Genomic DNA, 128,403 nt, shown 5'->3' on the forward strand with positions numbered 1-128,403 from the left:
ATTATTCAAAGACGACCTTTCATTCTTCTCACCAATGCACACCATAGTCTCTTCTCTATATGCATTCATTTCTCTTTTTTCTCCCTCTGCTTTCATCCATTGTCACATATTATTTCTGCTTTTCTTTTGTCTCTTTTTATTCTCCTGATCCCTATTTACCATGTCAAACAATCTTATATAATCAAATATTCAAAGAGACTTAACATCAGCCTTCACTGTACATAGATATTTAACGTCTGCATTCAACGTACAATTAACCAACCGGCCTTAAATATAATTATAACATTCATCTCTCTTACTTTCGGTCAATGAAAATCACAACAAAGATGTATACTCTTTTTTTAAACAAAATTCAAATCTTAATTCAGTCTTGTTTCGCTTATGTTCTAATCGAAAACAAAAGTTTCGAAGAGCAAAAATGTAGAATGTTTGAAAGCATAACATAGGAATTTTTATGTTAAATAAATACTTTAGTGAATTCACAGTAAAATTTTGGTAAATTTTCATGTACGTGATGACCGCATGATTGAATAAATTTTGTTTTCCTTTGAATTTCATTTTTTGTTGATATTTTGTTTTACGTATAAACTAGCCTATTCACGTTTATATGTATCGGGTGGGTAAAAATATGCAGTTTTTGGTCATCATTATGAAATAAACATCATATAACGACATACAATTGCTTACATCCACGTCATTTGAACTCTGTTGGTAATCATACCACACCATGTTATTTTGATGACAAAACAAAGCATAAATTAAGATATTCAACCGAAGGCCTCGCGTAAATTACCTTGTAACAAATCTTCTGTAAATCAAAATAGTTTTAAGAAGGTTGATGTTGCCATTCATAAAAAATCGTTCCATTGAAGTGTATCTCAACTATTAGATTGTACTGTCACCATTTGATCTATCAGACAGCACACATCTTCATACCTAGAGCACAAACAATGGACTAACATTGATTTTTAAAGATTATTATAAGTTAATTCAGTTAAACGTCTAATGTCTTCCTAGGCATTTGAAAATATGAGTAAGAGAGAGAGAGAAAGAGAACATTTAACTTACAGCCAACGCATTTGAGAATTAATGTTTTTAATTCTAATGTAGGAATTAAAAATCAAGCAAAGCATGTGAACTATCCTTTGCAAAATTGTTTTTTTAATTTTATCATTTGCAAAACGATAATAATTTCCATCTACCGTGGAAGGATTTTTAAAAACAGTTGTTTTGTTAAACGCAAAATTATATCATGACAACCTTATTGTGAAGCCAATTTGAAAACAATGAAGTCACAGGTTTCACAATAATCATTTGACACATTTATTTGCACAAAAATACTACACTTTTGGAAAACAATGAAAACACTATATATTGATTGAAAACCTAGTATTATTTGGAGAATGGAGGAAACTTCCATTTTCATTTTGTCAACGGTAAAAAACTGCTTGGTTTTCAATTAATTGACTTTATATTCAACTCACAATAATAAAATCAATAAAAAACTACTTTTTAAACATTTCAGAAAGACAAAAGAAGAAAATTAATTCACTTGTGACTATCAAAGTAATCCGAAGATCTACCTAAATCAGTCAAATTGTTGTTTCCAACTAGTCAGTAATTGAACGACCTTTACCAAGGTCTCACAATCTTTGATTGTCAAACTTTCAGTACATTCAGAGATTGAAGAAATCTCCTTGACTACAATCTTTTTTAAGTCTTAGATAAATAGAAGATCATCTTGAGTAGATTATATTTAGTATTTATTTTTCAGATTCATTTCTGCATTTCCTAACTTGAAAACATGATATGACCACAGAAAGTTTTTTTCAAAATATGGGTAAGTCAATTATTTTTGTGCATAACATGACAGTCTTGTAATAAGTCTAGGATTTTTATTTTCTAACTTTCTGAAAAGTTTAAGAAGAAAATTTATAATCATAGTCCATTTCCATATCGAAGGTCGGTGTTCATTCAACATCAGAAAAATGTCTGGTTACTGCTTTCATTTAAATAGACAGTAGGATCCCAGAACAAACCAATATCACTGTAGCTATCCAACTTGATGACAGTCTTTCCGAATAGTTACCTTTACCTTGCATAAACAAAAACTTATATGAAGTAATGCATATATAATATTCACATATGCTAATATATACCGTACATTCATAACTATTTACAATATCTTATCATGGTTTGTAGTACTGTACAACATAAAGATTTATACTGAGTAATAACGCACATTTCAACTAATAATTTGGCAACTGGAAAATTGAATTTAATTTCACTTAAAACTAGTAAAAAGGTTTACAGATGCTGAACGCAATATTGCTCTGATGAGACAGATTACTTCAAAGATTCAGTCATAAACTTACTTGAATTTTTGTATTAAACCATGATTTGTTTAAAGCAGCTCCTTGTAAAGTTAAAATAAAACTCACCAGTTGCCACAAGTTAGTACCTGTACGCAACAATCGCCATAGTACTTATGATATATTTGATAGTAATACATGGCAGTTATTTGTAACCCTTGAGCGTTTGTTAAATGAGGGGACTCTTTTACGGAGCAAATATAACATATAACCCAGGTTCCTTCGCCTATGAGACTTCTTTCAGCTAAACAAATACAATAGCTACAAATAGGTTTAGTCATGTTGAGTATTGATCGATTTCTTTGGAAGGAATATGATAATTGAAGAAAAGAAAAAAAATCGACATATACTCAAAGACGTACACAATCCTCTGCAGTAATGGTATTTATTTAGCTTGAAGATAGTCTCAAACTTGGACTTTTTACTCGATATGAGCTCGTGGTAAATAAAACGGTTGAACAATTAAAAAACCTTTTCTGAGCACATGATGTATCTCCTTATTTTCCTATGAGTTGTCGTATGTCAACTTTTAGTTTCTCTTTTATTTTGTTCTATTGATTAATTAAATTTGCTTTTTTAGTAGTCCATGTTGTCTATTATTGAAAAAATACTAAGTTTCAAGATTATTACACGATAAATCTTAAAAAGATTGTGGTGATCTTTTCAATTTCAAACAATTATGTATCATAATTAACTAGTATTACTAGTAACATGGAAAAATTATTAACATAAATACTAAATTATTTGTTGATTAGCGACAGGTAAGACAAAATACACATTAACGTCGGAACTTACCGAAACTGCCGGCATAATTGCTTCCACCTTGATTCTGAGATGTTTTAATGTCAGCATCAACTGTTGATGCAATACGTTGTAGAACAGAATATTGGTCAGGGTTTAAAGCTTCTAACTGAGAGGTCGTTGTAGACTGGGCTTGGTTTGAAGAGAAAAATCCTAGTTGTTCTTTAGAAAATTTCTGTAAGATGTGAAGATAAAAAAATATTATGATAAGTATCTATAGTAATACAAGTAATACAATTTATTGGTAATTTTATTTTATTCCTCATGAATTGAAGAGTTTTTCATGACATTTGCAACCTCTCTGGTTAAGTTTGCTGTCAAACTTTGTTTGCCATCTATCAATTTGATTTAGTCACAACAATATGAAACATTTGACACAGCGTAGAAAAACAATGCGAACTCTGATATATTTAAATCGTTGCTGTGAATTTAGGCTTATTATTTACTGGGTCCATGGTATCTTTTTTTAAAGAACCAACGCTTATCCATTGTATCTCCTTTATTAGTTATCGAAGCGTTCACTATCTGTAGTTGTTGTTTGGGGAATAATGTTTAAAAACAAACCTCAAATGTAGAGGATGGAATGTATGTAATGTGATCTGGATTGATGCTATCAATGTGGTCCTCAGTAAGCTTTAGAATATCCTCTTCTTTAAGGCCCCCTGTAAAAAGACAATATCTTTTTTTTTATATAAAGGCAACTCCAAGATGATGTGTAGTTCTCTAGATTACCTCACATCTTGAAACCGAAGGTTTTGGAAGTCAAATATGGAAAAACATTTAAAGGCCAAACCAGAACAGTCAAAATTGTCTAAGGTCAATTTGGCGAGAAAGAGTTTAATTTAATTAAAGATATGAATTGTGAATGTTGATACAAATATTTCAATTATGCAATAAAACTCTGTTTTTTTGTCCTAAGTCAACTTTGCGGGAGGGAGTTGTAACCTTAGCATGCTTAGTGTTAATACAATTAAAAAATTAATTAAAAATGTTGATACTAATGTTTCAATTATGCAAGGAAAGTCTTTTGAAGTACGCTTACATTACAAAACTGCCCAATTTGTTGTCGAATCTCCTTATTTCTAATCAAGTTCCCTGAGGAAATGGAGGCAGAATGTACTTAAAAAATTAAAGAACCTATATATTTTACTTCCAAATTTAAAACTTGTTGTTTGTTTTTTAATACTGTTTGAAACTCTTCAGATGAACAGAGAAAAAAACAGTAACGCGAATTTGACATTTGACGTTTACATAATATAGAACACACAAATAAACAATGCGATAAACAATAAAGAAACATGACGCCTTGAAGTATGAATAACATCAAAAGTATGAATCTGTTATCACTAATTGCATAGTAATTTTCGTTGGTGAAAGAAGGACACAAAAAGGGATACATTAATACCCAAGAGAAAAATCTTATAGATTTATTCATTTAAATTTCATAAAATGAAAATATACCAATTACTGTGCCAACTCTCTGAATGGTAGACGTATCCCAGGTAGATACATCATCACCAAATGCTAATTTGGCAAGTTTAGCCCACTCAATAAATTGTAGTTCATTGCAGCTTGTTACTTGTCCTATAGCTTCTGACGCATTTCTGAAAATATAATCAACTGAATTAACCTGAGATTAAATTGTGTGCTACTTATTTTAAACGAAAAAGTAGTAATGGTATAAATCAGCATCCAGACACACTCAATGTGTTTTAAGTATCTTTTGAAGCACTTTTCTTGATAACCTTCGTCAGTGAAAAGGTATTGTAAAAATATATAATGGACAGCATACAAAACACTGTCAAGGTGATCTTTGTCTGAAAGAGGCAGTTTTAGTCATGTTACATATGAATAATTTCTCAGGTCAGAATAAGTCATCATTTCACATCAGGCAATTTATAGTAATATGAAGGATAGATGTTATTCAAAATATGGATTGATTTGTATATTTATCATTTGATATTTATTTTAAACTTTTTTTATTGGATACTTGTTAGATGTATTATTATCTATGAATATACAGGTATATCCAATGAATCATGTCAGAACCAAACAAAAACATTCGGAACCAGTCGGAATCTTATCGTATCATATTCATTTAAATACAAGAGATTAAAATGAAATTCAAAACGAAAAAAAAAATTAGTAATGTCAAGGCCTTTTAACACTAACTATACCTTATGTTCTTTTTCTGATTATTGAAGATAGCCGTACGGTGACCTATAGTTGTTTACAACATCGTCCTTTGGTCACTGGTTGGTAGTTGTCTCATTTTGCCACCATACGGCATATTCTTATTTTTATATTCAAAGTTAAACACCCACACGATTATATTTATGAACTAGTGAATGACAGAAATTAAAAAAATACACGACGAAACATGAATAAAATCTATAAATATTTACAAATAGGTGGTATGATGGATTGTAGCTATCTGATCAGTTGTCATTCCACACGTGAAGTGGCCCAAAATGCTGATTTCTGCTCCACTCAAAGCGTTTGCATGCTGACCATTTTTGTAATAATCCAAGAAACGCTGGAATGCTTCTTTTTTCTGCAGAATAAACAGAGATTAAGTGACAGAAATATGATTTTTTAACTTTTAACTAGAAGTATAGCAATAAGTTAATTTGTAGATTTTGCGACTTCTGTCCCAGAAAGCTCGACATAGGGATAGTGATCCGGCGGCGGCGGCATTAACTAACTAATTAAAAACTTTATATTTTAGAAGTTGGAAGACCTGGATGCTTCATTCTTTGTATATAGATTTCTTATATTATGAAGTTTATGTCTGTCATATGTCCATTGTCCTTGACCTCATTTTCATGGTTCAGTGATTACTTAAAAAAAAGTTCAGATTTTTTGTAATGTTAATTTCTCTCTTACTATGAGTAATAGGATAACTATATTTAGTATGTGCGTACCTTGCAAGGTCCTCATGCCTGTCAGACAGTTTTCATCTGACCTCGACAATGATCAGTGAACAAGTCTAAGTTTTCGTGGTCAAGTCCATATCTCACATACTATATGGAATGATCGTAAGGTGAACATGTCCGGCTGGCAGGTGTCATCTGACCTTGACCTTGACATTTACATGGTTCAGTGGTTAAAGTTAAGTTTTTGTGTTTTGGTCTTTTTTTCTAATTCTATTTGCAATAGGTCAACTATATTTGGTGTATGGAAATATTTTACGATGTACATGTCAGTCTGGCAGGTTTTATTTGACCTTGGCCTCATTTTTACGGTTAATTGGTCTGTGTTAAGTTGTTGTGTTTTGGTCTGTTTTTTCTTAAACTATAAGCAATAGGTCAACTATATTTGGTGTATGGAATGATTGTAAGGTGTATATGTCTGTCTGGCAGGTATCATCTGACCTTGACCTCATTTTCATTGTTCATTGGTCAATGTTTAATTTTCATGGTTAAGTTTGTTTCTTGGATACTTTAAGCAATAGGTCAACTATATTCAATGCATAGATTGATTGTAAAGTGTACATGTCTGTCTGGCATGGTTCATCTGACCTTGACCTTTTTTTCATGGTTCATTGGTCAATGTTAAATTTTCCTGGTTATGTTTGTTTCTTAGAAACTATAAGCAATAAGTGAACTATATTTTGTGTATGGAATGATTGTAAGGTGTACATGTATTTCCGGTTTGGTTTATCTGACCTTTCCCTCGGTTTTAGTTTGTAACCCGGATTTGTTTTCTCTCCGATTTCAAATTCTCTCTTCAATCGATTTATGACTTTTGAACACCGGTATACTTCTGTTGCCTTTATTTACTTGGTCTCATTTTCTTGGATCATGTTAAGTTTATGTGATACTTACCGTAAAGCTTTATATTTAGGACTATCAACATAAAATCAATGATCAGCAAAGCAGGCGAGACATTTAAGCGTGTGCTCTCTTGTTGTAAGATAAATGATGATATTTTGACAAGCACATTTGCGCCGAACACCTTTTCTTACGGTTGTGATATTTTTTTGCAATTTTATCCATTACAATGACATTTGTATGATTATATTCTAAGTGCATATGTAGTAAGTGCGATTTATGCATTTATGAAACGACAGAAGATAAAAGTATTAAATGTTAACTGTATTACTGAACGTTTCCGAAATATAATATAAATGTATACCTGAGCTTCCATCCAACCATCCTGCTCTCCTAATACTTCCATTGCATCAACATCAAGTTGTAATGATTTGATTTCATCGATGGTCATTCCTTGAATGATATCACCCGCAGAAGCTAATGTCTCTGAGGTCCATGTTCCAGGATTTCCGAATACCTGATGAAAAAACGGTGAAAAAGGAAATTCATTATCATGTTTTTTCATCAAATTCGATCACTTATATACTCGTTTAAATTTTTAAAATCTACTTCATGAGAAAATACACAGATAAGACTGAAGAAACATTAATTACCTGTATTCTTACAAAAGGACGAAAACTGTCTCCACAGTATTAATAAAGAGGTTCTGGTTCTTAATAATGAGCTTTCTTTGTTTTGTTGTTTGTATAAATATGCCATGATCTTATCTGTAACCTATAGCTAATTATCAACTTGTAATTTCTCTCATTTCTCCAGTCAGTTGTTTTCCATTCGTTTGATGTGTTTGAGCTTTTGAATTTTTCCATTTGATAAGTGACTAAAAATTCCGTTTTGAATTTTCCTTGCAGTTCGGTATGTTTGTTATTTTACATGTTTCTCCTTTTTTTATCTTCAGATTCTTTCATTCATCATTGTGAAAAAAAGTAGTTTGTTGGTGTGAAATCCAGTTTGTTTTGAATTCTTTAGAGATATGAATTAAAGCTTTGGATGTGTATCATATATTGCATTTACCTTTTTCAAATGCTCTTTTCTATTTCATCGTTTGCTTTTCAACTAAATAACTAATTACCGTTTGCTTTTGAAGTAAAGCTAAAATAGCTCTCTTCTGTTCAATACTCCATGTTGAAACGCCTCCAAGAATTTCAAGGCAATTTCTGATTTCTTCGTCTGGAATTGAACCTATGTCATCAATAGTTAAAGCTATCATTCCATCTCCAAGTTCCACAAGTGCATCACACGTCAAGGTAAAGCCTATGCAGATCGTAAAAGATACTTACAATAAATAACACAAAACTTTACTTTAGACATTTTCAGTGGATCAGGGATTTGTATATGTATTGAAATATATGTAACAACAATCTTAAATTCTAGAAGTATTGTGACCAAAATTCACAAAATGATACCCTGCCACTTGCAAAGATCATATTTTGTTAAGATAAACTCCAAACCTATTTGATTTGAAAAACAGAATAGGGGAGCACAATAGCAGTGTATGGTTGTGATATTATGAGATTAAAGAAATGTAATTAAGCGGTTTAGAAAGAGTTGCTGATACGAAATGGTCCATGCTCTGGTTAGATTAACATAAAAAATGATTCAAATCGAAAACAAAATAGGAGGTTCAAAATATAAGAATATGGTTAAGATTGTAAGCTTCAATAAATTATAATAAGGGGTTCAGGAGTTACGGATACAAGCTGGATACCTCCCAAATAATGTTAAGGCAAGGTCCATGCTTTGGAAAGGGAACCCCAAACATTATTTGGAGAAGTTGCGGATTCAAACTGGGTACCCCTGTACAAATAAAGCAATGGCAATTAAAAGTCCATCCTTTAGTTAAAAAAACCCCAAAAAAAAGTTTCAGATCCACCAATCACAGTAAAATTTGAGGTGCACAATAAACCAAGCTCGAATATGTTTTTTGAATGAAAAACATCGGTTGACTCGAGGTCAATATGCGTAAACGAAATCATCGATCGATCGGTCCTTACAGTGACGTAATAACAGAACCATTGTGACATAGGATATTTACGGGAAAATGCACGAATTAGAAAGTCGTCTAGGGCATTACGTCATGAAGAACTCGTAAAAGTTGGCATGAAATCCATTTACTGGTTAAAGAGTTGCGGATGGGAGATTTTGATGCCTTATAATAAGTTTTTGAATGGAAAATCTTAGAAATCCATCCAATGATTTAGGAGGAGTAATGAACAGAGGATATTCATTCTTTATAATATGAAAGGGCAAAGTCTTTGTTTTTGAATGGGAAACCCCAGAAATGATTCTGATCAAAAAGTATCATAGGTGATGAACAATGGCATTATCTGAAAGTAACTCTAATAAAGATAAGTTCTCAACACTTGCTCCGCTTTTCTGTCGGTTATTTATATGTCACGGACGCGCGATATATACACCTGGAAAAAAGTATTGCAACACCTGATTTTTTCCATTAGACAAATTTCAAACCTTACGTGTACCATTTTTTTCTAAAATATGGTTAAATGTTCATAGGTTTGGGGTGAATTGGGTCTTTTTAAAGCTGATAGACATGTTAAACACTGAAAAATTCAAATTTAATTATACGAAATTTTATTTTAAAAAAGACATCATTTTTGAGCACAAATGCACTGTTTACAACTATTGGTCTACGCGATTCCAATTCCATCGGACAACTTCGAGTTGATGTCAAACACACCCATTTTGGTCCATTTTGTCAATTTAAACCGGAAATTTCAATATTTTGTATAACTTCCGTTCACACGGATCACTGCTTCCAGCCGCCTTCTCATACCACCACATAACCGTCGTATTTGTTGTTGTGTTAACTGTTGCCATTCATGGTGCAGTGCATTGTCCAATTCTGCAAGATTTTGCACAGGAGGTGTCATTTTTCGCACTTTTAGACCGATGATGTCCCAAATGTGCTCTATCGGGTTTAAATCGGGGCTACATGCTGGCCAGGGCAATGTCTCCACTGACTCGTCGTGAAGATACGCTGTTACAGCCCGCGATCGATGCGGTCGTGCATTATCGTCCATGAAAATGGGCCTTGTCCTCAACGGGTGATTGTCAAAATGCGGCACTACACTTGCCTCAAGGATTTCCTGCTGGTATCTTTGCCCATTAAGGTTACCACGAACAGTTTTCAGGTCCAACTTGCAGTCATAAGACACGCATCCCCACACCATAACGGAGCCACCACCGAAAGCGACTGTCTCAACAATGTTCCTTTCGGCATATGCGGTATTTGGCTGCCGCCAAACACGAACTCGGCCATCCGTGACATGCAACAAAAATCTGCTTTCGTCGGACCAATGCACCCTTCTCCAAGATACCAAATTCCAGCGACGACGAGCTCGACACCACCGTAATCGTTCAGCTTTGTGTCTAGGCGTTAACAATGGCCTTTTCACGGGCCTTCGGGAACGGTATCCTGCCCTTTTGAGTCGATTTCTCAAAGTTCTTGAGGAGAGTGCACGATATGGAAACCACTGTCTTTTCAATACTGTACTGTTAATGAAGGGGTTTCTTCGAATAACTCGGATAAGAGCTCTGTTTTCACGATCGGAAGTTACTGAAGGTCTTCCAGATCTGGGAAGGTCCTTCACAGAATTGGTATTTTGATGTTTACTTACAATTCTGCTGATGGTTGAATAGTGGTGGCCCACGCGTCGGGCAATCTGCCTTAACGACATTCCAGCTTCTCTCATGCCAATAATTTGCCATCTAACATCAGTAGAAAGTTGAGGAGGACCCATTTCATCAATTGTTGATAAGTTTTTTACAAACAAGCTAACATACAGCATACATTTTGACCCGTACCTTAAACTTGACTTTTGAAAGTTTTAAGTGACGGCCACGCACGGACAGCTCATGGGGAAATGCATGGGCGAAAAACAGTTAATTTAAGGTCAATAAGTAGGAAAGGTGTACTCTATCAGATAAATAAAAATGAAAATAAAAAAATTGAAATTTCAGTTTTTTATTTCATTTTATATTTGGTGTTGCAATACTTTTTTCCAGGTGTATATAAAATAACCAAACAAAAATGAGTAGCAAGTGCGGAGAATTAATTTTATTTGTACTGCGCGAAAGTTTGATTGATTGAAATCCATTCACTGGTTTTGGATGAGTTGCGGATACGTGATGTTAACCCCACCCCCCCATACTATGAATGGGCAATGTCCATGTTTTTGTAAGAGAAACTTCAGAAATAATTCTGAAACCCGATCCTTATATATCCCCTCTTAACGAAGGTTGATGCCACAAGCACCAGTTTATCAACTCGAGTTTCTATCATCAAACTTGTTTTTTAAGTCTAAATTATTGTTCGTTAAATAAACGATAACTTTTTGCCGTTACAGAAAACTTTACCTTACGAGTAAGTAATCTGGAGTTCTAATTTATCCTCATTATATTATTGCAACACATTACTCTATTTTTTCTAAAGATCACTATGAACGATGACTTTCTACAACTAGATAATAAAACCCTAAGTCATTGTCAAGTACCCTACCTACAGATCTTTTCTGCCTACTGGTACCCGATATTGAATCTTGAAGCATCTCCTCTACTGATTTTAACAGTACACCGCTATAGTCGATTTCCATCTCTTTCTCCTTGGTCTCCTCCTCGTCCGTGAGATCTTTCTTAATTCCACGCTTCTTACGGTCTTGCATATTGGATTTTTTCTCTTCACTACTCTCTGTGATACATTCATTTGAGGTATACAGAGTTTCCTGAGGAAAATGGGGTTCTTTTTACAGAATTTTATTTGGTCAAAGCAATGATTTTATAAACAAATTAAATAAATCAAATCAAATCAAATCAAATATTTTATTGTCGTATAAACTTTCTGTTTGTGACCAACATGTATTAACACAAGAAACATATATACATACATATCAAACATACACAATAAAAAAACAGCATCAAAATAGTTCCTCATTTATTCAGGTATTTATACATCCATGGTTTTCAAATTTTTGAAATAAAGCGTTCAAGATGAAGGGAAATCCAGAAAAACGCTTAGGAAACACCAAATTTATAAAGTTGTTTTGTCTCACATGTTATACATTGCATAGCTGAATTTAACTATTTTTGTAACTTTGACCTTAATCTGTGACATTTTGACCTCAACATTCACCTACTATGTCCCTTTCATACTTTCTACCACATATAACATGTATACGCTTTATAAAGTCACAAAAGTGTAAGTCAAGAATTCCCCATGAAACAATGAATTGCATATTTCAGTTCGTTCAGTCTTGTATTAGCCGCTGCGCCTTGACCTTTGTTCTGCAAAATTAACTCCTACCCGAAACGACCAGTTGCATTTTATTTATTTTTTGTTTAAAATAAGGAACATCGATGTAAAATCCTAATTTAAAGCTATTTTAAGTTCTATCTAGCAGTCCTTTGAAGTTTGATTAACATTGGTTGCGTATATTCCGATATGAAGATAAACAAGTTTCAAAGACACAGGTCTGTCATACTTGCCACATGTTCAGCATTAAATGACTAACTTTTGTGGTGTCTTTCAATCATTAATCCTATAAATACTAAATACGTTTTGACCTGTAACTACAGAGTAGATTTTGGAAAATTGATAAATAATTACTATCACATATTATCTCAGGCATCCTTTTTCCGAACGAACCAAAATGAAACTAATTTGTAGATAAAAAATAAAAATAACACTTTATAATATCATGTGTCCTAAGCGCTTTTCTGGATTGACCTTCATCAGGAACGCCCAAAGAGGATTATTTGAAAGCCAAGGATGTACAATGACCGAAACAGTTCGTTGGAGAGCTGAATGACCAAAAAAGACCTACAAGTACTAGTCAAATCCATCCAAGGTCAACTTTGCCTGAGGGAGTTATAACTTTATATTTTTCTAAATCTTTGAACGGACAATTTAAAACTAGAGGCTCTAAAGAGCCTGTGTCGCTCACCTTGGTATATGTGCATATTCAACGAAGGACACTTTACAACATTGTAGACGAGAATAAAATTCATGACAAAAATCTTTATTGTTGATCTTGTATAGCTGATCATTTAGTCTGTTAAGTTTCTCTCCATCTTCTTTAGTTTTTGCTCAAAACACAAAAGGTAAAAAAAAAATATCCTCATTTAAGGGCAAACACTCCTATAAAGAGTGACAGTCCACTTATTATGTCGGCAAAACTTGACTTGTAAGTAGATCTTGACTTGCTGATCATCTTTTTGATTTAAAGTGTCTATTCATCTATTACAATTTTTTATCATATATGGCAAAACGCAAAACAAAATGGTGAAAATCGTCTTGAAAGGGCAATAACTCCAATAAGGAGTTGTCGGGCGATTTCCTCCATATTGTCTTAATAGTAGATCTTGTCTTGCTGATAATTTTTACTTAAGTTCTATCTATCTATTATAATTTTCAAGATATAAGGCAAAAACGCAAAAATTGGTAAAAATCCTCATCAAAGGGCAATAACTCTAATAAGGAGTCGACTGACGATTTCGAAAATTAGTCTTTATTGTAGAACTTGTCTTGCTAATCATTTTTGCAAATTAAACTTTCTCTTAATCTATTATAGGTTTCAAGATTGTAGGCAAAAATGAAAAAAAAAGGAAAAATTTGTCATTTAAGGGCAATAACTCCTATAAGAAGTCGTCTGACAGTTTTGACGTATGTGAACTATTGATAGAGCTCAACATGTTGAACATTTTTGCTCCTGTCAGATTTTCTCTATTTATAACAGTTTTCAAAAATAATAGACAAAACTTGCATTTTACCCCTATGTTCTATTTTTAGCCATGTCGGCCATCTTGGATGGCAGGCTGGGTTATCGTACACTTTTTTAAAACTAGATACCTAAATGATGATTGTGGCCAAGTTTGGTTAAATTTGGCCCAGTAGTTTCAGAGGAGAAGATTTTTCACGACGGACGCCAAGTGATGAGAAAAGCTCACTTGGCACATTGGGCCAGGTGAGCTAAAAAGATGTGTTATAAATAGTCTTCCATACTAAATTTCTGCTTAGTTTGGTTCAACTAAGTTTTGAGATCAAGGAAAAATATGAAAACAAGATTTTCAATGGTTTCATTGGGAACTATGTGCCACATATGACCTCTTGTTTGCGACCCAATCAACATTAGATAAGAATCGTTAGTAGATGGTCTTTTAATCATAGCACTTGCCATGAACATCACGCCAAGTGCAATCAGTGGCGCAGGAAATGTTGACTCTGTCGGAGCACCCGATGTCATTCTCGTTTTCGGTTTTCTTAGTGCTCTCTCTTACGTTTTTCTGTGTAGTACTATGTGGGCCGTTGTTTGTCTGTTCATCTTTATTTTTTTTTATTGTAGTATTGTATGTTAATTTCTGCTATATATTGTGTTTGCTGCTCCATGCTATGTTATCTTCTCTGTCCTTTTTATTAGGCAAATTAAAATTAATATATTTGTAATCAGAATAAAAAATCTGCCAAATGTAAAATTCTGCTGTTTAAGACCCTTAAAACTGTCGATGTTATATCTTTCACTTTCGTTTCCATATAACATATACCATTTTCAATATATATTAACAAATGATTCTGCAAAAACACGTCCCCGAAGTGTTTATTAGTGCAATTTACATTCCTATGAAATGTGCATTAGATTTACTATAAAGTATTTCCATAAAATACACTTACAAGTGGAATAGACTCCAGCAGCTCTTTTGACAAAGACTTGGTACAGGTACCTAAAGTACAGACATCTACCTCTGTGAAACTCGGCATGTCTGAACTGAAAAGTTGAACATATTTTCAGGTGATCGTACCATATAAAATTGTGGTTGTACATAAAATATACAGATGACAATATATATATATCAATATCATCACAACTATAACTATAGAGAGATCAAAATTTTGGACAAGGTAAATGGCATGAAGCCAAATTTATCAACTCCTATTATATGAATGGGATACACTGACCTTTCAATTTTCAACGATAAATACATATTTCCTAGACTAATATACCAATTTAAATGGCAATATAGAATAGTTATTTGACTGGTACAGGTATTTTTCAAATATATAAGTGTTTCTGTAGTTTGCCATTAAAATCTGAAGTAAAGTGTGAAATCAAATATGCTATAACATCTTCTTATTTATATTGACCCAGACCTATCACTTACGTCATTGTGCATGACCCGACATTAATAAGTCTGACTTGAACTCATTAAGTTCTTATCCAGTGTGCAGGAGAAACAAAGAAAAACTACTGATTCTGTTAGGAAAAACAGACACATAAAATGCAATGAATCGAGTGTCAGATTTCCATTATTTATATAATGTAAAATATCAGCCTTCATAGTGTGACCCGAAGATGGTATTTCACAGTCTCAATGTACAGATACTCTGATAATCGGTATTGCATGGTTTTATTTGCTAATATACACAGATATTTTAGACAAACGACTATTTCTATGATCTAAAACTATTTATACTTTAATATAGAAATATTGCTTGTTTTCTGCATTCGAGTTGAAAATCTTAATTGGCAAATCTCAAAAGAACAAATGTTTTAGAATAAGAATCTATAATTACAATGTTTATTCAGATATATATTATGTGCAATTGCGGTACTAAACTTACTTAATTGCCTCTGATTGCATGCCTGCTCTGACTAGGACATTTGTATATTCATTGTTCCATGGACATTTTTCACACAGATCTTTTGCATGCTTCTGAAAAGCATCTGCATCAATATTCATTATTTGGCTCTTTGATAACCCACACATTAAAGTACCACATTTTTCGAATATTTCATTGGTTAGAACGCTTGGCTGAAAGTTTAAAATTATCATCGTATAAACCATAAAACACAAAACAAAATGATGTATGATTTTTTTTCCTATTATGTCTGCTTTTGTTTTCCCTTTTTTAAAAAGTATTTTCAAAAACTCGTCGGGAGTACGTAAATTAGATACCATCTCAACAACAACCAGGTTTAATCCACCAAATTGTTTTACTGGGAAAATGCCTGTATGCAAGACAAGAATATGACAGTTAATATCAAGTCGTTCCGTTGGTTGATAGTCGAACGTTTGATTTTGTCAGTTTTTATTGACTCCCCCTTTTTAACTTTACCTTGGAGTTCGGTAATTTTGTCATTACTTTTTTATGCCACCTTCTCCACTGACATTTCAATATATCTGGATTCAGAAAGAACACTTTCTTTTATCAGAATTAGGAGACTTGTAGTTTATATTTCCCGATTTCTGGATAAAAATATTTTTCCTACCATCACAATTACTAAATAAACATACCGTACACCATGGACAAATCTGTATTTTCTCACGTATATCTTGTATTGAAACTCGAGCAATGTCAACTGCACCTAATACTTTACAGATCGCTTCCCGAGTTTCCACATTATACTTTCTCAAGTCGTCCATTCTATATGAAAAAGAGTATGAGGTATGCTGGTATCAATCGAGGCCTTTTTTAAATGTACAGTATTTACAAAATATGTCATTTAGAGCAGATTTTTTTTAAATATGCTGTTCTTTAGTTCCAAGTGAACGAATAGGAGAAACCCCAATTCACATTACTGACGGTATAAAAAAAGATTTTGAATGGTTTCGGGTCATCTTATTTCTATATGTGCAACACATACATTCAGCTTTTTATATTAGTTATAGCAGACATATACTGTAGAATTATAAAGCAATGTGTTAACTCAATTGAACAAAACGGAATATTTTTTACATAAATGCCATGGATATGTTGTCCCACTTGTCACAATTCTATCTTTCTTTCCTCTTTCGTGACAAATCTTCGAGTACGACCTATATTGGACTTTTCAAATGTCATATGCAATAGTATTGGTGCCATGAGCGAAGACCGATCTACTAATCTTCCGATTCACCGATTCCCATTCAGCCACAGTATTAATATGATTCGTGTTTGTTAGTCTTTAGAGTAATGTTTAGGTTTTGGTTTAGGTAATTTACAATGAAATTGTGTTTACAACAACTTTAAACTTGTTAAACATGTTTATCAAGGTGAAAACTTTTAAAAACATATGCCTTATTACGATTTTGAACCCGATTTCACTGTTCATTGAACGTTGAAATGTGATAGTGTATTTTATCGGGTAAAAGTTTTGGATTAAGGTAGATTAACATATTCCGTAAATTGGGAAATTTTGGCGTCGGGATATTTTGGCGGTTTTCTCTCGAAAGGCATGTGTTTTATTTTGTTGTGTGAAATTTTGGTGCTTCGTCCAATTTATGTTTAATTTTAGAACGACAGTAGTGAGCAAGCTCATTCATATTTGCCTTTATTTATCCGTTTATTGACAAAATATCATTGAATTTCAGAAACTAAAAACACGACAAAGTCAACTAAATGAAGGAATCGGTCACGAAGGCAATTGCAAATAATTCCGTACATCGTGGTTTAAAGTTGAAAGAAAATATGAAATACAATCTTAAAATTTAAAATAACTTTTTAGACAGTTTACTTATTTTTTTACAAATATCATATAAATGAATTTTTTAATCATGTCTATTGCAGTACATGTTAATCTATTGACGATCAAAGATTTAAATTTTATTCCTTATGCCTCTGGCAGTACATGTTAATTAATTGAAGATAAAAGATCATAAGGAGTTTTGATATTCTAATTACCAATAACCGCGTCTAATCAGCAATAGTCTGGCATATTTATGACATGTGTGAATAAAAATTCTTGTTGTGTTTTCTTAACAATTTAAAAAAATGTCAATTAGGTAAAAATTATATCGTGTTGTTAAGTTATACTAGGTATTCATTTGCAGATTTGGCTATGTATAGAATTAGTGAAAATATACGGAAGATATAATAATATTAAAAAATTTCCCAAACAATTAACATTACGATATTATCGTACCATTACGCGAGTTTGGCTTTTCAATTAAAAGTTTTTGCTTTATTTTCGTGTGTTTAATTTTGGCACTTTCATTTAAGGCACCAAATAAACCAAATAAAAACTACAACCAAAATAACACAATTTACGGTACATGAAGGTGTGGCTATATTAACCTAATATTGTATGTACATTCTAAAATAACTAGCGCCAACTTGACGTTTTTTTTGTGTGCAAATTTTCATGAAGGGTGTGGCTCTCCCATTATGAAGGGATTATATAAAAAAAACGTCTTGCTAGAATGGTCACTTTATATATATCAATGGGAAATTATTTCACCAAGATAATACATCTGCATAATGGGATATACATTTTCAGCTTTCTATTAGATGTCTTAAAATCTGTATATACTCTGCTAAAATCAAATTATTATAAATAATCGAACGTAACTTTAATTATTACAAGTGAAATTACCTTATAAGTATATTTTAGTTGTCACAAATTGTATATTAGATAATTGAGAAATATAAAAAAAATTAGTTAAGATTGTGCATTGAAATATACAAATGGGTCGGGATTTCTGCAAAACTTCAATATATGGATAGGGGTGTAATTTTACATTACATGCCAAATAACGACATTTTAGAGCAATTTTGTGTTTGCATGAACAAACCCTAAGGGTATTTGAACTATGATGAAAAAACAAGAACGAATCGTCTGAGGTTGAATTAGGATAAAAAGTAAACCTTAATTTAACATCATAAAAATTAGGTTATATTTCGAATCCCTAAACTTTCGACTTAACCCGGGGGAATATAAAATGAAGCTATAGAATTATTCTAACGATGCATTATAAAACCACTGTAATCCCTTTGCTGAATTTTCTTCGGTTTCATAGTCTGTCAATGTATTACTGGCGAAAGCGTCTTCGTCCCTAACTTCTCTTGATCGTCTAAACAGGAGTTCTATCTGTAAATAATTATAACTTGATATAGCAACATGGCGATGATCAGTTCCTTAGTTTCAAAGGGTTTTATTTGAATACATATTTAAAAAGATATTGCATTGAAAAGGGCATGTCTATTGGCCAAGTATTCCCTGATTAATCAATTTCTAAAGATACTTCAATCAAACAACAGAAAGATGATTTTTCATTCACTTTTATAAGATATAAGTGTTATTTGTAAAATAGGTCGATCGGCTCTAAAATGTTCAAAACGCTGCTTTTCGCAATGAATTTCAAAGAATTTATATATTATTTTAATATTTTAACAATTTTCGTAGCTGATTGTATTTTTCCAAAGTCAAATGAAATACTAATGCAAATACAACACTTAAGGAATGACAGTAATATTTTTTCTGTCTATGAAGAAATAAAATCAAAAATGTGGTGCACACTGAATAACCCGCGTAGCGGGTTATTCTAAAGTGTGCACCACATTTTTTATGTTATTTCGAATAGACAGAAAAAATATTACAGTCATTTCTTATAATTTAATTCTAAATTCCATTTTAAATCGTAGTAAACCATGAAAAAACGTTGATGACGTCACGGTCACATGACAAAATTATGTCTATGAGCTGATAAACAAAACAACGTCAGCCAATCAGAAGACGCGTTACATCCAAAATTAAATTATTTCATAATAGATTTGCCAACGAATAATAAATCACCCTCGTCTTAATATTTCCCTTTTCTTTACTTTAAAATAACCTAAATCACCTGTTTAAAAGAGCTGCAGTTTGCAGACATCAAGTCTTTAGGAGGAAATGTATATAATATGCTGTCAGGAATACTTCCAATAGTGACTAAATCCATTCCATACCATATCGTAGAACCGACAAGTTTTGTAATATATGAATGGTCCCATTCTGGTAAAGGTCCTAATGTCTCTATTACTTCTTTCCAACATACCTTTGCCTGTTACGTAGTCAACATTGATTTTAATTTAAAAGTTATTAAAATGGCATACGTTTGCATTTAACATTTCTCTTGAATCTAGTGGTACATGCTCTAATGTACTACCTATGACTCTTTATTAATAAAATCTATGCTATTTCACTTTTATTTAAATTAATGTTGGTTTTTTTTTCATACAATGGTTCTGTTTATTCTTTAATTATCACGATTATTTTTCTGTTTCGTTTTGTTTTTGACTTTATCAAATAGACACTTTCATACGTGATATCTCAAAAAGAATAAACGATTAACATACAACCTTATGATTATTATGATGTTGATATGATATACTATAATATACTATAAAGTTGTCTCTGATGTTATATTGTTTATCTTTAATTGCAAATTCATTAACGTTTGTCCGATTTAGACTTTCTTACGTGAATAATGCTTCGAACAAGGCAGACACGCTTAGTTGTTTTTTTCAGATTCAAATTTTAGAAGTAAGTAGAACCATTTGTATTTGTTCTACACTATGAATTATTTTTAGGTCAATGTTGGTCTTCAACTGTTTCGGTTTTTATATATCCTTTGCTATCAAATATTTTATTCAGATTTAGAAAAACTTCACAATTTTTAACATCGAATTCAAAAGTTAGAACAAAAATCAATGTCGTTGTATCTATTCATCATCTGATAATTTAAATTTATAAATGTTACTATCGTGTAATACTTTTTGTGTTTTTTTTTTAATATTTAGCTAATTGTTGTTAATGCTAATTTAATGAATGCTTTCTAGTTATGACAATAGTCTATACATTGTCAAGTATTTTGCCGCTATTCTTTCACGGACTGTAACTAACGTTACCTTTGTAACGTCAACACGTTTATTACGTTATTGTAGTCATACAAGCAAGTAGAGTCATTAAAAGCAATTAGAACTGTTCACACGTATTCTATTTATACAAGCGAAGTACTAACCAAATAAACCCAAACATTGGTGCCGTGACTCATGGAGAAGCTGAAAGCAATTCGTGGTGGACACAGAAGCGCCGTCACAAGACTAATCAATAGAACTAACCAGAAAATTTCAGAAAATGAAATCGAGAACCAAGAACTTTCGGCAGCCACAGACACTCTGATGAAGAAGAGGAACTTACTTGACACTTTGGACACACAGATTTTAGATGGAACAGAAGTCGGAGATATGGAACAGGAAATTTTGGATAGTGATGAATTCAATTTACATTTGGAAGTGTCAATTCACAAATTCAAGGACATTACATCAAACTCAGGAGCTAGCGTTCTAAAACCTACGGTGAGTGATTTTTTAAATCAAGGTCCAGCAGCACATATTTCAACACTTCCAACAACAAGCAATATTAATCACAACACAAATCAGACACAGGATGCTTTTCAAAGCACTTTTGTAAATCACGGAGCAAACGCAACTTATAACCCTTCTCCGAATTTCTATCATAGACTACCAAAGTTAGACTTGCCTTCATTTTCGGGAGATATTTTACACTGGCAGACATTTTGGGATTCGTTTGAATCAACCGTACACCAGAACCCTGCTCTTACAAACATACAAAAGTTTAGTTATTTAAATTCACAACTCCATTACGAAGCAGCACAGTGTATTACAGGGTTAGCCCTAACCAACGCAAACTATGATCAAGCAATTAATTTACTGAAGGAGCGTTATGGTCAACAACAGAAAATTATCAACGCACACATGCAAAATCTTCTTGATTTACCAAGTCCTTCATTTACCCTCAGTAGTATTAAGTCATTTTATGACAGATTGGAAGCGAATATCAGGGGACTTGAATCCCTAGGTCAGACGCAAGATACATATGGATCCCTTCTTGTACCCATAATTTTCGGGAAACTACCCGCAGAAATGAGGAAAAACTTAACACGGGAACACGGAAAAAATAGCTGGGATATTATATCGCTGCGTGAAGCTTTAGCAAAGGAGATGTATGTACAAGAGGCTGGTAATGTTAATACATGTATGTCCGATAATATGACATCAACTGTGTCTTTTCACACGGAAGCCGTTCCTAAGACAAGCACAAATAAACAACAATTTAGGGGAAATCAGATCAAGACCATGAATACACGCTTGACAGCTAAACCATGTGTATATTGCAAACAGTCGCATTCGTCAGTAGATTGTACAAACATTGTAGACCACGAAAAACGCTTTACCATAGTTAAACAGAAAAACCTTTGTTTCAATTGTCTCGGAAATCATAAAGTTTCAGAATGCCGTTCTAAATTTAAATGCCGTAAATGTAGTAACAAACATCACACAAGCCTTTGTAATAAAGACAAGACAAAATTACACGATGAGCAGACAACCGCATCTGTTAATACAGTTGATATTGAACAGGGAAATAGTAACACATCTATATTTTACACTTCGTCAACATTGCCCATGCAATCTAGAACTGATGTACTACTGAAAACAGCAATTTCACCAGTTTGGACAGGAAACCAGACCGTATCCGCAAATATACTGCTAGACGAAGGCTCACAGAAATCTTTCATTTCAGAAAATTTAGCTACAAAATTACAAATTACAACAAAGGGAACCACCACAGTCAGTCTAGCTGCATTTGGAGACGCAAACAGGAACGTGCGTAACCTTGATAAAGCCGTTATTGAGTTGGAAACCCAACTAGGAGAAAGAATACCAATGGAGGTGCTTATTGTACCCACAATAGCTGCCCCTCTTCAGAACCGAATGAATTACGAAGCATCTAAACTTCCGTATTTAAAAGGTTTAAGATTAGCACACCCCGTATGTGAAGACGATAAATTTGAGATTTCTTTGTTAATAGGCGCAGACTATTATTGGGACATTGTTGAAAACAATATAATCCGCGGAAATGGTCCAACAGCTGTGAAATCAAAAATTGGGTATTTATTATCGGGACCGATGATCAACACAACAGGTAATACAGTTGCAACTTCAATGATGAATATTTTGGTACAACATAAGAAGGAGGAGATTGATTTAGAGCGTTTTTGGAAACTGGAATCCATGGGAGTTACAGCAGACGATGAGTCAACACAGACAGACATAGATTTTTATGAAACATATCAGAAATCTAGTATTATGTACAAAGATAATCGATATATTGCCAAATTACCGTGGAAAGACGATTTTCAGGACTTACCAACTAACTACAATATAACAAAACGTCGTACTGAAAATTTAATAAACAAGCTCAGTAAGGACCAAGACACGCTAAAAATATACGGAAGTATAATTAAAGATCAAGAAAAGCGTGGATTTGTTGAGAAGGTTAATGAGGAAACCGACAGAAGTACAAGAATTCATTACATTCCACATCATGCTGTTAAAAAAGACTCAACAACAACACCAATACGCATAGTTTACGATTGTAGCTGTAGAGAATCACCAGACAAAGCCAGCTTGAATGATTGTCTCATGTCAGTTCCACCACTTATAAATGATTTGACAGGAATTATCACAAGATTCAGACTACACAAGTTCGCAGTAACAACGGATATCGAGAAGGCGTTTTTACAGATTCAATTACTAGTAGACGAAGAAGACCGAGATGTAACAAGATTTCTTTGGTTGAGCGATTCGAGCGACCCTACTAGTCCACTAATCACCTATCGTTTCCGAGTAGTTCTTTTTGGAACAACTTGTTCTCCATTCATGTTGAATGCCACAATCATGAAACATCTGAAAAATAATTTGTCAGATACTGCTAGAGCATTGAAGAGAGACCTGTATGTGGACAACGTTTTGTCGAGCTTTCATAGCGAGGAGAATTTACTATCATTTTATAAAGAATCACGTCAACTTTTATCCAAAGGAGGATTAAATCTTAGGTCTTGGACATCAAACAATAGGAAACTGCGCAATATGACAGAGTCGGAGGACTGCATGGACAAGGACAAAACTATTAAAATTTTGGGACTTCGATGGAACACTGAAACTGATACGATATCGTTTCAAAACAGCATTAGAATTGATAAGGAGAAATATGTTACCAAGAGAGAAATTCTTCAACAGTCGTCAAGGATATTTGACCCGTTAGGAGTATTAAGCCCAATCACCGTCCGAGCTAAGATTTTGATGCAGACTATATGGGAGAGGAAATTTGACTGGGATGAGCTCTTACCAGATGATATAAAGAGAAAATGGTACGCTTTATTAGAGGACTTACAACAAGCAGTCACACTTGAAATACCGAGATTTTATTTCACCAATGAATCATCTGCAAATATCAACACCAAGGTAAGGAAACTACATGTATTTACCGATGCTAGTCAAAGTGCATACGGAGCATGCGCCTACATTGTGGCCGGAGATGAATCAACGCTGGTTATGGCGAAAAACAGAGTGGCCCCTTTAAAGCAAATAACATTGCCAAGACTTGAATTAATGGGAGCATTAACAGGAGCGAGGCTAGCTAATCATTTACTGGAAAATTTAGGAGACATGGAAGTAACATTTTGGTCCGATAGCCAAATTGTTTTATCATGGATTGCGTCGATGAAACCACTGAAGAAATTTATTGCTAACCGAGTGACTGAAATCAAAGAACTTGTTAAGAATCAGCGATGGAAATATTGCCCAACGTACATGAACCCTGCAGATTTACAAACTAGAGGCACATCTGCAGATAAATTTCTGAACAACGAATTATGGACACAAGGACCGAAGTGGATTATCAACGAAACTGAATGGCCTACTTGGAACGGAAACAAAATGGCATTGCTAACAAATGCTGAATATGACATTGAGCCAAATTTGTCACTACTCACATCAATACAGAATCAGAATGAAGAATCGGGACTTCACCGGATTATTAATTTAGACCAGTTCAGTAGTTTAAGAAGACTTTTGAGAATTACCGCATATATACTTAGATTTATCAAGAATTGTAAACTACAAAAGAATCAAAGGAACACATCAGCACTAACGGTAGAGGAAATTAACCATTCAACATTATTATGGATCAAGAGCACTCAGGATAATTCATTTCATCACATCAATTCGACTAAAAGTCCGTCAATATTAAAACAGTTGAAACTTTATAAAGACGATCAGAACATTTGGAGATGCGGAGGCAGAATTAACAATGCACCTTTGAGCGAAACCGCTAAATTTCCATATTTGTTGCCAACAAAACATAGTTTCACAAAGTTTTTGTGAAACAACTTCACGGAGGAGTAACTAGTACAGTGACTTTATTACGTCAGACATTTTGGATTTCGAGAATTCGTCAATGCGTCAATGCAGTATTACGAAAATGTGTCACCTGCCGTAAAGTTATAGGGAAGGCTTATCAGAAACCGGACCCGCCACCACTACCAGTAGATAGAGTTCAAGATACATTTCCATTTACCGTGACAGGCGTAGACTTTGCAGGACCACTTTATGTAAAAGATTCCGACAACTCTAGAGCTAAAGTTTACATCTGTTTATTTACTTGCGCCTCTACTAGAGCCGTACATTTAGAGATCGTTTCAAACTTGACAGAGGAGTCTTTTATTTTAGCCTTCAGAAGATTTGTAAGTCGTAGATCGTTACCAAAAACAATGATTTCAGACAATGCATCAACTTACATAGCCGCCAGTAATGAAATTCAACGGCTAACGAATTCGCAGTCTTTATTAGAAAAAATACAAGATCAAGGAACAGAATGGAAATTTATTCCAAAAGGAGCACCTTGGTACGGAGGATTCTGGGAGCGTATGATCGGACTAACCAAAACAACTTTAAAGAAAGTAATAGGGAGTAAATGTATACGCATGGAAACATTACAGACAGTCATCACTGAGATTGAATCTACATTGAACGACCGACCAATCACGTACGTGTCATCAGATGTCAACGAACCTGAACCATTGACACCTTCTCATCTTCTTTGTGGCCGGAGAATAAGATGTTTACCGTATCCGTCTACAAACATGAACAATTTGATTAATTTTGAACCAAGTACACATAACAACTTGAATCAACGTCTACAGGATCAGCACAACATTATTCAACATTTTCGACGAAGATGGAAAAATGAATATCTTACATCATTAAGGGAATACCACACGACTTTAGGACACAATAATCAGACTATCAAAGTTGGTGATGTAGTTCAAATACATGAAGATTCGCCTAGAATTAATTGGAAGCTAGCCATTGTAGATGAACTATTGGTTGGCAAGGATGGACTCGTTAGAGCAGTGAATTTGCGTACAAACAATGGACATACAAATCGTCCAATTTCAAAGTTATACCCGATAGAGGTTTCTTGCGATTTGTTTCAATCAACACTTGACACCAAAGAACGTAAATCGAAGAAGGACACCAGAGAAAAGATTCGCCAGTTGATGTCTTAATTTTATACTTATACAGACTTTAATTTTTCAAATGATTTTTATTTTCTACATACATTGACTTTAAGTTAAACTGTGAATATTTGCGATATCTATGTATTTATTAAGAATTTTTATCATTTTCACTTCTCGGCGCCCCCAGTGTCAAGTATTTTGCCGCTATTCTTTCACGGACTGTAACTAACGTTACCTTTGTAACGTCAACACGTTTATTACGTTATTGTAGTCATACAAGCAAGTAGAGTCATTAAAAGCAATTAGAACTGTTCACACGTATTCTATTTATACAAGCGAAGTACTAACCAACTAAACCCAAACATACATATCATTCTATCAATATGTATTGCAATATCAAAACATTACCTTTATCATTTCTTCGAACTGAGAATTCAAATTAAATGGTATGCATTCATATCAACTAAAGTTATTTTCGAAGATAAGAAATACAAAGTTATATATACTACCTCTTCGCAAGTACATTCCATAATTGTTTCCATTCCATTTTGAAGTTGTCTAGCAATAATATATCCTTTCCCTATTCCTTCTGGTAAGAATGAACCCAGATATGTCGCAGCTATTTTATCAATTGCACCTTCTCTTTGTGTTGCCTGATAAAAAATCATGGACCCTAAGTTTTTGTTGGCCAAACAATTTTTAAAACTATAAACATTTGACATATAATATAAAACAACATTTATCATTTCATAGAACCCTTATGTTTTTTTGGAAATTAACAAACTATTGAGTTTCCCGAAGTTTCATGCCATAAGAAATTAATCCGGTGGAAAAATCAACGCTTAACTACTTTTGCTATCCTAAATTGTATTTGAAACAATCTAATTTTAGTCTAATTGTAGGATGCCTATTTCTTCTATTCTTGAATATTAGGTTGTTGAATAAATGCGGAGACAATTTTCAAAACAAAATATATTTGTAAGTAGAAGACAGCAAAAATGGAAAACTGATGAAATTGTTGAAATTATGGTAGAGGAGTTATTCGAGGATGATGATAGAATTGTATATCCAAAGTTTCTGTATTTTACTCCCGATTCATTGGTGATTTTTTTTACATTACTGATAATTTAAGAATTGTTGTAAAAAGTTTAAAAAAAAATGAATGTAAAGATAGAGCAAAAGATGAGAAAATTTGAAATAGACCTGGAAATGCAAAATAACAAGTACACTATAACCAGCTCATAAAATGTAAAAATAATAGAAAAACAAAGGATATGGGGTACCCATCTATGACACAAAATCAGTACATGAATAGCAAAAAAAACACAAAAAAGCAAAGAAACTGCGCTTTTATTGCTGTTCTTCATCTCAAAGTCACAGTGAGGCCTTCAACACGGAGCAAGACAAACTCTCAGCTCACTGCAAGTTTAAGACGGCCACTAATACCTGTTTGAGCGGAATTCTTCGCAAAATGATTCGGAAAGACTTTGTTAGATGTATCACCACCAAAAAAGTTTAGAAATCACATCAAATCACCAATCAAAAATTAACATTGCATTTGAATTAACCAATCAACGCTTAATTAACAGGGCTTTTGTTTTAGGCACTCGCGCCTAATTATTAAAAGATGTAGAAAAAACTGCATACATACAAGATCTAAGATGGTCCTCATCACATTTCTCCGTGGTTTTATGTTCCTCATTTCATAACCAGCTGCTAGCTGTTCAATGACTTCATCAGTAAAGTCCTCTGGTTTGATATCTTCCCAGTGTTTGGCGTTAAAACATCTCAGCATTATTCCAAAGTTCATCATCTCCCCCGCTTTTAATCTCCCCTATCAAAATATTTCTTTGAAAATATATCAAAAAACTAATTTAAGTATATTGTTATATATTCATAAAGGGATTTGATACATTGTTTCTATCAAGTGAGGTGTATGTCAACCACTTTATTTAAGGAAAATACGAACATTTGGTTTTCCTAGCTTTGCCTAGCTTTTCTATTGTTTCGTTGCGGGTGAAAAAAAAAATTATATAAATACAGACAAGGCATGTTTATTGTTTTAATTGAATACTTTATCGTTAACACTTTTAGACTTGATGCTTTTAATTCAAGTTTTTTTTTATAATACTTGGACGCGTACCTCGAACAGCACACTAGAAGGGATTGTACCGTTAACCGTAATTTAAACATAACCGATTGCCTATACAATCAAGGCACATAACCAGCAAGCTTGGAATAGTCATATATCTTGATTCAAAAGCAATGTAATACTTACGTCGGGACTTTCTTGTTTCTTGAATTTGTGTAAAATTTGTCGTGCCTAAATTGAGAAAAAAAATATTTCGCCAATAAAAAATGTTATCTATAAATTTATTTGGAATATGAATAAATTCATCGTTTGTCCTTATCAAAATCTTTTCTTTTAAAGTCTAAAAACTGAATGAATAACGTTTTCTCTTTGCGATAAATTAAAAAAAGACTTATAACGAATTATCCAAGATGCACGTTTCATCAACAACAAAAAATGTTCATTCAGATGAATATAAATTTAAAAATTGGTAAACCATATCAACTGCGAAGATAAACATGATTGGAATATATAAACATATGTAGATTCGTATAAACACATTACTAGTTTTGTATTCACCATGTTTTTAAATTTGTTTTTTTTTATATTTTAGATGACTGAATATTATGTCTTGCGACATATAAAATTTTTTTTTCAAAGAAACCAGGTTTATAACTAATTATCCAAGATGCACGTCTCACAAATAAAATAATGTTTGGTCATTAGAGGAGTGCAAATCAAAACAATTGGTAAACCATATCAATTGCGAAGATACACATGAATGCAATATATGATATGTAGATTCGTATAAACACATTACCAGTTTTGTATTCGATGTGATTATTAATTTTTGTTTTTAAAATTCATTAACTGAATGAGCGTAAGTTTTGTCTGTACGACAGACAAAAAAACGTATCAAAGAAATTAGTCTTTAATATAACTTATTATCCAAGATGCATGTCTCATCTACAGCAAAAAACAAAATCATCGGTGGAGTGCAAATCAAAACAATTGGTAAACCATATCAATTACGAAGATAAACATGAATGCAATATATGATCACACGAATAAAATTGAGAATGGAAATGGGGAATATGTCAAAGAGACAACAACCCGACCAAAAAGCAGACAACAGCCGAAGGCCATCAATGGGTCTTCAATGCAGCGAGAAAATCCCGCACCCGGAGGTGGTCCTCGGCTGGCCCCTAACTAAAATTGTGTGCTAGTTCAGTGAAAATGGACGCCACACTAAACTCCAAAACATATAAATGAACTAAAATTAAAAAACATACTAGACTAACAAAGGCCAGAGGCTCCTGACTTGGGACAGGCGCAAAAATGCGGCGGGGTTAAACATGTTTTGTGAGATCTCAACCCTCCCCCTATACCTCTAGCCAATGTAGAATAAAGAACACATAGTAATACGCACAGTAAAACTCAGTTTAAAAGAAGTCCGAGTCCGATGTCAGAATAGGTAACAAAAGAAACTAAGCAAAATGACAATGATACATAAATGAACAAAGGACTATTAGCAGTTACTGACATGCCAGCTCCAGACCTCAATTAAACTGATTGAAAGATTATGTCTTCATCATATGAGTATCATACCATCATAAAATATATTATTAGAACATAACCCGTATCATGCCAACAACTGGTTTTAGAATAAATGTGTTTATTTCCGATGCAAAGACCCTATGAGTGAATCAATATTAATACCAAAATATGCAATCCTTAATGAGACCCGTATAAACACATAACCAGGATAGTATTCGCCATGAGTATAGATTTTATAGATTATCAAAGATCAACGTTTCATCAACAAAAAATTGATCAGCAGTAGATTGCAGATCAAAATAATTGGTAAACAACATCAATTGCGAATATCAGAATGAATGCAATTAATGTAGGAAGTATTTATCAATTGTTTTATTAGCTATGACTATAGATTTCGTTTTGTTCTTGATCACTTATACAAAAGAAACAATAAGCTAGATTTGACATTATACCAAATATTGTTCAAACTATTTTAGACACAGGTCAATTATCTATAAAAACAGATACAGTAGTTTTCGCAATAGCTGAGATCTAAAACCGACGTGTTAGCTATCGTACATAGTGTTAGACAAAATTTTAATATAACTATTATAGTATTCATAATTGAATATGTAAACACCGCATTGTTGTTATGAAACAAGATGTGTCAATTTACCTGCGATGAATGTTTTATTTTTGTTAAGGTTCCTTTTGGTTGAATAGCTCTTAACCTTTCTGTGTAATCATACGTCATTTGCTTTTAAAATTTGAGGTTTAAGCGTTCCTGATAAAGGTCAATCCAGAAAAGTGCTTCGGCCGTACAAACTTTACTAAGTAGTATTTCATTAACGTGGTTCCCTACAGGAATTTAAAAAAAGTAATTCAAAAACATAGGTATACAGAAACTAATGGAAAACAGATTGTTCATAGTTCAGATTCTGTAACTCAGTCCTCATGAATATTCACTTAATAAAAATGACGGAAAACGACAATAAAATAAAAGTGAATGGCGATAAAAGACGGATAAAACCACTATCCCCGGTCAGTTTGTATCAGTCCTTTTTAAATTGATTTACACATGTATCACAACCTCCAAGGTTTCTGCCTATAGCTCTCATGAATATTCACTTCATAAAAATGACGGATTGTCATAATAGTTGCTATTTTCTGTCATTAAAAAACTTACAGGCAGACATATAGCTCTTTAATGTCACTCTGGTACAAATATAAACACTCTGATCCTCATGTAACCGTAAACGTATATAAATTTTAAAAAATAGAATTGTCATAATATTTACTCTTTTCTGTCGTTAGAAAACTTACAAGAAAACATCTGAATTTGACGTCTTTCAAAATCCCATCTCTGACAGAGGCTCCTATGACATGATCTGGAATTCTGTCTATTTGGTTACGATTATAACCTGCCAGTAAATGGTGTAGGCATCGGAGTTTTGCTATATCATATGACTCAATGTTCTTATACTTTGGAATTTTCGCCATCATAACTTGTTTGAATTTGATAACCTGATAGTATAAAAAAAGATAGATTACCTTTTTTATATTGATATAAGAGAAATTATACATACACTTCAAAAGCTATATGATTAAGGACTGTGACTGCTTAAGAAGATTGTGTACATATTTTTACTATAAAAAAATCGTACAAAAATAGATGATGATGATGATGATGTTGATTCGGCCGGGGTTCGAACACGCTACCACGAGACCACCGAGGCGGTTACATAGGTAGACTTATTTCATGTATGATGTTGTTGTCGCGTTGCTTTATACTAATACATTACAAGTTTGTCGTTTATGATTAAGAGATGACTGTCTATGTTGTTATAACTTGCGTCTGCTTGTTTGTTATCTTATTTTATAAATTACAGCAAAAACTCCGTTGAACGGAACAATAAAACATAACTTTAAAAGGAGATAATATAGTATACGTTGGAAAACTTGTAAGGTGCTTGTCAATTTTTGTATTAAGGTAGATAGGGTGTCTTCCTCCATCTTGAATATTGTAATACCTGAAAACAATCGGTCTAGATCTTTAATAGAATGTGCAAATTTTTAGAGTAGTAGGCAATTCATGTGTAAGAATTTTCAATTCAATATAGAAAATGACATGTTTTATCATATTTATGGTTGTATTTTACAAAAAAACAGAAAACTTTTGTTTGATTCAATTTTTTCCAACTTTGCCACATAAGGGGAGGCAACTCAAATGTAAGGGCAGATAATTCAGATAAAGGTACTTTTACAATAGAATGTGTTAGGAATTTACCTATTTTATAATGTAGCAAGAAAACGGGTCCGGTGACCCCATTTTTTCTTTTTCATATCTGAAAGCATACTATTAAAGTATCTTCTCATATTTTATCTCAAAATTCTATGGTGTAGTTTTCGTTTTATGGCAGAAAATTGGGTTTTCCATGCATAATCTATACAAAATCTGTTAATTTTGAACAACCTGTAGCGTGAAAATAAGCCCCGTGACCCATTCTTTTTATCATTTTTTTTTAAAAAGCTTGATATAAACTACATTTTGGCAAATTATTAAAACATTCTATGGATTATAATTTAGACACCCCATCTACCTTAATATGTATAAGGTAAATTCAAAAAAAGGGAAGTCAATAAAACCTGAAGAAAAAAAATCCGTTCGACCACGTCGACCAACAAAACAATCGTCATTTTCCTCAATTGGTACAGACATTTTCCGAAGAAAAATGGTGGATTAAACCTTACTTTATGGCCAGATAAACCTCTCACTTGTATGAGTTGTTTAAAGCTCCATTTTATTGACAAAACTGGATGAGCAGCCAAAACAGACATTATTGGTTAACGAAGGATACCATACACTGTAACCAGGCTGACATCTAGATGCTTTTTCTTCTGGGTGTGCTGTTGATTTGTCGCGTCAGTGATGATAACTCTATTGCTCCCTTCATCAAAATACAATATTCCATTTTCCCCAAGCTTTATATAATGCATAAAGAGTCCCATTAATGGAATAAATTAAAGTTTCGCAAAAATAATTTCGGATCAAACAAGAAATACAGCGAGCTATTGCTAACTGGTCATATTCCGCTCAATGACTCTATTTTGTAGTTAGAAATATAGTCTCCGACCAGCAAAAAGTTAAATATCGGTGGAAATGAAAACATGTTATCTGAATAGTATAGACAGAAGAATCTATGTATCATTTATTAAGAATCTATCACTTGTATCTGCTGTTGAGTAAAAAGCATCAGGAAAGTGCTGGTAACAGTCAGACGCTCCTTTGGAGCAGGGTATACCATGCCAAGAAATCTAAGCTAAAAATTCCGGTAGACCTCCTACGGCACCCATTAGTAGTTAAAGATTTGATTTCATTCAACAAATTAATTTATGACCTTCATGTACGTGTCGCTTAGAACACAGCCATATACCAAATGGTCAATATTAATCATCCATGTAATTTGCTCTATGGGATATTTGCAGAATTTCAACGGAGGCAATTTCTTGGCATGGTTAAGTTTTTATATTTAGTTTGGAAAATTTTTGTTCTATTTCAGGTCCCGCGCGCGTCTTTGTCTCGCGCCATGTAGGTTGTGGCGTCACGTGACGAGGCTTTGTAATAGCGAAAACTTAGCATTTTTATTTCTTTTTAGGTGGACACGTTGGACAGACAACATGTATAGCATGGAATACACACAATGTATTTCTTTTCTCATTGTAGGTAATTGATGTTTTGATCAAAGTTCACGAGCAGTGCATGCTTTGGATTTAATTGATCCTGTGTACATTCAAAACACGTTTATCGATTATTTTCATACAATGTACATTTTTCAGCACCAGTTTGTAACACAGATTTGTAATTTAATCTAGGAGCAGACAATTTATTGTAGGATTTCATTGACATTTACGGAGCTAGCAAGCGATTTTCACGGCATTGCAATTTCTTTTCTCTACGAAAATTCTTGGGCGGTGGCTGCACAACGTTGTTATATGAGATTAAATACATGTATACCCTGCTAACTGCAGATTTTGAGGTCAATTGGACATGTAGTTTTCGAGAAGATCACATAACATACATGTGGATTTTTTTTTCAGAAGAGATTTAATAAAAATATTAAAGGACAAAATGTGGAGTTGTCGTTCGTCTCCGTTGACAGGATAGCACACTCTCAGGGAGACATTTTGTGATATAAACGGTACATAAGAATGGTTAAAAACGCTGATTTATAATATAAATCAATTGCTTTAAAAAAGCAATTGTAAACGGTCTTTCCCCCTTTGAAACTTGATTGATTGATATGTGTGTGTGTGTGTGCGTTTCTTTCTTTCTTTCTTTCCTTCTTTCTTTCTTTCTTTCTTTCTTTCTGTAAGGTGTCCATATTATTGTGTTACCCATGCCAAGAAATCTAAGCTAAAAATTCCGGTAGACCTCCTACGGCACCCATTAGTAGTTAAAGATTTGATTTCATTCAACAAATTAATTTATGACCTGCATGTACGTGTCGCTTAGAACACAGCCATATACCAAATGGTCAATATTAATCATCCATGTAATTTGCTCTATGGGATATTTGCAGAATTTCAACGGAGGCAATTTCTTGGCATGCATTGTTAGTGCTACGCTTATAATATGAAAGAAATACAGGAGCCATGACCACTTTGTTGACTGTTAATAATCTGTATTTTTGTTATAAACTTACAGACTTTAGTTTCAAATCTTTCATTTTGCCGATCTCGCATATAGCCAATTTTAGGTTATCTGGGTTCAGCTGCTTTAGAAAATTTCTGTTTGACATCAGAAGTTCTATGTATCTATAAAAAAGATGACAATATAAAAGCTTTGACAATCAACTTTCTGAGTGCCTCGCAAATAGATGAAGAGGCTGTTTTCTCTGAGACAAAAATAATGTATTCATCAGTAAACACACAAAATCAAATGTCTTGGTTTATCAACTACTTTGTGTTATTCTTTAAGGGACAGTATTAAGGTTTTTTTTCAAAAACAAATATTGCAATTATAAAACCAGAATATTCGATTCATTCTCTTTTTAATAATGTTGCATTACGTATTTCCTTATGGAGGTTTTGATTTTTTAACAAAAAGATTATACCGTTGTACTTACTGAATAATTTCCTCTGTGGTCAACTCGGAAGGGTTTTTACCTAACACCGTTGGAACATTTCTAGCTATTTCAGCTCGCCTCCGAGAAGACATACTTTTACTGTCGCCTGGTTTGAAATCGTTTACTTCCTAAATCATTTGTCAAATAACATATGATTCTATATTGGTAACAAGTGTTAGAAAATAAGTAATATGTACAATTGTAATTTATCTAAATAATGGTTACGGAGAGTTTATTCATGACACAAAACAAAACCTGATTAATATACTTAACAAAATCTAAATCCGCTATTCTTTATCTCAAAATCACAATGATGCTTTCAACTTGGGGGGAAGCTAATAACTCACTGCAAGTTCAAAACGGTCCCTACCAACGGTTAGGTATCGTAATGCTACATTTATGAATTGAAACACTTAGCTGAGTAGTGATATAAAGAAAATAAGTATTAATAAATAAACTTTGAAATTTTTCGAAAAACTAAGGATGTTCTACCAACGGAAAAGATTACCTCGTCTGTATTTGGCAAAACCTTTCGGAATTTTGAGTTCTCCATGCACTTCAATTTCGTACTTTATTTGGACCTTTTAAACTTTTTTTATAAGCGTCACTTTATTTGGCCCTTTTTAACTATTTTGATAAGCCGTCACTTTTGAGTCTTTTGTATACGAAACGTGCGTCTGGCGTCTGGCGTACAAAATTAGAAAACAAAAGTATCGCACTTCCCCGTTTTTTTATCAAAAACCAGAATATTATAACATATAATATTAGTAATGGACCCAAAAGTGTATAAATTGACAATATCACAGGCATAAATAAAATAAAACGTTTGAAGAAAAATAACGAATTAAATAAGTTCAAATTTTGAAAAACAAGAGGATGTCTTTGGTACTAAAAATGAAGTTTGATTAACTTTTACGAGGAAAAATTTCAATAGCAATTCGAGAATATGTGTCAGTGGTTACAATAATTGCGACAATGTCAATACCGAGTGAAATCACCGTTCACACCACAATTCACCGATGTTAACCGTCTTCTAATTCCATGGTACAAACGTTTCATTTGTTGTTGTTGTAGTCTTTGTCCTTCCTGGTACAAAGCTTGAGATAAATCATCACTTGGGCATATCTGGGACATAATTGGTCGTCATGTACGAGACACAGTACCGCTAATTTGAATTATCTCAAGCTTTGCATCAGGAATGGCGTCAGAAAAGAGATCAGAACACGACACGTCAGGTTAGCTCCACTTTGATCTTTAATGGTTCCACACAATTACATTAGAAATGTTTATATTAGGTGTTTGGGTAAATCAAGGTGAAAACAATTTGCATGTTGATTTTGTGTGTATTGTGTTTGTTAATTTTCCTTTTAACCCTTTTATAATTACAGCTTTTTGACTTAATTAACCAAATGTCTTACATGCGCTAAAATGACCAAAAAAATACGCAACAAAAGAGATCATTTAAATAATAACAGATAACAATAGCTTTACTCAGTTAAACATACCTCCTCTTTCGTTACAAATTCTGAAGGATCTCCTCCACATTTTTTGATAAAACGAATTACAGGCCTTTTGTATTCACCCTTCATATCTTCAGTAAGCTTCCCAAAAGCTCTCTTTATTTTTTTAACGAGTTTCTTTTTCGATGTTGATATGTCTTCACATCTTTGTGATATCGGTTGCCACCTGGGCATATATAACTAATATTCAGCCAGAGTATTGAAACTATTGCGTGTTACGTTATAATTTAAAGTAACGTTTTACTTTTTTAATCTCACTTAAATCAAAATACATAAAATTGATTTTTAGTTTATACAAAGCATTATTATTCATTACATATCCTTTCACTTTAACTTTTCTAGATAAACACTTTTAAAATAAAACGATGCAAAAAGATATTCTAATATGAAGGCAACTTTTTGTCGATAGAACAAAGAAATGTGCTCACATATATGTTTAACTCCACCACATGCGTATGTGCCTGTCCAAAGTCAGGAGCATCTAATTCCGTTGTTGTTGTTGGTTTTAGTCCGTCATATTTGTGTATTGTTTATTGCTCTGTACATATATTAGGACGTAAGTTTCCTCGTTTGAATTATTTCACATTTTGTCATATCTGGGATTTAAATAGCTGACTATACAGTATAGATTTTGCTCATTGTTAAAAAGCAGTACGGTGACCCATAACTGCTTACATGAACATCATTTGGACTGTGATGGATAGTCTTCTCATTGGCAATGATACCACATGTCATTATTTATACAAAACAACAAATATTAGTTCTGTGTATCACCTTGTTTAAAGGAGTAGGTCCGGTAAGGGCCGATTTTGGCCTCAAAATTCAGGTTCATCTGATGAAAGATTTTGGACACTTTTTAAACACTTAAGTGTCTACTTCATTCGATTCAATTAGTTTATGAGAAAGATTTGAACTGATTAATCATTAAAGACGCTCAAATTCAAGCTTAAATATGAAAAATTTATCAAATATGCCATAATATGGCACTTTTCAGATGGTTTTTGTCAAAAATAAAAGTGGCCGCTTCCGTGTTCATTCTCAACCTTTATTATGTTATGTATTAACATCAAATACAACTTACATTTAAATATTAAGAATGAACACAAATGCGGCCACTTCCATTTCAGACAGAAACCGTCTAAAAATTAACCAAAATGCTAAAATTTCGAAGATTTCAGTAATTTAGCATGACTAAATGATGATAGTATCCGATACATGTGCATTGTATTGTCAAAAACAGCCCATATTTATGTAACAGAAGTATTCTTCTTTCCAATAAATAGCTAAAAATTTACATTTTAACAATTTTGTAAAACTGCTATATTTTGGGGCTAAAAAGGGGTCTTACTGGGCCTACTCCTTTCATTTGATAAATATAACAGTTCACTTCAAAATTATGGCGTAAATTACACAGAAAGAGACCAATATTTTGAATACCAATTAAACAGGATACCGGATTATGTAGTGTTATAGGACATGATGAATGGTAAATCAAAAATTTACACTTTTCGAACTGTGTTTTCTTAAATATAACAAAGGTAAGGAAAAACTGACATGAATAACATCATGGTAGATTTTTATCATTAATTGCCCTCTAGATATTTTTTTTAGTTATTTCTGTCGTTGGAGTGATGTCTCATCGACGTATTACCCCATATTTCATTTTGTTTATATTAGTGGGTAGACTTACATTTTCAGGACTGTATCTTCTGGAATATGGTGGTGCAGTATGTTGTATTTAACAAATACGTCCATGTACGTATTTATAAGCTCCTCCCAATTATCGACTTGCCAATCGTTTGGTAATTTTTCCCATTTGACTTTCAGTGAAACAAATTTTATTTTGTTCGGAATATTCTGGATAAGTAATTGAAAATTGTTTTGAAAAAGTATGGTGAAGCTACTTCCTTCTATGACAGAGATAGTTTGAAAATGCAATGAGTTTGTCTGACAAAGAATCATTTACACAGGGGTAGCTTTAAACAAAGGATACTAATATACAGTACAATGTGGTTCATTAAAATCAACAACAAAAATAAAAGATCCATATGACATATATTGTCCACTTCTTTGTTGAGTTCAAAACAAAACAAGAGCATACGGGCCAAAAAGATAATATCATCATCAAGAGAAAAATACTTGTTTTTTTTTGTTTTTTTGTTTTTTTGTTTTTTTGTTGTTTTTTTTTTTGTGAAACGAGTCAATATCAATATTGTATCATTAGAAAATATCAATTTTAAATTCTTTCATTTATAACATTATTCTGCAATTGCATTTCAAACCATTAACAATATACCCAGTTTATACCCAAACTAGGAGTGGGGCTATATTGGAAATATCTTCTTTGTCCGTTCGTCTAACAATTATTTTCGTCATGATTTTTTTCAGGAACTACTAAATAGACCAATTTAATGTTTGGACAACAGCTCAACAGTGATGAGTGGAAACATATGGGCACCTTTTGGATCTATAAAACACATACATTCTGCTTGCTGAAACTTTGAATTTTACAATATACTGAATGAAAACTATTTTTTTCGGAACTACAAAGCTGTATTTACTTCATATTTGGTCAGCTGCTTGCTAGTAATGATTTGTAATTTGTGAGCGCTTTTTTTGAATATGTCGCACAATTTCTTCCTGTTTGCCGAAACCATTAATCTTTAATATGTTGAATGAAAGCAAATATTTTCATTTTACTTTCCTCACAAACTACTGAACAGGATGACTTCATATTTGGTCAGTCGTTTGGTAGTGACCAATTGAAATAAGGGAGCGCTTTCCGAATTTTTCATACACCTACATCCAGTTTTCCTATTCTTTGAATCACGATCGTTTTTGGTGTATGCTTAGAACGATTACACATGCAACTTTTGTCGTTTTTTTTTACTTGCCTATTTAAAAAAACAACATTAAAACAAAATTTACAAATTTTATTGATACATATTTTTAAGAGTTATTCAAAACTTCGTTTCCAACAACAATGATTACGAAATATGATATCTGATCGATGTACTATTCGTTCATTAAAAGATTTTCTCGAATTAAGCTTATTATAAGCTTTCTGGAGATAACACCGAGGAAAATGTTAACCATCTGTTGTGGTGTGATTTAACAAGAGTACTTACATCAAACTGTAGGCAAGAAGCACTATTACTTTTCATTGCTTCTAGTGCAGCAAACATTGTAAGGCATGGAAAATTGATTAAATGATCTGTACACAGTAATTCTAGCATCTGGTCATTCATCCGACTTACAGCGCCATTCATTGGCTCTTCCTGTAAGACAGAGATTATTACAAAAAAAAACTTTTTTTAAATCGAATCGTATTATAAATCTATTTCATTAGACACAAAATGGAGATTCACGTGATACTAGGTAGCGATTATAAGGCATGTTTCAAGACTTTCATGCTTTGATGTTGTAAGTTAAGTGTTTACCTATAAATCATTAGTTTCCAAGCAATCATTATAGCGAAGTAGAATAAGAACAAAAACGCATGACATATATTTGCAAATTTACGTTTTATTGTATTATCATCCTAGCGTGAATCATAAATCAAATCAAAATACTTCCCAACAGATTTATTTAACAAGAAAGGAAGACTTAATTGTTCCATGTATAGATAGTTGTTGCCAATCGGAATTAAGCTAGTTGTAAGCAATAAAACTAAAATTGAGAATGGAAATGGGGAATGTGTCAAAGAGACAACAACCCGACCAAAGAGCAGAAAACAGCCGAAGGCCACCAATGGGTCTCCAACACAGCGAGAAAATCCCGCACCTGGAGGCGGGATTCAGCTGGCCCTTAACAAAAATGTGTACTAGTTCAGCGAAAATGGACGTCACACTAAACTCCGAAACATATAAATGAACTAAAATTAAAAAAAACATACAAGACTAAAAAAGACCAGAAGTTCCTGACTTGGGACAGGCGCAAAAATGCGGCGGGGATTAAACATGTTTTATCAGATCTCAACTCTCTCCCTATACCTCTAGCCAATGTAGAATAAACAACACACAGCAATTCGCACAGTAAAACTCAGTTTAAAAGAAGTCCGAGTCCGATGTCAGAATAGGTAACAGAAGAACATAACCCGTATCATGTCAACAACTGGTTTAAGAATAAATGTGTTTATTTCCGATGCGAAGACCCTATGAGTGAATCAATATTAATTCCAAAATATGCCATCTTTAATGACCTGACAACAGTATCGTAACTATATCCCTTCTGAATAAGTCTGTTTAAAGGTTTGGTTGGATTTTGAGGTGAATGACGACATTTTTGTGCTTTGTATAGAATATTACCATAAAAGATTGGATGTGAAAAACCTGAACGTATAAGATATCTGAAGTTCATATGTTTAAAAAAAATTGAATGAAAAGCAATAAAAAATTTCAGTAAAGTTTGTAATTTCAGATTTTTAAAATATAATATGCACGTCTACTTTTCCTCTGATTCCAGAAATATATATAATATAGTTGCTCAGTATTTTATCCGATTTATAAATATTATATTTTGCAGCAATATGTATGTATCTGCAGGACGAAAAGCAATTAAAAATTCGTAAAAGGTTCCGCGGAAACCTGTGTCTCGCCTACAATTGCTGCTGTCAGTGTAAAAGTGTAATGTTGACTGTAAAAAGAAAGTCAGTCCATTTATCAATTAAAGAATTTTAAAAACAATTAAACTTAGATGGTAGTTCTTGATTTTGAATATTAGCTTTTGTTCAAGCTTCATAACAATCCATGAAAGTTTGCATTTTATCGTGTCAAAAAAATCTAATCACAAACTGTCTGTCAATGTTAATTGCAAAATATGTCCATCTATCAGTAAAAAAATGAAAAATGAAACAATCTATTCTGGTGACTAATTTTCCTCTGATTCCAGAAATAAATATACTATAAAAGTAAAGTATTTTTCCTATTAATGATAAACCTTTGCAGCAATATATAGTATAATTACGTATTTGTAACAACCTTTGACAATAGACGAATATACATAAGTTAGTATGAATACTACTTCAGTTCGGGTAAACGTGAATTCCGAAAGTTCATGCTAATTCAGTACTGGTAATTTCGAACGTCCCTGCTACTTAAGTACTGGTAATTCTGAAAATTCCTGCTCTACAAGAGACATTCTTCCGGCTACACGTAGTTAAAGGGATATCATTTAAACATCTTGGTTATGCTCAATTTTAAGGATGTACTTAGGTCAGGTTTAGGAATTATTGTCAGATGTTCGGACTCCTTGGTTTTTTCCTACGATACAGGGTAAAATATTTTGCCCCATAACACCCATTTTTCTTTTCATACAAGACTTCAATGGCTCATAAAAGGTCATTTACCAGAATTTAAGCAGATTCTAGATTTCTTTTCGTTCGATTTGAGACCCAAATAATACCAATGCAAATATAAGATAAAAATCCGAGTCAGCCTTTTCCCGCCATTTTTTAAAACTTAAATATCTCGAAAAGGAGCTCCATAACCTACCAATATTTTAAGCTTATTTTGTTCCTTAACTAAGGTTCTTGTGACTTATAGTATCAATTTTAAATTCTAGATTTTTTTAATTTCACCTAAGTAAATCCTTAAGTATGATATGCTGCATATATCTCATATTTCAAATAATTTGACAAAACAGAACTTCCATTAGTTTTTACTCACGTCAAGTACTCTTGTGATATTGATAAAATCTTTAAACTCTTCTACTGTAAAATCCTCGTTTGAACCAAGTCGAAACAAAGACTTTATTCTGATTAATATTCTTTGGTTACTTAAGTCTAAGGACCTGAACATCTGTCTGATAGCCATCTTGGTGGATAAAGGATGAAGTGATTTCAAAACTATAAAATATACATAGTGAAATATATAATCTAAAAGGAAATGTTGGGTGAACATCATAGGGTTGGAAATCTCAATGTATTAACTCATTTTGAACCCTGCAACATGTTAAATTGAATGGGAGTTATGACACTCGTTCAGGTTTACTTTGGCTATGACTAAGCAATGGTAGTTTTTTTATGTTTGGTAGTAGTCTCTGTATTTCTTTCTTTATTTAGCCTTTTTATCACTTTTTTATTCGAGCGTCATTGATGAGTCTTTTGAAGACGAAACGCGCGTCTGGCGTACAAACTTTTAATCCTGGTATCTATGATAAATTTATTTAGTTTTTCCAGAGACTACGGTAGATTTCAAATCGAGATTTACAAATAGTACCGTGCTTTGGCTGGTGTAAACTTTTCAATAAAACGTGTATGGTGTAAAAAAAGGAATTGTGTTTGGAGCAATGGGGAATGGTGTAATTTGCTATTAAGGTGGGTTGTACCGCGTGTATGGTGTAAGAGGAATTGTGTTTGGAGCAATGATAAATGTATTTTGCTATGAAGTAGGGAGGTACAGCGTACTGGTGTATAGTGTTAGGAGAATAATATATATATATATTGTGCGTTTAATAGCATTGTTTTTTTGGTTTACACCTTCATTATAAGTTCTTTTTTCGTACAAATATTAAAATGTGTAATTGTACGCCTTCACTGTTGACAAATAGCATTATAGGTAAATGGTGCATCACTGTGTATGGATCAAGTATTGTATAGAAATAGTATTATTAAGAAGAGACTATAAGTGTTTGTACGTTTGTATGTATGTATTGTGTGCTGATTTCGCTCTGATTGACATATACCCTAAAATTCGCCTTTCATTCGTAAACCATAAAACAACAAAATACTTTTATAGAGAATTATCAGACTTTGTGAAGGAATTGGAAGTTTGCCCTTCCGAAGTTCAGTTACACAGGCTTCATTACCATATAGTCCACACAGTAAATCACGATTGGGTTTTTGGATTGTTCTAAGAAAAGATTTAACCATATAATGTTTTTAATTTATTAACACTGCCAAAGTCTTGTTGACATTCACCGTTGCATTTTATGTTTAAAGTATATTGAATATGACCAGTTTGGGTTACCCTAAAAAACGGGTGAAAACACTAATAGGCATATATTATTGTTTGTTTTTGAACATTTTCTCAATAGGCATATCCATAACTGTTTAAATGCATAAAAGAAATATAATTTAAAGTAAATCTGAAATGTCATGGTGATATGCATAGCCTGAATGTAAATTAATAGTTTGAAATTATCGAACAAGTTGAAAATTCTGGGACTATCAAATAACCATTTATTTTTTTTTTCAAATTACGTCAGAAAAAAAAGTTTAATTCTTGCAAAAAAATAACATAATTGTTTGTAAACCTTGAAAATCGCAAACTTTTATGGAATTTAACTTCATTTAAACACATTCAGAGGGTGAAATAACCACGTTTATTTCACATGTGAAATTATCGGTTTTTATTTGACTGGGAAATCAATGTAATTCAATGCTACCAATGTAATAATTAAAGTTAATACACTGAAATTAAAGTTAACGTTCTATTTTACTGTATGTTTTAATATCAGTCCTGTGTCGTTTTATATTTCTCTGAACTAATACGTTATCATAATAAATGGAGAATGTGTCATGGAGACAGATTATGCCACCGCTTGAATATAACGTTATAAAGGGACATAACTAGAGAGCTGTGTACCAATCAAATTCGAACTCGATCTGTGTTTTATGGTAAAAAACATTGTGTATAAGGCCGTCTTCACACCAGACGTCGCGTACTGTAATCCTGTTTACAATTAGTTTCATGTAATGAACACTGGTTTCACTTTAAGTTTGTTCTCATCTGTACATCGGTTTAGGAATAAATGAATTGATTTGAATCAACGTGGATGATGATAATGGATGGCTGTTTAACGTCCAGTGGCAAATTAATATGCATATTTAGGACGAGAACATGTTAATGTAATATGAGTATTTACCCTGCTTTCTTTTAGACCGACACGCTGAGCCGGATTTTTAACGTGCTAGTTCACAAGGTAACAGTCCGCAGGAAGACATGTCACCTTACCCGGACACATTATTCTGACTCCGAGCCGACCAGTTTTTGCTCTTACTCCTTATTGCCGCGTGCTTAGCGGAGAAACAGCAAATATCAATTTTCAAGTCTTTGGTTTGACCTAGCCAGGGTTCGAACCCACGACCTCCCACACTCGAGGCGAACACGGTACCACGAGACCACCGAGGCGGTACGAATCAACGTGAGATTTCTAAAGATGTTATGATTCAGCAGACGTATTAAACAGCGTAACAATAGGCGAAAAAAAAAGATATTGAAAATAATTGATTGATTGTTGGTTGCTTATCCAGTGGCAAACATTTCATACATGTTCAGGACAAGAACAAAATCACAATTAAATACAATAGATAGGTCCTGTAATAGAGGCCGTCAGACATGAAGATCGGGGCAATTTGGACTACCATTGGAAATGATAATATATTTGATAGGGACATACATTTTGCCTTGCCACCTACGGACCCCTCAAATAGTTGTTGAAAGGTTCTTACTCTTTCTACACAATGCATCGGATTTAATGTCCCCATTCTGACCGAACATGGCTGAGTACTTGTACATCCTGTACAGCCAAACGGACGCCCCACTTTGGCAAGGGTTTTACTGCCGATCGGAAGAAGACCTAAGTGACCATATGCCTATTCCCCAGTCACCCATGGGATAATTTTGGAAATGAAAAGTCAAGACTGGAACTAACTGTAAAAAATAACCTTGTCCAAGACATGATAAAAATGAATATATTGTCCTACAAAATAAAGGACTTTGCAAGAAATACTTCTGTACAAAAAGTGAAAATAATTTTTGCGCTAAATATACATCAGCCATTCTATCATCCGGTGTAAAATGAATATTATATATATCAACAAAAAATTCCCCTCCAACTAAAAATCAAATGGTCCACTAAGACTATTAAATTTAATAATGTTTTTAACAGCGCAATTTTTGAGTTTTTGTCATATAAATAGATAAATAACTTAATTCATAACATTATTATAATCATTTTTATTCAAAATACATTATATATGTAACTTCCTCAAATATTCATAATAAAATCCACCTTCTTTTATAGTTTTATGTACATGTACACTCAACCCAGACAGGGCCTACATTGACTATCGACTCCATGTCGTCAAAACCTGGTTTGAACTACATGTAAACATTGATTTTTATCGATGGGAACGTAATAGAATTTAGTTTAAGTGTTGTGTACACTTACACCACATCGAGTTTACCTCAATGTGAACAGAGCATAAGTTTCATAGTATTTGATTCAGGCAAACTAAAGTTAGAGAACGGAAACGAAAAATTCAGCAATTTTTCCATTTATAAAGGCGCATAACTCTAGAACGGTAAAAGTGACGCCACCCAAATTCGAACTTGATCTGTGTTTTGTGTATAAGTTTCATAACATTTGGTTGATGCAAACTGAAGTAAGAGAACGGAAACTAATTTTGGGACGTACCTACGGACGGACGTACAGGCGGACAAGGGCGACACTTAATGCCCCATCCGCCCCGGCGAGGGCGTAAGAATTTTTTTCTTATGTTAATACAAAAGTTAAGAATTTTTAAAGCGCAAGAACACGGTCTAGAAAAAAGCAAAACGAAATATACCAGTAATTATTCTACATCATCAATACCGCTTTCGAATGAGCTTTGAAGGAAGTTAAATATAAAAATTAATTCATTACTTACATTCCTCTAACATTATCGCTAAAGTCTGAAGTTTCATTAATATTTCTTTATCATCCTGTGATTGACGCATCATGACCTTAAACGGTTCTGAAAATGTTTTCTTTCCAGATTGCTCGTCAAAGTTAAATGCTCTTATGATAGATGAGGGTATCTTATCACAGTAGAAACCATCTGTTTTTCCATGTGGTGGTCCATTTTCATCGTCAGTCCCATCAATAGACCCGCTTCCTTTTTGTACCTTTTCGTCCTTTTTGACGGGTTCGTCATTTCTGGCAGTGTCATCTGTTTTAGACGAATCTTCATCTACAGCAGAATCTCTTACAGAGGCTGGTTCTTTGTTATCGATAGAATTAACGTTATCTGTATCGGTTTTGGTGGGTAAATCCTTTTTACCTTCATTTTCATCGTATGGATTTCTTTGGGCTGATGCATATGATACAACTGCCAGAACCAAACCGAAAGCTGTAATTATGTAAAATTTGTCAATTGGCGATGTTGATATTGAAAAAAAATTCCTTCAAGTATTTGTTAACTAATCAATTGATTTATTATTCCAGCTTGTTATGTAGTTAAACTGTTTGGGGGCATGAAAAAATCCAAAAGTATTATGGTAAAATATTAAAATTATCAAAATTTGAACAACACATTTCTTCATATATTCTCTAAGGACTTTTTTTCATTCTGAACAAAACTCCATCAAAATTTGACTGGTCGAGTGGGAAAGAATGTAACACAATTTTTCGAAAATATCTCCCACTTTTAATTGTAAAGATTTTTTCCATATTGTTTTTTTGTACTTGTATTTTTGTGTCTTACAAATTAACACCGATTCCATTGTAATTTCTTTGATTAAATTTGACAAGTGTTTTGTACTTTTTAAATTAGTTTAACCCTAACGGCTATTTATGTGCTAGTCCAAAATCAGAAACAATGCCAAATATTCCCTTTACTTATATGTAACTGTACACTTTTGGAGAATAATGTGTTGATGAAAGATATTTGGTAGTCTATATTTAATCTTTTTTTCTCTTCTGAATTCGGATGCGATTTAGAAGTTCCCTAACGTTATATAATAAGGCATACATGTAAAAATCTTTTTTTATTGTCTTTTGGTAAAAGAAACCTTAACCTGAATTTCTGTCAAAAAATCAGTTAGATCTAAAAAGAAAAGTCTGGTTCCAGAGTCAATTAATGTTAACAACACACTATTTATCTTTTTTTCTAACATCAACATTTTTCAAACAAAATTTAACTACCGGTTGTTAGAAATCTAGTAACACTCCGATAGCTTACGGGTTTGATGTCTTCAAACAGTTTTCCTCAGTTGCTTTATCGGTTACAAAGAAGCCGAGAGTTGAAGAATAGTTTTAAAATGCAATTTAATTTGTCCAGTTCTATTTATTGTGAAAATAATTGTATAAAGTTCCAGACTGCATGTTAGTTACGTAAGCGCGTTACTGTTTTTGATATCCTGTTTTTCGTTGATGGAGAATATGTTCGTTGGTGTTCTGTGGTTTGTAGGTTGTGTCGACCATCATATTATTTGTTTGTGCGTTTTTCTGTTATGAATGTTCTTGCGTGTGTTTGTGCTGTATTTCTGTCACGTAGTGTTTTAGCGATATTTTTTAACATTGTCATAAAGCGGGAGGTTTGGCATGCCATGAAACCAGGTTCAACCCACCATTTTTCTTAAAATGTCCTGTACCAAGTCAGGAATATGGCAGTTGTTATCAAATAGTTCGTTTCTATGTGTGTTGGCGTTTGTTTTTGTTGCACTTCGGTGTTCCTGTTGTTCCTTTGTTTTCCTCTTATAGTTGATGTGTTTCCCTCGATTTTGGTCTGTAACCCGGATTTGTTTTCTCTAAATCGATTTATGACTTTTGAACACCGGTATACTACTGTTGCCTTTATCTATCTATTTTCAGTTGTTGTTTAGAATTAAATTTGTCAGAAAAAAACATCATTTAGTTTTCTTATTTTGTAAATTGGAAATTCAAAATACATCTATTTACCATTTCTAATTTTTGAAATAGCGAATATGGATTATACCACTGCATTGAGTGTTATCATTTAATATAGGTTTGATGCTTTAAAATTTTGGTTTTATTTTGATTAATTTAGGTGAAGTATTAATATTTTATACGATTTTTATCTGTGTAATGGGTCGTTTTATATAGCCTGACTTTCAAAAAATTGTTATTACCATGCTGTTGCGGCGTTTAATCGCATCAAACATCTTCAGGAAAAAAAACCTAATATGTTAATATATATGTACTAAAGTAATTTACCCAGTTTAAGGTACTTGTGTCTTATCCAATTTGTGTTTATGCAAATAAAATATGTTTCAACTAAAACAAAAAATCACGGAAAGGAGTGTTTTTTTGGCAAGACTGTATGTGTTATCTACCAAAATCTCAAAGTTAACCTAGTGGTTCTGCGAACAAAGCTCACAAAATGATACGATACTGCCACTCCACTTAAACAATGGCAAAATCTATCTATGATAGCTAAGGGAAACTCTTCAATTAATTCGAATAAAAAATTTGTGCCTAAGTTGCATTATATTGTTAAGGTTCTAAGAAAGTACGAATAAACTCTGATAAGCGAGTTTAGTCGAAGTTGCGGATACCAAATAAGTACCTCCAGATAATCTAATGAAAGACAATTTTTCGCTTTGGGAAATACCAAAAAATAATTGGTATAAAAAAAACAGGAGGTGCAAAATTACATTATGTAGAATATTGTGAGAAAGTTTATTAAATTCTAGGTTGAGTGGAAAAGCGGATACAAATGTACACTGAAGTGTGTGGATAGGACAAAGTCCATGTCATTCAAAAACTAAACCACAACATCATAAAAAAATTTGATAGCAAGCGATCAAGGAGCAGTAGCGGCAACAATAGTGAGGCGGAATGCTTTAAAAAAAAACCGATTATAAATGTCTTGTGTGAATAAAAATTGAGAAAGCGACACTGAATTCTAGTAAAAGAACACAGGCACTTGTGTCTGAAAAAAATTCCTATATACCTTAATATAACAAGTTTATATAAGTGTTATATTAAGGTATAGGTAGGGAAAACAAATTCAGAGACAAGTGCCTGTGTAAAAGAAAAGTAAAAACAAATCATATTCATTTCCAAATCGCCGATCTCAAAACGAAGATAAATACGTGTATTATATTTTAAGGCGTCGATACAATACAAAAACAATAAATGGTCTTACCTATCCATTTCGGTAGCATTTTCGTAACTCCCAGGTTTAGCATTGAGACTTCTTTTTATAAAGTCTCAAAGCCTTTAACGGAATTTGATCGGTAGACCCGTGGTTTTATAATGAATTATTAAAAGGTTGAAATCACATTAAAAATTAGAGACAACACTTGATATGTTTTCATTCAATTTAAAATATATCTGATACATTGAATTTAATAACACAAGTAGTACATAATGTAAGCTGTTTAACATTAACAGGCCATGGCATAAAGATACAATAAGTTAATCAAAAATTGGTTGACCACTTATCTATTTTCTGTTATGAAAATTTTAGAGAGAAAATAGATGGTAACAAAAAGCAATTAAATGCGCTAATAAAAATGTGAGTGAAAATATTAAAAGAATATATACTAGTATAGGTATATAACGATAAAACAACATGCAACAAAACAAAGTAATATGGTCCTATTTATGCTCTTTTGTTACATAGAATGGGTGACAGATTACGTTTAAAATCACACATGCTGAAGCTTTGTGAATAACAGAAGAGGACAAGACCAATACTCGTTCTGAACATGCATCACTGCTTGCAATTGATTGAGGTAGCATGTATACTGAATCTTAACTGACGAAGACGATTTCCATTGACAAAATGTTTAAATGGACTAAAAAAAAAAGTACTTTGTTAAGAGATGAAAATGTTTGAATATAACAAGTTATTTAGTATCCCAATTATTATAGAATTTTCTTCTACAATGAGTGTTGTAATATTTCAAAGTTTCGGCAAACAGGCAATGGCTGTACGGCAGGTGTAACAATTGGGTACAAGCTACAGCTCAACATTATCAAGCTCCAGGCCAAATATAAGAAAAATCACATAACCATTTCATCTGCATTTCGGGAAATCTGAAAGTTTCATAGGATACCAATTAAACGTTAAGTAGTAATTTCAGAGGAAAGAGGGATGTGGATGCAATATGGGGTAAAAAAGAAGAGTAGACTCGATATTTTGATATGAGAAAAAAAAAATATAGCAAAACCTCTCAAAATTTTTTGAAATCGATTGTCTATTCAAGGAAGATTTTGGTTATCGGCGGTATGGGTGCTACAGACTCAAAATACAGGGACAACATGGCAATACCAATGGATTACAATGACAGACTTTAAAATAAGCTAATGCTAGAAAGACTGTAACCAGAATTCCTAAATTCATGCATTCCTTCATTTGTCTAGATCTAGCGATGTTCATGTTTTGATATAGGATTCACTCAAAATTCTTTGGAGCAAAAAAAATATATATATAATTAGGGGATGCACAATTAAATTATGTATTGAAGAGTATGTGAAAGTTTCAATGAAATCCACCCAATGCTCCTAGATATCTTAGTCTGTGAACAAGTTTAAGCACATAAAGTCAGTCATATTTGAGAAGTTGCAAGGCCGAGTTTGGAGACTTTTCAAAGTCCGTATTCAACCATGAGAAACTATAAAAAGACAATCGCATCGAAATTGGAATATGAGTTACACAAAGGCATAAAGTACTTGAAATACTGTGAAAACTTTATTAAATCCAACATACTTAAGAAGTATTCTCCATAATACAATATGTAATATAACAAGATGACCATGCATGTTAAGAGATCAATTTTTGGATATAATGCGAACTACAAATGAAGAAAAGGAGGGGGGAGGGGGGAGAGAGAGAAAAGAGTGAACAAAAATATTTTAGTGAAAATGGTATAAGAGGAGTTGCCAATACACGATGCATACATCTTTTGAATAAGTAGCTACCCAAAATCATTCGTACGTACATAGGATGTACATACACCGTGGATTATATAATAAAAATATTTTGTGAAAGTTTGAATGGGATAGGATAACCAGTCTATGAGAAGTTACAATGTGACTATTCTCTTCTGTAGATATATGGGAAATACGTGTGGGAAACCCCCAAAAAAATCCAAATTAAAGTTGTTCAAGCCTTAGTTTAGGTAAAACAACAACAACGCTTCATTGAAATTCTGTCGGAGAGGAGTTGCAAATACAACTATTGTGACAGACATTTGAAATAAATTTATTATTGTATCAAATAGACGTCTATGATCAAAAGAGTGGAAGGAATCAATGGCCTGTGTATAATAGATGGTCGTACGGGTGTGATACTCGATGGAAGAGTTGGCTGCCCTGTCCACGGTGAAACGAAGGGATTGGATTGTTGATGTATAGGCGACGACTGAGAAAAAGGCTGGTCGTCCACGTAAGGAATAGTAGTATCGTTGTCACAATTGGCAACTGAATTTGCAATTGGATAGCCCTTCTTAAAACTGATGACGTCTTCCTGTTGGTCTGCAAAGATATCCAAACCTTCAAACGCAGAGTCTAGTTTGGTGTGTAGTTGTTTCTTGTAGTTGTCAGGAGTCTTTCCTGGTTTAGCTGTTTTCTTTTCGTTGCTAAACATGGTCCTCTACCATTATATTGTGTTGGTATTTTTGATGTTTTTATATCCCGACAATTGTAAAGCACTGTGGCACAATCTAGGGGGAGGCTCACGGTGGGAGGCCGGAAACAGCAACGGGAAAGAAAACCAAACTAGAATATCAAGAAACTCGCTATTAATTTAATAAAGAAAACATTGAAATAATTACAATATAATTTCAAAGTACACATTTTGAAGTCAAAATAAGTTGAAAACAATGATAAAATACTACAAACAATTCAAGTTAAATACCAAATAATAACAATGATAATTACTGTTAAAATAAACCTCTGAATTAAAATATTAGTTACTTATAAACTTTATTTATTTTTTCAAAATAAAATTAAAAGAAAAATAATTTTAAATCTAAATTATTTTCAAAACCAAGAGACTCCCCTAGAATATCAAGAAACTCTCTATTAATAGTATAGCGGCTTGATCAGTTTATATACTAAGTTTTGAATGTCCTAGTAACCCTTAACTGACTATAACCAACAAAAGAATTTATGATTTATGAGTTATCAATAAAATTTAGAATGCTCAAATATAGTTATGGTCTAAGATTAGGTCGAAATTACACGTCACATAAAACTGGTTTTTCTTTCATCTCTTCAATTTCTTATTCTAAAATTGCCAACCTATGTTTCGAATATATTTATTAACATTTCCCTAACTATAATATAAAACAATTACAACGTAAATACATATAACATAGTATAAAATAACATTATAAATATTAATTTAGATCTTAATCAAAAGTAACTATGGAACTAGTTTGTGCTTTATAGCTTAACACAAATAAAGTTGCTGACGTGGGTTGACCGTTGTCTGAACTTTTAAGATGTTTTATTAAACTTTGCTGGACATATAATCGAAGGTCCATTTGGCCACAGCTGAAGTTTTGTTGCACAGATACGTTCAACAGTTTGTCAAAGTATTTATTTGACATATTTGAAATATCCTACGCTTTGAAAATGTATAGAACAGTTAAACAATAATTTTATATAAAATAGTCTACAGAGTAGAACTTACATACATAACTAATAAACTATATGAAATAACATAAATTGCATTTTTCTATTACAATAATATAAAACGTGATAAACATAAAATCGAAGGAATAATTGTAACGTCATCTTTATCAAAAATTTATGTCAAATATCTGTCACAATATATCACTCTCCTTAGAAATTTTGGACTCCAAAATTAAATAAATTAAAAAAAAATATTTTAAAGAAATCGGATACAATTTTATGTTTACTATATTAATTTGAAAATGGATTTATAACTTTTAATTATTAACGTAAATAAATAATTAATATCCATATTAAACCTCAAAACAATATAGAAGACAAGCAATTGAGAAGATTGCAATGCAAAAATAAATAAAGTATAGTATTTTGTTTTTGATTTTAAGCGATAAAAAATAACTTGAACTTATTTTTTAAAATATTTTTCTCTTTTTTTTTTTTTCATTTTTGAGACTGCATGTTAATCATCCTGTTTAATTGGTGGTTTTATTGTTATTCTTTATAAATCAATTGATGTCTATGATGTTACAATATTTTGGTATTAATTTTAAATTGTTGTTCTTGAAAGTTTGTTACCCGCATGCTTACAATTGAACGTTTATTTTACAGTTAATGAAATTTAATTAAAAATATATGCAAAGTGTTTTAAACAAAATGTTGCAAAAATATATGAAATATGAAAAGACTAGAATAAAACTTTAACAGAATTTGAATTGCTTACTTCAGTCTCTAAGTTACTGTTTAATCGTTATTATGGCGTTCCTGCTCTGAGGTTACCCATTATATTAAATATTTGTGGCGTCCCTGCTCCTGAGGTAGCCCTTTATAAGTATTTGTGGCGTCCCTGCTCCTGAGGTAGCCCTTTATTTAGTATTTGTGTAGGGTCCCTGCTATTCAGGTAGCCTATGCAATATGCTTGCCTATATATATATTTATATATATTAAATTATTATTACTTTGTACCGGTATTAGATTATCCAACAGTAAACGGCAACAAGAATTTGACTAACTTGTTCCTAATAGGTAACTAACAAACAAGGAGATTTACTTTATGTAACCCTAAATGAAAGTTGAACCTAATCTTAAAGATGACTGATTGCAAATGATAATATTGACAAGCGTTTGAAATACAAACAAAGTTCTAATTAACATCATTCTGAAAAGTTATTCAATGGATGATTTAAATGAATAAAATTTTACAACATTTTATCAAAAAATAATTTTATAACTAATTTCAACAGTATTTTAATAAAGTTTTTCTAAAAATTTTAAGACATGAAACGCAATACGATTTGTGAAATGAGAATGAACATTTTGTTTCATAGCTGAAAATTTAAAATTTTAAATTTAGATTGTAAAATATATTTTAAAAAAGCATTTGATATACTCACAGTTTCATGAAAATATATGTTTACAATAAAAATACACAACAATATAACTTTAAAGTTATTAATGTCACTGATGTTGATAAAAGTTCTTCTTTGAAAATAATGCATTATATAAATGTTTTTGATATTCAGCTGGTGTCGTTATTCAATGGTGTATTCTGATTAATTCACAAATAAATCATTTACTGGAAATACATATGAAATTAAATAGTCCGAACGGTACAAAAACAATGTTCAAATGTAAATATTCCTGTTCGAATTGTCGAAACGCTAGCATGCTGTAAGGTCTGGATGTCGATGTTTGGTGTCACCTTTCAAAGTCGTCCACCATTTATAAACGGGCCTCCACCAATTATTGTATCAAATAGATGTCTATGATCAAAAGAGTGGAAGGAATCAAAGGCCTGTGTATAATAGATGGTCGTACGGGTGTGATACTCGATGGAAGAGTTGGCTGCCCTGTCCACGGTGAAACGAAAGGATTGGATTGTTGATGTATAGGCGACGACTGAGAAAAAGGCTGGTCGTCCACGTAAGGGATAGTAGTATCGTTGTCACAATTGGCAACTGAATTTGCAATTGGATAGCCCTTCTTAAAACTGATGACGTCTTCCTGTTGGTCTGCAAAGATATCCAAACCTTCAAACGCAGAGTCTAGTTTGGTGTGTAGTTGTTTCTTGTAGTTGTCAGGTGTCTTTCCTGGTTTAGCTGTTTTCTTTTCGTTGCTAAACATGGTCCTCTACCATTATATTGTGTTGGTATTTTTGATTTTTTTATATCCCGACAATTGTAAAGCACTGTGGCACAATCTAGGGGGAGGCTCACGGTGGGAGGCCGGAAACAGCAACGGGAAAGAAAACCAAACTAGAATATCAAGAAACTCGCTATTAATTTAATAAAGAAAACATTGAAATAATTACAATCTAATTTCAAAGTACACATTTTGAAGTCAAAATAAGTTGAAAACAATGATAAAATACTACAAACAATTCAAGTTAAATACCAAATAATAACAATGATAATTACTGTTAAAATAAACCTCTGAATTAAAATATTAGTTACTTATAAACTTTATTTATTTTTTCAAAATAAAATTAAAAGAAAAATAATTTTAAATCTAAATTATTTTCAAAACCAAGAGACTCACCTAGAATATCAAGAAACTCGCTATTAATAGAATAGCGGCTTGATCAGTTTATATACTAAGTTTTGAATGTCCTAGTAACCCTTAACTGACTATAACCAACAAAAGAATTTTTGATTTATGAGTTATCAATAAAATTTAGAATGCTCAAATATAGTTATGGTCTAAGATTAGGTCGAAATTACACGTCACATAAAACTGGTTTTTCTTTCATCTCTTCAATTTCTTATTCTAAAATTGCCAACCTATGTTTCGAATATATTTATTAACATTTCCCTAACTATAATATAAAACAATTACAACGTAAATACATATAACATAGTATAAAATAACATTATAAATATTAATTTAGATCTTAATCAAAAGTAACTATGGAACTAGTTTGTGCTTTATAGCTTAACACAAATAAAGTTGCTGACGTGGGTTGACCGTTGTCTGAACTTAAAAGATGTTTTATTAAACTTTGCTGGACATATAATCGAAGGTCCATTTGGCCACAGCTGAAGTTTTGTTGCACAGATACGTTCAATAGTTTGTTAAAGTATTTATTTGACATATTTGAAATATCCTACGCTTTGAAAATGTATAGAACAGTTAAACAATAATTTTATATAAAATAGTCTACAGAGTAGAACTTACATACATAGCTAATAAACTATATGAAATAAAATAAATTGCATTTTTCTATTACAATAATATAAAACGTGATAAACATAAAATCGAAGGAATAATTGTAACGTCCTCTTTATCAAAAATTTATGTCAAATATCTGTCACAATATATCACTCTCCTTAGAAATTTTGGACTCCAAAATTAAATAAATTAAAAAAAAATATTTTAAAGAAATCGGATACAATTTTATGTTTACTATATTAATTTGAAAATGGATTTATAACTTTTAATTATTAACGTAAATAAATAATTAATATCCATATTAAACCTCAAAACAATATAGAAGACAAGCAATTGAGAAGATTGCAATGCAAAAATAAATAAAGTATAGTATTTTGTTTTTGATTTTAAGCGATAAAAAATAACTTGAACTTACTTTTTAAAATATTTTTCTCTTTTTTTTTCATTTTTGAGACTGCATGTTAATCATCCTGTTTAATTGGTGGTTTTATTGTTATTCTTTATAAATCAATTGATGTCTATGATGTTACAATATTTTGGTATTAATTTTAAATTGTTGTTCTTGAAAGTTTGTTACCCGCATGCTTACAATTGAACGTTTATTTTACAGTTAATGAAATTTAATTAAAAATATATGCAAAGTGTTTTAAACAAAATGTTGCAAAAATATAAGAAATATGAAAGGACTAGAATAAAACTTTAACAGAATTTGAATTGCTTACTTCAGTCTCTAAGTTACTGTTTAATCGTTATTATGGCGTTCCTGCTTCTGAGGTTACCCATTATATTAAATATTTGTGGCGTCCCTGCTCCTGAGGTAGCCCTTTATAAGTATTTGTGGCGTCCCTGCTCCTGAGGTAGCCCTTTATTTAGTATTTGTGCAGCGTCCCTGCTATTCAGGTAGCCTATGCAATATGCTTGCCTATATATATATATATATATATATTAAATTATTATTACTTTGTACCGGTATTAGATTATCCAACAGTAAACGGCAACAAGAATTTGACTAACTTGTTCCTAATAGGTAACTAACAAACATAGAGATTTACTTTATGTAACCCTAAATGAAAGTTGAACCTAATCTTAAAGATGACTGATTGCAAATGATAATATTGACAAGCGTTTGAAATACAAACAAAGTTCTAATTAACATCATTCTGAAAAGTTATTCAATGGATGATTTAAATGAATAAAATTTTACAACATTTTATCAAAAAATAATTTTATAACTTATTTCAACAGTATTTTAATAAAGTTTCTCTAAATATTTTAAGACATGAAACGCAATACGATTTGTGAAATGAGAATGAACATTTTGTTTCATAGCTGAAAATTTTAAATTTTAAATTTAGATTGTAAAATATATTTTAAATAAGCATTTGATATACTCACAGTTTCATGAAAATATATGTTTACAATAAAAATACACAACAATATAACTTTAAAGTTATTAATGTCACTGATGTTGATAAAAGTTCTTCTTTGAAAATAATGCATTATATAAATGTTTTTGATATTCAGCTGGTGTCGTTATTCAATGGTGTATTCTGATTAATTCACAAATAAATCATTTACTGGAAATACATATGAAATTAAATAGTCCGAACGGTACAAAAACAATGTTCAAATGTAAATATTCCTGTTCGAATTGTCGAAACGCTAGCATGCTGTAAGGTCTGGATGTCGATGTTTGGTGTCACCTTTCAAAAGTCGTCCACCATTTATAAACGGGCCTCCACCAATTATTGTATCAAATAGATGTCTATGATCAAAAGAGTGGAAGGAATCAATGGCCTGTGTATAATAGATGGTCGTACGGGTGTGATACTCGATGGAAGAGTTGGCTGCCCTGTCCACGATGAAACGAAAGGATTGGATTGTTGATGTATAGGCGACGACTGAGAAAAAGGCTGGTCGTCCACGTAAGGAATAGTAGTATCGTTGTCACAATTGGCAACTGAATTTGCAATTGGATAGCGCTTCTTAAAACTGATGACGTCTTCCTGTTGGTCTGCAAAGATATCCAAACCTTCAAACGCAGAGTCTAGTTTGGTGTGTAGTTGTTTCTTGTAGTTGTCAGGTGTCTTTCCTGGTTTAGCTGTTTTCTTTTCGTTGCTAAACATGGTCCTCTACTATTATATTGTGTTGGTATTTTTGATGTTTTTATATCCAGACAACTGTAAAGCACTGTGGCACAATCTAGGGGGAGGCTCACGGTGGGAGGCCGGAAACAGCAACAGGAAAGAAAACCAAACTAGAATATCAAGAATCTCGCTATTAATTTAATAAAGAAAACATTGAAATAATTACAATCTAATTTCAAAGTACACATTTTGAAGTCAGAACAAGTTGAAAACAATGATAAAATACTACAAACAATTCAAGTTAAATACCAAATAATAACAATGATAATTACTGTTAAAATAAACCTCTGAATTAAAATATTAGTTACTTATAACTTTATTTATTTTTTCAAAATAAAATTGAAAGAAAAATAGTTTTAAATCTAAATTATTTTTAAAACCAAGAGACTCACCTAGAATATCAAGAAACTCGCTATTAATAGTATAGCGGCTTGATCAGTTTATATACTAAGTTTTGAATGTCCTAGTAACCCTTAACAGACTATAACCAACAAAAGAATTTATGATTTATGAGTTATCAATAAAATTTAGAATGCTCAAATATAGTTATGGTCTAAGATTAGGTCGAAATTACACGTCACATAAAACTGGTTTTTCTTTCATCTCTTCAATTTCTTATTCTAAAATTGCCAACCTATGTTTCGAATATATTTATTAACATTTCCCTAACTATAATATAAAACAATTACAACGTAAATACATATAACATAGTATAAAATAACATTATAAATATTAATTTAGATCTTAATCAAAAGTAACTATGGAACTAGTTTGTGCTTTATAGCTTAACACAAATAAAGTTGCTGACGTGGGTTGACCGTTGTCTGAACTTTTAAGATGTTTTATTAAACTTTGCTGGACATATAATCGAAGGTCCATTTGGCCACAGCTGAAGTTTTATTGCACAGATACGTTCAATAGTTTGTTAAAGTATTTATTTGACATATTTGAAAAATCCTACGCTTTGAAAATGTATAGAACAGTTAAACAATAATTTTATATAAAATAGTTTACAGAGTAGAACTTACATACATTAACTAATAAACTATATGAAATAAAATAAATTGCATTTTTCTATTACAATAATATAAAACGTGATAAACATAAAATCGAAGGAATAATTGTAACGTCATCTTTATCAAAAATTTATGTCAAATATCTGTCACAATACAACTCCGTGCATACAGACAAACCAAAGAATAAATAGTTAATTAAACGAACAAGGCTAGTAAACAGGAGCTCTAAAACAGAATAGGTGCATAATACAATCTTATAATTTAGTTAAAAAAATACTCATACCTTTTCACTAAAAGTAGATGTAATGCACAAATGACTAAAATTTGAAGTTTGTATTTTTGGGAATCCGGGAGCAAGAATTTTAAAAGTAAAAGACAATCACATTTCAAGCAGTTTCAAAATGTTGCGAAAATTGACAGCAAGGGAACAATCAAAGCCCAAAAGACGAAGAAAACGGACAGCACCATGGCAAAACAAGTAAAGACGAGTTGACAGTTTAGTTTAAAGAACACCATCTGATGATCATGAATTGATGGAACCAGAGACATACATATGACTCTGATAGAACATGAAAGAATATCTGTTTTAAAAATGACTATGGACATGATGGATATGTTCCATTTGTTGTAGCCACAATCCTGTCCTCCTTTCATCGTTATTACTATCAACCAATGTGACTCATCACCACGCTGTTAAACCTATTTCTCTTATGGTCAACACTCTCTTTGTGTTTAATTAAAAATTCCGCGAATCTTTGATCTACTCTTTTGCACATACCAGTATGACGCCATGTGTCCTTTTCCGGTGTAGAACTTTAACATCAGACATTTTACGACATTTTGTATGCTTCAGAATGAAATAAAATTTGACAAAAAGAAAATTGATAGGTGAAAAGTGTGAGTGTTTTGTATATTATTGAAGAAAACACACATGTCCGTTGCCATGAACGAAATGTACATCGTCTTAACCTTTGAAAGTCACCAATGACCTAACAAACAGCCAATGGAAATGCCGTATTATCGTCTTATGATGCTGGATAAGCCAAACAAATTAACGCAGATTTTCGTATCTCTTTTTGTGTATCACACTCCGTGCAGTGTGATAGACATATCTATTCATGCAAAAAATAGATAACAGCCCACAACCATAAGAGAAATACCAGTACATGTAAATCAAGCAAGTTATGCCTGCCCATTAGGACCCAAAATTTATTTAAAAGTGTCTCATCCCATGTTCATTCTTTTTTTTCATCTATATAAATAAGAAGATGGGGTATGAGTGCCAATGAGACAACTATCCAACCAAGTCACAATGTGTAAAAAGTAAACAATTATAGGTCAAAGTACGGCCTTCAACATGGAGCCTTGGCTCACACCGAACAGCAAGCTATAAAGGTCCCCAAAATGACTAGTGTAAAATTCAAACAGGAAAACCAACGGTCTAATTAATCTATGTAAAAAACGAGAAACACTAATGAACCACACCAACAAACGACAACCACTGAACAACAGACTCCTGACTTAGGACACTATGTCTGTCTTAGAACTACATAAACAAGATGTATGTGTTGTTGAAAGTTATTTATATTATTCATATCCCTTCACCTACATGCCCTAATACTATTGATCATGCTATTTAATCTTACTCTGCATTAACAGATCTTTCATTTAATCACTTTGTCAGGATACATGTACAAAATGTATTCACAATAAGATAATTAGATGAACATTAGAAAGCATACTTCATAATACACAGCTCCTTCCTGGTTTATTATAAATCTTGGTATTCACTTTCTTAGTGTTGATGTAGTCTTCAATAAGAGAAAGTAAAATGTATATGTCATTATTATTTAGATTGCAGATTGCTATGGCAACCGAATGGTTGATATAGAAATACAAATTATTTAGTTATTTAGTTATTAAAGCTACAATTACATTTTGATTAATTAAAAAAGACTAAAAACACCTCCTACCCCCCCCAAAAAAAAAAAAAAAAAAATATGGCAAGTTTCAAAGATAACTATAATAGATGAACATATATGTGAAAAATTGAAAAATATTAAAAAAAAAACCTAAAGCAACAAAAATGACCATAATTCTGTTATTTTGAAGAATCTAGCAAAATAACTTGCCATGGTGTTTTGAAGCTATGTAACCATAAAAAGGAAGGAAAAAAAAACACATTTTGACCCTGGTACCTCTATATGCCTGAAAATCTCATGGCTGGTCACATATTTTTTGTTTTTTTTTTGTTTTGTACATAAATCATATTGTTGGTTTTTCCTTTTAATTGTTTTATAATTTTGAGTCATGGTGGAGTCTATAGCTTGTTTTGCAGTATCGGTTTGCACATAGTGTAAGGCCTTATAGTGACCTAAAGATGCTAACATCTATGTCATTTAGTCTCTAGTGGATAGTTTTCCTATTGACAATGATACCACACCTGCTAACTTTATACTAATTCTTTTTTTTATGTTTCCAGGTTGCAAATTATCTTCATGATATAAAAAGTGTTACTTCTTTTTTTGCAGTATTCATCTAATCTTTGTCAGGCCTCCCAATGTAAAGTATGTTTCCATGTTTAGAAAGTTGTCAGAATAAAAAAAAAAAATTCTGATTGTTTGGTTGTATTTTAGATAAATAACAACCTTAATTTATTAGTCCCAAATTCTGAGACACCTATTTTAATTTTTTTAATACAGGAGTTAAATTTATCATATATATGATTGAAAGGAAAAGTGGCTGAAATCCATGAGACAGCAACTCAACAACACAAGTTAGCAAAAAACCTCATCTTCATGTCACTGAACAACCTTAACAATAATAAACAAGTGCCCACATCCTATTACAATCTTTGAATTGTAAAAAAAATTCAAGACAAAATTACTATGATTACTGTCAATTCAGTAATTTTTGTGATGTCTAATTATTGTGAAAATTGGGACAAATAGGTTTCACAAAAATAAAATCTTGCATGTTATATTTTGAAAACATTACATGTCTCTGAATTTGCAATAAAACTACATATCGTTATAAACTAAACTGGTATTGTAATACTTATATAAGAACTACACTGCATGCAGAAAAATTAGTTTTATACTACTTTTTCTTATGATTAGAAACTATAGAATGGTATTAAATGATAATTCAGTAAGTTTATTATTATTTTTTATTTTTAAATTGTTTTGTTTTTGTTTTTACAGATTCTACTAGTTTCTGTAAAGAAGTGTCTTTCGTCTGTCTTGTATCATCATTCACTTTAGCAGTTTTGGTTTTTATCACATTTTGATCTATCTGTGAAGATTTTCTTTTATTATCTGTCTTTCTGAATATCTGTTTGGCATCAATGATATCTTTCATTCCCTTTGTTTTTTTATACTCAGGTGCAGAAGGGTCAACATTATACATATGTGAAGTATATAAAGCTTCAAATCTTGGATCTTTTGTATCAATCTGCAAAAACAAACAAAAATACTTTAGATATTTTGAATGAGCAAATTCTATTTGATGGTATCAATATTTGTATACTGTAAATTTAGAAATTAATGCCTGCAAGTATTAATGCCAATCAATGATTACTGATAAAAATATGAGATCTAATTAGTGTGATTGCAAATATTTTGCAATGTAAAATCACTACTGAAATTATGAATGCTAGTTTTTATTATTTCAAACCTATTGCTCTCTCCTTTTTCACATTAATAAACTTATCGCAATAATTTCTGCATTTACTGTATCCAGTACAGAATTGTAAAAAAAGGAGAAGTAGATAACAATTGTTCAACTAAGTCATAGAAAGATGAACAGACAAACAACAGTTTATAAACACTACACACAAATTGAAGATTAAGAAACGCAAACCTAGCAAAAACAGAGAGTGAACTCAGGTGCACCAGATGGGTCAGCATTTCTGCTTCGCTTGTGACATTTGTGCAAAGATCTTTAGTCAATAAAACTTTATCTTAATCAATCAAATCTAAATATTACTGACTCACATTTAAGACCTTGGTATTAGAATATTTAAGGTAATCTTCATACCAAAATTTATCATAATCAAGATGACTTTTCATTTCTTATTGTTAATTTTCCTTTCCTTGATTGATATTTTCTCTAGGCAGCTATTAGTTTTCATTTCTCAAATGGTTCAAAAATGTTCGCAGTGATATTTCTGATTTCACTGAATCTTATACTTCCATTTCTAAATCATTTAATCATTATTGTTTTGTAGTTGTTGTTTTATTTTTTTATTTGAATGACTATAAAAAAGAAGATGTGGTATGATTGCCAATGAGACAACTCTCCACAAGAGACCAAATGACACAGAAATTAACAATTTAAAAATTTTAAATTGGACATTCACCTATTATGGTCCAATATCCAAAATCTAAATATATGGTTAGATTCAGCATATCAAAGAATCCCATATATTCAATTTTTGTTGAAATCAAACAAAGTTTAATTTTGGACCCCGATTTGGACCAACTTGAAAACTGGGCCCATAATCAAAAATCTAAATACATGTTTAGATTCAGCATATCAAAGAACCCTAAGAATTCAATTTTTTTTTAAATCAAACTTAGTTTAATTTTGGACCCTTTGGACCTTAATGTAGACCAATTTGAAAGCGGAACCAAAAATTAAGAATCTAAATACACGGTTAGATTCGGCATATCAAAGAACCCCAATAATTCAATTTTTGATGAAATCAAACAAAGTTTAATTTTGGACCCTTTGGACCTCAATGTAGACCAATTTAAAAATGGGGCCCAAAATCCAAAAACTTAATACACGGTTAGATTCAGCATATTAAAGAACCCCAAGAATTCAAGAATAAAACCCCATTGAAATTGGTCAAGAAATAAGCAATTTATACGAAGTATCTTCTTTTGCACAATACTGTGCAATTGAATATTTCTTGCTATTGCGCAATTGATAATTTCTTGCTATTGCGCAATATTGTGCTATTGGATATTTCTTGCTATTGCGCAATACTGTGCAATTGAAGATTTCTTGCTATTGTGCAATACTGTGCAATTGAAAATTTCTTGCTATTGCACAATACTTATTATATAATAATTTACACATCCTGTTTGGTGTGTATCTCCTACCATATCATTATTATTTGCTTTTAAATATAAATCAGAAATAACCAACTTAAAATGGAAAATTTTAAAAGAAAAAAAAAGGAAAAAAAGAAAAAAAAGGAAAAAAAGAAAAAAAAGGAAACCCCCCCCCCAAATTTTTTGAACCCCCTTATGATTCATCACCCCCAAACTCAATCCCAGCCTTCCCTTTGTGGTATGGTACCTTGCAGTACAATTTCAGAGAGATCCATACACTTGAACACAAGTTATTGTCTGGAAACTAGAAAAATGTGTTTTTTGGCCCCTTTTTGGCCCCCAATTCCTAAACATTTCGGGCAATTACCCCCAAACTCAATTCCAGCTTTCCCTTTGTGATATGGAACCTTGCAGTACAATTTCAAAAATATCCAAACACTTACACACAAGTTATTGTCTGGAAACTAGAAAATGCTTGTTTTAGGCCCCTTATTCCTAAACGTTTCGGGCAATTACCCTCAAACTCAATTCCAGCTTTCCCTTTGTGATATGGAACCTTGTAGTACAATTTCAGAAAGATCCATACACTTTCACACAAGTTATTGTCATGAAACTAGAAATATGCTTGTTTTTTGCCCCTTTTTTGGCCCCTAATTCCTAATATTTTGAGGCAATTACCCCCAAAATCAATCCCAGCATTCCCTTTGAGATATGGAACCTTGTGGTACAATGTCAGAGAGATCCATATACTAACACACAAGTTATGTCTGGAAGTTACAAAAATGCTTATTTTTGGCCCCTTTTTGGCCCCTAATTCCTTAACTGTTGGTACCATAACCCCCAAAATCAATCCCAACCTTCCTTTTGTGGTATTGAACCTTATGGTAAAATTTCATAGAGATCCATTCACTTAAACTAAAGTTAGAGTGCGAAAACCAATGTGTCTTCGGACGACGCAGGACGACGTCGCCAACGTCATACCAATATACGACCGCAAAAAATTTTGCGGTCGTATAAAAATGAACTAAACTGTTTCATTTATTTTATTTTATGTATTAAAATTCTGAACAACATAATTTACAGTACTATAGGCATTGCACAAAAACTTGCTGTATGAAATCCATTCATAAATACAGCACCTGATATCAAATTGTAAGAAGGTATTTAGTATATATCATCAGATTAAGATCATTAAATACTCCAAAGTTGCCTTTGGTGACAGTTTACATAACGGCAAACATTCTTTTATAAGATACTATACAGAACTGCTGTACTTGTACTTATGTTTTTAACATTTATATCAATGTGATGTAGGGCTGATTACTGAAAAAGTTGTTTAAAACTGCCATACTTTAATGTCAACTTTGTGCTTTTGTCCTTTCTATCATTTAGTGTCGATAGCGGATCATACTGTGGATCCATTTATTTTTGTGGAATAAGGAAACATTATATTTCCGTGGAAAGTCTCCATACAATGCTATAGAAAATTTATATAGTGTTGAATATTTAAATTGTGGTTCATGTGCACCCACGAAATCAACAAAAATTGATATCACATGAATAATAATAAATCCTCAGTAGTCTTAGTAAAATTTATTCAAAACTTAACTAGATTTTGGGCAATTTAAAACTTGCATAAATGGCATGGACAGTTACATTTGCCCATTATTGAAGATTGTATTTTGATCCTTTGATGTCTTTCCTGTTTTTGTGTATATTCCATATTAAGTTTGTTACTATAAAAAAGAAAATAGTAATTCAAAGTACCATATCAAAAGCTAAAATTTTAATGATTTTTTTTCTTGCAATCATTTTCTTAGATGATTGAATCAATCAATAATTTTAGAAATTTGAGTAAGACATTTCTAATAAATATTTCATATTAAAACCTCATGACAAATATTTATTAAAGATATCTGTTTTATCTGACGTAAAAAAATATGAACTTGATTCTATATCTTAACATCTAGGCTATTGCTCAGCAACAACTAAACAAAACTTTCTGTTATTCCATAAATTTCCCAGTTACATCAGTATCTATTTTTGTTCCTTTTAAAACCAATTGAATTATAAATTTATAATTTCTTCCTGGTCTATCATTTTTGGATATAAGTTCGAAATTAATTTTTCCATTATGAAGTTAAAAAGAAAACAAAATCATGTAAAAATTAATCGATGCAATTATAATTCAAATTTAGTGCAACATGACTATTAATTCAACTTATAGAAGCTTTTAAAATCAAAAATTTTGTACTGATTCTTTATGTTAATAATAAAGTCTTTGGATTGATAAACTCCCAAGTGTAAATCAAGCTATATATTTGGATGGGAAGCGACAACAAAGAGAATTGGCATCTTGCAATGATTAATAAGAGGCTCATTAATCCTTAAAAAAATTTAAGCTTTAAAGTTTAAACACTGTACAATTTCGATTTATTGAGGCATAATTAATAAGTGGTGAAGCTTAAATACTAGGTGAGCCTGAAATAAAAGAATGCACCAAACAAAATTTCAATGATCTGATTATTGTGAAATTTTTGCAACAGGATGTTAAGCTAAACTTTATAAACTCTCTTAAGGGGCATTAGCTGTCAAATTCAAGTTCACTGATTTGACCCAAATTCTCATATTTGATTTATAGCATCTTAAAAAGTATATTCAAATTATACAGAAATTAAAAATTTAGAATTTTTATTGGGTAAATATCCATAAATCTTAGAAGTATTAATACTAAAACAATTGTATACTAAATAAATAATTGTCAACCACAGGTATCTTATAAATCTCACCCAAATCCAAACCATGCATTTTACTTTCAACTTAAAGTCTGAACATAATAGACATAGATCAAATGGAAAATACATAATATCAATGGTTTACCAGAAGCATCACTTGTGAAATAGCTAAACAAGTCAAACCAAAAATTTGGTTCCATTTCTCTATTTTTTGTTTAATCAAAGGTATTTTTAGAGCATTTCAATGACCAATAACCGTCAATGATTGTTCCAGATTTTTATTTACTGAAAAAACCAAGTTTGATGCAGAAATGCAGTTAATTTGTGGAATTCTCATTCAATGGGAGAACTTTATATGATGTTTTTTCCTTTGATAATAACTATAGTCACAAATACAGAATTCTTTTTTATTTGATTCCAAAATTTAAAAAAAAAACTGACTGCAGGGGAGATAACTCAGATTATTTGGTTTTATACAAATGTACTGTAGATTTATCTATTTTGTTATGTAGAAATTTACAGTGACACATTGTTCTTGTTTTTTCTGAAAACAATTAATCAGAGTAATCTTCTCACTTTTATATGTAAATAAATGGGGAATGTGTCCATGGGACACAGATGATGCCTCCGCTTGCATATCATATAAAGTTATAAAGGAATATAGCTCAAGAACGGTTCAAGTGACGCTACCAAAATTTGTACTTGATCTGAGTTTTGTGGTAATAAGTACTGTGTATAAGTTTCATAAAATTTGGTTGAGGCAAAATTAAGTTAGAGGACGGAAACAAAAAATTCAGCAATTTTTCCATTTGTAAAGGGGCATAACTCTGGAACAGTAAAAGTGACACCCCCAAAATTCAAACTTGATCTGTATTTTAAGGTAATAAGCATTGTGTATAAGTTTCATAACATTTGGGTGAGGCTAATATAAGTTAGAGAACAAAAACTTCAGCAATTTTTCCATTGGGAAAGGGCATAACTCTAGAACGATTAAAGTGACACCTCCAAAATTCAAACTTGATCTGTGTTATGTAGTAATAAGCATTGTGTATAAGTTTCATAACATTTGGTTGAGGCAAACTTAAGTAAGAGAACGGAAACCAACTTTGGGACGTATTGACGGACGTACAGACGGACAAGATTAAAACTTAATGCCCCCTCCGCGACGGCAGGGGCATAAAATCTATTGCTTTCTCTATGTATAATTCATTGAATATAAAAATGTTGCACAGCCTATTGATTGAAAACGAGCTTGCTGACCTCTACTTTTTCATATTTCTTAAAAATTTTAATATGTTCACCTATATACTACCTGAAATCTTATAATCTGTTTATATATATGCATTTTTCTTTTCTACGTTCATTGTTCCATTCCAACTTTAAAAATTCCTTTTGAATGATAGTTTCTTAATTTTTTTAAATCCACCAATTATCAATTGTTTACCTTAAACTCATCTTGATCATCTTTCTTGCTTTCAAGCTTTCCCTTTTGCAACTTTTTCTTCTTTTTCTTTGAATCGTTTTGTACAAGCTTTTTCAAACTGAAATGTTTTTTGTCATCTTCATCATTATCTTCATCCATCATCAAGAGAGATAACTCTGCCTGTAACAAAAAATTTCCCCAACATATTATGCATTGCTTTACCTTAAAACTTGTAGTTCTACACTATCCTTTTTATATAAGCAGGTAGTTTGGAAGATATTCATAAAAACCTATGTTTTATTCCAAATGCTTACATTAAATAATACAAAATATTTTTAAAATAAAATCTTTGTTTTATTATATTAAGTAGCAAAATCATTATGACTATTAAGTTATAAAATTCTACATTGACAAGGAAGTTGATAATGTCCTTATTGATGAAAATCTTAATTTTTACTGATTTAGAACTACATTCAGACAGTTTTTGTTGTAGAAAAATGTTGGACTTTCACATGGACCATCAAAAGTGTGTAAATTTAAGTTTGTCAATGGTATTCACCGTAATTCAACAAGTTAATTTTGTCAAATGTTTTCATAAATAAACAGACAATACTAGAAAACATATATGTCAGCAAGGACCCAGCTTGTACATTTTTGCTCACATCGATGAAGTCGAAAAAGCAAGAATTAGGCATCAGCGATGGTGGCATCCACAATGTATTAGTTTGTGATTAGGTCTGTATATGGGGAATCACTAGTGGTAGGTCAATGATATTTGGTATGTAGTTGTAAAAGCATTTGCATATCTCATTTCCTTGAAGATTTTTTGGCCCAACCCCCTCAGTCATGGTCTATTTGACTTTAAAACTTTTTCTTAGTATACATGTATTAGTTTGTGATTAGGTCAGTTAGAGGGAAACCATTAGTGGTAGGTCAATGATATTTGGTATATATGCAGATGTATTAGCATTGGCACATCTCATTTCCATGAGATTATTTGCTCCCCATGGTTTTGAAACTTTTTCATAGTTTACAAGTTAATGATTGTATTTAAAGTTTAAAGGTAACCACTTATGATAAGTCAATGGTATTTATTATGCAGTTTGATAAGCATTGGCATTTCTCATTTCTATGGGGTTATTTGGCCCTGCACCTTCAGTCATGGTTCATGGACTTTCAATGATTTGCATAATTTACATGTTTAAAGGGGCATTAGCTGTCAAATTCATGTTCATCGATTTGACTCCAATTCTCATATTTGATTTATAACATACTAAAACATATATCCAAATTATAAAAAGTCTAAAATAAACAGTTTACGATGCACGGACTCGATAATATGTATCAGCAATTCTTGTGTATTTTAGTCTAGATGCCATCTAAATAACAATCGAGGTGACCTCCGAAGACTGCAGACGGTCATATAACCCGATATAAACATAGACATAGACAAAAATAGAAAGCAAACTCAGGCAATTGGATTTTCTAGGTCTGTTTGATTTCATATTAAAGGTTTAAAACATATGTTAATAATCGTTTTTACCTGTATAAGAATGAGTTTTTGTAGATCGAATCAGTAAACCAAATGGTTTGCCCTTGTTTCACTTCCAATGTTGACATTCTTTTCTTTTTAATAGCTGAACACGCCTAGTTCTAGCTAAAGGGTTCAATTGAAGTTCACATGTATACAGATTTAATGAGGTCGCATTATTCACTTGCAAGTGAATAATTCATTAGCGATGTTTCTTTGCTTATTTTGACAAAACTGAACCAAACTGGCTGCTAAAAGCCAATTATTATATCACTATTTCACTTTCATTAATGATTGAACAAAATAAAAACTGCTTCGCTGAGCACAGCTGGATACGCCCGCAGAGGTCCAACCCTGAACAGTTGGGGCAAAAATGGACACAATATTAAAGCTTGAAACAGGTCTGAATTTGGATTGTAATTAAATATTTGACATATTATAGGTTTCTGAATAAATGTAGTCAAAGAACTTGAAATTGGTTATATGAATTGAATTTATATTCAATTCAAGATTTCTTGCTGTTGTGCAATACACTGTGCTGTTGTGCAATACTTAGTAAATCTGTTGTCAGACTATAAACAATTAAATAACTTCTCAATGTCATATCAGAAATTTATGAAAAACTAAAGGGAGGTTATCTTAATAGAAAACAAGCATTCTGAGAGTATTGCATGGCAATACATAGTCCCCTACCGGATAAAAATTCATTTTACTGGAACAAAATGCTAACTTGTTCTATAACTTGTCATGGTGTAATCAAAAAGTAAATATCATGTCAATATCTTCAGGCATGACTAAAAACAGTGTGGAAAACTGATTATATGAGTGAAAAAAACATTAGATATGATTAATAGTTCTCTAAGATTAGATATGATGTAATACAGTGTATATCTATTTTCAAATTATAATCAAATATAATTAATAGTTCCAAATATTTTTTCTTTCATTTGTCACAAACTAATATAGATTTGTAACTTATCTATAAAATGTCAACAACTTTTATCTACACAATGTAATGTATTGAAATATATACATTAATAAAAATAGATTATTATCTAATTAAAGGATTTCTCTTCATAATTTTTTTTATATATATAGCATTCAGAAAATTAGTTTACACTAAATAACAAACAAACCTGCCAAAAAATTCTTCAAATAATATAACAAAGAATGTCTTTTAAAAAATGAGTTATCTCCCTTTGTACAGAAATATGGTTTAACATAGTACTCTAACATTAGATATGGTCCAGAGTTATGGTCCATAACTCTGGACTAAATCATCAGACCAGAACAAAATTCGAACTTGATCTATAACTTGTCATGATAAAACTATATACCACATATCAAAAAAATATCTTCAAGAAAAAAGTGTGGAAAGTTGATTTGCCGGACTGACGGATGGACAGACGAACAGATGGACAGACGGACAGATGGACAGACAGACGGAGTGCAAACCTAAAGTCCCCTTCGACTTCGTCGGTAGGGGACTAATAATCTGCTTTGCTGAGCGCAGCTGGATACGCCCGCAGAGGTCCAACCCTGAACAATTGGGGCAAAAATGGACACAATATTCAAGCTTGATACAGGTCTGAATTTGGATTGTATTAAATATTTGACATATTATAGGTTTCTGAATAAATGTAGTCAAAGAACTTGAAATTGGTTATATGAATTGAATTTACATTCAATTAAAGATTTCTTGCTGTTGTGCAATACACTGTGCTGTTGCGCAATACTTAGTAAATCTGTTGTCAGACTATAAGCAATTAAAGTTCAATTAATACTCAATGTCATATTAGAAATTTATGAAAATGTAAAGGGAGCTTACATCAATAGATATAAACAATTCACCAAAGTTTCATGAGAATTGCTGACAGCATTTTTGAGATATTGTCCGAAAACTGGAAAAATCCCCCCTTTTTTAATGAATAAAACCCCATAACTCAAAAATGTAAAATTTATAAAATTCTAAATGGAGCTTACATCAATAGATATAAACAATTCAACAAAGTTTCTCAAGAACTGCTGAAAGCATTTTTGATTTTTTGTCCGAAAACTGGAAAATCCCCCTTTTTTTATGAATAAAACCCTGTAACTCGGAAACGTAAAATCTAAAATATATTAAAATCGAAAGGGAGCTCATGTCAATAGATATAAACAATTCACCACAATTTCTTGCAAGTTGGTGAAAGCATTCTTGAGTTATTGTCCGAAAACTGGAAAATCCCCCTTTTTTTAATGAATAAAACCCTTTAACTCAGAAACCTAAAATCTAAAATTTATAAAAAACGAACCGGAGCTCATGTCAATAGATATAAACAATTCACCAAAGTTTTATGCTAATTGGTTAAAGAGTTTTTGAGTTAATGTCGGACATGTTGACGACGGACAGCAGACGGACGGACAGACAACAGTATACCATAATACATTCCGTAAACAGGCGTATAAAAACCAGGCACCAAAGTTTAATGAAAACTGCTCAAAGCACTTTAAAGGTATTGTCTGAAAACTGGAAAATCCCCTTTTTTTAATGAATAAAACCTCATAACTCGGAAACGTAAAATCTAAAATTTCTAAAAATCAAAAGGGAGCTTACATCAATAGATATTAACAATTCACCAAATTTTCATGAGAACTGCTGAAAGTATTTTTGAGTTATTGTCCGAAAACTGGAAAATCCCCCTTTTTTTAATGAATAAAATCCCATAACTCAGAAACGCAAAATCTAAACTTTATAAAAATCAAAAGGGAGCTCATGTCAATTGATAAAAAACAATTGACCAAAGTTTCTTGGAAACTGGAGAAAGCATTTTTGAGTTGTTGTCCGAAAAACTGGAAAACCCCCTTTTTTAATGAATAAAACCCTTATTTCTTGGAAACATAAAATCTAAAATTTATGAAAAACGAAAGGGAGCTCACGTCAATAGATATATACAATTCACCAAAGTTTTATGCAAATTGGGTAAAGCGTTTTTGAGTTAATGTCCCACATGTTGACGACGGACGGACAGACGGACAACGGTATACCATAATACGTCCCGTAAACGGGCGTATAAAAAAAGAATCATATTTGATTTTTTTCTATATCTCTTAGCTAATGCCCCTTTAAATATTGCCATTCTAATTTCAACATTTGCATTATACTATCAAAATTACAAAACACAAAGACTGATTCATACAATCAATTCATATTCATGGTACATGTAGTAAATTTTTATAAATTTTGAAATCAGCAATTATAAGGGATGTGTTCTTGAATATGTATCTTGTTGAAATCCAAGCAATGTGTATTTTGATAGACATTTTTATGAATGGTGGACAACCAATAATTTTTGTCACAGTTTTGGAATAGCAAAATTATACCTACATATCATTTGTCATTGAAATCCTGGCATAAACAAATGTTTTCTCAAAATTCATCATTTTTAAAAAAAAAATTAGTTTTTAACAACAATTTTACAGGTAACAATTTGAAATGCATATTATATCTATACATCAGTTTTTGTTGAAATCCTAGCATAAAAAGATGTTTCTCCAAATTTGAGATTTCTTAAAAGAAAGAAAGTTTTCACTGTAAATTTTACCCCCAAATTTTCACACAAAATCAATCAATTTTTTTGTCATTGGGAATCAATTTTTAATAGCATATCATAACTTATGCACAATTTTCATTTAAATTATCACAAAAAAGATGTTTCTCCAAATTTGTAAGTATTTAACAAAACCTAAGTTTATTTCCAAACATTTTGTCCAAATTTGAAAAAAAACAGGACCTTCCTAGATATTAACACTGTGCAATTTGTTTTTGTAAATCATGATTAATTGTAAGACATAGAAGTACTGACAGAGTGATTACCATAAGACATCTTTCAGGAAGTCAACTAAGCATAATAAAATCAAATCTATATACAAAATTTGATAATGTTGTATTTTTTCAAGAGTTAATGTACATGTTAATACCAGTACATACATTGTATGTTATGATGATTTCCTGCATTTATTTTAGAAGATAATGAGAATATTTCTATTATGGCCAAAGGGTAAGCATAATTTTCTTCTAGATACAAACAAAAACATTTATTTATCAACTAACCTTTTGTTTTTCCTTCAACTCTTTTTCCTCCTGAGTTTCTTTTCCTTTAAATTTCTTTTTACCTTCATTGAATAAACCACTAAATTTAGAGATGAGATATCGATGTTACATGTAACTAAGAAAATGTAATGCTTTTTTTGTAAATGGAGCCAATCAGGAAAAAAAAACTTGCAGTTCTTGACTTAATTCTTTTCAAATTTTTTTCCTCAGAGTGTTCACCTTTGGTACAATTTTTTTGCTATTCTCTTAATATTTGCTTTGATTTTTGTGTGTGATAATTTTCCATCTCATGCTGCTCTGCTGAGAATGTATTTTTCAGTCTAGTATATTGAGAACACAATGGTTTTTCTCAGTTGAGCAGATTGAGAACATGATGAAGTCATAAACCAATGCCATTGTCAATGTCATTGTCATATGGTCTTTCAAATCCAGGAACTTTCTTGGCTTTATTCCATCTCAATCCTTCCATGAGATTGTAGCTGAGAAAATTCCTTTTGTTTGCCAAACCATAGATAATCTATAAGTCTCTTAAACTTTTTAAGAAGACTGGTATTATGTAAGAGGTGATCTTGATTTTTCAGTAAAGCATAAGGTTCTTTCATTTGATGTGTCTGATTTGGTGTTCTTTTGATATTTACTTTTATCTATTAAACAATAATTCAACATTGGCTTTTGTGTCAAATTGTCATTTAAAGAAAGTAGTGGATTTTTACTGAGACAGGGAAGCCCTTTATTCATACTAACAAGATCAGTAAAACCAATACAGTGTTAACTAGTCGCCAGACTTTCATCTGCTTGGCTTCAGTAGATATATATAAGGATCAGGATTTCACTAACCATATTCTCCCTTTCTTTATTTTAACCTCTTGGTAAAACATACATAATCGATAAAAGAGTTCATACACATTAACCTGTTGTTATCATAGCTGTTTGTTGCATCAGGTAGTTACAAATAGAATTTCCATGGAATCCAACGTGCACAAGTTTTGTTACAAATTCGAATAACATGGCTGCTAAAAACCAAGCCAGTGGTTGTTGCTGATTACTGTTTGTCATATTTGTTTTTGGTTCATTGTTGTGGTATAAATTAGCAGAATTAATTTTTTCACATTTTGTTATATAGGGCTAATTATTGAAGACTGTACCATGACTTGAAATTTTTCACACGGTTGTCTCATTGGCATTCCCACATCATGTCCCTATTTTTATACTGGTATCATTAGTAACAAAGTAATCCTGACATCAAAGAAAAAGAATGTGAGAAACAAATATTACCATTGAATTAAAAACTAAACAGTTCATAAGGCTGGTGCTTAAGAAACTAATTAATTTGTTTGGCCTTGTAATGTAAAGTACCTTTATTACTAAAATACCAATTCTCATGATTTTGCGTAAACCAACACCATAAATAATATACAATTAACAGTTGTTAAATGCAAACTCTGATACAATAAAATGATAAAGCAATTATCCAGCCATATTTCTTGGAACATTGATGGAAAATAGGAATCAATGAAATTGCCTTATGTTTCAATATTAAACATATACCTTTGTTTTTCTTTTTCATTTTTGGATTATCTTCATCGTCACTGTGTTGAAAGAAGGGATCTGATTTTAAATCTTCTGGTACATCATCATCACTAAAAGCCTCTTCACCTGACTGAGACTGGAATAAGGGAGATAAATCAATAATGTATTTCATTAATTAACATTCACTTTTTGAATGTCTCAATATTATACGATATCAGTGATTGATTTTTTTTTCTCATTTGAAGACCTCCTCTTAAGAGAACTATGAATAAAGACCTGCCTTATTCAGTTTCCTTTCAACATTATTTGACTGTAGTTTTATTTTTTTTGACAATTGTTATATAATAAATAATGTCCAAGCCACCCTACCAGTTGTAAAAGCTAATCAACTGTTTAATGATTGTATTCCTATTCCATAGAAACTTTTAAAACAAAATTCTACTGCAAAAAGTGAAGTAAAATGTAAATATTATTGAATTCAATCTGAAAAAGGTCCTACAGCAAATGCAACACTAGAAAATTACTGCAGAAGGATATCTCCAAATAAGGATTTATTGTTAATGCTGTATGACACTTTTAGACTCTTAAGTCTTTATTAGTGGAAAAAGCCGCAGTGCCACGGAGGGAACCATCCAACCATAGGTAGGAATTTCAATACATCTAATTGCTATTTGTCCGCCATTACTGGACACACAAAGGTTCCCGTAAAATTTTGACATCACAATAGAAAAAAACTGACGCCACAATGGAAAAGTGATTGTTGTATGACGTCAATAGTTCAAGAGGCGCATATTCTCGGTCAACCGGTGCAGATTTCCAAATAGCGATAAGTGTATTAGGAAGTTTTAAACATGGACAATTATGCTTTATAACTATGAGAGAGAGCCTTACTATAATCAGTGTTCCTGTATATTTTTACTTGTCTATTGAGTGAGTTATAATACTAAATAAATCTACTTTAACTATCTTTAGTACCTGACTGATAAACACAGATGAAATGTTATTGACACTAGACTTTGCAAAAAATTCTACTTAAACCAGTGTGCCAAGGCGTTATATTGAACTTAGAGTGGGGTAGCCTTTGCTTCATGTTAAAGGCCTCACTGTGACTCCGAGATGAAAACCAACAATCCTTTTTACTGTGTTTTGACAAGTGCATGTAGTGATTTTGTGTCATGATTCTTAAACCCTATCTTTTTCTTTTTCTTTACATACCTCAGAATCCTCTTCTTCTACAACTTTAGATTTGTCTTGTTTCTTTTTATCATCTCTCTTCGTTTGTTTCTTTTCTTTTTTCTTTTCCAAGTATTTATCCCATACAGTCATGCCTTTTTCTTTTTCCTTCTTTTTTATTATTTTCTCTGCAGATTCTTTTAATCCTACAATCAAAAACATGTGCCTCTGGAATAACATTCATCAAATTTAGTTATATTAAACATACATTATTATTCAAAAGGATAAATAGATAGCCCCAAAAGTACATAAATATATACATAAATGAACATTACATATCATAAGTAATACTTTACACCTTTGCATGTTCACACTATACAGACTTTATTAACAGGGGTACTCTTTATACAAAAACTACTCTAATACAGATATGAGTAAGAATCAATGAATACTCTTACACTGTCGATGTACCTATTCTTATCTTTTTGGAGTACATTCAATTCCTACAGTTATTGGTTTTACCTGTATTTATATCTTCTTGATGGATTTATGAGATTTGAACATCGATTAACTACTGTTGCCTCCGAAATTAAAAAATAATTAAACATCATTTTTTTTCATCAAGTATTTTTCAAGTTCGACAAAAATTTTGAGAGCCAAAATTACAATACCTTGACTTGCATATTTAAAAAGATGCCATACCGAACATACAAGAAAGTATGCATTCTATATGAGAACATTTAATGCCAGAGTTTAAGCTTTAGTTTTCTTAGTTGTGATTCCACTGTATGGACATTTCTATTTGAATGGAAGCAATAGACTATATAATCATTTGTAGTTTGCCTTCATTACCTGGTTCCCAAGTTATCTCCATTTCTACATCTCTTTTTTTCTTCTTTTCCTCTGACTCCTTTATACTTTGTACCAAACTTTTATATTTGTTGATCTGTTGTTCTTCATCTTCTGATTCACTCTCTTCATCTCCAAAGTCTAAGTTTCCTAAAGTTCCTGCTGTAAATTGATAAAATATTTAATAGAAAAACTATGAATGCATATTAAACCTGTCCTAATAATCATACTTAATTAAAAGGTTACATCAACATGGTGGTCACTTTTTCAAAATGAGTGTTAATTAAATACAACTTTGTGTGGGGGTATGATAAGGCAATGAGGACTTCTCAGATATAATATATTTCCTTATTTTTTCTGGTTAGTGCCATCACTTCTGACATTCATGATCCTCTTAGGATTTCAGTAGAAGGCAACTCTTATCACAAACTTGTATGAGTTCAATTACTGTGGGTTTATTTATTTCTGTGGGTAACAATTTTTTGTGGATTGAAGAAAAACTTTATTTTCCTGGATAATTGATTTTGTGGTTTTTGCCAAAGTCTACCTAACTGCCGTAAGAAATTTTGCGCTTCCTTGAACATTTCAAATTGTGGTTCACCTATACCCAAGAAATCCACAAAAATTTGTATCCAAATAATAAGAAAGAATTCACAGTATCAGAAAAAAAAATTTAGAATAAGAAAAAATTGTGGGATAGGAACTAAAAATTTTCATTGATATGGAGATTTTTGGTATTTGAGTTAAGGTTCTTACATGTATTGAGATATGAACAAAAATATTCCCAATTTCTGCCCACTTTGTTTAGTTGGTTGTTTGTGTGTGTGCGCGCTAGAGAGAGAAATTTTCTTTAAATTTGTTTAAAGAAACACAACCATTTAGAACTGTTGAATATTTATTACAAAAAAAAATTCAAACTTCTCTACATCTTAGATTTCTAGATTATCCCCATAGCTTATTATTACCTTTGTCATCATCCTCATCTTCAGAACTAGAGGCCAAATAAGCTTTAAAATCTTCTTCCTTCACTTCACCTTTTCCTTTCTTTGTTCTTTTTCCAATGCTAGGATTCATGGTGACCTTCAATCTGTCCTGATCTGTTTCATCCCATGTTAAATCAACCTTTAAATATAGAAATAACTTTACATAAACTTATTATTTTACTAGGAAACAACTGATTGAATATTAAAGTAAGGAACTACAAAGCTTTAATTTCACTTAAAACTGATAATGTTAATTCATTCTTATTATTGGATTTCATGGGTATAGGTAAACCACAAAGGAGAATGTCCGGTAAGGGCTAATTTCGGCCCAAAGTACATCGGATGAAAGATTTTTGACATTTTTTAAACACTTTTGTGTCTACTTCAGTCGATTGAATTAGTTTATGTTAAAGATTTGAACTAATTTGGTCATTAATGACACTCAAATTCAAGCTTAGATATGAAAAATCTTATCAAATATGCCATAAAACATAAATTAATAAAATTTAAACCGTCTTAAAATTAAAACAAATGCTAAAATTGTGAAGATTTTAGTAATTTTGCATGACATAATGATGATAGTATCTGAGGCATGTCCATTGTATTGTCAAAAACAGCCCATATTTATGTAGCAAAAGTATTCTACTTTCCAATAAATAGCTGAACATTTACATTTTTAACAACTTTGTAAAAACGCTATATTTTGGGGCCAAAAAGGGGTCTTACCGGGCCTACTCCTTTAAATCTTCACAAATCATAAATTTTCTAAAGGCTTGTGAGAAAACTTTGGCAAAACTATGAAATCAAATGTCCATGAAAATGTGATTTTTTTCCTTAATCCACAAAAATTGGTACCAATGAAAACAAGCATTCTGAGAGTTTTGCATGGCAATACATAGTCCCCTACCGGTTAAAAATTAATTGTACTGGAACAAAATGCTAACTTGATCTATAACTTGTCATGGTGTTAACTATATAACAAATATCAAGTCAATATCTTCAAGCATGACGAAAAAAATTGCAGAAAACTGATAATTTAAGTGAATTTTCTAAGTCCAAGGACCATAACTCTGCAAAAAATCATCAAACCGAAACAAAATTCAAACTTGGTCTGTAACTTGTCATGATAAAACAATGTACCAATTATTAAATCAATATCTTCAAGAATGACGCAAAAAAATGCAGAAAACTGAATATTTGAGTGAATTTTCCAAGTCCAAGGACCATAACTCTACACAAAATTATCAGAGCGGAACAAAATTCAAACTTGATCTGTAACTTGTCATGATAAAACAATATACCAAATATCAAATCAATATCTTCAAGCATGAAGAAAAAAAGTGGAAAACTGATTTGCCGGACTGACAGAAGGACAGACAGACAGACAGACAGACAGACAGACAGACGGAGTGCAAACCTAAAGTCCCCTTCGACTTCGTAGGTAGGGGACTAATAATTTAATCCACAGTATTATCCATATGGGTGATAAATATAATGTCCTGACTGTCAAACAAGGCTATCAATTTTTTATCTAAAAACTAATCATAGTGATCACTCGTGGAAAGATTAAAAGAGAAGTTTGAATAAGTTCAAATCCTATTTACCTATGGTGTGGACGAAAAAACCTTGATATTCCACTTTTGCAGACAAGTGCATGTACTGCAATTCTTCAGAAGCAAGCCTTTTTCAGTGGATAAAATGAGCAATTATTTTCATTGATTGTTTTGTAAATTTAAGATATAACCTGATCCTTACAAGACTGGTAATTAATTCTATACATACCTTAGACTGACAAACAGCTGTTGTAAAGTATAATGAAGGAGTATAGGAGGTGGTAATTAATTCTATACATACCTTAGACTGACAAAGAGCTGTTGTAAAGTATAATGAAGGGGTATAGGAGGTGGTAATTAATTCTATACATACCTTAGACTGACAAACAGCTGTTGTAAAGTATAATGAAGGAGTATAGGAGGTGGTAATTAATTCTATACATACCTTAGACTGACAAACAGCTGTTGTAAAGTATAATGAAGGAGTATAGGAGGTGGTAATTAATTCTATACATACCTTAGACTGGCAAAGAGCTGTTGTAAAGTATAATGAAGGAGTATAGGTTGTAATTAATTCTATACATACCTTAGACTGACAAAGAGCTGTTGTAAAGTATAATGAAGGAGTATAGGAGGTGGTAATTAATTCTATACATACCTTAGACTGACAAAGAGCTGTTGTAAAGTATAATGAAGGAGTATAGGAGGTGGTAATTCATTCTATACATACCTTAGACTGACAAAGAGCTGTTGTAAAGTATAATGAAGGGGTATAGGAGGTTGTAATTAATTCTATACATACCTTAGACTGACAAAGAGCTGTTGTAAAGTATAATGAAGGAGTATAGGAGGTGGTAATTAATTCTATACATACCTTAGACTGACAAAGAGCTGTTGTAAAGTATAATGAAGGAGTATAGGTGGTAATTAATTCTATACATACCTTAGACTGACAAAGAGCTGTTGTAAAGTATAATGAAGGAGTATAGGAGGTGGTAATTAATTCTATACATACCTTAGACTGACAAAGAGCTGTTGTAAAGTATAATGAAGGGGTATAGGAGGTTGTTATTAACTCTATACATACCTTGGACTGACAAAGAGCTGTTGTAAAGTATAATGAAGGGGTATAGGAGGTGGTAATTAATTCTATACATACCTTAGACTGACAAAGAGCTGTTGTAAAGTATAATGAAGGGGTATAGGAGGTGGTAATTAATTCTATACATACCTTAGACTGACAAACAGCTGTTGTAAAGTATAATGAAGGAGTATAGGAGGTGGTAATTAATTCTATACATACCTTAGACTGACAAAGAGCTGTTGTAAAGTATAATGAAGGGGTATAGGAGGTTGTAATTAATTCTATACATACCTTAGACTGACAAAGAGCTGTTGTAAAGTATAATGAAGGAGTATAGGTGGTAATTAATTCTATACATACCTTAGACTGACAAAGAGCTGTTGTAAAGTATAATGAAGGAGTATAGGAGGTGGTAATTAATTCTATACATACCTTAGACTGACAAAGAGCTGTTGTAAAGTATAATGAAGGAGTATAGGAGGTTGTTATTAATTCTATACATACCTTAGACTGGCAAAGAGCTGTTGTAAAGTATAATGAAGGAGTATAGGAGGTGGTAATTAATTCTATACATACCTTAGACTGACAAAGAGCTGTTGTAAAGTATAATGAAGGAGTATAGGAGGTTGTAATTAATTCTATACATACCTTAGACTGACAAAGAGCTGTTGTAAAGTACAATGAAGGAGTATAGGAGGTTGTAATTAATTCTATACATACCTTAGACTGGCAAAGAGCTGTTGTAAAGTATAATGAAGGAGTATAGGAGGTTGTAATTAATTCTATACATACCTTAGACTGACAAAGAGCTGTTGTAAAGTATAATGAAGGAGTATAGGAGGTTGTAATTAATTCTATACATACCTTAGACTGACAAAGAGCTGTTGTAAAGTATAATGAAGGAGTATAGGAGGTGGTAATTCATTCTATACATACCTTAGACTGACAAAGAGCTGTTGTAAAGTATAATGAAGGAGTATAGGAGGTGGTAATTCATTCTATACATACCTTAGACTGACAAAGAGCTGTTGTAAAGTATAATGAAGGAGTATAGGAGGTGGTAATTCATTCTATACATACCTTAGACTGACAAAGAGCTGTTGTAAAGTATAATGAAGGAGTATAGGAGGTGGTAATTCATTCTATACATACCTTAGACTGACAAAGAGCTGTTGTAAAGTATAATGAAGGAGTATAGGAGGTGGTAATTCATTCTATACATACCTTAGACTGACAAACAGCTGTTGTAAAGTATAATGAAGGAGTATAGGAGGTGGTAATTCATTCTATACATACCTTAGACTGACAAACAGCTGTTGTAAAGTATAATGAAGGAGTATAGGAGGTGGTAATTCATTCTATACATACCTTAGACTGACAAACAGCTGTTGTAAAGTATAATGAAGGAGTATAGGAGGTGGTAATTCATTCTATACATACCTTAGACTGACAAACAGCTGTTGTAAAGTATAATGAAGGAGTATAGGAGGTGGTAATTAATTCTATACATACCTTGGACTGACAAAGAGCTGTTGTAAAGTATAATAAAGGAGTATAGGAGGTTGTAATTAATTCTATACATACCTTAGACTGACAAAGAGCTGTTGTAAAGTATAATGAAGGAGTATAGGAGGTGGTAATTAATTCTATACATACCTTAGACTGGCATAGAGCTGTTGTAAAGTATAATGAAGGAGTATAGGAGGTTGTTATTAACTCTATACATACCTTGGACTGACAAAGAGCTGTTGTAAAGTATAATGAAGGGGTATAGGAGGTGGTAATTAATTCTATACATACCTTAGACTGACAAAGAGCTGTTGTAAAGTATAATGAAGGAGTATAGGAGGTTGGTGGTTCTGTACACACTGTTTTAGGTTCATGGTCAAAGGTCATATCCTCTGGAATAAACCTGTCGAAAAAATAAAGTTGACCTAGTTGTGGTGGTTTTTTCAGTTGTCAAAACTAATACTCTTTATCTACTTTTTTTATAGATTAAAAAATTAAAATTATCACTCATGCATGCAAAAGTTATTTTGAGTCACCAATGGTCAAAAATTGACTCATTCATCGCAAAAATTCTTTAAAAGCCTTATCTTGAAAAATATGTGATACATGCATGGAGTACCATTTTAAGTATAAGTTTAAAGAATAATTCATTATGGATTATTGATTTTGTGAAACAGCACTTTTATTCATGTACTTTAGAAGTTGACAATTAAGACAAAATTTAAACCTTGAAGCAGCATTAAAACTGCTCTCCCCTATAAGCACTTGTAATACAAAATAATGTTGATTTACCTTAAATCTAGTTTATTAGAACTACTTTCATATTCCATATTATCACATTCTTCATAGATTTTATTAGCTGTTTCTTGTGAATCACATTCTACTACAGCGTAATAGTACTTAAGTCTGTTTAACTGGTATCTCCTTAGCTTCTCTGTATGAAAACCTCCACCTTAAAAATAATATTAAAAAAACTTTTCACGACTGAACAATTTCCTTGGTATAAATCAAATCCAAATCCTACAGACATGGTCAAATTGCATACCTTTGATTGTGTCATAATAATTATCTCACAACAGTCAATCAATTATCTCATAACAGTCAATCACATACTTTTTAGCCTTTGATTGTGTCATAATAATTATCTCACAACAGTCAATCACTTATCTCACAACAGTCAATCACTTATCTCACAACAGTCAATCAATTATCTCACAACAGTCAATCACATACTTTTTAGCCTTTGATTGCGTCATTATAATTATTATCTCACAACAGCAATTTCTGATTCATTAATCAATCAGAAAACTGTTTATTATATATAATAATTTTTTACATTATTGAATATGTACGTCTACGTGCAGATGATTTTTTAGTGTACATTAAATATCCATGCGAGGGATTTGTCATAATTTTGCTAGCAACAGAATTTAACCATGTCAGCCAAATGATACAAGTTTTAGACTCCAGCAATTTATGTATATTGTCTAGATATCTGTGTATTGTTGAAGACTGTATTGTATGTTGACTTCTGAATGTCTTTTTGTTGATTTGTGTTGTTGGATTGGTTCTAATGGTTATATACTGTATATCTCCTTTTATTCATGGTTGTAGGTATGCATACTTTTATATGGAAGACTAGTTCTTAAAATTAATAATTTTCCTTAACACAGTATTTCCATATGCATTGTATCTAGAGATACAACACTTGCAGCATTTTTCTTCTTCAACTGTACTTTGTTGAAGTTGTATAGATTCTTTTCAAAGCATTAAATTCCGCCAGTAGTTAATATTCATTTCACCTACCCTCTTCATCATCTTGATCGTTACTGTCTTGATCCGCAAGAGGTGTCTCCGTTAATTCCATTGGTCCTTTTAATGCCTCCATTTCCATACGCTGTATTCCAAACTCTGAGGGGTATACCTATAATGAACATATACACTTTCCAAAGATCTTCTATTCAAATTATAATAAAAATTTGAAAAATATTTTAAGAAAAGTTCTGCATTCGATTTTTATGGACAGGTCTTTCAAAATGATAAAGATCCAGTTTTTTGTTGTTGCTAAAATCCAATAAGTGTCTCAAAATAAAATATCACATTAGTTCAAATGAGAGTAAGAAGCAGTGCTAAATATTAAGTTTAGATCACTCAATAATAAATTGTAAACAAGCTTTCTCTTATTCTGGATTAATTAAGAAAATTCAAACATTGTAAACTTTTGTCTTTTATCATTCAATATATAACTGTCTATTGCTTGTCTTGTTCTAGTTTTTTTTTTTTATTGATTTCCAAATATTTAGTATGCAAGTAAAAAACAAATCAAACAAAAAAAAAACCAATTGAGATGGTAGTTTTACACTTGTGGGAAATTACAGTTTCATAAATGCAGTTTTAAAACCAAAAAACAAAACGCCTCAGTTTTCTCCAGTCACAGTCCTCCCATCTTAATTCAATATTGTTTTAAAATCTTATTATTCATATAATCATGTCAGGAATTATAAACTCCAGGTATGTTAACAAATGTTAAACATCTAGTAGGTTCAGGTTTCAATAGCAGATATCTTGTGCTATAAATGTATTTAAATTCTTGTTCACTGTGACTTTGAATTGAGGAACAATTTAGGTTTTGTGAAGCGAGTGCAGAGACTTTCGTGCCTTGAACTAATATACCATAACCCTACTTTTCACTTAAATATAACATACATACCTTTACATATTTTATAAGACCTCCTGTAGGTTTAAATGACTGCAACAATACAAATATATCTTGCGCTTTAACTCTATCCCAGTCTAAGTTACAGACAGCTAATCTACTGGTTATTTCAGGTGCTTCTACTGCATCTTTGTCTAAGTCTGCTATATTTATTACTAAGTTGTCATCTGCAATTTAAAAAGTTGTTCCTTTAATAGCCTGTTGCCTTGGAAAATCTGTATCTAATAACTCATTATCCATACAGACTATATAAGAATTATTGCTTTAAAAGTAAAACATTGGGTCATTGTCCTACATTCAGAATTTGGGTGTGTTATATTTTCAGATATTTTACATCATTAAGATGTAATTTTTAATCATAAAAATAAACCAAAGAAGAGAATGATATTAACCACAAAGTGAGATTATCTTTTACATCTAGTTATTGCTGTGTGACATAATGAATGACATTTGAATTCTTAGGTAACATTTCATTCATGATTAAGTTTGGGTGGTAATGTTTCTCTGTAGCTGTTGCCTAGCAGAAGAGAGGTGCACTGGCAGTTACGGATCATTTAAATCATGTTGAGAGGTTAATACAAACCATTATCAAATTCTTCCTCATCACTCTCTTCTTCTTCTGAGGAAGTTTCTACATTTCCTTCTCCTCTAGCTAAGTCTGGACCACTTCCCAATCCTGGAAAAAAGCACTAAATATCAAGTATGGCTTATTAGTAATAAACATAAATAGGTACTATTTCAAAGTGTTTTTAAATTCTTCACAGATAATCTAATAATGTTCTCAAAAGAAAACTATATTACACAACAAATCAAATAATTTTGGAAATCTGTAAATCAAGGAAGGCTTAAATGCCTTTTTTACAAGAATAACAGAATATGTCATATCATGGAAAAAAATAACCTACAGATTGGTTAAATCAGCAGTCTGTTCTGTAAGGAAAAATGGAACAAGGAAAATACCAATACATAATTACTGCACGCTTTTTCATTTTTCTTTTTATAAACATAAAACTGAATATTTTGAACCAAAGGTTTTGCCGACTGTTTTAAATACAAATGAAAGTTAACTGTTATAAGTTGTGAAATATTGGATCCCAAGATCAATGTAACCAATGGTGGAACTTGTATCTGTTTCTCTTTTCATTTTTAGATGATATCCAGACAAAGTTTAAATTTTTTATTTTATGAGAGTTCATCAGGCATGGCAACCTTTTTTGTGATGCCACAATAGTATAAATTGTTATCACAGAGATATGTCTCGCCTTTTTGTAATTTTGATAATGCAAATGTTGAAATTAAAATAGCAATACTTTAACATGTAAGTTATGCAAATATTCAAAGTCGATGAACCATGACTGAAGGTACATGGCTAAACAATCTCCATGGAATGATATGTGCCAATGCTAATACAACTGCATACCAAATACCATTGGCTTATTATAAGTCATTCCCTTTAAACAAACCTAAACACAAACATTAACTTGTAAACTATGTAAAAGTTTCAAAGTCAATGAACCATGATCAGGGGTGGGGCTATATAATCTCCATGGAAAGGATACTTGCAAATGCCAATACATTTGCATACCAAATATCATTGACTTAACATTAGCAGTTCATCTTAAACTGATCTAATCACAAACTAATACATGTAAACTATGAAAAGTTTCAAAGTCAATAGACCTTGACTGAGGGGGCTGGGCCAAATAATCTCCATGGTAATGAGATGTGCCAATGCTAATACAACTGCATACCAAATATCATTAACCTACCACTAGTGGTTCACCATGAACTAGACCTAATCACAAACTAATACATTGTTGACGCCGACGCCGGAAACAGCATACCTGTGTCTCGCTTTTTGACTCCGTCAAGGCGAGACAAAAATCATAGAACAGCAATATAACATGCATAATAAAAAGGAATTTTTGAATGATGAAGAACTCAGATCAAGCAAATCATGTTGAAACAAAAAAATAATTGCTTCGCTGAGCGCAGCTGTATATGACCGCAGATGTCCAACCCTGAAAAGTTGAGGCCAAAATGGACACAATATTTATGCTTGGTACAGGTCTGAATTTGGATTGTTATTAAATTTTTGACACATAATAGGTTTCTGACACAGAATAACTGTAGTCAAAGAACTTCAAATTGGTTTTATGATTTGAATTTATATTCAATTTTTTGTTTTTGTGCAATACACTATGCGAATTGATCCCCCCCCAACAACAAAAAATGTTACCCCCCTTTGTTTGCGTTTGTGCATTACACTATGCTGTTGAATATTAACCCCCCAAAATAAAATATTTGAAGAAATTTTCTTTTAATTTCTGAAATCTGAAATGAGAAAAATTGTCCCCCTCCAATTTTTTTCACCTCCCCCCTTTCCCTTATTCCAAAAACTAATTCTTTCCCTCAAGTTATGGTCAGTATCTCAGACAATCATCATTTCTTAATACATAATTTACAAGCAGTGTAAGGGAGGTAATCAAACATTGTTATTTTAATTGATTTGGATTTTGATTTTGATTACCTCCCTTACACTGCTTTTAAATTGTCTCAATTGTCCTTTAACCAGAAAAACCCTTGTTTTTCCCCTAATTCCTAAATGGTTTGAGCCATAACCCCCCAAAGTCAATCCTAACCATCCCTTTGTAGTATGGAAACTTGTGGTATAATTTCAGAGAGATTCATACACTTTAACACAAGTAATTGTCTGGAAACTACAAAAATGCTTAATTGGGCCCCTTTTTTGGACCCTAATTCCTAAACAGTTGGAACCATAACCCCCAAAATCAATCCCAACCTTCCTTTAGTGGTTATAAACCTTGTGTTAAAATTTTATTGATTTCTATTTACTTATACTAAAGTTATTATCCGGAAACCATCTGTCTTTGGATGACGCTGACGACGACGAAAACGTGATACCAATATACGACCAAATTTTTTTTTATTTTTGCGGTCGTATAAAAAGAAGTTAAATCAGCTGAGAATTATAAAAAGAAATTTTAAATTCATTAAACTTCTAAATGTTTTGGTTTACTATATTTGTGAAATACACATTTTGTACCTGATTCATCTGACTCTGATTCGTCTTCCTTGTCTTCTTCATCATTATCAGAGTCTTTTTCTAATTCTTCATGATCATCATTATTACAGGATTTTTCTAATTCCTCATGGACATCTAAAGAAAATAAATATTTTTAAATGAGCAATAGTACATGTATTTTTAATTGAAAAGCATATAAATACATCGTAAGCATAAGAGAACTATATTCAGTATAACTAAATGCAGGAAATCATGACAGGGAATACCACTACTATATAGGTGATTTCATCAGTGACTATGTGTGATTCCCTCTGAAATACCTCTCTGTGTATATGACAGTTGAAAGTATGATTTTAATCAGATCCTCATTACAAACAAATTAGTTTCATGGGCAGGAAAAGCAATTATACAGTACGCACAGAGAGTTTGTAATCGCGAACTCTAATCACGGATTTCGGAGTGTAGCGGTGTCACACCGCGAATCACGGATTATACTCCCAATTTCCTCCAAAGATTCTCTCCCAACACCGCGTGGCTGTTAATTGGTTTATTGCCCATCGGATGTACTGAAAATGAATGACGCGTGACAACATAATCGGATTAGCCAGATTTATTACCTTTGTACATTTAATCGATCTTGATTGCACCTGTGTGCTTTAAACACGGTATTAAAATTTCCTTTCTTTGACAGATAAAAATGTGACATTTTCATTCAAAATAAGATAATTATTCTTGTATGTATTTGCCCCATGTCATTGTCATTTGAAATAAAACGTACAAACGTATAAAAATACGAATAAAACACTTATTTTGTATTTTTATTATAGTCCGGTCAGGTCATAATTTTTGTTTTTTCAACAAAGATGATTTTACTACAATTAGAATCTTTTATGACCTACTCAGTGAGCAATATCCGTTTCATTAATTGTTCAATATATAAATATCAACTGGCTTAAAACAAAATGATGTTTTTACGGTAATTTGTCCAATCTAAACCCAAGAGTTAATTTATCGGATCAACAAGTGAATTCTGTTACTTTCAATTTAAAATATTATGTTTCATTACCTCGGTAGATTACCGACTTGAAATATTTGAACTCAGAAAAGAAACTGTAAAGTGACAACTCTGTTGAACGAAGGGAAAACGTTTTGTATGCAATGTGCCCTATATTCATAAAAACACAACACTGAGAGACATTCCCCGCCCAGACACAACACAATAATCACAACCTAATTTAATTATATGAAGAAAAAAAAATCATGTGTTGTTTATCTCTGTTATGATCTGTTATTGTTATTATTTAAAATAAAATTGGATGGGCGCAATCCGTATTTTACTGCTCGTTTAAAGTCCTTAGCGAAATAAAAAAAAAGAAGTATTTCAACAATTAATACTATAGAATATTTAAATGAAATTATATCGTGTTCTACAAGAAAGAAATATGTGAAAAAAATGTTGATCGGATTTTTACGATCTACACATTTTCACAGAGGATCTCTACCAACGCCCAACAGGAACTGAACGACATGCATCCTGTTTTCATCTACCATTTATGTATACTGTTGACCATGGACGAATAATAATGTCCAGGTTTATGTCCTGTGTTGACTGAGAAACGTAAAATTAAAAGGCTGGTGTTCGTTTATTCAGAAAAGGATTATATTTTAGATTTCGGTTAATCAATTGTAAAAGGACCTTCTAGAGCCTCAATCTTAAGGTATACAAATGTCAATCATTCCAAAGCAAATTTAAACCCCGAATGAATTTTCCCACGGTCATCCAGAAAGGTCACCTGAGTTAACTGTTAAGTGATAATATTTCCCGCCAAATAAAAATCTCGTGGACAAAACTGATGTCACTATTTTTAGCATTCAATATTGTGAGCGAAGTCAAGTTCAAAGTTCAACCACGGACTGTTGATCACTGAGATGTGTATCGTCTTCCCACGGCAATTAATTTCTTTTAAAAAAATTAAAAACCACTGTCCTTTATACAACACACAAGTTTACATTCATTGTACGTAAATGAATATTATGCAACGACGAGTTGATGCAGCTATAGAAGTATTCCTGTTGTAGCCGAAATGTAATTATTTATCCTAAAGAAATGCCGTAGACTTATTAGGCATAACGAATGGTGAATAGTATTTTCCTTTTTTACTTGCATATACAAATTTTGAGACACGTAATTTTCTTTAAACTCACTTTTATATTCAGCGTTAGTTTCCGTTTATTTTTACGCAAGTATGTCTCTTTTCGTAAATAAAATAATTTACCGATGAACTTAAACAAGGTCAAAATCAAGTATAGTTTTTGTTATAAAACTTTAATGCAATTGAAAGAATTAACAACAACATTCTGCTTTTAAATCTTTAATTTGTTTCAAGCAATTATGTAATCGTAAAATGAAAATGGCGTGGACTTAGCATAACGAATAGTGAATAATATTTACTTTTTTACTTGTATACAAAACTTTGAGACATGTAATTTTCCTTTAAACTGCCCACATTTATTCAGCGTAAGTCTCCGTTTATTTTTACACAAGTATATCTCTTTTGTAAATTAAATATTAATTTACTGACCAGAAAAAAAACGAGGTAAAAATCAAATATAGTTTTTTTTTAATAAAACTATTTTTAAATGTACAGTGTAATTGAAAGAATTAACAACAACTTTTTTACTTTTAAATCTTTTATTTGTTTCAAGCAATCAGAAATATAACCTGATTATCAACAGGAAATACAATTGTTTAATTACATAAGTAATCTCACATACCTTGACTGTCGCGTGCCGGTATAGATCAGAAGGATTAGGGCAATTAATAACCTGGTGTGACACCGCGTCACACCGGACTGGGAGAGATTTCGCTAATACAATAAACAAAAGGTAGCGAATTTACGCGGAAGTCGGAGGGAATACTCCCAAATTTCTCCGAGAATTTAGGGAGGGATGTCGGAGTTTCCTGGTGTCACACCAAGAAAAAACTTGGTGTTCGGAGTTTGGGAAGCCTTTCGCGAAATTTGTACTGTATATATAATAAAGCTTTTGAGTTCTGCAATTTTTATAAAACAAAGTAGCGAAATAAAAAAAAATTGTAAGCACATAACATATGTCAGATTACATACTTTGTGTAATTTCAGACGAGTTCATCATAAAAAAACACTCTAAATTTAATTGTATAGAGCAGAAGAATTCATTCTTATATGTACATTTTGTAGTTTATTTTTTCACACAGTGCATTATTTACCTGAAGATTGTTGTAATGTGATTTTTAACTTCTGCTTTTGTGATGACTTCTTAGGTGTTTTATTTGATTCCTCACCATTATCTTCCTCGTCATCGTCCTCCTCCTCCTTTTCCTTTTCATCATCATCACTGTCTGATATGTCGTAATACTTCTTGAAGTTTTCATCTGTTGTTGACTGGATAGGTCGTCCACGTTTATCAACAGAGTATTTCAATTTGAATTTTTTATCACTAAACATATCTTTAAATCTTTTATCAATTTTAACTTTCTTTTCTTTTCTTGGCATTCTTCTGAATTTTGGATCATTTTTGATCTGTGAAAATCTGCTATCTTTACTTATTTCATCCATCTTTTTTTCTGAAAGAAAAGGCTAAAGAGTTTTAAATACTATAAGATAGTTGTGTCCATGATCATACAGCTGTCTAAGGCTCTGTGAATTCACTATTATTTTAACTTTTATAGACACAAGATAATTTATAGCTTGATATGATCTAGGAGAGAGCATAAATGGTAGAAAGGTCCATTTGGGTCTTTACCACTAAGGTTATGGTACTGAAAGACCTTCAACAATATGACGGAAGATAAAACTCTTCCTGGCTTTCATTTCTACTAGTGAATTGTAAACTATCTAAAGGAGCATAGTTTACCTACAAATTTGTATATCTGATTATCAAAAAGTATGATGATAAATAAAACAAATATGCACCAATAACCTTCAGGAGCTCCTGTTCATTGTCCCAAAATCTGTCTATTGTGAGAGACTGGCAGTTGATCTCCTTTCTTGATATTTTTTAAGTATTACATTTAGTTAAAAATATGATGTATTATTGTTGGGTTATTGTCTCACTGATCATTGATTGATCGATCTGTGTTAAACCCTACTTTCAGTACTATTGTGCTATTTAGTGGCGGCCAGTTTTTATTTGTGGAGGAAGCCTGACTGCCAGGAGAGAACCACCAACCTTTGGTAGGAATACTGGGCCTGTTTGCATAAAGCTACTTCAGTTAAGATTTGTTCCGAACGGACGGATTTTTCTACATGTCCTACGATAAATTTGTACTACGATTGGATATCTTAACTTAAGTGGTTTTATGCATATTAGCCCTGACAATCTCTCACTTATGTATATACCCCCACATCTTCTTTTATTCATGATCATACATATGCATGCATATCAACAACTTAAATTGTTGTGTTTCTTTTGGTTTCTTTTTCATTTATTTTGTTTTGTTTTTGGTTTAACATTCTAAAAGCATGTATTGTAATTGCAATGTCATATTTCTAAAGTTTTTAATTTAAACTTTTCGGCATTAATCATTTCTATACATTGAACATGTTGAAGTACACTTGCATATAAGAGGACAAAGTCCTAAAATACAATAGAAAAAAATCAATACACATGTTATAGTAAATCTAAAATCGTTAGTCGTTTTTAAGTTTTCATATACATGTATCAGTCAAGGAAATCACTGAAAATAGTCATTTACAAAAAATAACTTCAAATGGCTATTTGTCCAAATATATATATGTCAGCTTTCATCAGAAAAGGCTTTAAAAACAATTTACTTTTATAACCACTGCTTGTCATTTTGTCCATAAAAGTAGTTAGTTCAAATACAATTATAAATAAAGGAAGATAATTCCAATTTTAATAATACTTTAAATGGCTGTGTTTTCCCTAATAAATTTAAAATGCAAAGTGGCGTTCATGGTGAATTTGAAGCCGGTTGCATATAATCAATCAACAGTATAAGATCTTACTGTACATGTAGGGGTTTGTAGTGGACAATTAAAAAAATATTGTTGTAATTAGCATATACAAATAAAATTGTGAAAACTTCATTTATATTAATGACTTAAGCTTAATTCCATACAAAGCAATAGTTTGTATTGAAATATTTTAAATATTGACATTTTCATCATGTTTTTGAGGAACTTAAATTGTGATGCCAATTCAAGCTTCTGGTGTAAAAGGGGGAACAGAAAGGTTTCAAATTTTATGGAAAGCTGGCTTCTATCTTTTTTAAATAATATCGTTTTATAAATAGTGACACAAGGGTTCTCACTAGGATATTTCTTTGGTGAGTCCTGGGACTCATCACTTTTGGAAATGGTGAGTCCCAGTCAATTCTGACAAGTCCATAGTATGTCATGTGGTTTTAATATGAACAGTCTTCTATAAAACTGGCTTATTGCACTTCCTCAGATGAATGGAATGATTTTTTAACACCATGAACACGGATTAAGTCAGGTTAATAGTACATTATGATTTTATACAACAAACAAATCTTTGTTATTAAACTAAATCCCAATAAAAACATTGAATATATGGGGTTTTCTCATTGTTGAAGGCTGTAAACAGAAAGTGAATTGTAGTTGTTTGCATCCTTGCCCTTATGTCTTCTGAGAATAGTTGTCTCGTTTGCAATCATCATGATCATACCACATCCCAATTTATTAAATCATATAGTTTTATATATTAATTACTTATAAGTGCAACTGTTGAAAGTACAATGATTTTCATCAAATTCTTTCATATTACTACAATGAAAAATGATCAGAATTCAAAACAATGGAAATGTCCAAATATAAGTAAAATCCTTCAGTTTTTAAAAATAAATAAATATCGAACTTTTAACTTCATAATGTTTTTTTTTATTATTATTAAACTTGTTCTTCTGCTAATTGCATCTAACTAGTTACAATCCAATTAATCACCTACATTGTTTGTGTTGCATAATTTAATTATTCATTAGAATATAATATATTTGGTTGCAATCATTTGATAATTACTTGGCTTCTTTGACAAATTTATCGCCGTTAATAGGTAAATCTGCTTATGTAAACAGATTTCGATCTTCTTAGTGTTTATCCAATTAGCGTAAGTCGACCATGTGATCATAATTATTTTTCAACTCTCTCTGGATTTACCATTATGCATAATAATGACCGAAAACAAAAGTAAATTTGAGGTTAAAATATTGACAAGAAGCACGTTTTCAGCTACTTTTTGATTGCAGAGGAATAATTCTGATGATAACTGGACTCAGCTAGTGTTATCAGGATGCATCCCCAAGACGTACATGTTTATGAAACAGCGTGCCCAGACACAAATAACTATAAGTCTAGAATGTGTATATGAGCCTTTACGAGAACCCTGGACACTATCGGAAATGAGGTTGTAAATGTGGAGCACCCATGCAATGTTTTGGCAATTATAAAGGTAGTTAGTTTCAGAACATCACCTATTGCATTTTGTCACTTCACAATATTTATAATAAATATATATACAATGCAGTCCGGTAAATCCGCCCACATAAGGCTTTAACCGTATGTATTTCTGCTTAACTATATACAAATTGTATCAAATTTAACATAAATCGATTCACTGACAAATCAATTTTGAGTAGTTTATCTCATTTCCCAAAAAATATCTGAAATAAATTTTAAAATCAACAAAACAAGTGGGTCATCTGTGTTTTTATCGGAAATGTGTTTGTCCTGTAAATCCGCCAATGGGCAGTAAATATGTATTGAGGGCCAGTTGATATAATATTTATGAAAGGTAAAGGTGACCTATAAATAGACCACTTATAAAGGGATTCCAGACAATCAAAAAAAAAATATATATCAAGGCAGAAACGAGTTTTGTAAGCAATAATAGATTATCGTTAGCTTTAGAAACTGTATTATATATATCACTAGATATTTTCGTTATAAAGGATTTTTCTTTAACATTTGACATGCAGTAATGTCTAATGATAAGTACAGTTCCTGTGAATAAATAGAAGACGAAATATTCACGGAAGTGACGATTACAGAAGTAAATGGGAGTGGGCGGATTTACTGGACCGACAGAATTACCGGACACTACTGTACACAGCTGATATATTTTAAAATTTCATGCAGCGGGAATGCCGGGATGCATACATGTACTTGATCAAAACATAAAGGCCAAAATGGATGCAAATCAGAACCACTATTAAAAAAAACCCCTGGGTATTTAGTATTTGTTTTGTCTGAGTGTGATATTTTTTTAAACATTCTAAGATGTTACAGTAGTTATGAATGTATTTGTTCCATATATTTGCCATTTGGTCAAAAGTGCTGTAGAGCTTATGTTAATCTGAAACCTAATTTTTCTTATCTTCTGTTATCTATTGCCCGACCATAAATCAAAACTGTATATTAACCGATACAAGAAGACTTACAATAAATTTAACAGTTTGTTCTTTCACGTGTTGTGTTATTTTAAACCGGAAGTAAGTGTTCGGAATTTTATTTGTTTACTTCCGGTTTTGTAAGAAACAGCTGTTTATTGAATATTTTCATTCTTTTAAGTCATATTGTTTTGCATTTCATTTCTCATTATTATAAGAACTAGTTTTCATATCAAATGTAACTGTCAAAATTACCCTTTTAGCTTAAATAAAATAATGCCAACACACTTCCGGTTACGTTCGGCCCGTTTTAGGTATTTTCTTCAAAAACTCTAATTATAATCTGTCACCATAAAACAAGCAACGGTAAACCAAACTGATACAACGTGGCCCCAAAACACTCACACTGAGAATTATATACCCTACTCATTATTGTGTCCCTCAAAACTGTTTTCAATAGACGTAACAATTTTAAAAACAAAAATTAAAAGAAGATACCTAGGGCTAGGGCTAGGGCCATAGGGGAAAGCAGGACAACAATTCCCCCCCCCCCCCCACTTTAAAAAAAACTGTCATCAACTCGACCCCTAAGATATAGAATATATACATCATATATTAACTTGTCTCTTATGATATAGAAGATATACATTATATATCACCTCGTCCCCACTGGCACTGATAATATTAATAACTGCAAATACACCTTATCGCTATTTAGTCAAATCTGGAAAAAGCAGTCACTTAGACAACTTAAATTCCTGTTTGGTTCAAGTGTCGCAAAAACAAAGGTCATCAGTAACGAGCGGGACGAGCTAAGGGAGGAAAAAGTTTAGAAAGCAAACATTTTGAAACTTTGAAAAATTATGATCAATTTTTTTGAAACACAAATTAAAGTAATAAGAATGCTTTGTTTGAAGTGTTAACGATGGTTTAAACATTTCTCTTTGAGAAGTTTTATGCATAATACATTGTTTAAACAGGGCCCCATATGAATCCCATGATTCACGTTCGTCCCAGTACCTGTTTGCCCATATACGAGGGGCCTGATGGGCTATTTTCGTTTTTCATGATCGGTGCATTTTCGCTATCGTGATCCGTTTTTCTACAGATTTTTTTTTTTTTTATATTTTCGTCATCCTTGATCATGGAAATTTATTTTCTGTGAATCGTGATTGACAAAAAAATCAACTCGTGAATCGTGATGAGACCCCCCCCCCCCCCCCCCCCCCCCCCCCCCCATCAGGCCCCTCATATACCTGTTCGCCTTGATATCTGTTCGCCCTGTTTTTTATTTTATTTTTTGTCTTGCTGTTTAACATGTTTAATGTAAAATATTTGAATAAAGTATGTTAAAGTTTGTTGAAAATTTCGCCGTATGTTGTAAACCTGCTACCAGATAATTATTTTTCTATGATTTGTACTGAAGTGTATAGGGGTTCAAGATATCTAATATATTATTGCGAACCCAATGAAAGTTTTCCACAGTGCCATCTCTATCTTGACCAGGTATTTAAACTTTTGCAAGTTCACCTGTCCTATTGAATAAATACAATAGCTATTGTTCTCTGTGTAGTTTATTCTCTGGGACCTTTAAATTTCTTCTAAGAGAAATCTATCAATCATTGATTAAATTACCTGAGTTAAAAAATGATCTTATATGTAGACAAAAATACTTTTTTTATACTCATTAACTGCGTGTGATGATGTATTTATTCAATATTAATAATATATTTTCATTCAGTTTAATATAAACATTGATTCAATCATAAAAAGTTGATTTCTAACAAAAGTTTTATCAATGTTCCTATTGAAATTTGATTTTTTTTTGTTTAGTTATAGAATACATTTAAGAAGATCTTAATTTGAAACATCATTATTTTCAGGTTCTTATTCATGTCAAACAAATTTTTTTTTAAAAGGAACAATGTTGAAAGTTTTGTCAGAAATCAAATTTTTATGATTGAATCAATGTTTATATTAAACTGAATGAAAATATATTATTAATATTGAATAACTACATCATCACATGCAGTTAATGAGTATGAAAACAGTATTTTTGTCTATATATAAGAAATTTTTTTTACTCAGGTAATTTAATCAATGAATGATAGATTTCTCTTAGAAGAAATTTAAAGGTCCCAGAGAATAAACTACACAGAGAACAATAGCTATTGTATCTATTCAATAGGACAGGTGAACTTGCAAAAGTTTAAATACCTGGTCAAGATAGAGATGGCACTGTGGAAAACTTTCATTGGGTTCGCAATAAAACAACTGAAAATCAAGTTATCTGTATGTATTTTTTTTTTTTAATACATTTGAACAATTTCAAAACAACCATTGACAGTAATAACAAGATCCAGCTCAAACTTAGTTATATATTCGCATCACACACCAATTATGTCTTATCACTATTATTTTGAAGAGCACTGAAGTGAAATATTCTATATAAAAAAAAATGCTAAAAGGACACAATAACACAGCCATTCACTCTACATTTCTACACCATGATTTACTAAATAAAACAAATTTTGAGATAAAAGAGGTCAATTACGCTGCAAAAACTAAATTTCCCTTTCAATGTCTTACAACTCATACATCATTGTTTTCACTCATTCCAAGCTGACTAGTTAATTTAAATAAAGGGAATGTTTTTAATTTTCCTTATTAATACACCAGTGACAATTAATAAAACAATCAGTGAGATAAAAAAATTCAATCATCATAACTTTATCTAATCCGCATTCTAAATTACAATCAACAGTCATTAAAAGTAATTATAAACAAAAACATACGTAACAATGAAGCCAATAATGCTACAAAACAAGCCATTAATTTTTAAATATTTCTACGTTTTTTTCATGATTTTTCATAAATATGTAGTATGTTCTTTCATATTTACCATATACATATCTAAATTAGTTTATAAAACCTTAAAAATACCATTAATATTTATCATGTTTTTATAAAAAGTAGGGCCAGGATTTGAAAAGACAGTGATAAGGTGTATTAGCCCACTTATAAACAAATAAAAATTCAATTCTACGATTGATATTTTCAATCAAGAAATGGATAGATGTTGTAGAAATGACAAGTTGTCATGTTAGCTCAAGGTTATCATTAATTTTATTCCCATTGCACCCTACTTGAAAGACGATTGTTTCTTCTTACTAAATATGTATCTAATTCTCACTAAAAAGCGACATCTGAAATATTTCTATGCCTATATACGACCTAAATTTATTGCCTGATCGGTTGTGAGGGGAATCATGGATAAAACACTAAAAAATCTATAAAAGTATTTTATAAAAAGACAGACTAGAAACTAAAAACTGAAGACTTAAATCATGCTAATAGCCACAAATACACATATACCTTCGGCTGTTGTCTGCTCTTTGGTCGGGTTGTTGTCTCTTTGACATATTCCCCATTTCAATTCTCAATTTTATAGCATACACAAAATTTGAATTTTTCATAAAAGATGCATTTTCGAGATCCAAAGTCAAGGGTTAGATATATGAATGATATGACGGAGTTGTCAAATCACAACTGGAGATTTGAAAAATTTCAGCTGGAGTTTCTAAAAAAAATTGCTTTGAACTCCTTTTGACTTAAATAAAATGAAGAAAAAATTAATTTTCAAACAATTATTCAAGAATAATGATTAATAAGAAGTTATAAAAATTAGTGTGTAAACAACAATATAAGACATATGTACTGGGTAGATTTCACTTTCTTGTCCCTTCCATAATTATCTTTATTATTTATATTTAATTTGTTTCTAATATTCTTTTCTGTCTTTCATTATGTGTTCCTCAACTGACAAAAGTCTAATCAAATACTAAATAATGCTTTTCTTCCATTTATCATCATCTCTAATATAGCAAGTTTTTACATAGTCCCATAGAACATGTAGAAATATGTAAATAATTTCTTATAAATAAAAAATTTAAGAGATATCAATTGTGTTGCAGTAAGATTGGTAAAGTTAATGTTATTTAGCATTTAAAAGTATTAGATATGTAAAATAATTTTAAGTTATATTATTTTCTATCTATAGTAAGAAATTCAAATAATTTAAAGACCATTCTTACATAATCCTTCGTTTGATTTGTATTTTATAAATATATCTACCAATTTGCATTATTTTAAGGAGTGTAATTGAAAACATGATAGAACAAGGGGAGTAACTCGAAATTTTCTGCCATGGGTTTCAAATACACAGATAATATCTTATCTTACAGTCCTTTATTTGTCAGATAGAGTCATCTATTATTTACCACCTGCATATATACATACAGCTGAGCTCTGTATTGTAAAAAAATGTTGTCATTGGGTAACAATGTCCTTAGCAATGGAAATTCAACCAATTGCGTAACATTTATTTTACTTTGATGAATCAACAATGAGGTTACCCACAGTTCTTTATAAAAAATAATTGAAATAATAATTGTGCATATCTCATTTCCGTGGAGATTGCATCGTACCTTCAGTCATGGTTCATTGACTTAAAATGTTTTGCATAGTTAAAATGTTGACAATTTGATTTCAATATTTGCATCATACTATCAAAATAACATACAGATGAGACAGTACATATCTCTCTGTCAACAGTTTATGATTTAATTGATTATTAAATAAATAGTTCAATAAAGACTAAATGCATCTTTTATATTCAAATGAAAACTGCTTACATGAAACATGATGAGATATTTTTCCAAAGAATGTTGTGTTTATGAAATAAGGAATGTGCTTTATTCATAGGTACATGTAAACAAGATGGGATGATCATTCAGGAAAATGGATAGAGCAACAAGATCTGAACTAGTGAAAACAGTTGAGGCACAAAAAGAAAAGTTACAAAAGTATGAAGCAAAGCTAAGAGGTAAATTTCATAATAGGCATAATAAGCTATCGTACTGTACACTAGTTCTGACTAGGTATATTGTTCCGAAATCATGAATCTGAATTGAAACACGCAATTTTATGGTTTTCTTTTACATCAGAGTTCCCATTATTTTAAGTTCAAACAAGTTTTTATAGAAGGATAGGACCAGGAAATGAAACAGTAACAATGTTGGTTGATGATAAAAACCTTTATGGAATGGGACCCTTAAAATGGCAGATAGGTCATGAATTCAAGTTGTGGATACAATCCAAATCTTCCAGGGTAGACAAAATAGATGGATATCAGCATTGCCAATGTGGATGTCAAACAAAAGTATCTTGTAACCATATTTATAATAACATATAGATATGACATTTAAAATGTAAATCTAATCCTCTTTTTGAACAAGACCAACAAAATTTGTTTGAATTTAATAGTGCATGAGTTAACTCATTCTGTGATAGCCCAGAAGAACACCCTGTGTGTTAATTTCCCCTTTAAACTGTCTGTTTTAAAGGAGAAGTGGCAAATATTAATATAAATGTTCTCTTGTTTTGAATTGGCAAAATATTTTATTTGTTAAAATGAAATGTTAGCGAAACAAAATGTTATCGTGGTTTAAAAATGAGTAACAGTTATAGTTTGGGCTTATACATTTTTGCACATGTTAAATATTGGCTTAAAGAAGCAGTGTTCATCATATATAGTCATTTTTTGTAGATGTAATCCAGGCTTATAAAGGAGTTATTAAAGAAAAAGATGCATTGGAAGCAAGCATCAAAGCATTAACCAGTTCTAGACAAAAAGATAAAGATGAGAACCAACAATCAATTCAAGACCCTCTTAATGTCAGCCAAGAAGTATGTACAGAATTTTAAAAATAACACCTTTACTTGTTCCATAATTTTCTACTTTTGAAGTATTAGGTTTACTTCTGCGTTAATTTTCACAGCAGTCTCTCTTGGCTGAAATTGATCAGAAGTTATGCTTAATAATTAATGATTATCAATTTCTGTAAGAAGATGTAAATTGAGTGGAATATATATTTTACTGCATGAGAAAATATAAAATACTTTAACAGAAGACGTTCATGACATTGTTGACTCAGAAAAAAATCACCAGTATTTACACAGAACAGTGAATTTGAAGGCAAAGTATAGGTAATTGTGCTGTTTTTTTCAGATTTTTATGAAGTTTTGTATGCATTTAGTACTGGGTGAATTACACCTGAATGTGGAAAAATTATAAATTTAGCATTTTTAAAAGAATCAATTAATAATTTATGAAAAAGATATGTAAATGTATAGAATGTAAGGAAAAAACAGTAGAAAATTGCAAATTCAAAAACATTTTTAGATTTAACAGCAGTTCAAAAAGTTCTTAATTTATCTGTCTGAATTACCCTTGTTATGTATGCTTTGCCTTAAATAGAGTACCAAACAGTCTTGCTTGAATTCTTAAATTTCTTAAGATAGGTATGCATTTGCAATGACCAATTAAACTTACAATAAAACTTTAGAAGTTCTATTAGAACGTGTACCTAATATACTTATGAATGTACTGTCAGATCATAATTATTTATCCAAAAGATTTTTATGGTGAATTGGATTAACTCTTCATGACTTTATTTTATTTTATATGAAGGTGGTTTTTCCCATCCACAGTTCCTGCAATATGGGCAAATGGGTTTCACTTACATGACTTATACTTTTAATGTTTCTATTGTCTTAAAGCACTGTACACATATATGCACATCCAATTTATTTTTTGATGGAAACACTTTTAGAGTTTCTCATAGCAGCGAGAGAACTTTATCATTCCTTGACCTATGAGCAGGTCCATACAGATGTTGTGCACAGGGCCCACTGGTCCCATAGTTTTCTATGTTTATTAGTATGTTTTTTACGACCTTGATTTTAGTCTGAAGGTGTTGTATGCCTTGTTACATTGTAGCAACCTTTATTAGCTCTATTATTTGACTCGGAGGTGAGTTTCATGGACGAAAATATCATTTTACCTTAATTCAAAAAAAAACTTCATTATTCATAAAAGCTTTCCAATAATATGTATTTCACACTTCATTTTGCATAAAAGCTTTGAAGAACAAGGGTTTTACTTGCATGATGCATGTTTCTGAATCACTGGGGCTCCTGCTTTACCTTTGTGGTTAAAGTTATCATATATGCATATATTTGTGTTTTGTGCTACAAATACATGTATGGTAAAAGTTTTGTGAATCATATGTTATCAGTGCTACCTGTTGCGAAAAAATTCTGCAAAAAGGTTATTCCACAAATTGAACTGATCAGATAGGGAAAGTTAGAAAAAACTTGAAATATATTTTATCTTTATATATATTTTTAAGTGATGCAATATTTGTATTTTCTGTCAGCATTATACATGGACTTGAATAGATTTTTTCCATTCCTACAATTTATATTTAAGCTACCTATATTGGGATTTCATGTGCATTATAGGTGACGTGAGGTTAACATCAATTAGATAACATGAAAAACAAGAAAACCATCAGATTATATCAGATTTATGAAACAAAAGGCTATCAATAAATACCTGCTAAAATCATTCTACACAGAAAAATAAAAACATCACAAAATTAAAATCTTATGTTCCAGTATACTTGTAGCTGCTGAAATTTAACTCAAATGGTCATGTTTTCTGATTTGTATAGACTGAAAATTTACCAAAACTAGCACAAGGACCATAAGAGCAATAGTTCTGCAGTCAGTGTACTTAATGCTAAAAAATGAAGAATAAAATTCTAATTGTAAAAAACTTTTAGAAAACCCTCAGATTAATGCCAATACAGACTTAGTCACATGGACTTTCAAACAATGTCTATTTTCAAATTGGAATGTACATCAGTGTTGATATTGTTTCATTGTGTATATTTTTATGCACCCCTGTCATAAGACTACACCATTTAATGCTATACTGTTTACCAACTAATTTTTGTGATATATATTTTCCCATTGCGTCCTTTTAAGCTGACTTTGTTGTGATTTATTTTTGTGAATATCTAACTGTGTTAATGTATTCAAACAAGAGAAGATCAAAGTTTGACATATTGAGGACAATTTATATGGACATAATTTTTGTACTCTAAAAAGTTGCATAATTATTTAATTAATTGCTTCCACAATTAGTTAGTTTGCAGTATCAAAAATGTAATGTACTGGTCTTTTGATATAAATCTTTATTAATGGGATAAAATATTTATTTTAGGACAAATCTGCCAATGAAAATTCTAGTGATGATAAACCTAATGAGGACCAGATACAGACTCTGACAACATCACTGTTTACACTTACACAGGAGAAATCAAAAGTAGAAGCTAGTTATGTTGCTGATAAGAAAAGGCTTCTGGTAATTATATTTAAGGATTTTACATTACTTTAAACATTATTATTTTAATCGATGGGCTATTTTCCCTTGTTTCATATTAGAAAATGGAAATAACATTTTAAAAATTTTGGTGTAATTGAAGACTTTTCTGAATTTACCTTCACTAGGAACTCTAAGAAACCTAACATTTGATAACTAAAGATGTATAAATATGTTGATACATAAGGAGCTGTATAACCTAAAGGGACCTTATTACAAGAAATGAAAATATGAATAAAATGAGATATGGGATGTGGAGCTGATGAAATAGCAACAAAACATCACACATAACCAAAAGACATTGAGAGATTTACATTCAGTCTATAGACTGTATAAATAAGAAGATGTGGTATGAGTGCCAATGAAACAACTCTCCATCCAAGTCACAATGTATAAAAAATTAACAATTATAGGTCAAAGTACTGCCTTTAACATGGAGCCATGGCTCACACCGAACAGCAAGCTATAAAGGGCCCCAAAATGACTAGTTTAAAACAATTCAAACAGGAAAACCAACAGTATAATCTATATAAAAAACGAGAAACGAGAAACACCTATGAACCACACCAACAAATGAAAACCACTGAACAACAGGCTCTTGACTTAGGACAGGTGCATAAAAATGCAGCGGGTTTAAACATTTTAACAGGCCTATGTCTATATATGTAAGATGCCAGGCTCTTAAATTGAAACAGTGTCTAAGAAGCTGTATTTGAAATTTTTGTTAACAGGTGATAGTGCAGGTGGTACCTATTTAAACAACTGCATGGTTTATCATGATTTTAAGATACAACTTCATCTAAAAGCAAATTTTCCAGATTGTTGAATTTAATGAGTTTAAAATAAAGAATAAAAATCTCAATCTGAAATATTTTTCAGTAGACACTGAAAATTTGAATCCAGAAATAAAGATATGCTTGGAATCGTGAAAATAACAATACTCAGTCAGAAATGTCAATGTTTACAACAATAAAATTCATTGACAATTCTTAAATGAATTTTAGTTAGGCCTAAAATATGGTAGTATGAATAAAAAGTGATGTGGTGAAACATCAATGAGACAGCAATCCAACAAAAGAAGTTTGCCAAAATCAGACTTCTGGATGTCATGATCACTATGTTTATTTTGGTTTATTAAGTATTCATAAATTGAAAGCAATTTGGATTTCAGACAGAAAATGAAGAATTAACTAAAAAAATCAGTGAAGAACAAGAGCAGTCAAAACAAAAGTTTCAACAGCTGGAAGAACAAGTACAAGAGGTATGCAAAATTTTGGCCTCAAGCAGCACTAAGACACATTAATTGTGAAATGTGTATCTGGTGTAGTAAAATTTGTACTGTTAATGTTTATCAACTTGATCTTTAACTCACCATTATGCACCAATAAAGCAAATATCAGCTTGATATATACAGTTATAACTGAAAAGAGATCTTGACCAGTGTAATTTTTATGAAATTTTCTTTGTCCAATTGTTATTATTCTGTGAAATAAAATTTATCTGTAACAAACACAAACTCACCATTTTACACTTATATACCAAAATTCCAATCAATATCTATATGAAATAAAAAATGCTACTCAATATCTACATGAAATTACTGATGGAATGACAAATGAACTGAAATAGGTCAAACTATATGCTGTGCCTATGGAGTGGCAAGTATTTAAAAAAAAATAGCATGTAATACTTTAGAAACTTTTGAAAAATTTTGAAAATTTAATTGAACATTGCAGGTAAAATAAATACAACTTTATGATTTTATGGCTGGTGATAATATAGAGAAAATGTTAAACATTAGTATAAATCTTAAAGAACTGTCTTTTAATTTCTAGCTGAAGTCTAAAATTATCAGTCAGCAGAAAGATAGAGAGAAGGAACAGACAGATCATGCTGTAATGTTGAGAGAATTACAAAAACTGCTGTCAGCTGAGAGAATTATAAAGGAACAGTTTGAGAGTCAGGTATTCAGTCCTACAAAGAATTGTTTCATGTACATGTATACCTTTTAAAATGAAGTTAATTAGCTCATAAATACATGAATATGATTGGATAGCAGTATTCATTTTTGATATGATCTGCAGCATTTTACTTTTTATTGGTTGATTCTGTTGTCCTGTCTAACTCGCATTAAGAAATAAAGGAAAGATGTTTTGGACAGTGTGACAGTCTACACAAAAAGTAGGCTACCATATCAATTTTTTTTCAATATAAGAACGATAAATGCACCTGGAAAAAAATTACCATCAGTAATTTTTGTTGTCATTTGATCACAAACACAGTTGTGGATGAATATAAAAAGAGATTATAAAACTGTTTATCTGTTTACGCATATTTCAGATTGATTTTTAGATCGTCTTTGAGGATTGCTGATATTCAGTTGAGTGTATTTATTATACCCCACGTTATGGTGAAGTGAGGGGTATATAGTTTTTGACCCATCAGTCATCATGGTTCCTGAATACTAAATGGAAAATTTTATATTAGATTGCAATCTTATTTTGACATATGGTCACATATGAGTAGAGGAAAATTCGGTTTGATTTTGAGGTCACTGCCTGTAGTGTCAAGGTCTAATTATACCCCATGCAACGAGTTGCGGAGGGTATAATGTTTTTGACCCGTCCGTCAGTCCTGTTTCTTGTCATCGCAACTCCTCTCAAACCACACAACAGAATTTCACGAAACCTTTTTAGATAATAAGGACATACTATGTAGTTGTGCATATCGACAGGAAATTACGATTCAATTTTTATACGACTGCAAAAAAATTTTGTGGTCGTATATTGGTATGACGTTGGCGTCGTCGAAATTTGACCATAAGGTTAAATACCACAAAAGGAAGGTTGGGATTGATTTTGGGGGTTATGGTACCAACAGTTAAGTAATTAGGGGCCAAAAAGGGGCCAAAAATAAGCATTTTCTAGTTTCCAGACAATAACTGTGGAACGGTGAATGGATCTCTCTGAAATTATACCACAAGTTTCCATACCACAAAGGGATGGTTAGGATTTGCTTTGGGGGGTTATGGCTCAAACCGTTTAGGAATTAGGGGCAAAAAAGGGGGAAAAAGAAGGTTGTCCTGGTTAATGGACAAATATTTTAGTACAAAACATAATTTAAAGCAGTGTATGGGAGATAAATCAAATACATCATTGAAATTATCTCCCTTACACTGCTTTTAAATTATGTATAAAGTAATGGTTAATGAACAATAAAGATAATTTAAAACAGTGTAAGGGAGGTAATCCAAATACAACGTTTTGGTTACTTCCCTTACACTGCTTTTAAATTATGTTTAAAGAAATGCATATTTATAAAGGAAGACCAGTAAAAATATCTGCAAATGTTGCATCTTTTTTTTTTACAAAAAAAATCCATATGAAAGATTTGACACTATATTTTTAATTCTATTATAAAATAGATTAAGTTAGCACTATGGTAAATTTAAATGGGTAATTATGGTTGCCAACTCCATTGGAAATTTGAATTGAGATTATGACCATATCTTGAGGGAAAGAATTTTTTGGGGGAAAAAAGGGGGGGGGGATAAAAAGAAATTGTGGGGGGTCAATTTTTTCTCATTTCAGATTTCAGAAATTAAAAAGAATTATTCTTCAATTATTATTTTTTTTTCAAATTTCAAATATTGAAAAATTTCAAGAAGTAATCTTTAATTGCACAGTATGGCGCATTAGATTTGTAAAATCTTTGATCACATTTATTTATTTGTTATGCCGAATCTAACAGTGTTTTAGATTTTAATTTTGGGTCCAGTTTTCAAATTGGTCTACATTAAGGTCCAAAGGGTCCAAAATTAAACTTTGTTTGATTTTAGCAAAAATTTAATATATGAAGTTCTTTGATATGCTGAATCTAAACATGTATTTAGATTTTTGATTTTTGGCCCAGTTTTCAAGTTGGTCCAAATTGGGGTCCAAAATTAAACTTTGTTTGATTTCAACAAAAATTGAATATATGGGGTTCTTTGATATGCTGAATCTAACCATGTATTTAGATTTTTTATTTGTGGACCCCGTTATCAAATTGTTTCATATTGAGGTCAAAAGGGTCCAAAATTAAACTTTGTTTGATTTCATCTAAAATTGAATTATTGGGGTTCTTTGATATTCCAAATCTAACCGTGTATTTAGATTTTTAATTTTGGGTCCCATTTTTTAAATTGGTCTACATTAAGGTCCAAAGGGTCTAAAATTAAACTTAGTTTGATTTTTACAAAAATTGAATTCTTGGGGTTCTTTGATATGCTGAATCTAAACATGTGTTTAGATTTTTGATTATGGGCCCAGTTTTCAAGTTGGTCCAAGATAGGGTCCAGTATTTAAACTTTGTTTGATTTCAACAAAAATTGAATATATGGGGTTCTTTGATATGCTGAATCTAAACATGTATTTAGATTTTTGATTATGTGCCCAGTTTTCAAGTTGGTCCAAGTTGGGGTCCAAAATTAAACTTTGTTTGATTTCAACAAAAATTGAATATATGAGGTTCTTTGATATGCTGAATCTAACCATGTATTTAGATTTTTTATTTGTGGGTCCCGCTATCAAATTGGTTCATATTGAGGTCAAGAGGGTCCAAAATGAAACTTTGTTTGATTTCATCAAAAATTGAATTATTGGGGTTCTTTGATATGCCAAATCTAACCGTGTTTTAAGATTTTTAATTTGGGTCCTGTTTTTTAAATTGGTCTTCATTGAGGTCCAAAGGGTCCAAAATTAAACTTAGTTTGATTTTAACAAAAATTGAATTCTTGTGGTTCTTTGATATGCTGAATCTAAACATGTGTTTAGATTTTTGATTATGGGCCCAGTTTTCAAGTTGGTCCAAGTTGGGGTCAAAAATTAAACTTTTTTTGATTTCAACAAAAATTGAATATATGGGGTTCTTTGATATGCTGAATCTAACCATGAATTTAGATTTTTTATTTGTGGGCCCCGCTATCAAATTGGTTCATATTGAGGTCAAAAGGGTCCAAAATTAAACTTTGTTTGATTTCATCTAAAATTGAATTATTGGGGTTCTTTGATATTCCAAATCTAACCGTGTATACAGATTTTTAATTTTAAGTCCCGTTTTTTAAATTGGTCTACATTAAGGTCCAAAGGGTCCAAAATTAAACGTAGTTTGATTTTAGCAAAAATTGAATTCTTGGGGTTCTTTGATATGCTGAATCTAAACATGTGTTTAGATTTTTGATTATGGGCCCAGTTTTCAAGTTTGTCCAAGTTGGGGTCCAAAATTAAACTTTGTTTGATTTTAACAAAAATTGAATATATGGGGTTCTTTGATATGCTGAATCTAACCATGTATTTTGATTTTGGACATTGGACCATAATAGGTAAATTAAAAAAAATTCAAGTTCTTAGACCACATTCTTTCTGTGTCAGAAACCTATGATGTGTCAAATATTTAATAACAATCCAAATTCAGAGCTGTATCAAGCTTGAATGTTGTGTCCATACTTGCCCCAACTGTTCAGGGTTCGACCTCTGCGGTCGTATCAAGCTGCGCCTCAGCGAGGCATTTTATTTTTCTAGGAGTTACGCCCCTTTGAACTTATTTACTTTAATGTACTACTGCAACAGTTTGTCATCTCAACTCATCTGAAACCACACAACAAAATTTCATGAAACTTTGTAGATAATAAGGACATACTACGTAGATGTGCATATCGACAGGAAATTACGATTCAATTTTTTTCCAGGAGTTACGCCCCTTTGAACTTATTTGCCCAATATACTACTGCAACCTTTTGTCATCGCAACTCCTCTCAAACCACACAACAGAAATTCATGAAACCTTTTCAGATAATAAGGACATACTACCGGTACGTAGATGTGCATATCAACAGGAAATTACGATTCATTTTTTTTTCGAGGAGTTACGCCCCTTTGAACTTATTTGCTTCAATATACCTCTGCAACAGTTTGTCATCGCAACTCTTCTGAAACCACACAAGAGAATTTCACGAAACTTTGTAGATAATAAGGACATACTAGGTAGATGTGCATATCGACAGAAAATTATGATTCAATTTTTTTTCTAGGAGTTACGCCCCTTTGAACTTATTTGCCCAATATACTACTGCATCCTTTTGTCATCGCAACTCCTCTCAAACCATACAACAGAAATTCATGAAACCTTTTCAGATAATAAGGACATACTACCGGTACGTAGATGTGCATATCAACAGGAAATTACGATTCATTTTTTTTTCGAGGAGTTACGCCCCTTTGAACTTATTTGCTTCAATATACCTCTGCAACAGTTTGTCATCGCAACTCCTCTGAAACCACACAAGAGAATTTCACGAAACTTTGTAGATAATAAGGACATACTAGGTAGATGTGCATATCGACAGAAAATTATGATTCAATTTTTTTTCTAGGAGTTACGCCCCTTTGAACTTATTTGCTTCAATTTACCTCTGCAACAGTTTGTCATCGCAACTCCTCTGAAACCACACAACAGAATTTCATGAAACTTTGTAGATAATAAGGACATACTATGTAGATGTGCATATCGACAGGAAATTATGATTCAATTTTTTTTTCTTATACAATTTTTTTTTCTTACAGTTATTTTATTTCTCCAGTGACAATGTGGGGACGTGGGGTATGTGAGCGCGCTCACTAAGGTTCTTTAATTAACTAAAAAAATATTCTATAATCTGTATAGGAAAGCGGTTCCAGGATGCTCAGTGAAATATTACATATGGGAATGTAACTTTTTCTTTGATATATAGTCACATAAAATGAATAGAAGGTCTGTATTGATTTTGAGGTCAAGGTCATAGTTACTAGACATATGTTGATATTTGTGCAGGAAAGTGGTTCTTGATGCTTAATCAGATATTTTTATGTAGGATAACAACCTAGAATATCATTTCGGGGCCTTTTATAGCTGACTATGCGGTATGGATTTTGCTCATTGTTGAAGGCCGTACGGTGACCTATAGTTGTTAATTTCTATGTCATTTGGTCTCTGGTGGAGAGTTGTCTTATTGGCAATTATACCACATCTTTTTATTTTATTACTTGGATACCAAGTCACATATAATGAGAAAAAGATCCCTGTTGCTTTTTATTTCACCATGTCTAAGGTTATGGTCAAAGTTACAAAAAAATAAATAGAAATTTGTGCAGGAAAGTGGTTTCCAGATGCTATTTCATATACTTTATATCAGATTACTTTGATATCAGGACATATATAAATGAGAGGAAGTTCCCTATTGATTTGAAGTCACTATTTCTAAGGTAGGGTCAAAATATAAACCAAACTTTTAGAGGAAAGAGGTATCATATACTTTTTATGGAATTGCAACTTTGATATGTAGACACACATGATAAAGACAGATCCATAAAGATTTTGAGGTCACTAGGTGTAAGACAATATGACTGTCTGAAATCAGAAAGGAAAATAAACATCCTCTTTTTTTGGTGGGTATGTGAGCTTGCTCATTAAAGAATCTTTAATTTTTATATGTTTTAGCTGGAGGATGCAACAGCAGCCTTGAAGGAAAAAGAAAAACTAGTTCCTAATTTGTCAGAGGTGTATGAGAAAAGACTAAAAGATTTGTCAGCTGAACTTCAGAATGTTAAAGAAAAACTGAGGGAATCTGAACGTAAGGCAAAACAACCAAGTCCTGAGTTCTTAGAGCTTCAGAAACAAATGGAACGTCTCAAGGTACAATAAAGTCAGATTTTGTGTGTCTTTTTTCATGTTCCAAGTTTATGCAGTGTCAATTTCTTAAAAAATAATGACTATTATTTTGAATTTGAAACGGAACATCTTAAAGCAATATATTGTCATTGTTAAACAATTAGAAATTGGAAACTTCACCTTATTGTAACACATTTTCCGACTGTATGCCAACAAAACTTTGTTTTTACTTCTGATTGTTAAAGATAAATAAATATAGTACCATATAACAATCATAATTAATTTAAACCTCAACTTTGCTCATTCAACTTCTCAAAGATTTGGTTGATATGTATGTATTGCATATTCTAATGCAATCTTTATGTAAATCTTGTTTATTGGCTAAAATTTACTGTCTAATCCACCATTTTGAATTGCTGGAATCCACCAATGTTCGATTAATACAATATAATCGAAAATGAAACATAAACTACCTCACAAACAATGTTTGATGAGATTTTATCCAAATTTGAATTGTAACGAAGTAATCTTCGGTTTGAGCCTTTTCATTTTAGGGATCATAGATTTATTCTTATGAGGAAGCTCCGAGCATGCTTGGAGGATGCTCAGAGCTTTTTCAGTAGGCTCTTCTCTGCAGTTTATGTGAAAATAATTATCATGATCCATTAAGATGTCAATCAAATCTACACCACTTCTATAATAAGGAAAGTAGAGCATTATAGAGGAAGCTCAATTAACACCTGTGTAAACATCTAATCTATTCAAATACATTTTGCCTGAAATTTTACAAAACTATAGAATAGATTAGAAATTCTTCAACAGTACTGTGTAATGCTTGGAAAGAAATCTCATGTCTCCACAAAAAGTGAAAGTCTTTAACAAGAAATATACAATTATTATATTTTTAAAATAATCATTTCTTTTTTTATAATAAAAAAAATTCTCAAATTTTATAATTAGATGATATGATTAAAATATAGTTTATATTATATAATATGCTACATAAAAGTTATCAAGACACAAACAACGGTCAGGGGGCGATACTAAACAAGTTATTTTTTTTAGTTACTTATATTAATAGGTATTTTTTGTTTTTTTAAATTATTTGATATAATCTCAATTGTTATTTTAAATGTCAAAAGTGGACTAAATGTAGTTTTTAAGAATTTTTATATCATTTCATTAAGTAAAATTAAGTATTTATCCAACTTGAGATGAGTATAGAGAGATTACTTTAAAAATAATGACAAAAATATTACTTTTATAAATTATTTTATACATCTTCGAAAAACTAAGCGAAAAACTAAGCACAATTATTTAAGGAACATATGTAATTGTTTTTGATAAAGATTTCAAATTATAAATAACTTCAAGTCTTAATTAAATCACAAAGTTCCATCCATTTATATTTGTTCATCTCTAAGATTTTGAAGGAAAATGTTATTTTAATAGCCCCAAGAGACCAATCTATGACCAAGAAGTGTGGCATCAGAAAGGCAATTAGTGTTTCAGGAGGATTTAAATAGTTTTATACTGCATGGGGAAAATAACCAGATGTGAAAATTTGTTAAAGCTTGTAAAACCTGTATGAATGGACACCTATAGAAATAATATTAACAGAAGTTACTTATTCATGATATATAAGTAATATTTGAAACAACCTTGTTTTCAATATAACTTTTATAGGTTATTTGGAAAATTACTAGTTTAAGTAATGCCCTTAACTAAACAATGGTATTTTTTTTTATAAAATAGCAAAGTTAGTTTTTTATATAAAATATTTTTGCAATTTTAGGGGACATGGCTACTAAAGCTTGTAAACAGAGAAAAAAAAAGGGGGATAGAATTTGGTTGGTTAATTCTGGTGATGTCTTCTTTCTAATATGCACTGAAAAATTATGTTGTTTTATTACTATAGTACAGGACAAGAAAATACTTTACTCATTTCAAGTATTTCTTTATTTAAAACATAGATAAATTCTGCACATATTTTTGGAAAAATACCAATTAAACAAAGACTGATAGGGGGAAACAATTTTATATTACGGTAGGTTTTCATTCAAGTACAGGTCAGGATAAAACTTCACTTCTTTATTTAAAATAAAACCAAATCTGCACAATTATAAAAAAAATGACAATTAAAGTGAGACGTACTAGAGGGAAAACAATGGTGGTATTACCTCCTCAACCTTTCTTAGAGTAGCCATAATTTTTTTTATAAAAAACTAACTTTGCTATTTTATAAAAAAAAAAAATTATCATTGTTTTAATAGTTAGGGGCATTACTTAAACAAGTAATTTTCAAAATTACTTATACAAGTTATATTGAAAACAAGGTTGTTTCAAATATTACTTATATATCATGAATAAGTAACTTCTGTTAATATTATTTCTATAGGTGTCCATTCATACAGGTTTTACAAGCTTTAACAAATTTTCACATCTGGTTATTTTCCCCATGCAGTATAAAACTATTTAAATCCTCCTGAAACACTAATTGCCTTTCTGATGCCACACTTCTTGGTCATAGATTGGTCTCTTGGGGCTATTAAAATAACATTTTCCTTTAAAATCTTATAGTTGAACAAATATAAATGGATGGAACTTTGTGATTTAATTAAGACTTGAAGTTATTTATAATTTGAAATCTTTATCAAAAACAATTACATATGTTCCTTAAATACATGTAATTGTAAGTATGCTTAGTTTTTCGAAGATGTATAAAATAATTTATAAAAGTAATATTTTTGTCATTATTTTTAAAGTAATCTCTCTATACTCATCTCAAGTTGGATAAATACTTAATTTTACTTAATGAAATGATGAAAAAATTCTTAAAAACTACATTTAGTCCACTTTTGACATTTAAAATAACTATTGAGTTTATATCAAATAATTTAAAAAAACAAAAAATACCTATTAATATAAGTAACTAAAAAAATTAACTTGTTTAGTATCGCCCCCTGACTGTTGTTTGTGTCTTGATAACTTTTATGTAGCATATTATATAATAAAAACTATATTTAAATCATATCATCTAATTATAAGATTTGAGAATTTTTTTTATTATAAAAAAAGAGATATGATTAATAAATATAATAATTGTATATTTTTTGTTAAATGACTTTCACTTTTTTGTGGAGACTTGAGATTTCTTTCCAAGCATTACACAGTACTGTTGAAGAATTTTTTATCTTTTCTATAATTTGTAAAATGTCATGCAAAATGTATTTGAATAGATCAGTTGTTTACACAGGTGTTAATTGAGCTTCCTCTATAATGCTCAACTTTCCTTATTATAGAAGTGGTGTAGATTTGATTGACATCTTAATGGATCATGATAATTATTTTCACATAAACTGCAGAGAAGAGCCTACTGCAAAAGCTCCGAGCATCCTCCGAGCATGCTCGGAGCTTCCTCATAAGAATAAATCTATGATCCCTTAATGATGTCATGGTTTGCCATGACATTATACATGCATCAAAATCATTCATGAAGTTTTGCAGAATTTTATTTTATCTTAAATTTATACATTTTTACAAGCTCTAATGTACAATTTCTCTTTGTGATGCATTAGAATAGGAATAACAGTACTGTAGTCGAAGAGTTTCCGCTGTCAATTAGGATTAGACAGTTGCAAACATCTGTTTTTCTGTCTCTGCTATGCTTTGCCAGTAAAACTGCATTTGCGACTGTCAAATCACCAATTGACGGCTGCAACTCTTCAACTACATTACAGTTATTCCTTAAATTCAAAGATGACATTATGAACAATTTTAATTGTTCCATCAAAGAATACTGGGATGGACTGTGTAGGTTAAAATCAGATCAGCCTGATGGTTAAAATGTACAGTTTATTTTTAATCAAATAATGTCATGGGAATAACAGCCTGATATTATCTATTTTCACCAGAATGTAATATTAAACTATGGCATAAGAAAACTGAAATTATTACATGGATTAAATGATTGTCAGTAACTGCTCAGATAAGCAATTCTTAAATCACCATTCCAGATTTGTTTTAAAATGAACTGCAAAAAAAAAAGGCAATATAGAAAGGAATTCTCAATAATGAAACTCTATTTACATTAGATTCAGAAGGAGAGGAATTTTCAATAATGAAACTCTGTTTACTTTAGATTCAGAACCAAAAACAAATAAACCAAGAACAAAGGAATTTAGATGAATCTGAGAAGATACTTCAGCAGCATTCTATGCATAGTGAAGAAAGGGTAGCCATGTTGGAAACCAAGCTATCAGAAATATCAAAGGTTGTTGGGGAATACGAAAAACTGAAATGCCAAGACCAAATAACAATACAGAAACTAAAAGAAAGAGTTACTCAGTTAGATCTAGAGAACACTGCTTTGAGTCAGTCTCAGTCGTCAGGGAATTATGGCCAAGATGATGATACATCTGATCCACAGGTCTTTGCCGATAAAATCTTGAACCTGAAAGATTTGCTTAAATCTGCCAACAAACATTCAGAAAACCCTGTCAAACTGAAAGGTTGGTTATTTTGTTTGTTTATTATTTCAAAACTTCCTTTTCTATACATTTATACAATTCTATCATCAGTTTTATAAATGTGTATCTGTAAGGAGATTTTATTTTAACAGCTTTTAATTGATAAAATTGCTGTTTGAGCTTTTTTACAGACTGCAGCACTTGCATTAGAACAACATTAGATTACCTGACACATTCTGATTAAAGTGGTTAATGTTATCATAATGTGGGAACAATAAACTGAAAGTTCCATATTTGATAATGTGTTTGCACATCTCAGTTATTTCTTTTTAAAAATGTTTTTTTAAATGTTTGTCATGTTTGTAGATTTATTTACTGACGAGGAAGATGTAACTTTAAATGACTGTCCATTCTGTGATAAAGCTAAGGAGGATTATGAACAAGTAAAGGAAGAGTTTGAAAGATATAAACTACGGGCTCAGTCTGTTCTGAAAAATAAAAACACAAAGGTTTGTCAAATATATTAGGATTGAAAACTTTGGTTTACAAAAAAATCCAAAACAATTGCATAGGTTTTCAGTGTTATTAAATTATATAATATTACATATCCTTGATCATTTCATTTATTGATTTCTATTGTTGATTGAATAATAAAAAGAAAATGTGTGCTGCATTATTCTGGTTCAAAAAGAGAATGAATTAATGGTTTTCTTTTGTGCTTTTTTGAATCAGTATTTACATGCTTTATACACAACAAAGTGTATGTGTTGAACCTATGTATGTTTTCCTGCTCTTATTATGATGATTTGTAGCTATCATGTATATATCTCTTATAAAAAATGTTGAGATTACTAACATTTATTTGAATTTTTAGGATACTGGACCATCGAAAGAAGTAGAGGCCCTCAGATCTCAAATAACAGATCTAAGAGAGAAAGTCAAATCACACCATCTACAACACGAAGACGAGTGTGAAAAATTAAAACAGAAAGCTGAAAACTCACATAAAGCCATGATAAATCTAACAGAAAAACATAAACACGATGTGGCACTAATGGAAGCAGAACATCGTCATAAAATGAATGAGCTTGAAATGGAAATAAAGAAACAAAGGGATAGAACTGTGTCATTACTAGCAGAAAAAGATAGGGAATTAGACTTTTTCAGACATCAGAATTTTGAAGCAAATCCATATTATCCACATTTAAGGAATCCTCCAGATTCTGGTGCATCGGCAGAACTTCCACAAGATTTGAATCGACAAAAGACGGAAGAAGAGGAAGCAGTTTCACGTCTTCTTAATTTACGGAGTTTAGGACAGAATGATTCTAATATGTTATTCTTTTCTCAGGAGATAGCGAGGAAAGATGTCGAGATCAACTCGCTGAGGAAACAAAAACATCAGTTAGAAACAGCACTTAGGGAGTTACAAGTCACTGCTAGTACAAAAGAAGAAGAGCTTCATGATAAAATAGAAGGAATGAAAGAAGAAATCAGAAAATGTGAACGAGACAAATCAAGAGAAGGCGCTAATTTGGAATATTTGAAAAATGTGGCATATAAATTTCTGATAACAACTGATCCACAGTCAAAACAGCAAATGTTGAATGCTATAACAACTATTTTACAATTTAGTCCTCAAGAAAAAGCTGTGGTTCATACTCAGTTTAGGGGATGGTGGAAATAATATTCATATTTTTAGTCTTCTATCTTTCTAGGACTTTTTATATTGGATACATTCCTTTGAAGGCTGTGAACTATTAATTTTTATATAACCATGACGATTTGTGATCATATTATAGTATTGTTCATCTGTAAGCACTTTTTTTTTAATGATATCTGTAGTCTTAGCTGACTGGTCCATATGCAATTTGTTCATACTTTTCCTTGACAAAAATGAAAGTTGGTACAATGTATTGATATTGATGATAAGGTCTAAATCCTTTTGTGACAGAATAGTCAGAAAGAACAAAATTAGTATTATCACTAGTAATGACTTGCAACAATATTTTGGTATCAGATGATGTTGTAGTTTTTTCTTTGTATTTAAAAAAATTCTATCGTGAGTATGCAATAAAATTGAGAATGGAAATGGGGAATGTGTCAAAGAGACAACAACCCGACCATAGAACAGACAACAGCAGAAGGTCACCAACAGGTCTTCAATGCAGCGAGAAATTCCCGCACCCGGAGGCATCCTTCAGCTGGCCCCTAAACAAATATATATACTAGTTCAGTGATAATGAACGCCATACTAAACTCCAAATTGTACACAAGAAACTAAAATTAAAAATAATACAAGACTGACAAAGGCTAGAGGCTCCTGACATATAACACAGATTCATTGTATTTTCAGATTATGAAATATAAGGGGCTTTATTGTGGTCATACAAATTTTGGCATCATAATTATTTATCATATTTTGAGGCAATTTGTCTATGAATTTAATGTAAATACTTGACCAATACAACTTGTAAAGATACGTTTGTACATTTCTTTATCTCTCCCTTTCAGGCATGCATTTAACCATGTATCTGTCTTACCATCTTTATACATTAAAAGGTTGAATTCACAGCCTTTAAATATCATTGTAGGTTGTTCTAAACTAAATATGATTGATTGTTTTTTATACTTTTCCAAAATTTAGTTACTATCATGCTTGTTTAAAATCTCTAATGAAAAGTATGTCACTGAACATGTTTTAAGGGATCATAGATTTATTCTTACGAGGAAGCTCCGAGCATGCTCGGAGGATGCTCTGAGCTTTTTAAGTAGGCTCTTCTCAGCAGTTTATATGACAATAATTATCATGATCCATTAAGATGTCAATCAAATCTATAGCACTTTTATAATAAGGAAAGTAGAGCATTATAGAGGAAGCTCCATTAACACCTGTGTAAACATCTGGTCTATTCAAACAAATCTTGCATTAATTTTACAAAACTATATAATTAGATAATAGATGAGAAATTCTTCAATATTACTGTACAATGCTTGGTATCAAGTCTTCACAGAAAGAAAATGATTTTAAAACATTTTCCTAATAATTATCATTCTTTTTCAATACACATGATACAAAAAAACACTCAAATTTTATATTTGAAATATAAATATATTTTAAATTTATACTATATAAAATGAAATATAAAAGCCATCAAAGACACAAACTATGGTTATTGATTTATAACCATACTACCAAAACATAGTACAATCAGTTTCATGCGAAAAGGGTTGATCTTTTTTTATATTCCATTTAGTTTGACAGTTTTTTTAAATTAACCCTCCATTTCAGTGCAGAAAAGTTTTTTTTGAGTCGTAAACATGTTTCTTGCGTGTTTCAAAGCAATAAAAATATACTATATTCTACAGGGAAAAAAGGGGGAGAGAATTTGATTGGTTAACTTCTGGTGATGTTTACTTTCTTATATGCACTGAAAAGTTATGCTATATTTTCAATGTAGTACAGGACATTTATTTATGTCAAGTATTTCTTTATTTAAAACATAGATAAATTCTGCACATTTTTTTTTGAAATATAACAATCATGACAATTAAACAAAGACTTATAGGGGGAAAATAATTTTACTCATGCCAAGTATTTCTTTATTTAAAACAAAGCTAAATCTGCACAATTAAAAAAAAATGCCAAGTAAAGAGACGTACCAGAGGGAAAACAATGGTGGTATTACCCCCCCTCAAACCAGGCTTCCACTAATGAATTAAAACTTTTCTTAAAGTAGCCATAATTTTCTATAAAAGAGCTTAGTTTGCTATTTAAAAAAAACATATTACCATTGTTTAGTTAGGGGCATTACTTAAACAAGTAATTTTCAAAATTACCTTTACAAGTTATGTTGAAAACGAGGCTGTTTCAAATATTACTTCTATATCATGAATAAGTAACTTCTGTTAATATTATTTTTATAGGTGTCCATTCATACAGGTTTTACTAGCTTTAACAAATTTTCACAGACATCTGGTTATTTTCCCCATGAAATATACTGGTAAAACTATTTAAATCCTCAACAAGCAATAATTGCTTTTCTGATGCCACACTTCTTGGTCAAAGATTGGCCTCTTGGGGCTATTAAAATATCATTTCCCCTTAAAATCTTAGAGATAGATAGTTATAACTAGATATGGAACCTTTAATTAAGACTTGAAGTTATTTATAATTTGAATCTTAATCAAAAGCAATTACATATATTCCTTAAATAATTGAAAGTACTAAGTTTTTTGAAGTTGTATAAAATAATTTATTAAAGAAATATTTTTGTCATTATTTTTTAAAGTAACCTCTCTATACTCATCTAAAATTGGATAAATACTTAATTTTCTTTAATGAAATGATATAAAAATTCTTAAAAACTACATTTAGTCCATGTTTTATTTGACATTTAAAATAACTGTTGAGTTATTAAATAATTTTTAAAAACAAAAATACTTATAAAAGTGACTAAAAAAAATTACTTGTTTAGTATCGCCACCTGACTGTTGTTTGTGTCTTGATAACTTTTATGTAGCATATTATATAATATAAACTATTTTTAAATCATATCATCTAATTATAAAATTTGAGAATTTTTTTATTATAAAAAAAGGAATGATTATTAAATATAATAAGAAAATGTTTAAATGACTTTTACTTTTTGTGGAGACTTGAGATTTCTTTCCAAGCATTACACAGCACTGTTAAAGAATTTCTAACCTATTTTATAGTTTTGTAAAATTTCAGGCAAAATGTATTTGAAAAGACCAGATGTTTACACAGGTGTTAATGGAGCTTCCTCTATAATGCTCTACTTTCCTTATTATAAAAGTGCTATAGATTTGATTGACATCTTAATGGATCATGATAATTATTGTCACATTAACTGCTGGGAAGAGCCTACTTAAAAAGCTCAGAGCATCCTCCGAGCATGCTCGGAACTTCCTCATAAGAATAAATCTATGATCCCTAAAGCTACAGGATGTACCAAAACATATTATTGTTTTAGAATTATCCAGTTTGTAGAACATGAGGAAAGAGATAAATAGCTCTTATCAAATAGATCTCTGGAAATAAAAAGAAAAAAAGGATCTCTGTTCTTGTTTTTATTGCACAAAAGCTAACAGATAGAAATTAAAAGAAATCCATTCAAGTTACCTTCATCCATATTCCTTTATTAACAATTTTGGGATCTAAATAGATGCAAATAATTGAAACACCTGACACACCTAAAACTCATTTGTCTTAGTTAAAAAAAACACTAGTAAAGCTTTCAGTATTTAGAATGATTGAGGTTTTTCCCATCATATTGCCCTAACATTTTTGGTTTATATATCACAATATATGTTCTCCTTATCCAGATCTATCAAAAAGAATGGGTTCATGCATGATGGTTCAACATTGGCCTCAAAATTCCATGACTAAGTTTAATAATCATAAACATGTTATGAAAAAATATGCCAAAAACAAAATCATTAAGCCCTGAAAAAATCCAATAGTAATGAAGTCGTTATGGGTTCCAAATTTTGATCTGTAACTACAATTTTTTTCAAAAATTTAGATTCTGGGTACATTAACTTTTTGTTTCAGATGTCATTGACCTCATGCATTAACCAACATTTTTTGGGGGGAATGTAGACTTACAACATATGCCTTCAAACTGAATTTTTACAGAGTTCACTACAATATCACCTTTTCTCAAATAGATTGATGTAAAGATGACAACAGAATATAATCATTCTTTCTCAGATACTACATGTTTAAGCAATAGGTCAACTACATCTGGTGTGTAGAATAAAATTGAGAATGGAAATGGGGAATGTGTCAAAGAGACAACAACCCGACCAAAGAGCAGAAAACAGGCCAAGGCCACCAATGGGTCTTCAACACAGCGAGAAAATCCCGCACTCGGAGGTGGGCTTTAGCTGGCCCCTAGACAAAAATGTGTACTTGTTCAGTGAAAATGGACGTCACACTAAACTCCGAAACATAAATGAACTAAAATTAAAAAAACATACAAGACTAACAAAGGCCAGAGGCTCCTAACTTGGGACACAAGCAAAAATGCTGCGGGGTTAAACATGTTTTGTGAGATCTCAACCCTCCCCCTATACCTCTAGCCAATGTAGAATAAACAAACACACAGCAATACGCACAGTAAAACTCAGTTTAAAAGAAGACCTGGATGCTTCATACTTTGTATATAGAAATTTCCGTCTGTTATGATTCCATTGTCCTGGTTCAGTGTTGCTTGAAAAAAGTTAAGACTTTTTGTAATGTTAATATCTCTCTTATTATGAGTAATAGGATAACTGTATTTAGTATGTGCGTACCTTGCAAGGTCCTCATGCCTGTCAGACAATTTTTACTTGACCTCTACCTCATTTCATGGATCAATGGACAAGGTTAAGTTTTCGTGGTCAAGTCCATATCTCAGATGCTATAAGTAATAAGTCTACTATATTTGGTGAATGTAATGTTTGTAAGGTGTACATGTCCAAATGGCAGGTGTCATCTGTCCTTGACCTCATTTTCATGGTTTATTGGACAATGTTTAGTTATTTGTGGTTTGGTCTATTTCTCAGATATTATAAGCAATAGGGCAATTATATTTGGTGTATGGAATGATTGAAAGGTGTACATTTTTATCTGGCAGGGTCCATATGACCTTGACCTCATTTTTCATGGTTCGTTGGTCAATGTTAAGATTTTATGATTTGATCTGTTTCTCGGGTAATTATGGCAATAGGACTACTATACTTGGTGTATGGAATGATTGTAAGGTGTACATATGTGTATGGCATGGTTCGTCAGACCGTGATCTCATTTTCATAGAACATTGATAATGTTAAGTTTATGTGATACTTGTAGAAAAAACTTCATTTTCAGACTTTCAACATGAAATCGATGATAAGTAAAACAGGCGAGACATTTCAGCGTGTGCACTCTAGTTTGCTTGTTATGCTTGTAATATAGTCTCTTTCTTTAAGACCTTCGATATAAATTCAATTGTGACCATTAAAGGAGGCAACGTATTTCATCATTTGCAATCTTGTTACACTTATATTATGAAGTCCCCAAAAGCAGTCCACCCTAGTCCCATTTCATATAATCTGTCATATGTCCATTGTCTTTGACCTGATTTCCATGATTCAGCAACTGCTTAAAAAATATATAGGTTTTTTGTCATTTAAATTTCTCTCTTATTAAGGGTAGTATGCTAATCATATTTGATATATGGGATACTTGCAAGGTACCCTTGTCAGTCAGACAGGGTTCACTTGACTTCGACCTCATTTCATGGATCAGTGATAAATGCTTAATTAACATGATTTGGTCAATTTCTCAAATATTATAAGCAGTATGTCTATTTGGTGTATGGAATGATTGTAAGGTGTTTATGTCCAACTCACAGGTTTAATCTGACCTTACCTCATTTTCATGGTTCATTAGACAATTTAAGTTTTGGTCTGTACTTCAGATACTATAAGCAATAGGTCACTTAAGTTTGGAATATGAAATGATTTTTATTTGTGCATGTCTGACTGGCAGGTTTCATCTACCCTTATCCCCATATTCATGGTTCTTTGGTCAATGTTAAGCTTTTGTATTTTGGTTTGTTTCTCAGATACTATCAGCAATAGATCAACTATATTTGGTATATGGAATAATGGAAAGGTGAATTATCTGTCTGGCAGGGTTCATCTGACCTTTTTCTCATTTTCATGGTTCTTTGACCAATAAGAAGTTTCCATGAAAATGTCTATTTCTATAAGCAATAGGTTAAAACATTTTGGTGTATGGAATGATTGTAAGGTATATAACTCCGTCTGGCAGGATTCATATTACATTGACCTCTTTTATATTGTACATGAAGCATTGATAATGTTAAGTGTATGTGATACTTGCCGTTCCTGTAATTAAACACACGTTTAATATTGACGCAAAAGAACGGAGAAAACTGAACTAGTGATATGCTTAAACTATTTACAATAACGCACTTAGAGAGGTTTGGATGAATTTAAATAATAATCTTACTTATATGTAAAAAAAATGGCTTATAACAAATTTTATTATCGTTTGTTTATGATTTCTTGTTTTGATGACTTTCAGTTTCACAACCGTGCATTTTCCCGTAAAATGCTTATATTCTTACGTCATCGTTAAATGACGTCATTTACACCGATTGACGTCGGGTAGCTCATTCATAAAAAAAAGCATATGACGTGGTAGTATGATCGGAACAGCCCAAACAAATCATGACGTTGTCGATCAGCTGACATACAATATATTCATATTATACCACGGTTGTGTACTTAAAGCGTTTGAAGAACGACATATTAGAATTTACTCTAAACAATGGCGTCTCTAGCAGAATGGAAAGAAGCTAGCATTATTTTTTAACTTTACGTCCTAGGATTTACATATAGTTGATATCCTGTTACTGATGAATTAAGGTTTGGTGACTTTGTTGCTTGTATAAGGTATGCTTAGATATAGAATTTTGACAGTGAGAGTCGAACAAGCCCTAAACTTTACAGCACAAAATGATTTAAAATTTCAATCGTGAACTTTCCGTTTCTATGTGGCATCATTCAAAAATCAACTGCATGTGAAGAATTTATGTCCCGGTTAATGCGATATTTAAGAGCATGCGGTTCATACCTTTAATTCATTGATAGAAAGATTTCTGCATACAAGGCTTTCTTTGATGCTACTGGGGAAGCTGTTGAACCAAGGATTTAAAGGAAGTTCTACATATTTGGTTGACCATGAATATGTTCATCTTGTCATAGCTCAATCCCACCCTCTTTTCTTCCTTTATGACACCACCAAATGCGATTATTGTCTTTCTTGTCATGAGCAATACTGATGCCACTGGTGTAGTTAGAACTGTTTACCTTTCCGGTGTACCCTAGTTCACAAGGGCTTTGGTTGGTGGTTAGCTAAATTATTTTTTTTTATGTAGTGTTGTGTGTACTGTTATATTATCTGTTTGTCTATTTTATTTGGGTCATGGCCTTGTCTGCATTGTTATCATCGACTGACGGTTTTGCTTGTCTGCCTGGTATCTTCTTCCATTTCTGCTTCGTAGTACAACACAAATAAAGGCAACAGTAGTATACCGCTGTTCAATAGTCATAATTCGATTAAGCAAAAAACAAATCCGGGTAACAAACTAAAACCGAAGGAAACACATCAACTATAAGAGGAAAACAACGGAACAACAGAAACACTGAACTACAACAAAAGCTAACGCCAACATACATAGAAACGGACTGCCATACACTACTAGTAAGCAAATCAATAAGCAAACCACTCTAGATGTTTTAACATATTTTTTTTTAAATGCACATTTCAACTAGACATTTATTCAAAACAAACATGTTTGATACCGATTTCCGTGTCCATGTCACAAATTTCTGGCATAACATTCCTTAGGTATCATTGGGGCAAAAGTTTTGAAACCAGAAATTTAAAACATTTCTACAAAGGTTGTTGTAATGCTTCATGGATATATTCATCGTGGTCAAATCCCAGTGTTAATTAATAAGACAAAACAAGATAAGAAAAAAAACTGAGGGAACCGCTTGATCCCCAAAAGGAGCGAGACAGGGTGCATCGACAATGACAATTACCATAATTTATATATATCTTATGTTGGACAACAACTGCTTGAATTTATGAGAAATCTTCAGTTTAAAATGTCAACGCTAGTGATCTGTAAGTGTGAAGACTACAGTATACTGTTGATACATAACAAGAAAGATGAATAACAAGAAAGTTTCTACAAATATCATATTTTATCAACGTTTTGGTTCTAAAGGTCAATCAAGAAATAATTTCTGGATTATCAAAACTGGAATATTCTTATACATTTTCCGCCATCCATCGTTATGGCAATCTTTTTAAACTTATGGCTCAAGTTAAAATGAGTCGGATTTTCAATATCATTTTTCAGCAAAATTGACCGACGTCGACAACTTCTGTCTAGTCTATACACTGTATTTGAGCCTTTTTCTAGTAATAACAGCTCATCACCGGAAATATGCAGTATGCTACATCCTACTCTTAAATCAAGACTAGAATAGCACTTCGAAGTAATCCATGTTTTTCCTGTTCCCGTTAAAGTGCAATGAATGTCATTTACTTGATTGTCTGTGTGAAAAAACCTTTCGGAACCCTCGAAGTCCATATCAGCTACTAAACCTGGCATCTTAAATTGTGATAAAATCGTACCGTTAAAATCTATAGAAAATAACCATGAACCCCAGTCCTGCTCTGCAAGTAGAAATATTTTCCCCTCTTTACACGTAACCCATTTTATGAGTTTAATGTCACCAAGACGACCGGAATACTCTAGGCAAATAGTCCTGCAATGTCTTTGAAGAGCTAAGTCGATTACCATGATCCCTATTACATCATTTTTTGACGCCAAAAGGGCGAATGTTTCGTCGTACATGCAAATAGAACCTTTTTTCATGTCGATCCCCTTACTTACTTCTCGTAGCTTTATCTGTTGCGACTGATTAGTTTGCAAATTAAAAATTCGAATAAAATGGATAGTTGGTTTAAATTGACTGGCTGGAGGAACGGATTCTTCTATAACAATATGACCATCTTCAGTGAAACAAAGTGCACCAAACACAGAGTTATTGAATGCTACGAGCTCTTGATACCGAGGTGGTGGAGGCTGGTGATCTCTTTCAATTTTGATTTGTGGTTGCTTGCATTCACTGGCCGAAATGGTGATGGTAGGCAAAGTGTCAAATTTCGTTTTCTCGTAAAATACATCGAACAGTTTATCGATGTATTTCGTACCTTCAGAAGGTAAAACATCCAACGGTAACGTTATCATGTCCTTTTTAATCTGATCGATTAGCTTCTCATCTGATACTTGTATGGCATCAAGATGTTTCACTGCATAGAATATATTGCTTTCAGAGGAACTGCGTTCTAACATACACAACCAGTCCATATTTTCTTGGACGCCTTGTCTCAAGTACTTTAACTGTTGACCATTTTTTTCATTTTGTTTTACTATTTTTTCATACCTTTTGTTGAGATTATTTCGAGTTTGTCTTATGTGATTTTGAAAGCACTGAAGGAATTCTTTTATATTCTCATGTGCGCTCTCTTTTTCTGTACTGATATTAGACAAAGTCTGTTCATTTTCGATTTGAGTCTGTTCAAAAATACGAATAACTGTTCTCATTCTCTCTTTCAGGTCACTAATTGCAGCACTGTCTTTAACGCCCACTGCAGCCTTTTCTATCTCTAATATTTTATCGCAAGGTCTATGATTTTCTGATAAACATTCGTGGCAAATTAACTTATCATGTCCTACGCAGAATAGAATAAGTTTTTCATTCTCATGTAAATGACAATTTTTTGGTACGTTTTTTCTACAAGTGGGAGCATCACTTATCGGTATGACATCATGAGCAACGGCAAATCTTCTGTGCGCTTTACCGCAACTCTGACAAACAGCCTCGTTGCAGTCATTACACCATAGGTGCGCCGTCTCTTCCTCATCCACCCTAAGGCAACATTGACATAGTTCAGGATCATCAATGACTACAATAAAACCATTGAAAATTCCATTATTTATTATATGAAACAGATAGTTTAAGACTATGTATAAAAATATTATCTAATATGGCAGTTCAATCAAAGTATGAAGAGTGAGAGAATAACATACAATATCGACCAATATTCTAACAATGATATTAAGCTTTCTTTGTTGTTTTTGTGTACTGTTTGTCTTTTCGTTGTCTTTTCGATTTTTACCATGACATTGTCAGTTTGTTTTCGACTTATGAGTTTGAATGTCCCTTTGGTATCTTTCGCCTCTCTCTAACAATAATATTTAGTAATATGAGAATCACAAAAAGAGTGTAGTATTCGACACTTATTGTTAGATTAGGGATTAATGTAAAGAACGAATCTGCACTTGAACTCATAGAATACTGAGGAATAAAACAACAACGTCGAAGAAGAGACAGCACTTTGAAAATAATGACATTATCACAGTTTATATGTTCATTGCAAAAAAGTTATTATTTGAAAAACCAGAACTAATAAAACTTAAGTTATAATGAAAAATGCCATGCTTATTTTATAAATTTGTTAAACATCAGCCGGTCCTTATATATATTATAGATCGTATAGTGGACCGAAACATCGG

General features: G+C 31.7%; 2 protein-coding genes and 2 long non-coding RNA genes across 6 annotated transcripts; 1 reads left to right on the forward strand and 3 right to left on the reverse strand.

The window, feature by feature from the left end:
* Nucleotides 1–3,745: 3,745 nt before the first annotated feature.
* LOC127738635 (uncharacterized) lies at nt 3,746–5,721 on the reverse strand. The gene is made up of 3 exons (XR_008000129.1): nt 5,579–5,721; nt 4,635–4,777; nt 3,746–3,835 (listed from the first exon to the last, which is right to left on the reverse strand). It is a non-coding gene; the product is annotated as an uncharacterized LOC127738635 (long non-coding RNA).
* Nucleotides 5,722–55,021: 49,300 nt separating this feature from the next.
* Nucleotides 55,022–61,063, reverse strand: LOC127738628 (uncharacterized). Its single transcript, XR_008000122.1, has 2 exons — nt 58,466–61,063; nt 55,022–55,296 (listed from the first exon to the last, which is right to left on the reverse strand). It is a non-coding gene; the product is annotated as an uncharacterized LOC127738628 (long non-coding RNA).
* Nucleotides 61,064–61,929: 866 nt separating this feature from the next.
* Nucleotides 61,930–95,883, reverse strand: LOC127738586 (ESF1 homolog). Its single transcript, XM_052249897.1, has 15 exons — nt 95,834–95,883; nt 91,622–91,978; nt 88,396–88,509; nt 85,912–86,004; nt 85,323–85,495; nt 84,419–84,536; nt 83,405–83,564; nt 82,904–83,015; nt 78,449–78,605; nt 77,487–77,645; nt 76,677–76,840; nt 75,480–75,597; nt 73,932–73,993; nt 68,329–68,487; nt 61,930–62,542 (listed from the first exon to the last, which is right to left on the reverse strand). The coding sequence occupies exons 2-15, from the start codon at nt 91,968–91,970 to the stop codon at nt 62,252–62,254; spliced, it is 2,229 nt and encodes a 742-aa protein (XP_052105857.1). The 5' UTR covers nt 91,971–91,978; nt 95,834–95,883; the 3' UTR covers nt 61,930–62,251.
* A 176-nt stretch (nt 95,884–96,059) lies between these two features.
* Nucleotides 96,060–118,709, forward strand: LOC127738587 (GRIP and coiled-coil domain-containing protein 1-like). 3 transcript variants are annotated; one of them, XM_052249900.1, is made up of 11 exons: nt 96,060–96,096; nt 100,547–100,667; nt 101,391–101,530; nt 102,624–102,656; nt 103,914–104,054; nt 105,244–105,333; nt 105,908–106,036; nt 111,588–111,782; nt 115,900–116,269; nt 116,594–116,736; nt 117,102–118,709. In XM_052249900.1, the coding sequence occupies exons 2-11, from the start codon at nt 100,583–100,585 to the stop codon at nt 117,912–117,914; spliced, it is 2,139 nt and encodes a 712-aa protein (XP_052105860.1). In that variant the 5' UTR covers nt 96,060–96,096; nt 100,547–100,582; the 3' UTR covers nt 117,915–118,709. The 3 variants fall into 3 exon arrangements, with proteins under 3 accessions (XP_052105860.1, XP_052105859.1, XP_052105861.1); XM_052249899.1 differs by having other exon boundaries at nt 96,096–96,148; XM_052249901.1 differs by lacking the exons at nt 96,060–96,096; nt 102,624–102,656 and adding an exon at nt 96,107–96,148.
* Nucleotides 118,710–128,403: the final 9,694 nt, after the last annotated feature.

Source organism: Mytilus californianus, unplaced genomic scaffold (assembly GCF_021869535.1).
Source record: "Mytilus californianus isolate M0D057914Y unplaced genomic scaffold, xbMytCali1.0.p SCAF_4, whole genome shotgun sequence".
Classification (NCBI taxonomy): Eukaryota; Metazoa; Mollusca; class Bivalvia; order Mytilida; family Mytilidae; genus Mytilus; species Mytilus californianus.

What these genes read in the sequence shown, in the direction of transcription:
- LOC127738586 (XM_052249897.1), bottom strand. Translation starts at nt 91,970, where the DNA reads ATGGATGAAATAAGTAAAGATAGCAGATTTTCACAGATCAAAAATGAT. An exon ending in TGAGGAAGAATTTGATAATG is followed by an intron (nt 85,496 to 85,911) that starts GTTTGTATTAAC and finishes TTTAAATTGCAG; the next exon opens with ATGACAACTTAGTAATAAAT. An exon ending in AGATGAGGATGATGACAAAG is followed by an intron (nt 77,646 to 78,448) that starts GTAATAATAAGC and finishes ATCAATTTACAG; the next exon opens with CAGGAACTTTAGGAAACTTA.
- LOC127738587 (XM_052249900.1), top strand. Translation starts at nt 100,583, where the DNA reads ATGGATAGAGCAACAAGATCTGAACTAGTGAAAACAGTTGAGGCACAA. An exon ending in AAACCCTGTCAAACTGAAAG is followed by an intron (nt 116,270 to 116,593) that starts GTTGGTTATTTT and finishes TCATGTTTGTAG; the next exon opens with ATTTATTTACTGACGAGGAA. An exon ending in TGAAAAATAAAAACACAAAG is followed by an intron (nt 116,737 to 117,101) that starts GTTTGTCAAATA and finishes TTGAATTTTTAG; the next exon opens with GATACTGGACCATCGAAAGA.